Genomic DNA, 144179 nt, shown 5'->3' on the forward strand with positions numbered 1-144179 from the left:
TTTACTGAGATATATTTATATGGTTTTCAGTCAGTCCTGTGTATAGATAAATCCTTTCTAAACCATACTAGTAAAGGAGTAGTTTCCAGAAATACCCCTACTGATTACACTTATTCAGCAGGGTAATACAAAAGTGCAAAGCCAGAGGTTTTATCACTATATAAATTTGTCTTACGGTACTTAGCACTGAAAGCACATGGGACTGGAACAGAAATCAGCTTTGAAATGCATAGATGTAAAAGCCAATCTATAGACAATACCTTCAAACACCCGATGTGTAAAATGGTATGCAGAGCATTCAGGTCCCATAAATGTCTATCACAGAAGACACTCTTCTGCATTAGGAATACACTCAATAACACAAATCACACAACTATGCATTGTACTTTTTCTATTTTGTGATGAGAGTTGCATAAAAGATAATATATCAAACTTCTTACAGTTTTAGAGAACAAACCTGAATCAGTTCTATAAGCTTTGAAAATACCCATGTGTAAAGTTGCATGCTTTAACATTCTATCAGTAATAATAATAATAATTTGTTATTATGCATGCTAATGGAAAGACTAATTTTTCCAATATCTTAATTTATATTATTGCAAAAAAATTGCCATATAATGAAGCAAACAACAAATATGAAGTGTACTCTTGAATATTAAATTGGGCTTTCTTATTGTGATGTGATATTTGTCAGCTTTTAAAAATTTATACTTATTGTGATTTCTCATTATAAATAAATAATATCTGGTTGCATATTCATAATCATAAATTTTTTTCCTAAAGAGGGCTATCTAAATTGCCTAAGTAATTTGTGAATCAGGATTCAAGAAATGTGGATTTGTCTCTTGTATATGAAAGAAAGAAGTATTGAAAAATAAACCCCATTATCAAAGAAGGAGATACCTTTCTCTGAAGGGAGGAGAGAACATCCACTTTGACTATGGCCTTGTCTAAATAAGTTCGGAGTTTGTGAACTCAAGAGGCTTCCATAGCCTTGGCAGCTCATGACAAGAGCCTCGGGTGATTACCGACGTCATAAATAAGAGTGTCAATTGTTAAATCAACAGCAGGATTCACTGTGCACTTGCTCCCCATGTAGCATCTCTGTCCTTATTGTACTATGCGAAATAACGGTAAAACTAGTATTCAAATAGTACTTTACGTGTCTGTGTGGGTGCAAACTGTTGAAATCTTTACTTAGTATAGAGTTGATATTCTGCATATAAAGATAATTAAAATGAATCTTAATGAAGAATCGGATGAGAGAGGGAGTAGGAGATGGGATGGTTTGTGGGTGGGAGGGTGGTTATGGGGAGAAAAATCGCAATAATCCAAAAGTTGTACTTTCAAAATTTATATTTATTAAATAAACATTTAAAAATTTACTTTAAATTTATTTTAAATTTTATTACTTTCATTGTTGGGAATATATAAGATACACACATACACACACACACACATATATATATATATATACATACATGTATATATATATATATATCCTACATAACTAGCTTATAACACCTAGCAGATCACAAAAATGCTATTTCTCTTTGCCCTTTTCCTATCTCTTGTTGGTCCCATGGGTAGCCTGGTAACTCAGCTGTGGCTATTCTTCTCATTGTCATGTGTTGTGACATGTTCCATGCCTGGAATGTTTATTTTCCTTTTAACCTTGCTTATTAAGCCCCCTAAAATTGGATGAATACAAATTACTATAAACTCATGGCTGAATAGAAATGTAAACTATCCAGATTTCTCTCTGTTTTGGTTTCCTCATAATTTTCTGGAAGATTTAATCTTGTGTACTTGTCTTCTTTTGAAAATGACATGTACAGTGGGAAAATGAAGTAGGTATAGCCAGGATGGGAGAATAAAATGTCAAGTGGAGACAGAACTAATAAGAAGAAATTCAATCTTGATGAATAGATCCACAGGCCTATGGAAAATTTTCAGTATATTCAGATTTTCAAATGTCTTCTATCTGTAGTGCACAGACAATTTTGGATCCATGTGAAAGAATTTATGACCTCAGAGGCAGTTTTTAGTCTCATGGAATCATGGAGTGTAAAAGCCAGGAGGGACATTAGAGATCATAATCCAGTGACCTCATATTACAGAACAGTCATTGGAGCTAAATGAGCTGGCCAAGACCACAAGTGTGGTTGTGGTTGCCTCAAGGACTATAAACCAAGTAAGCCAGTAACAAAAGTAACCAACAACATTCATTGCTTGATCAGAGCAGTAAATCCAACCACTTAAAGTCATAGCTTAGAAGAATAGACAGTCATATTACTGTAAGTACTAAAAGGGTGAGTGAAAATAATAAAATGATTGCCCACCAAAGTAAGGGTTTGTGTGATAGATAACACTTCCACTAGGGGCTGGCATGCTGGCATTATGCAGATATACTTTGACTCTTGGCCCATTAAAATCTTTATCATGCTTTGTTCCATATATTTTCTTTTTCTTACACTCAAAGGACACTATTTTCAGGGCATCATAATGTTCTCTATTAAACCTAGTGCAGTGTTCCCTGAAATCTTTTCTAAGCCCTCTGTCTCAGCATCACCTCATGTAATTATTCAGTGTACACCAATCCGCACTCCCTGGTCTTGCCCTCATAGATGATTATCCTTCACTTCTAGAGTAGAGAGACCCAGGAATTTACATTTTGACAAGCTTTCCAAATGTTGATGTGGCTCCTCCTGAAGTTACATATTTTGGCAGACACTAGCCAATGATTTCCTGGCATTTATCTTATTTCCCTTTCCCTCTTTAATTTCCTTGTTACATAATACAATACTAAGTGTACGTGGTTAAGTGGCTTAATCCAGTCTTTTTACAAAAGATTTATTTATTTGAAAGGCATAGTTACAGAGCAAGAGGAGAGAGAGAGAGAGAGAGAGAGAGAGAGAGAGAGAGAGAGAGAGAATTTCATCCATTGGTTCATTTCTCAAATGGGCTGGGCCAGTCTGAAGCCAGGAACCTGGAACTCCATCCAGGTCTCCCCTGTAGGTGGCAGGGGCCCAAGTACTTGGTGCCATCTTCCTCTGCTCTTTTAGGATCATTAGCAGGGAGCTGGTTCGGAAGTGGAACAGACAGGACAAAAACCAGAACTGATATGGGGTTCCAGCATTTCTGGTGGTGGCTAATCAGCTGTACCCCATCAACTTTAAAGCAATGAGTGATACTTTACCTCTTATAATCCCATTTCATTCATATTAGAAGGGGATATTTTGAAAGATTTGCAACAGAGGAATCGCATGCTTTAAATTATATTTGTTGTTGAATAGAAACTAGAACTAAATAATGGAATAAGTGTGGGCATGGCAGATCAGTTAATAGGTTACAGAAATAATCCAAAATGGTAACTTAGAATTGGTTGCTGTCAGTAAAATTGGAAAAGAGTGAGTGGGTTTTACCATTTATTTTGATGAGATTGTAGTGGTGGATATCAGTTGTGAGGGAGCAGGAGGTATCAGGCTTGGCTCATGTGTTTCTGGCCTGTGATGAATGGGTGAGGTTGTAATGGGGTGTGAATGGATTGCTGGTTCAGGTGACTGAGCCTGATGTCCAGATCAGGTAGGTGAGGGCTAAAATAGAGGGAATGGAGGCATCAAGGGATTTGAGGTCTCTCTGAAATCAAAGGGCAGACAGAGTCAGAGTAGACATAACGAGAGGATGGGAGACTGTGGCCAGAGTGGGGCTGGTGGATATGGTGCCTACAGTGGCGCAGTGCTGAATGATGAACCAGCTCTGTGTTGACCATGAGACAGCTGAAGTTGAGTGGTTGTGTAGCTCAGGGGAGTTGGAGAGGTTGAGAGCTGACAGGCCAGGATGCAGAGAAGGCTGAAGAAAAAGGCTGAAGAGAAAACTATGATCCAGGGGACAAAAATCTTCAGTGCACTTGGGATAGTGACCAAATCAGTAAATAAGATAAACAAGGAACAGTTCGATGACAGGGACATTAATGGAGTTGGAATTTTTTAATATGAATATGGGAGGAATAAAGGCTTGGGACCTACATTGGAGAGCCTTCCAGAAAATATTGTACCCTTTCTTATGGGGTTGTGGAGAACAGGACTGTTTGAGACCATAGGTTTCAGTTTAAGGTAAGAGTTGTGGAATCAAACAATGAAGCTTTGTTAAGTGACAAAGCATAAATATGTCATTTTCATTTGTTTAGTGGGCTATATCTATATTGGTTTCAGGCATAACACTTTTTACATTTATATTTATAGATAAAATGCTATGATGTGTGTGACATGCTTCAAAGCAATGTTGGGTGGGTGAGTGGGGACAATAAATAAATCAGATTGACCACACATTGCTAATTGTTTAAGCCTAGTAAGTTATGTGCATGGAGATGCCCTAGCGATTCTGTTTTTGTATATTGGAGTGTTTCCTTAATAAAAAGTTAATGAGGGGCTGGCACTGTGGCACAGCCAGTTAATGCACTGGCCTGAAGCGCCAGCATCCCATATGGGCGCCAGTTCGAGACTCAACTGCTCCACTTCCAATCCAGCTCTCTGCTATGGCCTGGGAAAGCAGTAGAAGATGGCCTAGGTCCTTGGGTCCCCGCACCCATGTGGCTCCTGGGTTTGGATCGGCTCAGCTCCGGCCATTGTAGCCAATTGGGGAGTGAACCATTGGATGGAAGACCTCTCTCTCTCTCTCTCTCTCTCTCTGCCTCTCAGTCTATCTCTGTGTAACTCTTTCAAATAAATAAATAAATCTTTAAAAAAAATTAAAAAAAATAAAAAGTTAATGAAATCACTTCATCTTGATGGATTCAGCCTATTGGGTTGTTTGTTTGTTTGTTTGTTTGTTTGTTTTGACAGGCAGAGTGGATAGTGAGAGAGAGAGACAGAGAGAAAGGTCTTCCTTTTTGCCGTTGGTTCACCCTCCAATGGCCGCTGGCGGCCCGCGCATCGTGCTGATCCGAAGCCAGGAGCCAGGTGCTTCTCCTGGGCTCCCATGTGGGTGCAGGGCCCAAGCACTTGGGCCATCCTCCACTGCCTTCATGGGCCATAGCAGAGAGCTGGCCTGGAAGAGGGGCAACCGGGATAGAATCCGGCGCCCCAACCGGGACTAGAACCTGGTGTGCCAGCGCCACAGGGCGGAGGATTAGCCTGTTAAGCCACGGCGTAGGCCCAGCCTAGTGTTTTGACTGACACCTTTTTATATTCTCACTTTGTGAGGCTTCTCTATCCCCTCTCCATGAGGTCCACAGGGACAGGTATTTAACCCTAGTTTACTGATAAACTCCTTTTATGGCTTTAAGGAACTTGTGCACAGGTAAACATCGTTCAGTGGCACCCCATAGGACTAAAACCCCATGCTCTTTTGACTTATAAATGAATTTTTACATTTTCATTAGGAGGCTGTTACAATTCAAAATGGTTTTCTAGGTCCTTTTATATTTCAAATAGAGACTTCATTTGATTGCAGGCTCAAGAAAGTGAGATTGCTTTTGCACATGCTGCTCTTTCTGCAAGGAATATTCATCTTCATCTCCTAGTTCAAAGCTCAACTTAGGGGCCTGTGGATGAGACACAGTGGGTTAGGATGCCATCTACAATGTCAGCATCCCATATGGGTGCCAATTTGAGTTCCTGCTGCTCCGTTTCCAATCCAGCTCCCTGCTAATGCACCTGGGAAAGTAGTAGAGGATGGCCCAAGTGCTTGGGGAGACCTGGAAGAAGCTCCGGGATCCTGGCTTCAGCCTGGCCCAGCCCCAGACATTGTAATCATTTGGGGAATGAACCAGCAGATAGAAGATTTCTATCTGTCTATCCTCTCTGTAACTCAGAGCAAAGCTCAACTTAGTTCTGCTCTGCTCTTCCCTTGCCATACCACCAACCTTCCTTTTGCAGTAGTTCTGTATCTTGTTCAAATTTTTGCTGTTTCATATTTCACAATGAAATGCAAATGTGTTTGTGTGTGCTTTTCCTTAAACTAGCATCGTGGACTGTATTCTTTTAAATATTGCATTATAGAGTCTATTACATAATGACAATAAGTAGTAATCCAACAACTCACACATGCCTGAATTTATCGGTGTAGGAGATTGGGAGATGAAAAATCACGGGGACAGAAGTAAATACTCTAAGCTTGGTGAGTTTGTATATCTACGTGAGAGGACTTGTGACATGATAGGAAATTGGGTGCTCTGCAAGATAAGATTTAGTTTCCAAAAAGAAAATTATCACCCAAGGCTCTTCACCCAAATATCTGGGTGTTTGTTGGTCAAAGCAGAAATTCTGTGTTCTGAGATGAAACATTTATTTTCTTCCAATAAAAACCTTTCTGCCAGATAAGATGGAAGTAGAAGTGGTAGGAGAAAGGAGGTACTTTTTGGGCAACTATTTAACTCATACTGGCTGTGCTGACTACTTATAAGGATGATCTGCAGGAAGGGAAGTGGAGCACAATGCAGATACCAGATCAGGCATAATACTGGATAAAATCTAGAAATGCTCCTCCAATGCAATCTCACATACTTTGAAAGAACCTTTGCTTTTTCTCCCCATGAATGATTGCTCATTAAGAACTAAGTGCAATATTTCTGAAAGGAATGCTTTGCAAACTTCTGTAAGAAGGTGTGATTAACTTAATACCATCTTCTTGGCCCTAAAAGAGAAGGTCTTTTTCACCTACAGTCTTAAAAGCACTCATGATGAATATGGAGGAGAAAAAAAAAATCCAACCTTAAAAATTTCAAATTGACAGGAATTCTATACCCTCCTCCCTCCCTTTGGTAAGACCCAACAAGCCAATTTCACCATAATAATGTGTCGTTTCAGCCTCTTGTTGAGGGGGGGGGGGACCTTTCCTTACCTGCCATGTTTGAAACTCACTGGTAGGCAACAGGCACAGAAAGGGCAGTATAAAGCAGATTTTAACATTTGCAGCCAACAGCCGACTTGTTTGTGGTTTTGATTTGCTTTTAATAACATGTCCCCTCAACCAGAACTAATGAACTGGCATAAGAACAAGGGTACAAAAGGAATACCAAGGGGCCTTCCAAAATGCTAACCAAGGGATGAATTCTTTGTGCTGGGTGGCCATCATGCTATCCTTCAGAACCAGGAGACAAAACGATGAAAGATTTTAATATATGCTGCCTGAGTATAAAAAGCACCCAAGTAGAGCACGTGGCCTGTGGCATTGTCTTAATACTCTATAATCTACAATGGCATCCCCTACATCAACCAAATGCAAATTCTACTCACACTGTGTCCTGGAAAGGCAAATTTACCACATACTGAATTGAAAGTCATGACTGATACAGCACAAATAAAGCCTCCATCAGGTAAACACCAAAGCATTTTCCACATGGTACTGCATTTTGAAATAGCTAACTTTATTGTCAGTGAAAAGATAGGCACAAAGTGGATTGAAACCTGCTTCACTTTATTGGAACTACCTCAGTTGATTACAGAATGAGATCACAATCATTATGGGACCACATACATTTTAAAGTAAAGGCAATTCTTTTCTAGCCCATCTGCCAACCCCAGCTCTCTGTTTTACAATCACATGACATTAATCACAAGAAGGACAGAAAGAGGTCTGATGGCTCCATGTAACCTACTGTTGCTACCAGAAATATAAACAAACTCCCGACACTTGTCCCGCTGATGATGGATGGCACTTGGAAGATACATTTCCAAGGATGGTGGTAGGCTGAGATTGGTGGCAATTAGCCCTCAGTGGATGCCTTCCTTTGAAAACATTTTCAGTAAAAATGCACACATTTTAAGTAACATATTCCATATGTGAATGAGCAATTTTGATAACAAGAGATTGTACACTAACATACATGAGAATATATAAGTTATGAAAGTTAGTGCATATGTATACACTTTAAGCTGCCGCATTATGAGTGTTTAGACTCTTCATACAAAGTAGTTTGCACAATCAGTTTGTTCATGTTCCAACTGCTAAGCCCACCCAACAGTGCAACGACAAAAAGAGAACATGACAGGTCTCTTGGTACATTTCCTATGGCAGACATTTCAGGTTCCTGCTGTCCTGTCACCCTGAAGCTCAAAAGCAGCATTGAGAAGAAATCCTTCATTAAGACAACAATCAAGATATACAATTTTAAAAGAAAGCTCAAGCTACTTTTATTTCAAAGAAATCATTACTAGGAATTTTATATCAAGGAAAAGTTGTTCAAATGAAGTTGTTCTGTTCATGGGACTTTGGGGTACAACTCATTACAGAGAACACCAGGCAGTATATGTTAAGACAACAAGGTCAGCCTCCTGTCCTGAGGTGACACCAAAATACATAGATAGGTGGGAGTCCAGAAAGATCCCCTGTTACATCCACACAATTGTGAAAAGGTGGCTACCTTGAGATTTCTCCCATGAACCTGAATTTTTTAAGTGACACCTTGCAGAGATTTTCTGAAAAGGCAGCATTCTAACTTCTCCATAAACATAATGCACTGACATGGTCTTCTTCCATCTCTTAACTGTACAATGTTATTTTAGCAAATTATCTGGAATTTGAATTAGCAGACAGGGTACTACCTCTGGTGTGAGAGGGCAGAGATGTTCTGGAAAGCCCCAAACAGTACTTAGCCAAGAACTTCCTTATTTCTCCAAAACACCTGAGTCTAAAAAGATGGCTGCCACACAGTGTGGAATGTATGACATTTGTCATATTCCAGAATGTGATTACACTCACGGCTCCCAGAGTGAGCACAAATTCTGGCAATGTGCTACAACCATGAAAGGAGTAAGTGAAAGGTTTGCTTCTATTTATTCCTTCATTTGGATAGATAGAAAGTAGCTCCTCTGAAGTGTGCTACTTGTTGCTTCTACCATTACAGTTGTATTATTATTGTTATTTTAAAAGGATAGTATGAATAAGTATTAACACCACTGCACTTCTAATTTTTATGGAGAACTGATATTCCAATGACCATGTCATTTATAAAAATATGAGGACTGGCTGAAAAATCACATTATCCTTCCTCATCTCCGCATCCCAAACACATGCACACAATAATTCCTTTTGAAGATAATAAGAACTACAAAAAGTACTTCTAAGTGTGCCATGCCTTTACTCGCAGAACTCCATGAGATGATTTGAGACACTCAGTCTGATATGGAGAAACAAAGTGGGGTTGACTTCTTAGGAGGACATTTCCTGTGACTTGTTATTGAAGTGGGGATCAGGAAAGGATAAACCTAGCACAAGGCACTGCACAAGAGGCAAGATAAGAATTGTCAGATCCCTGGACAAACTACTCAAGCCACGGACATTTTACAAAACACAGACGCCTTGGACCATGAAGATGTCTTTTTCTTAAAATGGGCTCTTTTTCTGTGTATAAGTGTTTCCCAAAATCAGCATGGTAATTGGCAGTGTGGACAGCAGTGCTGTGTGATCTTGAAAATGTCACCGAACCTCTCCAAGTCTCAGATTCTCATCAGTAAAATTAGAGGGAAGGGCTATGTTGCTAAAATTCCTTCCCATCACTATGGCTCATGATACAATATATCAGGCCTATTCTTCTATTAATCTGGTTTCTAATATTTCCCAAAACTTCTATCCCCCACCCTTACCTAAAAATGCCCCTTCACCCTACCTATACCCCTGAAAACTGAACTTAATGACACTGTCTGCAGATTTGTCACCTTAATGAAGGGCAGAAAGGTGACACAGGGCAGGGGCCTGTGGCAAGTAGCACCCTCTGTGTTGTTGGAGACAGACTGGCAAGGCTTGCAGCCACTGCCTCCTTTGGTCCCCGCCCACATACACATTTCCCACTGCTTCCCAAAGCTATTTCAAGGAATCCCTGGCAATGAGAAGAGGCAACTGAGAAGACCACACAATCCACCTCTCCTCTGTCTGCACCATAGTACTTTGGCCTTCTAGTGCTATTCCCTTGGAGGTGATAGTCAAATACACTAAGAAACTGGAAAAACAGAATGAATTATTTCAAAACAGTCACCAGAAATTTAAAGCGTTCAACTTGTCAACAAAAATGCTCTCTCATTTTGCAAACTATTGGCAATTTGGGACTAGTAAGTAATCCAGCTAGTGAACCTATGCTATAGAAGAAATAAATACTAAGCTGATTGTTCTCACAAAAGGCAGACAAGCTGTGTTCATGGCTATAACAATCTACACACAGCACCTCATGCAACTCTCCATAGGGGCCTTGGATGCCTAACTCCCCTAGGAGAGAAGTTGCATATCACTCAGTTAATTTACTCTCCTAGCATCTGAAAGCAATATATTAATTATCCAAATGCATAAATTACTTCAGAATATATATATATATATATGATTGTATGAACCTCCAGGAGGGAACCAAAAGAACCCACTTCCAAAGCACCACTGAAATGAAGATCAACACAATCCCTTGGGGCGAGGTAGCTGGGAAACTGAGAGGGAAAATTAGCTCTAGCATCTTTCTGTATCCCAGTACTCCCCACCTGTTCTCCAGCTTACATAAGCTCCTAAAACTATTCCCTTTCATGAGCCTGAGGTGAGAGCTTTCTCTGGCTGCTAACCAGTTGGTAACTGCACAAAACAGCACACACATGAACTCTCTCTGGCTTGCCATGTCCAAACTACATGTTACACACTGTCTTTCACACATGCTGTGCTCTTCAATAGAAAATCATCTGGAAGAGGGAAATTTTAAACAAATTTAAGCACACTGAAAATATCACTGTATATCCACCTGGTAATAGTCCCAGTATTTGTACTAATGCAAACAACAGACTTCAGAACACATTCTGATGAGTCTGTCTTTAGAGGTACTTTCGGAGTATACCAGAATAGACTGAAGTTCATATGGTATTACTTAAGTACTATATTGTTCCAATAAAAAGTCCCTTTAGAAAACATCCCCACCCCCAACCCTTATCCTCACCCTAAAAATAAGAACAAACAAAAGGGGAAAATGATTAAAAGCATTGTTTCTGATAAACTCCAGCTCTTGATTAGGTCATTTAGATGAGATATTCCACCATCTCTGCTTCAGGCTCTTGTCCCAGGATCTGAAGGGGTGCTTTTCTTTCCAGAGTATTGGAGTGGAAAACAGGGCCATCTGAATGAAAATAAGGTGTTGAAGATACTTATAAGGATATTTAAAAAGCTCAATTTTCTAGAAACAGACAGCATTAGAGCCCTCGTGGAGGTAAGGGTAAATTGAGCCTTGAGTGCCACCCCCCACCCCCATTTACTTCTGGGAAAATGGCTTCTACTCATGCCCATTCCTGTCTCAGTGGAAGAGAAATCATCTGCAGACCCTCTCCCCTCCTCTAATGGCTCCCTATTACAACATGAAGGGCTCAGTCCAGATGACCATCTCTGCCTGAGCAGCAGGTACCCACAAATCAACCTGTGTTTTGAGAGCTGTACCAAAAGCTCCCTGCTGTAGAAAATTATTACCTGTCTTATCTGAATTGCAAGTCAAACTTGGTATAGACAAACGACGTGATCCAGAACTAGTGGCTGGACTTGCAGGAGCCTCAGCCTGAGCCAAAGCTGGAGCTGGAGCTGGAGATGTAGGAGGAGCCACAGTCGGAGCAGGAGTTGGTGCCTGAGTCTGAGTCGGAGCAGAAGCCTGAGCCACTGCTGGGGCCAGAGCCGGGGCTGGAACTGGAGCTAGAACCGGAGCCGGAGCAGCTGGAGCAACCTGAACTGCAACAGCAGCAACAGCAGCAGCAGGAGCAAGAGCAGCAGCAGGAGCAGCAGTGGCAGTGGTGGCAGAGGCAGCAGCTGGCATCTGAGCAGCAGCACATGGAGAAGCAGCAACAGTAAGAGCAGCAGCAGTTGCTGGAGATGGGGCAGCAGCAACAGCAGTGGCAGATGGAGCAACAGCAGCAGCCGCGACTGGAGCAGCAGCTACCATGGTGTTGGTGTTGGTGGCAGCAGTGGCAGTGTTGGCAGTGATGGCAGCAGCAGTGGCGGCAGCAGCAACTGGAGCAGGAACAGAGATGGGAGTAACAGCTGCAGGCTTGTTGGGTTCCGGTCCACGTTCAGTTTGGGTGCTGCAGTCTCGGCTGCCTGTCTTGGAGTGAGCCGAGAGCAGGGGAGTGGAGGGGGGCACAGGCGAAGGTGTGGAAGGGACAGACTCAGCACGGTAGTCTCCACCCAGGAGAATGCCTGCAAATGAAGAAGGGAATGAGGTTAGGAAACAACACAGTATTCTAATCCATACATCTGATTATCTATGTTTCTCTTCAGGACTTCAGGAGAAATTTGAGTGGGCCTAAATTCTTAAACTTTTTGCCTCCAGCAAACTCAGGAGTTGGCTTATCAGCATCTTCCACCATGGCTAATGGTTTCTTCTAGATTTGGAAGATCCCTGGTCCTCATTATCCAACTCCCAGCACAACACATTAAATAGTAAAGTGTTCTGAGTATCTGATTTATTTTTCCCAATGGTGATTGGAAAGAATTCTTCCACTCGGTTCCACTTATAACCAACACCACACATTACCAGAGAGCTGGAAATGACCAGAGGAAGAAGTCTTTAGACACAGATAAGTCTGCTATTAATTGTGTAATCTATGGTTCTGAAAATGAGCATGGTTCCCAAATGCTTTCTCTGGTCTAAGCAAAGGAACTTGCAAGTGTCAGAGGACCAAGAAAGGTGAAAAAGCATCACAAAGAGCTAAAGTAAATAAATATACATGACTCCCTTCATCATGCTTTAAAAATATACCATGGTATCTACAATACTTTGGGGGTTTTGATTAGTGGGGATGGAAGGGACAGGCTTGGAATGGAAAAAGTACATTCTGTTCTCATATCAGAATGTTGTGGTAACAAAAACCTGCCACCCAGATTGATTTTGATTAAGTAGAATGCTGTGTCGTCCTCTTATAGGGGAGAAAAGAACAAAGAAATGCTAGAATTTTGAAATTGTGAATGACACAAGAGGCACATGGGCTTTGGACATGGACAAGGATTCCATGTAGCAAAAGCCAAATTGAAGTAATTTTTAAGAGGCCACTGATGCTATCTCCTTTCCAACCCAAGAACTTAGAATTCTTATCTTCTCAGGCCCTGGCCTCTTTAATTGTTCTCACCATGAGACTTCCCAGTGTGGCAGTGTAGTTAACCATTCAGGAGGGAAACATCCTGACCAGCTACATCTTTCTCTCTAGAACCTGGGCGTCACCCTTTTTCCTTGCTATATGGAGCTCTTTTTAAATGTGTGACTATAATCTTCCTTAGTTGTTGTCATTACCTAGGCTCCCCTTCCAGCTCTTATCCTCACGTTTTTCTTCCATGATAGGGGTGCCAGTCAAGGTGGATGAGTGGGAGAGTAAGCCTGAGCCAGCATTGGAAATAGACATCAGAGACTTCGCTGGCCTCATGGATGACAGCTGCTCTGTCTTACTTGGCTCCTTCCGGGAACGCTGCTGGAGAACTTTGATCATGGCGTCTTTCTCAATAATCTGGGCATGCAGGGTCTTAATCCTAGGAGCCAAAGACAAAAAACATATAAAGACCTTGGAGCTACCTCTGTGTTCTGGTCTCATTCCCTACAAGTACTTGATTTCCCATTCTCTTTTTGACTAAAGGGTGGCCTAGTTCATTCTGAAGTGCATGTTATGGAATGGTGTGCTATGACTTTTTTAATGTTTTCCTGAACACCCAGTAGAGCATCTATGAGTGGCTGCTTACACCTTAGAAGGTCAAAGTAAAGTATTGGTGAAAAGAAAGGCCACATAGGAGAGAATGAACTAATGTGGCAGGCTCTGCTGTGAAGAATTTGAGTCAACAAAAACAATGTGTTCCTTGGCTGGTGCCACGACTCAATAGGCTAATCCTCCACCTTGCGGCGCCAGCACACTGGGTTCTAGTCCCAGTCGGGGCACTGGATTCTGTCCCGGTTGCCCCTCTTCCAGGCCAGCTCTCTGCTGTGGCCAGGGAGTGCAGTGGAGGATGGCCCAAGTGCTTGGGCCCTGCACCCGCATGGGAGACCAGGAGAAGCACCTGGCTCCTTGCTTCAGATCAGCGTGGTGCACCAGCCGCAGCGGCCATTGGAAGGTGAATCAATGGAAGGAAGACCTTTCTGTGTGTCTCGCTCTCTCACTGTCTAACTCTGCCTGTCCAAAAAAAAAAAAAAAGAGAGAGAGAGAATTCTGTTATATCATAGGCTTAAAGGTATATTTTTTACAAAGAATGATCCAGAGTATAAATGCCAATAATTGAACTTTGGCAGAGCGCAGGTGGAACACAATTAGGAAGGCATAGGGGAGAGCAACACTACCTAGACTTCAACAGTTAGTAGGAATTTTCAAGGTAAAGATCATCACATCTCAAACCCTAAGTAACAGGCTAGCAGAGGTGAAGGTGGTAGGGGGATTCTGGGTGAGCAGGCTTCCCAGTTGTCGCTAAATATTTGTGTCCTTCCCTACCGACATATCTGGTCTCCACACCAACTTCTCAGATTCATCTTCATCCAGATTGACATTTATACCTGCCCTCCATGTCCAAGCAACGCTTGTTGGCCATCAAAATTTCTTCCTCCTCCTTCTGGATGCGAGCTTCAAGAGCTGTGTCATAACTGGTGTTAGGAGAATGACTGATGACCGATGCATCCCTGGGGAGGAAAATGGCAGTGATGATGACAGGAGGGCAGCAAAAGAAATGAATGCTATCTCCACCCCAAGGTAAAGGAGGCTTTGCTGGAAAGCCCTAAGCTAAAGTCAATCGCATTAGGAACAGCTAGTTTCTGTGTGACTTACTGGTAGGAGTCTCCAAGATAAAAAGGCTCAGTTCCCAGAGTAGACGAAGAGGTTATTAGCATGGATGGAGCTGCAAGAGTCACTGAGAAATTCTATGAGATATACAAAGGCTTGCCTTCAGAATTGGACAGATATCTACCCCCAACCTTGTGGAATATGGTCCTTCAAGTTTTTAGATCATGACCAAACAATAAGAATATGTTTACATTATACTTTATTCTAGTGACCATCATGAAAAGGAAAAGGGTAGGCATAGAAGGAAGTCAGCTTATTGCCACAGATGAGTGTTCGGATCTATACCTGAGCATTGGAAACAAATGAACAGGTCAACAACAAAGACTGGGTAGGCCATGTGAGCTGAAAAGAGGGTCTTTGAGTGTGTAACAATGGGGGTTCCTATGTAATCTGAATCTGAAACATTCTAGCACCAAATCAATGAGTCTACCCTAAGTGACTGTTCTCTTGCCAAAGTCCAAACTGTATAAGGGACCATCATGTTCCATCTGAAAATGTCTCAGGCCATTAATTCAAAGACCAATTAATAAGGGAAAACATATGCCTCTGTGTGTGTGTGTGTGAGAGAGAGAGAGAGAGAGAGAGAGAGAGAGAGAGAGAGAAATCAGAAATCAGGACTAAGGGAAAATATTGGTATAATTACATTAATCTTAAAGGAAATCAAACAATAGGCTGAGAAAACAATGAGTTGGCCCTGCTTCTTTAGACTTCCTGCAAGAATGACGATCTGTGAGAAAAATCCAGGCAGATTTTCTGCTGGCAGTCGACTATATTCTCTTAGCTTTGAGACTGTGACCAATGAAGAAAGGGATGAAGTGGCAAGGGAACAAGCAGAAAGTTGATGTTATGGTTGGGAAATTCTGTGAATCTCTGCAAAGCTACTATTCCCCAAAATGCTTGCACCTTATGTACAAAGTTGAAACCATTTCTTGAAACCATGAACTACCTCGAGAGCAAGAAGAGAAAGGAATACAATGATCATCATTTGCTCAATTCAAAATATTTTAACATGTCAGAATTCTACACTTTACTCTAATTCACTCTGGAAAATACAGTAATATCTCAGAATTCTATATTCCCTATAATGCAATTCACTTTCTTCTAGTCCTACTGGATACCCAAGAGGAAGCAACATTGCATAGTGCTTAAGAGCTTGGTCTCTTATTATAGACAACACTGGGTTCAAATCCCAACATTCCCAAGTACTCTACCACTACCAATTTTTAGACCTCTGAAGATCAGCTCACTGCTCTAAGCTTCAGTGTCTTTATATGTACAATAGGAACAATAATTGTACTTCCATCTCATAGGGGATAAAGTAAAATAATGCATGCAAAATATACAGGGTCAAGCAGAGTAAAAGCACTGAACAAAGCAAAGCATTAAGAGAAGTGCATTGCTTCTAATTCTTTTGGCTAAGATCAAGTGTAAGAGAGAAGTGCATAGGTAAGAGAATAACATACAAGAGAGTATGACTTGAAAGATTCTAGTTCCTGGTATAATCTTGGAGGCTGTTTCTGCACTGCAGAGTTCCAGTTGATGGCTGAGGCTTTAGAGCCAGGCCTCTCAAAAAGTGCATGGTGTCTAAGGACACGGAGGACTTGAGCGTATGGTTTGTCACTGGGGGAACTAGCCCTGGATTCCTGCCACTTTCATTGCATAAAAGACCATTTTGGGGACACAGAGCCCTGCCAGCTAATTGATATGGACACTGTGAACTCCTCAGGAATGGAGCCTGAAAATGTGGGGCACTTAGTGAATTCCTACAGGGCTGCCAGGACAGCCCTCAGTATCAGTCTTCCTTCTAGAAGACCAGGGCTACTAGGTCAATGGTTTAAACCAAAGCAATCAAGCAGTATATGAAGAAGCAATTTGACCTGCTACCTTCCAGCACTCTAATACTATCCTTAGGAACATCAGGAGAATGATATTATGCTACAACCTTAAAATACAAAATGTGCAAGCCCTTAATTGTGAATTGGTCAGTTTGACTTCCTCCATCTCAAATTCTTCAGTAAACATTTTTTGTCAACAACCCTCCCATCCCCAGTCATCTTTTCTCTTCTTCCTTTCTCCAATAAAACTATCCCCATCCCACTACTGAAATTCCTTGGTACCAATGACCTCCTAATTAAAACATCCAGCAGCATTTTAAACTTCAAGTCTGTCTTTTTTCCTATGGGCACCATGCTTTTGTTTGTATCATACGTGAACTGTACAATAAGTAGAAGACAAATATATTTGAATTTACTGGGAGGCTGGAGGAGGAGAAACATGTAGAAGTCTAGTCTTTGACTGCAAGAAACTTTAAAGGGAAGACAATAATTAAATAATTAGCCAATATGGGAATGTTTGGTTTTTATTCTAACAGGCATTGAAAATTATTAGAGCTTTCACAAGGGAATGAAACTATCTGAGCTGTGCTTTCAGAAGACAGCATTATCTTCTGCTAAAATGTGATGGAGGGATTAGAGGAGAAATATACTGGAATCAGGCAGACCAGTCAGTGTGGTGATTGTAGTAATCCCAGCAAGAGATAATGGAAACATGAACTGCTGAAGTGGCAAGGGAAATGGAAACAGGCTATAAAGGATAGAACTGATAGAATTTGGAGACTATCTGAATGTGGGTGTGAGTGAGAGGGAAGAATGAATGAGAACTTCATTGTTTCTAATTCAAATGATAAGAAAAGTGACAGATCATTTGTTATGATAGGAAACTAGGGAAGAATTTGTAGAAAGTGCTGTAATGGATTGTGATTTGGTGTATATCTGAGTGAAGTGCTGAAATTCCTAATTTTAATCTTAGAGATGTCAGAGTGGCTGTTACAGTTAATCTCATTGTTATTAACACAGAGAAAGTTCAGCAGAAAAGAAGATAATTAAGAATGTGGAATGAGAAGAGGATGGAAACTGATAAATGCTTACAGTGAAGGAAGAGGTGGGCATGTGGCATGTTTTGAACAGCTTCTACCATTTGCTATCCCTTTCTTCACCTCTTTCCTTCTAGGAAAGTTCACCACAAATAAAAATGACACAATGCACATTTACTGACAGGTGACAATTGGATTCAGTAAATACAAACAAATAAATCACATGTGTTATCCTGTTATCCTTTCACTGCTCTTCTGAAATAAATTCACTCCTTGTGAGCTGAAACCAAAAATCTGTACTGCCAAATTGGACCTTCTGGGACTGAATAGGGACTCCTACTTGGTAGTAATTCTTCTCATCTATAGTAAGCATCGAGAGAGGACTCTCTAGTTTACAACAATATGGAACCTTAATGCAGGCGATATTATTGCAATTATATACAATATTTCCAAGTGACTACATAATAAGCCTCAAATACTATCTTATTGAGCAGCTACTAATCCCTAATCTTTGAGCTACAACATATCCGAGAGGCAACAGCGCATAGCAGCTAAGGTGACAGAAATGTAGATATAAATCTTGTTTCTTTTGCTACTTAGTAGTTTTATGTGATCTGGGGCCAATTATTTAACTCCTCTATACCTCAGCTTTCTCCTCTATCAAATGGAAAGCAGTACTTCCCTGGAAGTGTTGCTATAAAGATAAGCAATAAGTTTGAAGTGCCTAGAAGAACCCCTTGCATAGTAAATACTACTTGTGCTTAATAAATAAAATACATTTTCTGCTGGCTTATTGAACAAATTAAATGTTTCAGGTTTTAAATATTCATCTTCAATAAGCCAAAGAATCATCAATTTACTCTCTCTTTCTAGGCCCTCTTAATTTTTTATTAGGTAAAATTCACCTTCACATACAACTGACCAATATCACAGAGTTGCTGTGTCTGGTACCTAGATGAATCTCAGGACAAAGGGCAATTTCAGCACTTTACATATCAATTTAAATGCCTCCTCCTGGACCCTTTTAGGCCAAACCTAGCTTTTCATACCCTGATCTTACCAGAAATCATTATATTTACAGCTTCCTCTTTGACAAGATGTACTTCATAGAATCAAAGTACTAGAAGGGGTATAGGTATAAATAGATCACCTAATGTCTTCTTACCCAAGAAAAGACATTTGTCTTTCTTATATTAAAATCTGTATTTCCCTATTCACAATAGCCAAAAACTAGTAACACTCCAAATATCTATCACAGGTGAATGGATACATAAACTATGATATATTCATTCCATGGAACACTACAACATGACTCAGCAATTAAAAAAATGAGCTATTAATATACGAATCAACTCATGAATCTCAAACAAAAAAGGATAAACACAACATGATTTCCTCTTCTATGACACTCTAGGACAGAAAATTCTAATTTTATGATAAAAATAAAAAGCAGATAATTTCTTGCCTCAGGTCAAGCAGGTGAGAAAGGGATCAAATTCAAGGAACATAAAGATAATTCAGAATGTGTTCTCTCTTGACTGAGATGGTGGCTACGTTGTTTTACACAATTATCAACATTCATCAAACTCTATGCATACACCAGTGTTCTAAAAAATGTGTAACTAATAGTTAATTGAAAACTAATTCTGTCTTCTACAACTACCATTGATACCACCAAAGCAGGAGGCCCAATTGTGAAACTTGTCATTGACTATTACATTTGTGATATGGTAAGTTTGAGATAACAGAAGACACAAAACCCAAGCACACCATTAAAGTGTGGTGCTAGATTGGGAGATTTAAGATATACATTGAGAAATCATCTCTTCTCTTTCATTTCTTCCCTTCTCTTCCCTTCCTTTCTTTTACTTTCTTTCCTTCTTTCCTTAGTCAAATATATTTTGAGCACTTTTCATTTGCAGTCAATAGTCCAGACACTTAACCATTATTTTGAAAGAAAAGACAACATAAAACTTTCACCAGGGAAAGGACCAACTGGCAGATTCCTGGCTGACTCCTACATTCAGGGCTAGGAGGAGGAAGAGGGGAACAGTAGAAAAGGAAAAGGAAAGAAAGGCAGAAGAGCTCACAGGTTCTGAGACAAAGTTTGCTAGACATCATGTCCTCAGTTTGAAATCTCACAAAGAAGAGAGGAAAAGGAAACCAATCTCTGTGGCAGAGCACAAGAGGTACTATCTTCAGAAATGCAGTTTAATACTAGAAATAGAAAGGTATGGAGGAATCATCCAGTCCAATTCTCATTTTACAAAAATATGAATACAGTCTATTTCCCAATCTCTCAGTGGACTGGATCAATAGCATGCAAAAGAGACTCACAGTCCAGATTCATGTTTGCAAGTGGAATCATCAGACAGTATTCCTAATGAATGGGAGCTAACTGGTTTTATCATATGAAATGATAAGCTTGGACATTTTATTGTAAACAGTAATTACATGACAACTTTCTACCTGGTAATGTAAAGGAATGTGATTTACATTAAATTTATCTTTTGAAGAAAACAGATTCTGGAAACCCATCTAAAAGGGGGTTCCCCTGATACTTATGGATTTCAAGGGATAGAGGAAGGAAGGATAGTGATTTCTTTCTAGAAGGCCCCCAGTGACAACCCCTAGCTTTCCTGCATTTTGACCTGGGCTGCATTCTGAACACTTTCTCACATGGCACACCCTCAGAGCTGTATCTTTCTAACCTTCTAAAGATGACAAAATTATTCTGCTATCTCCTCACCTCCCAATAAAAACAATGTTTTCTCAGTGCTAGTTTCATGAGTAACCTCTGACCAAGTGCTAGGTGCAGGTGTTCCCTTGGGGGCTATCAGATAAAATGACACTTAATTCTGCTTCTAATCTGCCTACAAACCTGCAATTATCTTCTGGCTTAGGTGGGTTTTGTGTGTACTCTATCAGCACACTGGCATATGCAGAGCACAACTTTCTCAAGAAACAAAGTAAGGGAAGTTTCAGCCCAAGAGAACCTCAATTAGAGCCATGGGCAACTTGAACCTATTTAAGGTCTAGGGAATATCTGGGAGGAGGCAGAACACATTTGAGATATAAGACGGCTTCCGGAAGAACTGGGAGCAGGTTTCTAAAACACCTGTCCACTACTTAGGCACTGACATTTCCCCTCTGATTTAGCATGAGGAGGACAAACAAATCCCAACCCAAGTAAAGCAAGTGCTTCCAGACTGTGCTGGCCTGCCATGCATTTGGGATAACGTTCAAAACAACACTGGGCTATTAGTAACTTTCTGTGTATAGAGATCTACGCAAGCACATACACCATAGTTCACCTTGGATAACCAACAGATAGAAAAAAGTTTGCCTGTTAACACCACAATCCAAGTCCTCACTTAATCTGAATCTAGTGATTGCTGTTTGTCCTTCCATCCTCCTCTTCTCTCCTCTCTTTTCCTTTTATCCCTTCCTTCTCTTCCCCCTACCCCCCTCACCTCTCCCCTCCCTCCTTTCCTTTCTTTCCCAGCTGATGGTTATAAACAGCAGCAAGACAGACAAGGATAGGCTCAACTATTTCCTCCCAAAGCCAATAATCAATGTTTATAATATGAAAAGAAGACAAACAAGAAGCAAAAATAAAAATCCTCCCACCACTCTCTCTTGTTCAGCAGATGGAATGGGACTGCTTACATGTGATGAGCTCAGGCACACAGAGAATGTGGCCTTCAAATATAGACCTTCTCAAAGGGCAGGGATGGATTCATGTTCAGCACAGCCTTTGACATACCTTGGGTGAGCCAGAGATATCAAATGGCAGCAGCCACTCCTAAGTGACATTTACTTTCTGAGTAGCCTTTCCCTAGAGGGGCTTTCACTCCCATCCTGGGGCTAAACTACTTGCACATGTGGCTGGAAGAATCAATCAGTGGCTCTAGGGAAGGAGGTGGGCAAACATGCAGCTGATCCCACCTGCATATTGCTCTGGCTCCATAGGAATGCTGAGCCGTGATTCCAGTAAATTCATAAAGCAACCTGCCTTTTCAAATCCCCAGCTGTCTGTCCCCACAGCCATTCCATCCCTGCATAACCAGAAGGAAGAAAACAACCTTAAATCAGAAATTGGAGGAAAAACAGACTACTAAAGAAACCCCAGAAAAGTCCATGAATCAGTACCTTTCTGCCCTTCCCACTTCCACCCTTTAAAGAGACTCTCTGGGCTGATGCTGTGGTACAAAGGGTTAGGCCACCGTCTACAGTGCCAGCATCCCATACAGGTGCCAGTTCCAGTCTCGTCTGCTCCACTTCCAATCCAGCTCCCTGCTGGTGCACCTGGGAAAGCAGCAGAGGATGGTGCAAGTCCTTGGTCCCCTGCACCCACGTGGGAGATCCATAAGGCACTCCTGGTTTTGCCCTGGTCCAGCCCTGGCAGTTGTGGCCATTTGGGGAGTGAACCAGGGGATGGAAAACCTTTCTCTCTCTGTCTCTACCTCTCTTTGTAACTCTGCCTTTCAAATAAATAGAATAAATCTAGGGAAAAAAAGAAGAGACCCCTCCCAGCTAACTACTGACCTCTGAGCAGCCACAGTGGCTGCAGCATCCAGAGCAAAATGTCTCATCACATTCTCCTCCAAATACTTCTGCTCCCACTTCGTCATATCAGCTTCCAGGGCCAGAATCCTTTCCTCCTTCTCCCGAAGGAGCTCCATCAGTGCTGCGGCATTGTATTCAGAAACATTGCTGGGCTGAGAGGTGCCCTGGCGCTGATGGGAGATAGGTGAGATCCCTGAGGTTAGTGAGGGAAGAATCATGGTATCCAAGTCTCATTTGAAGTCTCTATTCTTGGAAGGGATTACTGCATAAGCTACTGAGTTTTGATTCTTATTCAGAAAGAAGTTAGGGGCATTCAGATTTCCTAGGTCACAGGACTTTCTTTTAGGGCCTTGGTGAATCCGTTTGTCAGGAAAGGAGGCTGCCATGGCAAATTATCCTGCTGCTTAGAAAATCAATTAATGGTGCAAAAACTACCATCCCTGCCCATCAGCTGGCTCCCAACATACATGGAAATAAAGATACCTAGGATCTAGTTCTTACCTTGCCCCTAACTTGTCATGTGATCTTTAATGAGTCAGGCAATCTTTTCTGGGTCTTAATTTTCCCTCATCTAAAACCAAGGACAGATATGGCTGGGAAATTTCTAAAGGCCATTTTCAACTCTCAAATGTCTAGGACTCTATATAGCATATTCATTGCTTCTAGGTTCTACCATTTCTAAGGTTCATGTGAAAACAAAAGGTGCATGATCATAGACATCAACGACTTTGCTGGGATAGAAGGTTAAAGAAACATGCTTTGTGTCTACATCAGGGAGGCACCTTGGAGTGAGATCAGATGGGGCAGAAAATTTAAAGATGAATAAATGTGTTTTTTTTTAAATTCCTATCAAATGGTAACTGAAAAGTAAGCCATCAGGCATAATGTCGTTTCCCTTCTTCCTTTACATTCTCCGTACCTGCTGGAGCCTGAGAGATTCCAGTTCCCTCTCCAGGCGAGTCCGCAGGCGGTGCTCCAGCTGCTCCCGTTTTTCACATGCTGCCTGGAGCTGCACAAGGGCCTGTTGCATCTTCTCCACCTTATCTACATACACCTGCTTCTTTTTCAACTGGAAATCCAGGTTGGAAGAGTTGCAAGATGGAAGAAAAAAGAGCAACAGTGTCAGTTATACAGCAACCAAATCCACCCCAGTGTTTAGATGTCTTTCAGTAGCAGCATCCAACTTCCTCTCCAAAAAAATGAATGAGGAGAAGGTCTTTCATCATGAGCAGCAGGCTGTTTTGTATATTGTACTTCAAAAAGTTTATGGGGAAAATGAAATCAAAATATAACCTTCTTTTGGTGCAAAACAGTTTTGAAAGCCATGAATAATTTTTTCATACTATGTATTTTCCGTGAACTTTTTCCATATACAGGAGAGAAATGAGGAGCTTCTTTTTTTAAGGTTTATTTATTTACTTGAAAGTCAGAGTTACACAGAGAGAGAGAGAGAGAGAGGTCTTCCATACGATGGTTCACTCCCCAATTGGCTGCAACAGCTGGAGCTGCGCCAATCTGAAGTTAGGAGCCAGGAACTTCTTCCAGGTCTCCCACTCAGGTGCAGGGGCCCAAGGATTTGGGCCATCTTCTACTGCTTCCCCAGGCCATAGCAGAGAGCTTGATTGAAACTGGGGCAGCCGGGACTCAAACCAATGCCCATATGGGATGCCAGCACTGCAGGTGGCAGCTTTACTCTTTATATCACAGCACTGGCCCTGGAGCTCCATTTTAATCCCTTCTTGCTAGCCCTTCTCTAAGTCTTCTCCAACTCTACTCCCCTCAGGACAATCTGTCTTAGATGCTAAGTTTTTCAGGTTCCCACTATGGATGTTCTCACTTTGGTTTCCTCATTTTTAATTGGAACAGTCTGGAAGGAGATACACACACACACACACACACAAATTTTGGTTATTATAGTAGAGAAATGCTTAAAAAAAAAAAGGAAGGCTCTCACGGGAGAAGAGTTCAGTTTGGTGTAGAAAGGAAGCCCATTTGCTTTTATATAGCTAGCTCCTCTACAAGTAGATAAAAACGGTGGTTAACTGCTGAAGTTAAAAGAGACCAGAATTATCTTTTGAAATCTGTGGCTCAGGTAATTACCAAAAATAATCCATCACTTCTCTCCTAGAAAGTTTCTATGTCACAAAAGTAAAGCTGCAATCTGTAGTCTCCTAAAGTATGACCAATGGCCTGATAGTACTTTATTGAAAGAGCACAGGTTACTTGCTAATTCTGTCTCATGAGCCTGAGTTGATGATCCTGGACTGATCCTTAACTTTCATTCTGGAATTATCAAAGATCCCTCAAGTCTAGACTGAATCAAACATGTTTCTTCCTCTTTGTAAGCCTGTAAGCCATACCCAAGAAATCAAAAGGTAAAAGCCAGCTGGGAAAAAGAATGTGAAATCTTTGTATCCTTATAATTTTTTTAAAGATTTATTTATTTATTTTAAAGGCAGAGTTACAGAGAGGCAAAGGGAGAGAAAGAAAGAGAGAATGTCTTCCATCTGCTGGTTCACTCCCCAAATGGCCGCAACAGCCAGAGTTGAGCCGATCCGAAGCAAGAAGCCAACAACCTCTTCTGGGTCCCCCAAGAGGATGCAAGGGTCCAAGAATTTGGGCCATCTTCTACTGCTTTCACAGGCCATAGCAGAGAGCTGGATCGGAAGTGGAGCAGCCAGGACTCAAACCGGCACCCATCTGGGATGCCAGCATTGCAGGCGATGGCTTTACCAGCTAAGCCACAGTGCTGGCCCCTGTATCCTTATAATTTACAAGCCAAATCTTGGCTCCTTGGGAATAAAGGAAAGGATGATCTCAGAGCTCTCTAAAGAAGGTAAACATAATCTCTATACCTATGAAGATAGAAGAAAGGGCAGCTTTCAAAGCTTATTAACAACTGAATAGATTATTTTTCTCATAATACTTGTGGAATATTTCTGAATGTTAATAATTCAACCCATAGATTCTTTATAAAGTAGAAATTCTCCCAAGTGGAGCTCATCTGTCATTATCATTCTCATTGAAATGGAGATTAAGTATATCTCACTGTTAAGATTAAAATCTGAGGGGCCAGTGCTGTGGTGTAATGGGTAAAGCCGCCGCCTGCAGTGCCAGCATCCTATATGGGCGCCAGTTTGAGTCTCGGCTGCTCCAGTTTTGATTAAGCTCTTTGCTATGGCCTGGGGAAGCAGTAGAAGATGACCAAAATCCTTGGGCCCCTGCACCTGCGTGGGAAACCCCGGAGGAGGCTCCTGGCTCCTGATCAGCTCAGGTCTGACTATTGTAGCCATCTGGGGAGTGAACAAACAGGAGACCTCTCTCTCTCTCTCTCTCTCTCTCTCTCTCTCTCTCTCTCTGCCTCTCCTTCTCTCTGTGTAACTCTGACTTTCAAATAAAAAAATTAAATAAATAAATCTTTTTAAAAAAAAGAAGAAAAAGATAGTTAGAAAAAAAGATTAAAATCCGAAAGTGTCATTAATAATCGACTCAAAAAAGAATCCTGGAACTTTCAATCCTGATTTTTCTTCAAATCTTCAAGCGCTGGAGCTACCTAGCTGAACAATTGCAATGTTAAGTTACCTACCCTATCAGCATTGCCCATACCTATTTAGCTGGAGTCAAGCCAACAAGATCAACCTGATTCCCCTATTGCAGAAACTCGATAACTTCTTCATGGTAATGAGTCCAAATCACAGCTCTATAATTACAGTTAGATATCATTGGCATGTACTGGTGGGAAAATTCACCTTGTCTTGCAACTGCCTTTGCCTCAAATTAGAATTGCTGGACCTTGGGCCAGCGCCGTGGCTCACTTGGTTAATCCTCCACCTGCAGCGCCGGCATCCCTTATGGGCGCCGGCTTCTAGTCCCGGTTGCTCCTCTTCCAGTCCAGCTTTCTGCTGTGGCCCGGGAGGGCAGTGGAGGATGGCCCAAGTGCTTGGGTCCCTGCACCCGCATGGGAGACCAGGAATAAGCACCTGGCCCCTGGCTTCGGATTGGTGTAGCTCCGGCCGTAGTGGCAATTTGGGGAGTGAACCAACAGAGGGAAGACCTTTCTCTCTGTCTCTCTCTCTCTCATTGTCTAACTCTATATGTAAAAAAAAAAGAATTGCTGGACCTTCTCTAGGTGGAAGGAAACCTACGTGATATTGTCCTAGCAGATCAGTGGTATACTTTGCCTAGGTGGTTGAAAAAAATTTTTTTTAATTTCTTCTATATTTTCTTGACATTTCCCTTTATTCCAAACATAGTTCAGTCTAGCTTTGGGAACCAGTTGAGGGGAGTTCTACATTTAGATTTTCTTTCCATTAGATCTTTTCCTAGGAAGTAAAACAACAACAACAAAAAAGTCACCATTTTTTTTCTCTAAACAAGTTTAAACCTTTCTTTTCTGGAGTACATGGCTATTTGCAACAATGTTGTCTAGGGCAATTAAACCTATAGGTTATGGCTGCCTCTGCTTTCCTATTTGCTAAGATTTGAATAATTAGGGAGCAGGAAACTTCCTCTATCCTTCACCTTTTGGATATTTTTGAGCTATTTAAAGTTGGATGCGTTTATTTGTGAATCACTTTGAATACCCTAAGGGACCAGTGCAATGTTAATGCACAGAAAGTTAGCTATAATTACCAAGGCTTATGGCGCTTACACTTAAAGGCAATTAAACTTAGATAGCATACAGCTCTTGTCCTGATGGTAAAGTTCTGCAATGTGAGCTCAGAAAACTGAAAAAATAAGCAGTCCAAGGCCATGTAGATTTCTTGATGCCTGGCCTCTCTTGAAAAAAAAGAAGAAACTTAAATATCTCAGCAAAATAACCCCTAGAAATAGAAGTCACTGAGTTAAACCTCTGGAAGGGAAAAGCAATAAAGAATAAAGGCTCAAGGAGTTCTTGGAGTTGGCTGAAGACAGGCATGTAGGTCAGACAAATTCCAAAAAGCAGGCCAAGAAAAATTCCATTATGGTTTGCCACTAGGATGATTTTACAAAAGGTACCAGGACCACTGTTGCTGGCATAATTCTCCCATCTCCTTTAAAAGAAAAAAAAGAGTACAGCTCACCCATCAACACCATGATGACCCAATAAATGCTTAATCTCTAGATAAGCTAGGGTAGAAAAGGTCAACCCTTGGATATTACTGATGCAAGGTCCTATAGATACAGTAAGCAAAGTCAGTCATTTTCTAAGTTACATAGTATGTTTTCTAGATTGCATCTACCTATGGAAAGGAATAAAGATTTATATGGTTTAACATCACTACTATTACTAGACAGTCTATGCTTCACTTTCAACCTTCATCATGATGAATTCTCTTTTCTTTTCTGCCTCTCCTCTGCAAAGTTATCTGTGGTACAAAGTTCTTCAAATATTTCATCAAGTAAGTAGGGCAACCAGGTCCTCAACTTCACATTCCAATGCCATCAGAAATGCCCGTGGTTCCTTCTTAGGTGGAGAGAGGCCATATAGTAAAACGTTTATAGTCATGAGCTCTGGCCTCAGACTGTCCAAAATTGGACTCTCCCACTCCTTAAGTATGCAATATTAGGCAAGTTACTTAAAGGTCTCTGAGCTTCCTTTCTTATTTCTCCCTTGCATTTGAGCTTGCATTTACTAATTCATCAATAACATGAAGATGGTGATAATATGATATAATCTATCAAGATTGAATAAGATAACATATGAAGTGCTCAGTAGAACGTCTGGTACAAAAAGTGCTCAGGGTTGATGTTTTTCTTGTTTAGAAAAAAGTTTATATCAAGTCAGTCATGTTCCATTCCTGATAGCCTTGACATAGTTTTCATTCTATTTTTTTTTTTTTTTTGACAGGCAGAGTGGACAGTGAGAGAGAGAAACAGAGAGAAAGATCTTCCTTTTGCCATTGGTTCACCCCCCAATGGCCGCTGTGGCCGGTGTACCACGCTAATACGAAGCCAGGAGCCAGGTGCTTCTCCTGGTCTCCCATGCGGGTGCAGGGCCCAAGGACTTGAGCCATCCTCCACTGCCCTCCCGGGCCATAGCAGAGAGCTAGACTGGAAGAGGAGCAACCAGGACAGAATCTGGCACCCCGACCAGGACTAGAACCCGGTGTGCTGGTGCCACAGGCGGAGGATTAGCCTATTGAGCTACAGCAGCGCCAGCCAGTTTTCATTCTTTTAGTAACTCTACTGATCATTTCATCTAATTATAACATTAAAATAAAGCCACTTTCTTCCCAAGAAGTCATGTAACTCTAGGTCTTAAATGCTTCATGAAATAGAACTACAGATATGTTTACAGGGAAAAGCTGTTCACTGGAGATACAATTAGAAGAAATCACAGAGAAGATACAAAGGCTTCTTATTCTCTCAAATGACATGGTCTGGAGGGCACTTCCACTACATAAGAAATAGCTTACTTATGGTCAAAGGTCCTGTATAAAGACCCTGAGTCAGAGCTCATTATTCTCTCTCATATTTATATATACATATATATGTATGTATGTATTAGAAATTTCCACTTGACTGCACATTATAAGGTAAAGAAAAGAAAGTGGTAATCAGAAGACCAGTTCTAGATCTAGCTCTGCTACTAATCTCAACTTGCTTCCCTGTTCCTGTTCTCTGCCCGAGTGCACAGTTGTTAAAAAAAAAAAAAAATGAGGGGTGCTTCAAGAGGTAGCAAAGCAAAATGTTCAGCAGTAGGCCAAATCCAGCCACACTCACATATTTACATATTTTCCTAGGCAGCCTTCCAGCTACAACAGCAGAGGTGAGCAGTTGCAGTTGCACCAGAAATTGCATGATCCACAAAACCAAACATGTTTACTATGTGGACCATTTTAGAAAACGTTTGCTGAGTCCTGGAAAGGTTTTCAAACTGTTGTCCTAATGTTTGTGTAGGTACTTAAGGGGTCTTGAAGGAGAGGCGAGTTGTATCAAATGGCTCTTCTTTTATGCATTTTGTATATTACGGTTCTACAGAAAACTTCATTTGTAAAAGAAGATTGTGTCTCTGTGTGCGTGCATTCATTTTTATTGTCTGTTTTCCCCCAGAAAACAGGCCTCCCATGTAACCTTGTTCCATCATCTTTTTACATTTGATGTATCATCAGTCTGGCTAAATAACTTAGTTTCCAAATGACCTTTAATGTTTCATGCCTCATTGCCTTTGGACACAATATTCTCTCTTAGGAATGCCTAGTCACATGAGGTTTTAAGAAATCAAAATTTGGGGGCCATTGATGTGGTGTAGCAGATAAAGCCACTGCCTGCAGTGCCAGCATTCCAGATGGATGCCTGTTGGAGTCCCAGCTACTCTACTTCTGATCCCGCTCTCTGCTATGGCCTGGGAAATCGGTAGAGGATGGCCCAAGTCCTTGAACCTCCATGAGAGACCTGAAGGAAGCTCCAGGCTCCTGGCTTCAGACTGGCACAACCATCTGGGGAGTGAACCAGAGGATTGGAGATCCCCCCTTCTCTGCCCCTGTTTCTCTATAACTCTTTCAAAAAATAAATAAATCTCCTGTGTCTTCATATGAATTTCAGCATCATTTTTTCCAGATCTGAGAAGAATGTCTTTGGTATTTTGATTGGTATTGCATTGAATCTATAAATTGCTTTTGGGAGAATGAACATTTTGATGATATTGATTCTTACAATCCATGAGCATGGAAGATTTTTCCATTTTTTGATATCCTCTTCTCTTTAAGATTTTGTAATTCTCATTGTAGTGATCTTTGACATCCTTGGTTAAGTTTATTCCAAGGCATTTGATTGTTTTTGTAGCTATTGTGAATGAGATTGTTATTAGCAGTTCTTTCTCAGCCATGGCATTGCCTGTGTATACAAAGGCTGTTGATTTTTGTGCATTGATTTTATATCCTGTTACTTCGCCAAACTCTTCTATGAGTTCCAATAGTCTCTTAGTAAAGTTCTTTGGATCCCCTAAATAAAGAACCATATCATCTCCAAAGAGGGATAGTTTGACTTCCTCCTTCCCAATTTGTATCCCTTTGATTTCTTTTTCTTGCCTAATAGCTCTGGCTAAAACTTCCAGAACTATATTGAATAGCAGTGGTGAAAGTGGGCATCCCTGTCTGGTACCAGATCTCAGTGGAAATGCTTCCAACTTTTCCACATTCAATAGGAAGCTGGCTGTGGGTTTTTCATAAATTGCTTTGATTGTATCGAGGAATGTTCCTTCTATACCCAATTTGCTTAGAGTTTTAATCATGAAAGGGTGTTGTATTTTATCGATTGCTTTCTCTGCCTTTATTGAGATAATCATATGGTTTTTCTTCTGCAGTTTGTTAATGTAGTGTATCACATTGATTGATTTGCGAACATTGAACCATCCCTGCATACCAGGGAAAAAGCGCACTTGGTCTGGGTGGATGATCTTTCTGATGTGTTGTTGCATTCTATTAGCCAGAGTTTTATTGAGTATTTCTGCGTCTATGTTCATCAGGGATATTGGTCTGTAATTTTCTTTCAATGCTGCATCTTTTTCAGGCTTAGGGATTAAGGTGATGCTGGCCATCATTTAAACAAAATTCTCCCTAGATATTCTCTGAATATCTAGGAAATCATTCCATCCAGTTTAAGTATTCTTACCAAATGCCAATTCTCAACAATTTTTCAAAGACTTCCTTTCATTGTTTTTCCCCTGATTATACATTCTCTGTTAACATGGCTCCTTAAACCACTCTTACTCTTTGTCTTGATCTTTAGAACCACCTTCTCTCCAACCCCATCCAACCTCATCTTACCCTCTGCTGTACTTATTTTGCCTTCATGGCAATCGTTCTCAAGTGGAGGTTCTGCTGCCCAGGGGCCATTTAGCAATGTGTGGAGACATTTTTGGTTATCATTGCTGGAGGTAGACTGCTACTGGCATTTGGTGATAGAAGCTACAGATGCTGCTAGACATCCCATAATACACAGGAAACTCCTGCTTCCCACTATCACCAGAGTATTATCCAGTCCCAACTGTCAACAATGCAGAGGTTGAGAAACCTTGCTCAACACATCAGTAGAACTGAACATCTCCTTTATGCCACAATCTGAACAACCACTTATATTCATATTTTAATGTTATCATAGTCCCTTTACCCACAGACCTCTAGCTGACCGCATGATTTCATCACTCTGAAACTCAGTGAGTGTGTCCCAGACTGCTTTCATCTTTCCCAAATGCCATCCATTTGATAGTTCCATCAATACAAACACTTACCTAATTTTTTTCAGTAGCATAATCTTGGAATAATTGTTGTTCTCTCTTTCCTCTGTCCACCATATTCAATCTGCCACTATATCTTTTTTTTTTTTTTGAAAGAGATTTTCTTTTTTAAAGATTTTATTTATTTATTTGAGAGGTAGAGTTACAGACAATGAGAGGGAGAGACAGAGAGAAAGGTCTTCCTTCTGTTGCTTCATTCCCCAGATGGCCACTATGGCCAGAGCTGCGCCAATCTGAAACCAGGAGCCAGGTGCTTCCTCTGGGTCTCTGACACAGGTGCAGGGGCCCAAGCACTTGGGCCATCTCCTACTGCTTTCCCAGGCCATGACAGAGAACTGGATTGGAAGAGGGGCAGCCGGGACTAGAACTGGCGCCCATATGGGATGCCAGTGCCGCAGGCCAAGGATTAACCCACCATGCCACTGTGCCGGCCCCTTTCACTCTATCTTAATTATAACTATCGCCACTCATAATCTTTCATTCCCTTATTTTTTCACAGCCAACACAGTTTAAAAGCTCTTCTTTCCCAACTAGATTATTGTAGTAATAACATAATAGATCTTTTGGTTGCTTTTTCATTCTATACAGAGGTATACACAAGCACATGTGTGCACACGCACGCACACACACACACAGTCCATCTTCCACATAATTGCTATCACAGATTTTCTGAGGTAGCTCATCATGACACTGCCTTATTTGAGAACAAACAACAAAAGAAAACTACTGAGAACACGTCCATTCAATTAGAATTTATTAGTCGCCTACTGGAGCCAAGGTATTTTACAGTTTTCTCTCACTTTTATAAACTAGATACTCTGTCTCTCATTCATATCTCAATCTACTTGATGTGCTTCAATCCACCACCCAATCTACTGTTGCATTTTCTATCCAGCCTAGATATGGTTCTTATGTGGCCCTTAAAAATGTCTTTATCAATCTAGGCTATTAATTACTTAAAATTCTACCAGATCAACTATGTAAATGATCAAACTTTGTGTTAGTCCGATAATTCCTTCATCCCTCCTCACCAAATAACTTAACTCTCGAAGCATTCTTCCTTGAATCATCTTACTCGTTCTTAATTACCACTTTTTCTCTATTGTTTATTATCATGTGCATTCTATTAGTATTTTTGTAAGATTTTATCTATGTGTGGATTCATTCATTCATTCAACAAATACTTGCTGAATGCTTATTATGTGTCAGTCCCTGTTCTACACCTGAGAGTAGGAATGATTTAGAGGGAAGCAAGATGAGTGCATTCTCTCTTAGGTTCTAGTTCTAATTGAATGTTCACTGAACTCTTGGTAACCATGTTATATTAAATAACTCTGACAAAAATATGAGCATAACATAGATTAATGACAATGAAATATACAAGCAATAAACAAACACCTTCATAAATGTATTTACTTTGCTTGGCCAAGTCAACATAAGAGTTTCAAATCAAACCTACTCAAAGATAAGTTTTTAAAGGGGAATCAGAAATGGGAGGAAGAACAGCAAGGAGGCAACTTAATGAAGTATAAGGCAAATAATCTTGAGCTCAATCAATCATACTTTTCCATCACACTTCTGTAATAATTTGAACCCTTCCCTAAGCATTTGGCAAGTCCTTTAACCCTCTTCTGACTCAGGAAAATCTGATCCCTGCAAATGAATACCACGTGATGGCATCTCTTCCCTCCTTCCAACAACTGTGAGTGTCTTTCAAACTTATTTTTTAAAGGATGGCTTTATACAAAATTACTTCTAGGGCCCCGAAAGCTGTAACCTTTTGCCTTAGCCATTTGCAAGAAAACTGACTTATTCATTAACCTTCCAGTTTATTCATTGGTAGACAAATAATAATTTTAGATGTTTTAGAATTAAGGTATTTGGGAATTTCTCCTAGATTTGTCACTAACTGTATCACTGAATCTATTAGCGCTTTAATTTTCTAATCTGTCAAAAGAGGATAACACTTGCAAAGAAAGGTTAAAAAATGCAGATAAGTAGGACGAAGGAGAAATCTATGAATACTAGTTGGATGAACACCAAATTATACAAACACTCCATCTGCTAAAGGGCATTGAGTCTAATAATATAAAACTAAGTCCAGTGCCTTCATTGTATCTGATTTTTTGCTTACATTCTATTGTCCAAAACTGCATTCACTATTTCACAAATGACACAACTGAAGCATACTTTGTTCCTCTCCTTGATACAACTAGTTATATATTACTAGATGAGTCTTCCGTGATTTTAACTTGATCTGACTTAGTCTTACTCGGGAAACCCTGACTCCAAGTAAGGGTTCACACTGAAGCAATTTGGTAACACTACCCTGGTATTAGCAAGCTGCCTCTGTCTGTTGCCAAAAGGCTGCGGTCCACTAGTGGATATTAAAAGAATTGAAGAGTAAAAAACCATCTCTAAAAACTTGCTACCTTGGGAATGCAGTTCATGTTGTATAGGAGACCAAAAAGAAATCCACAAGCCTTCCAATTTGGGAATTTCAAAACTAAATCATAGGAAATCTGTAATAATTGAGCTTAGAGAGGTTGCCTCATCTCTATTTGAAGTGGAGACATTTCTTTCTTTCTTTTAACATATTGGGTAGAACCACATGTGCTTCAAAGAACATCCATTGTCAGAAATGTGGGAAAGTCATCCTTAGATGAAATGCCCTTCAATAAATTAAAAAAAAATCAGAAGAACACTGTGGAAGATTTCTGGGTGGATGTGTACTTTGTCTGAATTCTATCAACATTCTACTTTACACCCTGAGATCTTCCATCTAAATCTATAATCCATCATAACCACTGTGTTATATTGGATTCACCTACTGCTGGAAAATTAGTTTGAAGTAGTAGACATATAAAGGCATTGATTGGAAAGGGAGGGGACTAGTATGATATTCTGTGGATATGTATGGTAGAAGAAAATTAAGCATCTTTGAAAGCAGGGAAAAAAATCAAGTAAGGGATCTAGGAATGAAAACATCAAGCCTTAAGAAGAATGATGGAAAAGGGGTAAAACATGTAGTTTTGGGGAACTGAGTGAAGTGGCATCAGAGCTTTGGAAAATGTACTGGTTAGTCCAATAAGAGCTACCAACAGGATGTCTACATCACCACCAGACACTACAGTGCAGAACAGGTTAACATTTCAGCCTCTTCTTCCTGAATCTTTATTTCATTCTAGCCAAAAGCCAAAGCACAAGGTTCACTGGCTCTTTCTGCCAGCCCTCCCCACATTCTGCTCTGTCCCTTCATGTGCACACTGTACTCAGTAAGCAGCCCACCCGCAGCATCTTCCCTCTTTGATCTTGCCAAGGCCTTTTCCCCACCATGCTTGAAACAATCAACTAAGCGGCGGCTTCATCTCTGCATCATCATAAGACAGCAGCTAGCCAGAAGCCTGAGGAGCCTTGAGCCTTGTGAGAGGATATGCCAGGCATTCTCCAAAACTCTCCAGAGGGGTCAAATTGGTAGGGGGCGGGGAAGCTCTCTTTGAATGAGAGAATGCTACGGTTGCTGTAGGACACAGAGCTCTTTTGACTTGAGTTTAATGAGCCTCCAATTCATAGGAACTACGTGTTCCGAAAGATAAGGGCAAGGACGGAAAGGCACCATTTACCTCGACCGGCTGCCTGCAGCACAGGCTGCAGACTGGTGTATCAAGGCCTGGATCCCACTGACTTGCCAAAAAGTCAGATCTGGTTTTTTTACTTAGTGTGCTGTCCTCTCCCCAGCAAGATACCTCTCTGGATATAGTAGGGTTCACAAAACAATCTGGGCTGAACTTAGAAGAGGAGGAAAGTTGTCACTGCAGGGAAACATTCCCTGTAAGCCTGAGGCAACATTGTTGCTTAGAGCACAGTGATTGTGGAGAACCACAGGCAAGCAGACTTAATGGGATTAGAAAGATAGAATGAATCTCAGGAAATGAATCTAAATGAAGTCTTTATAGAGAGGACTGCATAAATGAATGCAAGGGCCCTGGGATCATTCAAGTAGTGGTAATCTTTCCCTAAGCATCTTGATGCAATGAGAACTAGTTACTTTAGTGACTCTGCACTCAGAAAGCTGACAAAACACTCCCCAGCAAAAAAAAAAAAAAGGATGAATTTGAGGAAGCATCCTTAACTGTGATTAAGTAAGCTAGAAAGGTTTTCCCTGGACGAACTTCTAAGGTCTGAGAAAAGAGGAAAGTTTGTGGTGCCATGTGCAAGTCATAAGTCTGTTTTTTGTTCAAATTTGACACAGGCAGAACATCTAGCATATCCTGCCTTCAGACGTGGCCTTGTTTGAGTCATCTACAGCAGCCAAAGAAATAGCTTTTGTATTTATGAATATTGTTCTCAATTTAGAAATATTCACTGATTTTTCTGAAGGAATCACAATGAAGACCCCTTATCAGATTATTTCTGGAGTCATCAATACCTTAATAATAGTTTGGAATGATCCATACTTAGACATTTAAAGAAAAAAGAGGGGCAAGTGTCTGGCACAGCAGTTAAGATGCCACTTGGGACACTTGCTTCCCACATTGGAATGCCTGGATTTGAGCCTCAACTCCACTTGCAAAAGTGATTTCCTGCTAATGTACACCCTGGGTAGTAGCAGGTTATGGCTCAAGTACTTGAGTCCCTACCACCTACATGAGAGATCTTGATTGAGTTCTAGGCTCCTGGCTTTGGTCTGGCCTAGCCCCAGCTGTTGTGGTCATTTGGGGAAACGATGAGAATATCTCTTTATGCCTCTCTGCCTTTCAAATAAATAAAAGCAAAAATAAATTTTAAAAATGTAAAGAAAAAAATTTTAATGCCTAATGGGGGGTTGGATCACAGTAGACAGGCAAAACTTCTATTAGCAATTCTATATTTGAGGATAAGAGAAAGAGAAGTTTTCCTTTAAACAGTATAGAGGAAACAAGACAAACACCACCCAGAAGCAAATCCAGCCCTTATAGGCTGCTAAAACAAAAACAAAAAAAAAAAAAAAAAAAAAAAAGGAAAAAAGAACCAATGTATTTTTCCTGAGACATGATCTTGCAAGCCTTCTTAGGTGCTAGAAGTGATTCAGCTCAAGAGTCTAGAAAACGTTACAAGGCCTCTTAGATTGCCCTGGGTATAGTGCTGTGCTCTTGCTCCTCCAGTCAAAGGTCCCGCTTCCTTTAGCACCAGCAACACAGAATTTTCCACAAATTAGATTCCATGTGAAAATGCAAGTTGGATGAAGGATAAAATATCAACAATCAATGATGAGCTCATCTGAACTCTCTGGTCACTAGACCCATCCTTCAATCCCAGCCTAATATTTAGAACGTCTTTAAATTGTACAGCTACATATTTTGGGGGAAGAAAATTACATTAAATCTTTGGAACAAATGCCCGGAAAAGCTTCAGAAGGCTGAAGCCAGAAATGTAGACAACTGCTTCAGTGAGAGCTGCCCAGTAGGAACTAGAGATGAACATCTTATTCCAACACCTATGCTACTTTAATGATTAACCACCAGTTACTGCCTCAGACGTTGCAAACCAACATGGGTGCAGGGTCTTAGTGTCCAGTTGTCTCCCGCTAGATGGGTACTCTTCCCAGAGGGGCAACAGAGCTATAGAGATACTTCAGTCTCAAATCAATCTAGACAAGTTTCTCATTCAGTCTTTTGAGAAGAGGAGTCCAGGGGTGGGCATTTGGCTTAGCCATTAAGACACTCCGTGGGATGCCTACACCCCATACTGGAGTTCCTGGGTCTGAGTCCCAGCTCTGCTCCCAATTCCAGCTTTCTACTAATATGCACTCTGGAAGGCAGCAGGTGATGGCCCAAGTACTTGGATCCCTGCCACCTATGTGGGAAACCTGGATTAAGTTCTCTGGCTCCCAGCTTCAGTATGGCCCAGCCCTGGCTGTGGTGGGCATTTGGGGAGTGAACCAACAGATGAGAGATTTCTCTGTTTCTTCCTCTCTCTGTGTCTCTCAAATAAACAAAAGTAAATAATTTCTTTAAGAAAAAAAGGCCCAACAGCTAAAGCAAGTTTTTAAAAATTAAAAGTTGCAGAGGTTACTAAATCTGAATAAGCGCCCACATTATCATTTTGGGAGTTGAACCAAAGGATGATTCAGACAAGCAACAGGGTTTAGGGAAGGAAGAGTCATAAGACTACAGTTTTATTCCTGGCTCTATCCAAAATTTGCCATGTGATCACCAGAAAGCTACTTCTCAGCAGGTCTTTCAGTTTAGCTTTCTCTGAAAGAATCCTATCTTAACCCTGTTCTATAATTTTCTGTGGAATGTCTTTGCAAAAAGAGGAGGGAAAGGAACATGAGTTATAGCAAAAGGCTAAAAAGTGTGCTAAGCTCCTTAGACCTGGACAAAGCAAATACAAGGCTTCTTCATTTTCCATGAAGCAACTTACCAGATGAAAGTACTTTAAAAAGCTTATGAAAAATGGAATTAAATGATAGATCTATTTTGGTGCAAATAATATTTCAGGATTTATTTATTTGTAAGAGAGAGAGAGAGAGAGAGAGATGATCTTCTATCCACTGGCTCACTCTCCAAATGGCTCTAAAAGCCAGGGCTGGGCCAGGCCACAGCCAGCAACCAGGAACTCCATCTGGGTCTCCTACATGGCTGGCAGGAGCCCAAGTACTTGGGCCATCATCTGCTGCCTTCCCAGGCATTTTGACAGGAAGCTGATTGGAAGCAAAGTACTAAGGGAGAGGAAGCAAGCAATGAATAAAGGCAGGAAAGATACTCCACAACAGCCAAAATGTTATTTGGTCATTAACATTTTATACAATCTCAAGTTTATAAAGCATCCAATTGTCAAAATGGAGGCTATTTTTTCCCTTAAAACAATTCAAACCTAGGCCGGCGCCGTGGCTTAACAGGCTAATCCTCTGCCTTGCGGAGCTGGCACACCGGGTTCTAGTCCCGGTCGGGGCACCGATCCTGTCCCAGTTGCCCCTCTTCCAGGCCAGCTCTCTGCTGTGGCCAGGGAGTGCAGTGGAGGATGGCCCAAGTGCTTGGGCCCTGCACCCCATGGGAGACCAGGATAAGCACCTGGCTCCTGCCATCGGATCAGCGCGGTGCGCCGGCCGCAGCGCGCCTACTGCGGCGGCCATTGGAGGGTGAACCAACGGCAAAAGGAAGACCTTTCTCTCTGTCTCCCTCTACTGTCCACTCTGCCTGTCCAAAAAAAAATAATAATAATAATTCAAACCTTAGAATAGAAGTGAGATGTGTAATTTTCATTAGCAAGTGACACTCCAACATTAATGTTTTGTGGAACTCACCCATTCTCTTAAGTGCAAAATATCTAAGAATTACTAGTACTCCAGTGCAGTGAAAAACCACAGCCAAGATTGATGAACAGCAGGCCAGCAGCAAACTTACCTCTATTTCATATAAACACAATTTAGGGTTGCAATCAAATAACGTCTTTAGCAAGGCTAATCAAATACATATTAATTGTGTGCTTAACAGTTTTACTATCTATCATCTGTCAAAGGAAGGCTCCATCCTTGCACCCAAATAATTGACAAATGCACCCTACCACTTAACTGCATTATAGAAACTAGCCACTAAGGCACAGGCTGTATCCTAGCCAGTGCATTCTCCTGACATAAACTGCAAACTGACCCTGAGTCCCATCCTGTCCCAAACCTCGCAAAACCAATCTGCCAAGAAAGTCCAACAGCAAAAGACATGGCCATCAAGGTGTATTTTCGACTTGAGAGGGGAGTGGCATACTTTAAAATATCCAGAATCATTTTCTGTGTCTTTCAAAATAATACTTAAAATTTCATATGTGCAGGAATATACAAAGGGTCTTCAAAAAGTTCATGGAGCAGCAGACATTTGGCACAGCAGTTAAATCATTCTTTGAACACCTGCATCCCATATCCCAGTGCCTCATTTTAAGCCTCAGCTCTGCTTCCAATTCTAGATTCCTTCTAATACATACCCTGGGAGGCAGCAGGTAATGGCTGAAATGGTTGGGTCTCTGCCACTCATGTGGGAAATCTGGATTGAGTTCTTGTCACCTAGGCATTTGGGTAGGAGATCTCTCTGTCTCCCAAACAAAATAAAATTGTTTTTAAAGTTTTATGGAAAATGTGAATTATCTTTTAATTCCATTTTTCCATGAGCTTTTTGAAGGCATGTGTGAGTGCGTGCAGCTGTCTGTGTGGCATGGGTTCAAGACAGGGCTGGGAATACATTAAGAATTTAGAGTGTACTAGAAACTATCTGATTATATGAATGAGCAAATGAAAACTGCTCATTGACTCTGGTGATTTCCTCTTCTGAAACAAAAGAAAGGAACTTACAGACCAAAGAAATCAAAGTCCACTCATATCAATCCAGCTATAACTAGAAGCTGTAGATGGTACCTCCCTGTTAGGGATTGTACGGCTGCCCATTCAGCACAATGAGAAAACCAATGCTCTTGAGTTCTCAACTCTCACACCCTCAGGTTCAGGTATCACCTAACAAAACCATACCTCTTCTTCCAGCTTCACCACCTTGGCCTGGGCATTGCTCAAGGCCTGGTCTCGGATTTCAATGTGCCGCCTTTGGTCCTCATTGGTAGAACGGGCAGTGGCCAATTCTGCTTCCAGTTTCTCCTTCTCCCGTTGGCTTTCTTTATCTGTCAGGACACAAAATATCAGTACTGCCTGGAGCTGGCTCACAACCTTCACCTGAGAAAAACTGATAAATCAGTTCCCATTATTAGAGAGTTTACTCTTCTAGTACACAGCTAAAAGAACCAGACTACTCAAGCTCTGGACTTTATCACTGGCTGTACTACAAGTTCCCTGTGTAAATTCAAAAAAGCCACTTAGTAACAACTTAATGGTTGCCATGCAAAAACAATGAGAAAGTAGATATAAAGTACCATGAAAAGTATTAATCATTAACAAAGAAGAAAGCATGTAGACATATGTACACATGCACACATACACAGACACACACACACATATATCAGAAGAGAAGGTCAGCTTGTCTTCTCAATTTTATTCCTTCAAAATGGCCTTGCATTTGCAAAAGAACAATTAAGCCCTGTAAAATTTCCCCATTGTTTTCTCATGACATTACATTAAATAGAACTAAAAAAAAATGACATTTTATGAAATGGATAAAACCTTCAATTCCTCCTAACAACAATTCAAAATTGAAAACTCAGCAACTCTTCTTAGATCCAGAGAAGTGAGATCATGGGGCAAACTGCTGTCTTCAAAATTGGAGAGACAGACAGGCAGATATAGAGAATCATAACTCACCAGAGTAGAAAGCCATATGCAAAAACGTCCAGGGGAATCAGTGGCAGGACAGCATAAGCTGAACTGTAATTGATGAATTGCAGGAGGCTTGGTGTGGACAAAACCTCAGCAATTATTCCAGGAGAACTCAGTCACAAGGGAGCTACCACACTATTTTTATTAGTTTTAACTTCAGGAGCTTGGCCAGGTTCTCACAGTAAAGATCAGAGAAAAATCCCTCAGTGCTCTCAGCAGAGGCAGAGAAAAAGTAACCATTATGTAATATGCCGGGGTCAGCATTAAGTTACTATTGGTGTACTAGGTTAGGCCTACATTTTATGATGCTGGCATCCCATATGGATGCCGGTTCGAGACCTGCCAGCTCCACTTCTGATTCAGCTCCCTGCAAATGTGCCTGGGAAAGCAGTGGAAGGTGGTCCAAGTGATTGGCCCCTGCACCCATGTGGAAGACGCAGAAGCAGCTCTGGGCTCCTGGCTTTAGCCTGGCCCAGCCCCAGCTGTTGAGGTCAATTTGGGGAGGGAACCAGTGGATGGAAGACTCACTCACTCTTTCTCTCTTACTCTGCCTTTTAAACAAATAAAAAAATAAATCTTTGAAAAAGAAAGATTCCAAAGCATCCTGTTCTTAAGAAAGCTTGCCCACAAGAAAAACTAATTAATAAGATTCTAACCTATTGGAGTTTTTTTCACCAGAGCCCAGCCAACCTGGAAGAAGGGAAATATCCAACTCTATACTGCTCTAGCATTCTACATGAGAGAAAGAAATGTTCAATTCCAGCCCTCTCTAGCATTCCTGAACCTAAAGTGATGAAACAAAAAGAGGGTGGCATTGAGAAGAGCAGGTTATGCTGTTGTTGGTAATGTCCACATCCCGTATCAGAGTGCTGGTTCAAATCCCAGCAACTCTGCTTCCAATCCTGCTTCCTACTAATGTGTCTGGGAAGGCAGAGGAGGATAGCCCAAGTCCTTCGGCCCCTGCACCCATGTGGGAGACCTGAATGGACTTTTAGGCTCCTGGCTTTCATCTGGCTTACCCCAGCCTTTGAGGCCATTTGGGGAACTGAACCAGCAAGCAGAAGTTCTCTCCCCCTCTCTCTCCCTATTTCTGTCACTCTTTCAAACAAATAAATATATCTTTTAAACAGAAGCACTTGTGAAGTTCACAGTTCAATGATATGAGCTTACTAAAAGACTTAGAGCTAATTGTAGGACTGAAGAAAGTTTTCCTTCCTCCCACACCTTATCACATCACTAAAGTCCTATTTATCACAGTTTCTTTCCCTCTCAGACATATGTGTATGCCATTCAACAATAACAACAAAAATGACAGGGCATACTGAAAATCAAAAATACACAGTTTTAAAAGAACAAACATCAATGTTGGAATTATCATACTAAATTTAAAATAACTATGATTATGATGTTAAATGTTCTAATGGAAAAGAGAGACAGCATGCAAGAACAAATGAGTAATATGAGCAGAAAGATTGAAAGGCTAAAAATGCTGGAGATTAAAACAGAGGTAAAAATATATTATTTAAACTCATAATGGTTTTTAAGGATCAAGTGATATAACGTATTTATTTAAATGAAAGAAGCATTATAAAGCACAAATACCAAAGGAAATTACTACATAAGGAAGATGATCATCATCACCTTGATTAATAATGAGAGAAAATCTGTAGCTTCAAAGCATGCTTTTCGTTGTGATGTGACAGATTTTGAATACAGATTCTGTTTTTAGAATGAGAAGGCTGAGACTTACCTGACAAAATTAGTAAGTCTATATCTCTGAACCTAAGATTATATTATAGCTACAAGGGACCATGAGTATATGTAGTTAAGTCTCATGCTTTTTTAGGTCCTTCTCTTCTTAACTAGGTAGGACATATATCACACCAGAAACTCAAATAGGTTTGATGTAGATTTAAAGATCAAGGGTTCTTCTTCTTGAGAAGAACCTTAAGCTTGTAGGAGAAAGTTCAATAGGGCAGTCTTGCCTTCGCTCCCACTGTGATTTTAGGTATCTATTCAAGTGTATCTTGGAAAGAAATGAACATTTACTGAATATTTATTGCATACCAGGCATTGCATTAACTTAATCCTCAGAATAACCATACCAAGGAAGGTATTATTCTCTTCTCCATTTTGCATATGAGAAAATGGAGACTTGGAGAGCTTGACTAACTTGTATAGGATCACACAATTGGTTAAAATAAAAAGCAGTGGCCCAGGGAGACTTTTCAAGAGGGCTTTCTTTTCTCCTGCCACAGTTCCAACCACACAGGGAAAAGAAATTAAAGGGGCCAAGAGTCATATACTCTTTCTTGCCTAGTTCCAGAGCCTATTGATAGTCTTTTGCCCTGATGTTCATGTAGTCTGCTCTATTACATTACCACATTTTATAGACCCCCCAGCCAAGCTTCTAGGTCACCTGAAATGCCACCTCTACAGAGAGGAGCACAAACTATCAGTTCCAGGGCAAGAGTCATATGTTTTGTTTCTCTCTGGGAAACTGCCACCCTCTTTCTGGCAGCAAACTAGCTTCCAGGGTAACTGCCACCACAAAAGCAATTTCACAACAATCCACATCAGGCACTGAGGACACCAGAAAAACTACATTCCTTGCTCTAAAACATAACTGACAAAGGAAGCAGGAGGCTCCAGGAAAAAAGAGAGAAAAAAATCCATTCTGAAGCCAGAGCACAACAGAGCAACCCAGGAAGAAAGGGAAATATTGTAAGTGAAAATCAAACTTGTAAAAGCTGACTGGAAACTGCATGGAATGACTTGAAAGGGTCATCTGGAGACCTAGCAAAGATGGAAGACACTGACAAGTCCCCACCAAGCATGACTACAACCAGAGCTGCACAGAGGTGCCTGGAGGTGGCATAAACAACTATGGGCATCTACAGAAATGAGGAGGAGAGTTTATCTGTTTAATTCTCCTTATGGATTCAATCCACTATGAAGTTTTTAATGGTGATTTTATTGTGTCAATTAGAAAGAATTGGGCATTGTCTAGCTAGGTGGAGTCCATTAGAGACTGATAAAGAAGAGGATTAATTCATTGCCGCTGTCCCAGGAGAATTTCGACACAAAGCAAATAATTAAGAGGGAGACACAGCTTGCCCTGCCCCACACCCTCCAACTATGCAACTAGTTCAGGCCATAGCAGTGGCTCCCTTAGAGCTATCCTTGCAATCTGCCACTGTGTAATGCTATTTAAAAATATATGCATACATATACATATATGTATACATATACTTATACTACTACTAGATGTTTCACTCAGAGAGCCCCAGTTACTTGCTAGGCATTCCAAACACCAGTCGTCATTCTGGCACGTTAATCTCATTACTGCCAGAGCCAGCACCTGGATTCTATGAAGAAAACCCCATTAAGAGATCCCGTGGTCACCAACATCCTTTCTTCAGCTAGCCATGACCACAGCAAGGATTTCTTGGGCTTCTCTGGCTTAATACAGAAGAAGCCATTTGATGTCACTAGATGAACATTTCTTGAATATGTATTATAGATCAGCAAGCAGCCTTCTTGGCCTAAGAGGAAAAGAACAGAATCTTCCAATTTCATGCCTGAACAGGAAAAGGAATCCCCAGGTGACATTCACTCTGCCATGGCTATTCATTTTCCCACCCACACCTGCACCTGAAACTTTCAGACTTACTTTTGGCGAAGAGCTGAGAGATAGTTTTTCTGGTATCCTCTGACCCCTCATACTCCTTCTCCGCAAGTTGCTTGTTGGCAGTCTCTAGACGCTCTGTGGAATTTGGAGACAATCAACAGGGCCCCAGATAAAAAATTCCAAGCACATGCTGTTTGCCTTCTAAATTCTGACCTTTGGCAAAACAGGCCTATTTCTTCTTGTTAAACAAGAATGGGTGACACAGACATAGGTTTGCAAATGTGAATCTCAAGACACTAGTAGCCCATGGCAGAGAAAGAGGAGGTCAGTACTTTTAACACTTTCACTCCTCAATGCCAAAACCTAGGTGAAAGGGAAAAAAAAAAAAACAGATGCTGGGGTGAGCACTTGGCCTAGTAGTTAAAATGCTCATATCCCGGCCGGTGCCTCGGCTCAATAGGCTAATCCTCTGCCTGCGGCGCCGGCACACCAGGTTCTAGTCCCGGTCGGGGCACCAGATTCTGTCCCGGTTGCCCCTCTTCCAGGCCAGCCCTCTGCTGTGGCCCGGGAGTGCAGTGGAGGATGGTCCAAGTTCTTGGGCCCTGCACCCGCATGGGAGACCAGGAGAAGCACCTGGCTCCTGCCTTTGAATCAGCACGATGCACCAGCCGCAGCACGCCGGCCGTGGCGGCCATTGGAGGGTGAACCAACGGCAAAGGAAGACCTTTCTCTTTCTCTCTCTCTCTCTCTCTCTCTCTCTCACTGTCCACTCTGCCTGTCCAAAAAACAAAAAAATGCTCACATCCCACATTGCAGTGCCTGGGTTTGAGTCTCAGCTCCACTCCCATCTCAGCTTTCTATTAATGCACATCCTAAGAGGCAGTGACAGGTTCCTGTCACTCAGATGGGGAAGCTGGATTAAGTTTCTGACTCCCAGAGTCAGTCTCATGGGGCAGGCACAGTGACGCAGTAGGTTAAGCTGCTACCTGCGACACAGGCATCCCATATGGGTGTCAATTTGAGTCTCAACTGCTTCATTTCAGATCCAGTTTCCTGATACTGGCCCTGGGAAAGCAGCAGATTATGGCCCAAGTACTTGGGCCCCTGCAACCCATGTGGGAGACCCCACCCTGGCTGTTGAGGACATTTGGGAAGTGAACCAGCAAATGGAAGTGCACTCTCTCTCTCTCTCAAATAAGTAAATAAATACATCTTTTTTTAAAGATGTATTTATTTTATTTGAAAGTCAGAGTTACACAGAGAGAGAAGGAGAGGCAGAGAGAAAGAGGGAGAGAGAGAGAGAGAGAGAGAGAGAGAGAGGTTTTCCATCCACTGGTTCACTCCCCAATTGCCTGCAACAGCCGAAGCCAAGAGCCAGAGGCTTCTTCCAGATCTCCCACATGGATGCAGGGGCCAAAGAACTTGGGCCATCCTCTACTGCTTTCCCAGGCCATAGCAGAAAGCTGGATCAGAAGTGGAGCAGCCGGGTCTCGAACCAGTGCCCATATGGGATGCTGGCACTGCAGGCGGCAGCTTTATTTGCTACGTCACAGCGCCGGCCCCAATAAATAAATCTTTAAAAAGCATTTTCCACCACCCCCAATGTTGCCATGTGAAAGTAAAAGTAAGAGAGAATGAGTTCTAGAAATAACAGAGGGCATTACCATTTCAAGCTTGCAAAGCCAAAAAAAAACATGCATTCACCAATCATATAAAAGGAAAAGAGGCAGCACTAATTACGAGGGCAGATCAGGTGGATCCAGAAGTCCCAAGAGGAATCCTGACTGATTAACACATCAGCTCACAGCTCTGAAGGCCAATCAGGCATACCCCCCCCCCCCCACTTTGATTAAGGAAGCTTGAGGCCAGGTAGTATGGCAGTCATCCAAAATTAGCCTGACATATGGCCTGAAATTTACTGACCCATCCAGTGGGCTGGACAGCCCCAAAGCCTAGTGGGATCCTCCTCAGCCCTGGCTTTCCAGCCTGTAGCTGTTTTGGAAGCACAAAGACAAATCCCTTGATTCCCTCACCTCTCAGATCTCCTCACCTCTCAGATCCCTGTTGAAATCATGCATCCTTCGAATCTCGCCTTCCAGCTTATTTCTCATGGCTTTCTCCAGAGCCTCTCTTTTGGATGATGACTTCACCAGGTTCTCATATGCTTCTGAGACACGCTGGATTTCGGTCTCCACCTGAATAAGAAAAGGGAAGATAGCAGTGATGGTAGGAAGCTGATGGGGAAGATGGTCTGAAAATATATAAACAAAGCCTTGCTTACAGCTTGTTCTAGGGCTTGCAGATGGCCAGAAGGCAAATATAACACAGTCAGATAGGAAAAGTTTCAAGGAAGGATTTCCAAGTTCAACCATAAAAATCAATAATTAATGCATGGCATTATAAGTCTTCCAGGTTAAAAAATATAACAGTAGTTTCTGCCTTCAGAGAAGATGGTAAGATAAAGCAAAATTTCATAAAGAAATTTGAATTTCTTACTGAAATTTTTATTTGGAAAATATTAATAATGGTGTATATAGTACATAAATAACTTTATTCCAGGCCATTCAAAGGGTTTTCACATGTCTGTTTCAATTTGTCCTATTCTCTACCTAGGCAGGAATATCTTGGCAGAGAAAAAAAGGTACATTACCTTTCCCAAGAGCAAGTAAATGGCAGAGATAAATCCTAACAACACTAAGCTTGACCCTAATGCTGTAGTTCAATTCCATTTAACAAACATTTAATATGGGCCCAAATATTTGCAAGAACTCTCTAAAGCACTGTGGGGTGTATAAATATGAATAAGATCATTATTGTCCTCAAGGAGCTTTCAGTCAAATCAAGTGAAAGAACATCAGGCAAAATACAGAAGTCTAAAAAATAAAAAAGGTAGTAGTGCTATCAAGTACAGAGAAGGAAGAAGTTATTCCTGATTTGGGGGATGGGAGGGGAGAACAATTTCTGTGAGGAGGTGCCATTTAGAGTCAGATCCTGAACACTGGATCGGATTTCAATGAGCAGAGGTGAGGGGAAGGATATTCTATTCTGAGTGATCAAAATGCATTCTCAGAATGACCAGTAGTCTAATTTGGCTGGACACAGCGGAGGACACAGAGGGAACCTGACAAGATATGGCTGCAAAGAGACTGGAGTCAGATAATAAAAAAGTTTTAATGCCAAGCATTTGGACTTTATCCTGTAGTCAGTGGGAAACCAGTACAGATTTCTTAACAGAAATTCATGAATGGAGCTGTATTTTATGACACCTCTACAAATCTTATAAGATGAAAAAAATGTAAAAAAAAAAAAAAAAAAAACAAAGAGAAAGAGTCTTGCCCTGAATCAGCCAGAATAAGGAAGAAAACAAGAAATCAGATAGAGAGTTTTCTGTAACCAGTATAGCTCCACTGCACATAAAATAATGAGAGATATTTGCATATCATTTGTATAAGACAAATAAACCCCATGGCCTATTAAGCATTTCCAAGTTAAATTTGACTCCTGAAACCATGCTGCATTCCTTCTCAGTTTTTCACTACCCTCTGGAACAAAGCCCAGGGTACTTTTTGGGGAAAAAGACCAGGCCCCCAGTGGGATGCTGGGGAAAAGGTAAGGTTACCAAACACCTCAGATTCAACCTGCTCCCTTCTCCAAAATTCTGCCTGAGACAAGACTGCCTGCAAACAAATGAGACTTATACCACTGAAAAGAGCAGACTTGAAAGTGTTTTTCTCTTTGCAGATGGCACCAAGATAGCAGCACAGAAGGTGAAAACTGGTGAATGCATTTAGAGACAAGATCAGCGAGGCCTGTGCCTGATGAAGCTTTTGCAAGAAATTCAAGTGCTGGGTAGAGAAAATAAACATGTCTATTTGAAATGCTGGCTTACTCTGGGCTGCATTCATAGCGAAGTTTTCCAGTTCCTCACCATAGGCTACACCTGGGGTGGGCAGTCCCTTCACTCAAGGCATTTGGACTGATATTTTCAGATTTTTTTTGACAGGCAGAGTGAATAAGTGAGAGAGAGAGAGACAGAGAGAGAGAGAGAGATGTCTTCCTTTTTGCCGTTGGTTCACCCTCCAATGGCCGCTGCGGCCAGCGCATCTCGCTGATCCAAAGCCAGGAGCCAGGTGCTTCTCCTGGTCTCCCATGCAGGTGCAGGGCCCAAGGACTTGGGCCATCCTCCACTGCCTTCCCGGGCCATAGCAGAGAGCTGGCCTGGAAGAGGGGCAACCGGGATAGAATCCGGCACCCCAACTGGGACTAGAACCCGGTGTGCCGGCGCCGCAAGGCGGAGGATTAGCCTGTTAAGCCACAGCGCTGGCCTTATTTTCAGATCTTGTACCCATATTGCCTGAGCTTGCTGTGAAAATACCATACTCTCCCAAAGGCAAGAGTCAGATGTGTCAATAGGGCCTTCCAGGAAAAGAACTCACAGAACATAAGCACTGGCTTGGTCTGGGTGGTGGTAGGGCTTGATAGACTATGGCAGCAGGTTTCCAGACTATTCTGTCTACTTATACCCATGGTGAACCTCAACCTTCTAATTTTTCCAGTACCACCTGCAATCTACCTTTTTCCTCCCACTTTGCTTTTCCTCTTCTACTCCACTTGTCCATTTACTCTATTTTAACATTGGTTTGACTCCCTCCACCCACCTCCAACACTCAAGCTGTGCATACTACACTTATTGAAAGCAATTTTCTCAATCCTAGGAAGCAATGACAAAGCTATTGCTGCTCCTTTTCCTTGTCACTATGCTCCCTACTCCCCCATTGCCCCTGGGGGGAAAAAAAACATCATGGATCCTTTGGCAAAGAGTTTTAGAAAGTGGGCTCATCCTTCAGTGATTGTATCAAAGATGTGCCAGGACCACTTTCCATAGTTTGGGTGTGGCTGTCGATGGTTAATCTAATCATCCACATAGGGTTTTTGATGCCTGGATATAAATAATATTGTGTTAATGTAATGGTGGGGAGGGGATGAGAAAAATTTAAAATCAGGGCAAAGCCAGGGAGAAACGGCTCTCATCCATACCACCCACCAACCCCCATGCAGATTTGGGAAAACTGGGCGGTGGTGGGGGAGGACTTTCTGACTACATAAAAGGACAGCTTAGGATAACCTCTCTTCTTTAGGACCCAGAAATTTCCACTCCTAGTGTCTCTTAAGGACAGAGTTGTTGAACAATACAAGGCAGCCTCTCCTCCCCCCTCCACCTTCACCCTTACTTCCCTGAACAGTCTACATTGTAGGATGGTCGCACTACATGAGCTCCACAATGACAAAAGCTGAAAAGAGGCTGCCAAAATCATAACCCTATTCACCAACAGCCACTGGAAGCCAAGAGCTAAGGTTCCTAGCTTGGGGCACTCAAGAACTAAAGTCCCACCCAGCTGCAGGAGACAGGAGGGGCCCAGGGAAGAATGTGAACTGGGAACACACACCCCTTTTTCTGTTTCCTCAGCCTAGGGCTGTCACCTGTCACCCAGCCGTGGTGCTAAAACCCTCTCACCCCCCCCCCCCACATACACCAGAGAAACAGAGCAGATGTTGATTCTGAGCTGCAGTGTAGGACCAGGGCAAAAAGGGGTGTTGAAAAGGAATTACTATGAGAACTGCCACTAGGAAAAGCAAGCTTTTCAATAGAGAATGGTTTAAGTCCTTGGGCCTCTGCACCCACATGTGAGACCCAGAAGAAGCCTCTGGCTCCTGGCTTCAGATCGGCACATCTCCGGCTATTGTGGCCAACTGGGGAGTGAATCAGCGGATGGAAGACCTCTCTCTATATATATTTTTCCGCTCTCCTTCTCTCTGTGTAACTCTAACTTTCAAATAAATAAATCTAGAAAGAAAGAAAGAAAGAAAGAAAGAAAGAAAGAAAGAAAGAAAGAAAGAGAGAGAGAGAGAAAGAAAGAAAGAGAAAGAAAGAAAGGAAGGAAGGAAGGAAGGAAGGAAGGAAGGAAGGAAGGAAGGAAGGAAGGAAGGAAGGAAGGAAGAAAGAAAGAAAGAAAGAAAGAAAGAAAGAAAGAAAGAAAGAAAGAAAGAAAGAAAGAAAGAAAGAAAAGCAAGCTTTTTCCAGAACAAGGCAGCACAGTCTCTAATTTCAACTGGTGAGATTGTTCTAGGAAACATGGTTTTATATTTAAGATTCAAATTTATATTTTGGGAACTATAATCAAAACAAAAAGGCTGAAAATGCTGGCAAGCCCCCCACCTTCATAGACATCATCAGTATTCTTGATCCTAGGAAGAAGTATCCCGTTCTTTTAAAAGTCTAGAACAATGAATTAAATTTTCCTTTGGGCTGTGTTGCCTGGGAAAATGATATGAATTTTTCCTCATTTCATAAATGTAAAATGTTCTTTCTTCTAGACAGATAGGCAGGAGGCTTTTTCCAAAGTTTGACCCATATTTAACCTGCAGATATAAGAATCCTGAAGACTTGCCCGTAAGTAATGCAGGCATCTACAGGCAGAGACTTTTATATGGATATTAAACAAATCCAGTGAATAAGATTTAAAGGAGATGCTAACATTCCCAAAGAGAATCCTCACCTTCTGTAGTCTTGCCACCTTCTCATAGCATCCTTCCAACTCTTGCCGCAAGTTGCGGTTCTCATCAGAGAGGATCTCCACCATCTGCTGGGCTCTGGAAACAATAGCAAAAGGGTCTGCTGGCATGGGCTGGTAAGAAGCAGACTGCTGAGCACGAGGCATAGCTGAATAGGTATCTCCTGGCTGTGGCTGTTGCTGTTGCTGCTGCTGGTGATGGTGGTGATGGTGTGATTGCTGCTGCTGTTGCTGCTGCTGACTCAGGCCAGGCTGGGGAAGACGGTAATGATCCCCTTGGTGAGCCTGATTAGGAAGGAAATGCTGTTGTGGCCTAGGCAGGTGAGCTGAGTGGTCTCCTTGGTTTGGGACCAAGGAGTGTTGAGCAGGAGACAATCTAGTGGTTGGTGGAGACTGCAGCAAAGGCAAGGAACCCCCAGACGTCAGGGAAGATGTAGGGCTATGTGGCTGAGAGTTTCTGGCTGACAATGGCAATGAGATGTCCTGTGTTGGCCTGTAAAACAAGAAGGGCAGGCTCAGGTGAAGTTTTCTCCTAAGTCACTTAGGGAGAAAGGCACAAGAAAGTGACATGAGATGCCTTCTGGTGCCTCTGAACACCTGCAAAATGAGGAGCAGGCAGCATTAGACTATCGGTTCTCTGCAAAGACTTTTACAATCCTACCATGACTCTGCTGGACAGACAGAAGTGTGATCTCAAGACAGACGATCTCCAGGCACTTTGAAAATCTAAGCGATGTACAGCTATGTTCTCGTTGCTCAAGTCTACACATTTTAAATGATTCTTCCACATGGCAAATTTCATGTCATGTCACTATTTTAAACTAAACCTTTCCTGACATTATGAATGTGATCCAGTACATATAAAGATTCAAATTCAGCAAACAGGTTTCACTTGCCCAGAAGGAAACAACAAACAGATGTCCCCCAAAAAGGTCTCATCTTGCTCTCTGTAACTTCTTGTGATAATTCATCAAAAAAGTTACAAGGATATATAGGTACTTATTATATTAGAGACAACAAATAATCATGAATTCCAGTTATGAAAAATTGAATAATGCCCACCAACAATAACAATATCAAGACTGAGAGGAAGTTACAGGCAATTTCATGACACTATTTTTGATGTACTAAATGAAAAAATCTAAGTACCAGAAGGATCATGAAGAACTGATTTGGTCCAGCCTTGTCATCAGATAGAAGGGGAAACTGAGGCCTAGTGAGAGGAAGTTAACTGCCAAATATTAGGAGTATATTAGTAGTAACACCAGGCTAGAATACTTCTTTCCCAATTCCCATTTTCTGGCTCTTTCCCCTGCCATAATACACTGATTTCTGTGCATTGATGTTTAGATTCCCGGCCTATTGCTCCGAGAAAGTTCCAGGAAGAGCACTTTGGTTATATTGTTTAATGTGGCTCTCTCATTTTTGTCCCTAATTATTAGATACAGACTACTAATACCTAGGTACAAATAATTCTTACCTAATGACTACTAGCCATTAAGAGAAACAATCAGAGTAGGCAGATGGATTACTTCCTCCATCACCACCATCAGGAAGAAAATCTGTCAGTGTACACTGAAGACAAAAAGCTTGCTCACCTCCATCCCATGCCCAACTAACCTCATATGCTCCCCATGTCCCATGGACACTTGTCCTACCAGTTGATATTTCACAATCCAGGGAAGACAGATGGCTAAGAGCATGGGATTTGGATCCTAACAGAGAAAGTTTGGAGACTGTTCCTGCTGCCTACCAGCTATTTAACCTTACTCAAATTACTTAATCTGCATGAGCCTGTTTTATTCCTGAGATTGCAAATGAATTGCAAAAATACTGGGATCTTCTCATTTTTTAACTGAAGAAGAATTACAGTCTCCTATCCACCTCCCAGTGAGACAGGTTGACCTTATTAGTGATTTTACTTGTGGGATAGCCATTTAATCTTTGCATTAAATTACATAAAGTTCATGGAAGAACTGGGACAAATGACAAGGAGCAATTAACTTTTAACTGGAAATCCAGACACTAAAGCACATGCCTCCCACATACACTCCAGTTACTGTTATTTTCCATTTACTTACCCCTACAAGACAGCCCCACTGTAAGGACATTCTACATCTATAAGATCACTCCAAACACTTGCTCATGGATATGCAATAACCTAGATGTTAACAAGAGCCCTCAAAACTTCACAAACTCTGAATTCATGTCCTTCAACTCATTCTATGACTCTGATATACCCACATTATTTAAATTTCATACATGTGTCACTATAAATAATTACTGAATACTGATACAAACTACTTGGGCACAGAGGAATTTATATGGTACTCATGATTACCATTGGAAAGTTGCCTCCTTACCTAATCTTTATCTCCAAGAACTCAAAGCACTCATCAAAAGCCTGGGAGCTGTTCATAAACTGATTTGTTGAAGAGTTCCCATTGTCTATGCCATGGATCTTCAGTATCCTCACAGCTAAACATGGACAATGTACTCTCTTTCCTCTAAGATTAAAAGCTATTAAAATGTCTATATATCCCTAGAAGGAAAATAAAATGTCCTAGGATTTGCTGGGAACTTCTGTATCTCTTCAACAAAAGAGAGGAGCTAAAATTCCATGTTGTTCAAGCCAGCTCTCAAAATTTAGAAGACAAAGTCACTATATTTATCTTCATCTTTTGTCCCAGGATTTTGACACCCAAGACCTGCAAGTTGTTCTCGGTTAAAAACACCCAGTTCTGAACTGGGCTTTCTCCCCACAGTTCCCCTGGGGCCCATCAGGCAAGCCAGGCTTCTCTCTCAAACAGACTCAGACTCGGCCTCAGGCTTCCCTCCTGCCTGGAGGCTGGGAGGCATCTCCATGCCCCCACAGCACACAGCCTTTCCCTCCCACCGGCCTCAGGAAGGAGGAGACCAGAAAGGAGGTCTCCAGGGTCAGAAAAACCTAGGACAAAGATAAGCAGAGACAAGGCAGCTGCCCAGCAGTTCCCCAGCCTGGAAAAGGAAGTGGATATCAATGCACTGAGATGTTAGGACAACCAAGGCAATCTTGTCACTGGCAGATAGATTTGCAATCAAGCAAGAGCCTGGGCAGTTGCAGAAATAGAGAAAGGCCTGCAGTGAAGGAACACCATCTGGGCTCCACCACCCGTCTAGCACAACAAACAGGACACTATTAACACAGGAGACAGGTCCCTTTGAAAAGCGGGGACTCAGGGACAGGAGAGGGAGAAAATGGGATGGAATATCAGAGGAAGCAAAAATACACAATAGTAACAGTAAAACCCATAATAATAAAAGCAGCAATCAGGTGAGCAGCTTACTCTCCAGGTCCTTCCACTGCACAGCAGCTGGACTGCTCCCCACTGACACATTAACCAGGAAGCACAAGTCACCCACAGACAATAGAATCACGTGTCTCCTGGAAGCTCTGACTGGCCTCCCTGCTCCTTCCCTCCCTCCCTTCATCCTGCTCCTTCCTTCCAAAGAGGATCAGTGCTCTGCTGAAAAGGGGACTTGGCATACACACAAAGGCCAGTGAGGAAAGTCACAGTCCTCCCAGCGACAGCTATTGGGGATGCAAGGGGGAAGTAAAAGTTGGGTCCTCCCAGCTGACACAGCACCTAGCACCCTTGTCACCTGGAGGGCTGGGAGCCCTCATTCCCCCCTGCCACATACACATGTGCACACACACTCTACATCGCTGGCCCATTCGTGTGCAAACCCACACACACACTCTCACCCGAGCAGTTGCCAACGACCTCGTTGAACCCAGTTTCCTCTCACCACAGAACCTCTGCTGCCCACAGACACTGCGCCTTTCCTGGGTTCTCTGAGCGTGAGCTTATGAGTGCTGGAGTGGCTGCAAACACCAGATGGTTTCTCTTGCATAACCAGCTCGGCTCTGAACTAGAGTTGGGCCCCCTCAGAGGCCACAGCACAAGGATTTCAAGAAACCACAGATCTGGGCAGGATTTCAACAATTGAAAGGAGGTGGCTGCTTTGTAAACAGAAATGATTTAATTTTTAAAAGTAGTTGATAAATGTATAAACCCAGCATGCAAAAAAAGGCTCAGCACTTAGGAAGACAAAGATCCAGAAATTTAAAAATTCTTCGGATGGCTTGGCCCTGCTTCCTTTCTGGAGTTCTGGGCATTCAAGGTATTTATTTTTCAAGTGGGGAGGAGGGAATAGGGAAGATGAAGTAATCAAAGGATTGTTTAAAACTTTTGTGTTCATTTTAACAGCAAATCTCCAGCATTTCACCGCATTTCTAAAGGCAAAGTTTCTTTCTTTTTTTTTACAGCAATTTGCCCCCAAATTTGCTTTTCATCCTGATCTCTAAATCGTGGATTAAGAACTAGGACTAACAAGAGCAAGCAGCAATTACTTTGAAAAATACTCACAAACTATAGGAGGGATCATCAAAAAGTTCATGACAAAATGCATATTATGAAAAAACAGTGCATGGATTTCAAAGATTTCTGCATCAGGGCAGTCATTTGACACAGTAATTAAGCTGCTGCCAGGACATCAGCAAACCATGTCAACATGCATGAGTTAGAGTCCCAGCTCTGCTCCAGATTCCAGTTCCCTTCTAATGCATGCCCTAGGAAGCAACAGGTGATGGCTCAAATACTTGGGTCCCTGCCACCCACATGGAAGACCCAGATTGAGTTTCAGGCTCCTGGCTTCAGCTTGGCCCAGCTCTGGCTGTTGTAGGTATTTGGGGAGAACACCAGCAGATGGAAGCTCTCTTCCTGTCTGTGTGTCTTTCTGTCTCTCTCTCTGCCTATTAAATAAGTTAAATAAATTTAAAAAATTTAAAATTGTACCAAAGTAAACTTATCTTTTAATTCCATTTTGCATGTTTGGAAATATACTTGAATAGCTACTTGATTAAAGGGTGGAAAAAAAAGAAAGAAAAATGTGTCATCACCTAAAAGCAGTATGCTTTAGGAAAGCAGTTCAACTACCTTCCTATAACTAATAATTCATCAATGGGTGCCATTTCCTCATGCAGAATCTGCAGAAATTTCACATCCAGAATTTGCCTGATGGAGACCCAAATTTGATACAAAGCATAATCCAACTAACACCATTTATGTTTGATTATTCATCAAGTACATTAAGCACTCTGTTCCTCTTTCATAAAGAAAAACTGTTACAGCCAATGTCTTTTTGAAAATATTGATCATAGTTCAGGGCCAGCGCTGTGGCACAGTAGGTTAATCCTCTGCCTGGGATGCCGGCATCCCATATGGATACCAGTTCTAGTCCCAACTGCTGCTCTTCCCATCTAGCTCTCTACTATGGCCTGGGAAAAATGGCCCAAGCACTTGAGCCCCTGCACCCACATGGGAGACCCGGAAGAAGCTCCTGGCTTCTGGCTTCAGATCAGCCCAGCTCTGGCCCTTGCAGCCATTTGGGGAGTGAACCAGTGGATGGCATACCTTTCTGTCTCCCCCTCTTACTGTCTGTAACTCTTCCTCTCAAATAAAAAACAAATAAAATTTTAAAAAAAAAAAAGAAAGCATAGGTCAGCCTGGACTCTTGCTCTAGAGGATAGAAAAAGAGTGATCCATTGATAACTTATGAGGCAGGAGAAAACACAGCTATCTTTCTAGAAAACAAATACAGCTAAATCACTCTGGTTGGTTTAATCAATACAGAAAGGGAAAAAAAACCCTCTTTGTCTCCTTATTATCTAGGAAGATCAAAGGGTTTTTCCATCTATCTTCAATCACTATAGGAGTCATAGCAGATCACAAACAATACTGGTGAATGACTTCTGAAAATTGCTTTCCTGGGAAGGCAGGCCACGCAGTAAGTGGGGTTTTAGCTTCTGCTTCATGCCACAGCTTACACACTCCTCTCACAAAAGGCAACAGACAACAATCAATCGAGGCATGGAGGGGGTCCCATAGACTCTCCCATACTAATAGGAAAAATAAGATATTTGCTCTCCAGCTTCACTGCCATTTTGCCTTCTTGAATGGGCTTCCACTAAGCCTAGTTGTCTAGCAGGCCAATCCACTGTGGATCTTCTGTTTCACTGGGCATATGGAAGCAGGGATCTTGCTCTCATTGACAACTGAATGCTCTGGGGCCGGTGCTGTGGTGCAATGAGATAAAGCCTTGGCCTAAAGCGCCGGCATCCCTTATAGGTGCTAGTTCTAGACCCAGCTGCTCCTCTTCCTATCCAGCTCTCTGCTATGGCCTGGGAAAGTAGTAGAAGACGGCCCAAGTCTTTGGGCCCCTGCACCCATGTGGGAGACCCACAAGAAGCTCCTGGCTCCTGCCTTCAGATAAGTTCATCTCTAGCCTTTGTGGCCATCTGTGGAGTGAACCAGCAGGTGGAAGGCTTATCTTCTGTGTCTCTACCTCTCTTCTGTAACTCTGTCCTTCAAATAAAATAAGTCTTTAAAAAACAAAACAAAACAAACAAACAAAAAAACCCTGAATGCTCTGTCCCTTATCCAATTTCCTGTTCCAAGACACTTTATCAGAACTTAAGCTCCTGCCCTTTGAAGGCTATCCAGAGGTGGTTGAAAAAGGTTAGGAAATCAATCTGGATTAAGGTGGGAAAAGGCCTACACTGGTAATGTTAGGGGTGGAGCCCAGAGTGAATTGCATCAGGCTAAAAAATGGGACCTGGAGGAGGAAAAAATGAAACCCAAGAAACCAGGTGCCTTCTCTCACCTTCACCCTACTCTACCCACTGAATGCTTTCACTCCTGAGGAACCTGAGGAACTTTAAGCCGAGAGATTCTTTCCCAAATGAGCAAGGAAGGGACAGGAGGTAAAGGACTTCAAATCTTATGGCCAGCCATCCTTACACATAGAAGCAGGGCAGGAACATCATACAAATTTGCCATCACTGTTGGCCAGTTAAAACCTTTTTCAATCGCATATACTGAAATACTTCTCATCAGTGACATCCAAATACTAACAATAGGAGCAATGAACGGAACCATGGAATCATCAAGTCTGGTGAGTAGAGCAATGGGGCCATGGGCCTCTGAATAATTAATTAATAAGTACAATTCAGAAGAACTGGATTTATGAAGAAAACAGAAGTCATGGTGATATTTTTCTTCCAGCGTTTTAGCATCTGTAATAAGTTTCTCATGGATGTTCAAAAACACAACAGGCAATAATAAAACTCCAAAGAAGAAAGATGAAGCAGTCCAGACTTCATGAACTGAAAGGAAGTACAAGGCAAGTAACCTGAGTGTGCACAGATATATTTCTCTCCACTGTAATATCTGGGTGTTTGGTGCCCAAAAGAATCATAGTAATTCTAGAGAAAATTATAATGTATATGCAACAGACAGATTTGTTCATAAAAATTAAGGTTTTTTGGAGGAAAATATATGGAAATGATGGGAAATTTCACTCATTCAAGTCCAAGATAATTTGCTTCTGCTTCTGAAGGAAGGTCTTAACTCATAAGAAGAAAAACACTAACCCTTCCTTTAACATCCCAGGAGACAGGACAGCAAGTAGCTGTTGAAATCATGATTTGTGCTCCTGTTCATCTACTGGGTTGTTGAGGCTATGCTCAACCCATAAAGTCAAGGAAATGTTAACATGGGGCATATTATTGCTGCAGAGGGTTGAAATGCAGATTGGAAGGCAATTTGTGAAGCCAGGGGAGAGCCATGCATTGTAGGGTCTGTTATACCAAACACCTGCCTGTTCTTTCCCTTAAGATTCCCAACACACAGCAGAAGCAGTTGGTTGGGGTGATGTCAGGAAATGACAGAAAGGGAACTCTCTTACCTGGCTGCTCCATACTCAGGGGGATGCTGATACCTCATCAGTTGCCCCTCTGTTCTCCCTGGCTGGTTCAGGCGATGCTCACTATAGAAGTGCCCTGGCTCTTGGGCCTTACACACTACAGACTGGGGTGGCATGCCCTTGAAGGGATACTCTGGTGGGGGGCCTCGGTGTTCCATGCCCTTCAGGCTATGCTGGTTGGGAGGCGGCCCTTGGGCCTTGTAGAATTCACTGGAACTTGTGGGATTCTTGTAGAGGTCATTGGGTTGTGGTGGGGAGAGGGGAGCACTGGTAACAGGTGGATGGGCCTTAACTCCGCTGGTGGCCAATGACATCTGCATTAGTCTTTCACTTAAGGAGCGGACATGGCCTTGCTTAAGATCTCTGAGTCCTTCATCCTGGTGCATCTTCCCGGGATTGAGCCGCTGGACTGATGGACGCCCCTCAGTCCTCATCTTCTGGTTGGTGACTCCTGTGACATAGAAGGCAGCTCCAACACTGGCATGCTGTTGTCCCCGAAAGTATTGGGACTGGACCTTGGCTTCTTCATAAGTTGGGAGTTCTTCATTATTCTGCATTCGTGGAGACAGCTGTTTCTCCATGATAATGTTTTCTGACTGGATTTCCTGCCCCTGGGGTTCCTGTCGAGCAGCGTGAGCCACAAGCTGTTGATGGTGCTCCTGGGGACTCAACACATCATTCTGAGGACCTGGGTTCCCAGGACCACTGGAGAAAGGAGGGCCATTCCCTGTAGCCTGCTGATGTATGGCAAGCAGGTTGCGATTCTCACTAGGATTGCCATAGCGAAGCTGCTCTTGTAGCAGACGCTGCAATACCGTGGTGCCTCCACTTGGCTGTTCTTCAGAATTTCTCATCTCTATTGCTGGTGGTGCCTTGTGAAGAGAGAGAGAAATTGGGCACCTGGGCTGCCCTTGACCTGGGAAGGGGAAACAGGAAGCTTAACACTCAATTGATGGATAAATCAGTCATTTAAAAGGGAAGAAAATGGGCTTTTAGGGTTGAGGATTCCACTATAGAAATGAAATGCAGAATTGAATCTAGAATTAACAGATTAATTATTGGGAGTTCCAGTATATAGCATTGACCTGATGTGGAACACAGAGGCGTAAGAGCTTTGTACCTATTCTTTCATTTTTAGCAGGAATTACATATTCTATCTAAGTTTCTGAGGGTTAGGGAAACCTTCAAGGGTCACGTTGGGTGATCAGAGTAAGCAATTTTCCAAAGGTTCTTATACACAGGGTTCACCTTTGTGTATTCTATTTAAATTTAAAACTGTTATGGCTGTGGAGGTAAGGGCAGGACAGCAGAATTTGTAAGGCAGTGCTACATGAACAGGAACTATAAAATGCTAAATGAAAACTAAAATGGGGTGGCCATTTAGCCTAGTGGTTAAGATACCCATATTGGCTGGTGCCGTGGCTTAACAGGCTAATCCTCCGCCTTGCGGTGCCGGCACACCGGGTTCTAGTCCCGGTTGGGGCGCCGGATTCTATCCCGGTTGCCCCTCTTCCAAGCCAGCTCTCTGATGTGGCCCAGGAAGGCAGTGGAGGATGCCTTGGGTCCTGCACCCGCATGGGAGCCCAGGAGAAGCATCTGGCTCCTGGCTTCGGATCAGTGAGATGTGCCAGCCGCAGCGGCCATTGGAGGGTGAACCAACGGCAAAAAGGAAGACCTTTCTCTCTGTCTCTCTCTCACTATCCACTCTGCCTGTCAAAAAAAAAAAAAAAGATACCCATATTGCACATCAGAGTTTCTAAGCTTGATATCTGTCTCCAGCTCCTGACTACAGCTTCTTGCTGAGATGGACAATGGGAGGCAGTGGTGATGGCTCAAGTTGTTGGGTTCCTGCCTCCCAGGTCAGGGACCTAGATTGAGTTCAGTTCCTTGCTTTGGCCTGGCCCAGCCCTGGCTGTTGCAGACATTTGAGGAATGAACCATCAGGTGGGCACTTGGCTCTGTCTCTCTGCCTCTCAAAAAGAATTTAATAGTTTAAAAAAAATGAAGAAAGCTTGCCTTACACCAGGTAGAATTGACCCCTCCTTAATGCAAATCTTTTTCTCGGCACTCTGAAACATATTTTTAAAAACTTTTTTGTAATGTCCATTTTGACTCCTTAATAAGAAAAGGACTGGGGGCAATTATTACTGGCAAAGTTTCTCTTTTAGTCATTCAGGAATAGTCACTCAGAGTTTTTCATGTTGTTATTGGGTAGGAGGAGCTTAAAAGTAAAACACCTCTTTCATTTGAAGTGCGCCTTTGATAATATTAGGAAATTGAAAAATGAGAATGACATCATTCTGAAAGGTATGAATACCATATCCACTCACCACCAGTACCACCAATTCTTCTAAGGAAATCACATGGATTATGGATTATGGATTGAGTAAAGTAGGTAACAGTAGTAAGGCAACTTAAGATTTGAATTCTAATCATACTATTGGTTTATGGAATAACCTAAATAATTGATTCCTCTTTTCTTGACTTCTATCTTCCTATCTGAAAAACAAGTAGGCAACCTATCTCTCTCTCTCTCTCTCTCTCTCTCTCTCTGTGTGTGTGTGTGTGTGCACTAGATAATGCAAACTTATTAAAGGTTCAAATTGTTAAATCAACAACAGGAGTCACTATGCACTTGCTCCCCATGTAGGACCTCTGTCCTTAATGTGTTGTACTATGAGAATTAACAGTAAAACTTGTCTTCAAACAGTACTTTATACTTTGTGTGTCTGTGTGAGTGCAAACTGTTGAAATCTTAGTATAGAGTTGATCCTTTGTATACAAAGATAATTAAAAATGAATCTTAATGAAGAATGGGATGGGAGAGGGAGTAGAAGGTGGGATGGTTTGGGGGTGGGAGGGCAGGTATGGGGGAAGAACCATTATAATCTAAAAGTTGTAGTTATGAAATTTATATTTATTAAATAAAAGCTTTCTATAAAAGTCTGGAATCTGTCATGTTACACACTGAAATTAAATACTAACATTCGATTATGAAATTTTCACTAAGGATCTTAAGTAATTGGTGGACATGCTGTCACATGCAGAGTCACCATAAAGGTCAACCTAACCACTCTCAAGTTTCTAGATGAGTATTTTGGAATACTGGCTCCTAGGCCCCTATTTCTAAGATACTAAACAGCCTCAAATCTCTCCAGAATCATGAACCCTTTTGCTTTAACCATGCAGGGGATGACCAAGAACATGCATATGCCAGATGGAGAAAGGTCATCTTCTTTTTAACTTCTTATAGATTACTGTTACTTCCAGTTGTTTGAGAAATTCCTTCCCATGGTTAACTCTCCAAAGATCCTTTTTAAATACCATTCATCATATTCTTTTGGGAAGTGTAATGCACCAACCACCAAAGGGCTGAGAAACCTACCCTCTAGTCCCCATTCCCTCCCTCACAGTGACCCTCTAGGACTCCTGTATTTAGACCGTCAAAATGGGATTTTCTGATAGGCTGACAGCACTAACATAACATCTAAGTATCTTTGGGTGCCTGAAACTACTTTATCACTTCCAAACCCCTCCTGTCTGGCAGGAGGATGCAGACACTTAGCCGCCCAAGACCCCAGCAAGAATACACCACCCCCTCCCAAGCCACATCCACCCCACCCGGCACATACACACACAAACACAATTGGTGGTTCATACCTATTTCTGCTTTCTTTTAGGCGTAAAGCCTTGATCAGGATAGGGAATTCTTTCTTATGAGCAGCTCCAGAAACCGCAACAGCAGATTCCCTCTGCCCTAACACTCAGGAACAGGGTAAGCGCCGCCAAGAGTTCGACCACTGGTCTCTCTGAAATGTTCGGGAGGGGGAGGGAGGGAGAAATAAAAACGTCGTTTCTATTTTGCCACCAATGGCCAGTAGTTAAACAAACCAGCGTTTCCAAGAGAATAACTCCTTCTCCCATGATGCTTGGCTTTTAAGTAAGTGGCAGAGTTGATCTCCACAAAGGCGGGAAAGAAGCCACACTGTTCAGCAGCTGTGTTCATTCAGGAGGCCATGCAGGTCCCCAGATGATGGAAATGCTCAGGTCTGAGCCTGGAAAGGATTGTTCTGCTCTAACTTCAAAACCCCATAGAACCATTGATGTCATTCCCATTTCAAATAGTGGATGATGACAAAAGCCATTACCACTGTCAGCTTTAGGGAGGCAGCCTTTAAATTGCTGTCAGTAGCCAGACAGGTTATTGAGGCTCCCAGCCCCACATACCAGAAGGGAAGGCAGTCATCATAAAGCATGTTTTGAGTCAAAAGAAGAGCACTCAGAGAGGCTCTCAATTTGACTCTCTCAGTCTTGGATAATCAGAAGAAAAACAACACTTTCAGCCAAGTGATTATATTGCATGCTGACTACTTCAGAAATTTTCCATTCTCAAGATAGACATAATGAGGGCTTACAAACACACACAGAGTTCCTGCCCTCATGGAGCTTACAATCTGATCATCTTATTGATGGCCCAGCCTTCCTTGCTGCAGTCAGAAAGCTGACTGCCCTTAACTCAGAGCAGCAACCCTTCTCTGAGCAGCACATACCAAAACTGGCTTGCTCAAATTCCTTCTGTGTCCTTGTTTCAGCAAAAGGAAACTATTAGACTCACATTATAAATGCCAGATGCAAACACCCAAAAGATGTGGATTTGAGATGTCCTTATTTTTCAACTTCTTCTGTGACCCTCTGGAAAACCATGCAAGTCCAACCAAAAGTGTTATAAAATTCAATAGTTTGTGTTAGGTGAGAGGGAGGCACACGGATCAGATTCCTTTCTTGTGTCCCAGCCTCGCCATGACTCATTCAAATCACTTAAAAAATATTAATCTGCACCAGAGAATCCTTCTGAGGAGCAAGGCAATGCAAAGGAAGCACACATGTATCTCTGTATTTTGGGATCATGTCCAAAACATTCAAGTTTAAAAAAAAAAAAAAACCACAAAACCACACAGTGATTAATTTAACATTATTTCCTTGCAATGTTGCCAAAAACAAAGTGAACAGATATAGAGTGAACAAACACGGAAATTTGTCTTTCCATCTTGTTTGGGCCCAAGGTAAAATCCCCATTCAAAGCACAATCATCTCCAATCTGCAATGTAATTATTTAAGGGTTTCTCCCCTAATTTCAAAGCAGAGGAACAACTTTTAATTGGAATCAAAGTAAGACTGTTAACAGAGTTATGGTAAATAACCACCATGCTTCTATTGTCCAACAGAACAAAACATTTGTCTTTTTCTCAACTGAAACACCAGAAAACAGTCCAAGGCTTTTAAACTTGAGCCCCTGGAGAGAAATCACTATGTAATTCTTTTCCAGAACAATCTAAATTCTTCAATGTCAATTGTGACTGGTTTTCTCCTGACACCTAGCTCCTCCTTGAGGAAACTGCTTATGCAAAGTCTTTGCCTCTTCCCTTAACTTTGTTCTTTCTCCCTCATATCCTCTTCAAAACCCAAATCACTTGTTGTCCATGGGACACAGACTGTTCCCCCACCCCCATCCTTATCATTTTCATTTTCTGTTTCAAAGAGGAAAATAAATCAACGTAAGAAAAAAGATTTGCTGAGTCCTCTCCAGTTTACTGATGTTTTTCTTAAAAAACTTCTATTCATGTACATGTGAATAGTCACATAAGGAGGAAAATACTACTCATTTATTAGAAAAATGAAAGGCAAAGATTTCTTATCTCATGCTCAAGAACTAAAATAGTATGAACTCTATAACCTTTAGTCTGCCCACAGCTTCAATCATGCCACTGCAAGGGATCTGACATCATCTTGAATCAATATAATAATCTTGTTTCTCCTGAACATACAGACTGTCCCTGAGGATATCTGATGGGAGAAGAAAGGATATCCCTGCTTCTGTCTTTTAAAAATGCAATCTAAGTCTACATAGTCAGCTCTTCTGGAAAAACAACTCTGCAGCAAGGCCAAGCTAAATTCTTATTCATTTATAGTCACTGACCTATCCAAGTATACCTGGGAAGTTAAGCCAAGACACTTAGTGAGAACCCAGATGTTTCCCAAGCCAAGTCCCAGAGAATCAACATTACAAGATTTCCAGGACAGACCATATTCTCACCCTTCAATAGATTTTGCAATATCCCTGTAAGATTTTGTCTCCGTTCCTTCCTCTAATGCCTCCTCCCATTCTGCCCCCTCCCCTCACTCCACCAACCCTGATGAAGAATCTAAGGCTAGAAAATTTTTTCTCTGTTAAATCTTGATTTACTTCTTTCATACAATTTTATTCCCAGCTGAATGGAAATGAGCCAGTTTGAAATTTTCTCTGTAATTATGTCCATGTGTTTGTGCATAACACACACACACACACACACACACCTTACAATCTCTCACAGAAAGCAAGAGGCCACAGTCAATCCTCATATTCTGTCAGGTCAATCCATATTGTATCTAGAAGTGGCCTAGAGAACACCTTTCCCAACAGTATTGCAACTCAGGCCACTAATTAACTTTGCGGGTAAGAAACAATGGTCCTTATACAGGTTATCTCTAAACTTGCAGTGGGTTGAGCAATCTAAGAATCATGGTTAAGAGCCTAGGCCTAGGGTGATACTGCCCAAGTACAAATTCAGGATTTATGACTACTAACTGGCCTCAAACATGTCTCTTGATCTCCCCAAGTCTCAAGTTCATCATCTGCAGAATAGGGATGTTGGTGCTTAATAGGGTTGTTATAAAGATGAAGGGAAATAATCCATGTAAAGTAATAATCATTGGAGCCGGACACATAGGAAGGGCTCAATAAAGTTAGCTATGACAATAATTATTGTTTCAAAGTAGCATTTTTCTAGAAGGTTGCAGCCATTTTATGAAGTAAGGTTGTTTTCTTAAAACAACTTTGTGGGGCTGGCATTCTTTTTTTAAGATTTATTTTTATTTATTTGAAAGTCAGAGCTACACAGAAAAGAGGAGAGGCAGAGAGAGAGAGGTCTTCCATCTGATGGTTCACTTCCCAGATGGCCGCAACGGCCAGAGCTGTGCCGATCCGAAGCCAGGAGCCAGGAGCTTCTTCTGGGTCTCCCACATGGGTGCAGGGGCCCAAGGACTTGGGCCACCTTCTACTGCTTTCCCAGGCCATAGCAGAGAGCTGGACAGGAAGAGGAGCAGCCGGGACTAGAACTGGCACCCAAATGGGATGCCAGCGCTTCATGCCAGGGCATAAATCCGCTGTGAAGTGGCTGGCATTCTTGACGTCAGCAACGCCCAGCCCTTGCTATTGCAAAAATTTGGAGATTGAACCAGTGGATGGAAGATCTCTGTCTCCGTCTTTCAAATAAAATGAAAATTTAAATTTTCAAAATTAAAGAAAAAAACTTTATTTGCAATTCAGTATTCTGTGTAAGGATCCTCCAGATCATTCAAAAGTCAGAAGTAGAAAGACTCTTGGGAAACTATTCAGAGGTCCAATGCACTCTCTCCATAAAGGAAGATACCAGGGCCTCAAAAGGGTAGAGCCGGGATCAGAACACAGATTTTATATTTTATATTATTAGCTTGCACATGGAAGATGCTTCATAAGTGTTAAACTGAATTGACTGGTTTTAAGACACTGAAAATTTGTCTCAATGCTACAAGTAATTTTCCAGTTACATTGGAAATAAAATGTTAAGGGCAGAAAAGAAAAATCCAAAGAGGTAACAGGAAAATGTTTAGCTAGATGTATGGCAAAAGGATCTTACAAAATCTTTATTTAGGCCAAGATGTGCAAGTCATTCAGAGAGTTAACACAAACTTCCACTCATCAATATTTTCAGGCCCTTGTTCTTGATCTTGTCAGCATCATGTCTGCTTGGCATTTGTTCTTACTTAACTCCAGCATTAGCTTAAGAAAAGGCTTAAATAAAAAGGAACTAGGCCCAACTCTTTGCTCCTATTGCTACATCTTTCTAGATTAAGTTGGAAAATTATTTTAAGCACCACAGCAAGGCCCTGCCATTTCTTTAAGATTTATTTATTTATTTATTTGAAAGTCAGAGTTACAGAGAGAGAGAAAAGGCAGAGAGAGAGAGAGAGAGGTCTTCCATCTGATGGTTCACTTCCCAATTGGCCACAACGGCCTGAGCTGTGCCAATCCAAAGCCAGGAGCCAGGAACTTTTTCCAGGTCTCCCATGCTGGTACAGGGTGCAGAGGCCCAAGGACTTGGCCGATCTTCTACTACTTTCCCAGGCCATAGCAGAGAGCTGAATCGGAAGAGGATCAGCCGGGTCTCGAACCAGTGCCATATGGTATGCCGGCACTTCAGGCCAGGGCATTAACCCGCTGTGCCACAGCGTCGGCCCCAGCCCTACCATTTCTGTATCATACTGAACAAGAGTATGAGAGACCATTTCTAAGATGATAACTCAAAGGCTTGGTCAATTTTGGTCCCAGTTTTACTTGACTCTGCTCTGAAGCAAATAGCTTCAACAAATAAATAGGTGGCAAAGGGGATCCACCCTGGAGTGAACATCAGCAGTGAAATACTGTGGTAGCAAGAAGAATCTTGTTGCCAGCTCCCTCTGCCACAGCATAACATTCATTTCAAAGGAGGACTTGACCAATAGTGTCACATCCCACTTCTCATTGCCTCAGGAAAAGTGTAAGGGATCCATGAAATCAGATTGAGCAGAAAATGAGGAAAGTTTAAAAACACACCTAGAAGCTGCCCACTTAACCCATCTTGTGACTCCAATGACATGTAACCCATTTTTATTTGCATTTTATTTTGCAAATAACAGTATGAAGATATTTATAATAAACTTACAAATAAATTATAATCCTAGCATTTCCAGAATCATAAACTATTTCTTTTAGTTTTCCCTATTTGTTTTTGTATTTTTACAAAGCAACAAAATATTAAGGCACATATGATTGTGGATGCTACATTTTTCTATCACAAGCACTTTCTCCATGTTGTAGCAAGACTTCATTAACAAACATTGTAATGGCTATGTAATAGTTATTAAATGAGTGTATCAAGATTCATTTATCCATTCTCCAATTAAGACATTTAAATGGCTTGCAATTTTGTGCTAGTCTAAATAATGTTACAAAAACATCTTTGTGATTTAACCATTTTTTAAAAATACTTTGGATTATTTCCTAATGACAGAATCCCAGAAGTGAAGTTAATGGGTCAAGGAGCCTGAATGTTTTTAGACAACCCAATGAAAAAATAAAACTAGCAACACACCAAAGCCCCATGAAATCTCTCCCTCACTGGGATGAAAAGTTCTCCTGCTTCCATTTCTCTACCAGGGCAGAGCAGGTCTCTGGGAAGGAAAGAAGCCAAGAGAAGCAGTGTAGTATCCCAGTGCCTTGCGAAATGACAGAGTGGAATGCAGGCTCTCCTGTGAATCCAGCTTGCATGCACTTGCCCCAAATTGCCACCCAGCCAAGAAGCTAATTAGTAAAAGCATCAGGTGGGTGAGAACAGGTTCATGGCCTGTAATGGCTTATATCAACTTTCATTTTTGCCCTTGGAAAGATCTGACAGTCAGCTTGAAGACATTCAGTTCTAGTGATCTGATCTGTTTCATTATGAAAACTGAACATGTTCATATTCAGATCTTAAAGATTTTGCTGTATAGAATGAAGCTTCTATACATGACCAACAAGCTTGTATGTATACCTCTTTCTTCAGCCTCAGGTTATCAGGCACATTTAAGGTTAGCCCAGTTTAATATTATATGACTAGGCACCACCTGCCTTAAATGGTCATTTGAAGACCTGACCATGAAAGCCATCCACTCCTAAGGTAGTAGTGATTCTTTTTTTTTTATTTTATTTTATTTTTTATTTTTGACAGGCAGAGTGGACAGTGAGAGAGAGAGAGAGAGAGAGAGAGAGAGAGAGAAAGGTCTTCCTTTTTGCTGTTGGTTCACTCTCCAATGGCCACCATGGCTGGCGCGCTGTAGCCGGCGCACTGCGCTGATCCGAAGGCAGGAGCCAGATGCTTATCCTGGTCTCCCATGGGGTGCAGGGCCCAAGCACTTGGGCCATCCTCCACTGCCTTCCCTGGCCATAGCAGAGGGCTGGCCTGGAAGAGGGGCAACCGGGATAGAATCCGGTGCCCCAACCGGGACTAGAACCCGGTGTGCCAGCGCCGCAAGGCAGAGGATTAGCCTGTTGAGCCACGGCGCCGGCCTGTAGTGGTGATTCTTGGCCAGAGATGTCCCATCTTGGCAAAAGCAGACATGGCAAACATAAGGGTACTTCAAAAAGTTCATAGAAAATAATTTAAAACTTATTTTGGTGCAAAATTTTTTGAAGTCTATGGATAGTTTTTCCATAATGCTCATTTGCCATGAACTTTTAAAAATGCTTTAATTCATTCAGTTTTTATTTCTTTGAAAGGCAGACAGTGACAGGCAGACAGACATACACACAGAGATCTTCCATCTGCCAGTTCACTCCCCATATGCCTGCAACAGCTGGGGCTGGGCCAGGCCAAAGCCAGAAGCCAAATGGAGAGGAGATCCAGGACTCTAAGGCATTCCCATATGGGATGTGGAAGTCCTAATCAGCATGTCAACCATATCTACTCAGCCATGAACTTTTTATAATGTCTACTCCTCCATGAACTTTTTGTAGACCCCTTATAAGCATGGATTTCAAAAAATTTTGTACCAAAATAAACTGATCTTTTAATTCCATTTTTCCAAGAATTTTTTGAAGTCCCCATGTATTTCCTTCCATGGCTTCTTTGCCAGAACCCCTGGAAAAGGCAGTTTTGCTTTTCACCTTCTCTGTGAAGGTTTTTCTGGAATCATTATCCATCTTTCCTCTGCCCTCAGTTCTTCTTACTACGAAAAATTCTCTCTTCTCGGTGATCCTACTGAACTTTCCATGCATCTCAATGACATAATTGATCACAGCATAGTTCCCACAAACATTTATTGAATACTTACTGCAGCCAGATACTGTTTTGTGCAGGCCCTGAGGTGAAAAAATAAAATAAAATGGAACCCAGTCTTCAAAGAACTCCCAGTGAAGCAGGGGCATCACAATCCACCGGGAAAACAGAGATAAGAGAGGATATCTCTGATAACACAGAGATCTATACAAAAGATTGGCCTCCCTGAAAAAATTTCCCAGAGGAAAAACAAATCTATGTGCTGAGATGATAGCAAAGAATTTTGTGACCACCTTGATGTCAAAGATAGATTGAGGAGTAGATATTTGGCCTAATGGTTGGCATACCTGTTAGGATGCCTGTGTCCCATATCAAGGTGCCAGGAATTAATTCCCAGCTCTGGCTCCTGACTCCAACTTTCTGCCAGTGCAGATCCTGGAAGGCAGCAGTGATGGTTCAAGTGACTGGATTCCTTCCACCTATATGGGAAACCTGGATTGAGTTTCCAGCTCTTGGCTCTGGATCAGAATAGCCCTGATCATGGTGGGGTTTTGGGGGAGTGAGCCAGCAGATGGGAGTTAGCTCACTCATTCTTTCTGTCTCTCTCCCCCCTCTCTCTCTCCCCCCCTCTCTCCCCCCTCTACCCCCCCCCTCTCTACCCCCTCCCTCCCCCCTCTCTACCCCCCTCTCTACCCCCCTCTCCCCCCCTCTCTACCCTCCTCTCCCCCCTTCTCCCCCCCTCCACACCCCCTCTCTCCCCTCTTCCCCCCTCTCTCCCCTTCTCCCCCCCTCCCCCCTCTCTCCCCCCTCTCCCCCCTCTCCCCCCTCTCTTCCCCTCTCTCCCTCTCTCCCCCTCTCTCCCTCCCCCCTCTCTCCCTCTCCCCCTCTCCCCCTCTCCCTCCCCCCCTCTCTCCCCCCTCTCCCCCACCCCCACCTCCCCTCTCTCTGCCATTTGAATACATTAATAGTTTTTTTAAAAGCTATACCTTTTGGAGTCATTAGCATACTGATGACAGGTCTTAAGAATTGGATGGTCTAGGCAGGTGCTGTGGCTCACTAGGCTAATCCTCCATCTGCGGCGCCGGCACTCGGCACCCTTGGTTCTAGTCCCAGTTGGGGCACCGGTTCTGTCCCAGTTGCTCCTCCTCCAGTCCAGCTCTCTGCTGTGGCCTAGGTGGGAAGTGGAGGATGGCCCAAGTCCTTGGGCCCTGCACCCGCATGGGAGACCAGGAGGAAGCACCTGGCTCCTAGCTTTGGATTGGTGCAGTGTGCTGGCCTTAGCGGCCATTTGGGGGGTGAACCAACGGAAGGAAGACCTTTCTCTCTGTCTCTCTCTCTCACTGTCTAACTATGCCTGTCAAAAAAAAATTGGATGGTCTAGACAGAGAACAGAACCCAGAATGAAAGTAAGTACAGAACTCCCCCCCAAAAAGTGATCAATCAAGGATCAGGCACTTTGCAAATGTGAGAGTGAGAAAAAAATTATTTCTCCCCACACACTTTCAATCTGGACCTTAGAATATATTGCACCAGGGATTGAAGTCTGCAATACTGAGAGAAAAAAACTTAATGCTTGATTTTTAAGCCTCTAAATGCCCAGGCAGAACATATTGCAATGGATTGAGCCCAATATGAAAATAGAAGCTGCTAAGCTGTGAGATCTTAGAAGACATGGGCTGGGTTTGTGATTTTGCAGTGCATATGAAAGCATTTTAAAAACTTTGTGGTAGATGGGGGCTGACATTGTGATGAGGCGGTTTAAGCTGCCACCTGCAATTCTGGCATCCCATATGGGCACCATTTCGAATTCTAGCTGCTCCACTTCTAATCCAGGTCCCTGCTAATGTGTCTGGGAAAGCAGCAGAAGATGGCTCAAGTACTTGGGCCCCTGAAATCCACATAAGAGACCTGAATGAAGCTCCTGGCTCCTGGTTTCAGCCTGGCCGAGTCCTGACCACGACATCCATTTGAGGAGTTAACCAGATCTCTCTCTTGCTGCCTTGCTCTCACTCAGTTGCTCACTCTTTCTCCCTTCCTCCCTCCCTCTTTTCTTTCCTCCCTACCTGTATCTTTGCCTTTCAAATAAAATAACTAAATCTTAAAAACAGTTTGTGGTGGGGGTCAGCCTTGTGGTGCAGTGTGTTAAACTGTCACACATAGCACCAGCATCCCATACAGATGCTCCCTGCCAATGTGCCTAGAAGAGTAGCAGAGGAAAGTCCAGGTCTTTGGGCCCTTGCACCCATGTGGGAGATCCGGAAGAGGCTCTTGGCTCCTGCCTTCCGACTGACCCAGTTTCAACTACTGTGGCCATTCGGGGAGTGAACCAGTAGATGAAAGATTTATCTCTGTCTCTCCCTCTTTCTTGCTGTAACTCTGCCTTTCAAATAAATAAAATACATATTTTTAAAAAATTTCGTGGTAGAAAATATATTGAAAGATAACAGGGGCCAGTGATGTGGCACATCAGGTAAAGCTACCACCTGCAGTGTCAGCATCCCATATGGTCACTGGTTTGAGACCCGGCTGCTCCACTTCCAATCCAGCTCTCTGCTATGGCCTGAGAAAGCAGTCGAAGATGGCTCAAGTCCTTGGGCCCCTACACCCACGTGGGAGACCTGGAAGAAGCTCCTGGCTTCGGATCGGCACAGCTCTGGACATTGTAGCCATTTGGGGAGTGAACCAGTGGATGGAAAACCTCTCTCTCTCTCTCTCTCTCTCTCTCTCTCTCTCTCTCCCTCTCTTTGTAATTCTGCCTTTCAAATAAATAAATACATATTTTTAAAAGAAAGATAACATTATTTTGGTGCAGAACAATTTTTTTTGAAATCCATGCCACAGGACATTTAAAGTTTATGGAAATATGTACCACAAAAAAACTAGATGGATTTCAAAATTTTTTGCACTAAAATAATTTGTACATGAACTTGAAATGGTCTTATATATATCCCAACACCTAAAACATTAACTGACACATAAATGTGCTTAATAATTACATCTTGTTGAATAAAAACTCTCTAAGACTTTGCTGAAACAGCAGGAAATGAAAAAGAATGAAAGACAAGGAGTAATAACAACAATAATAATAATATTACCTTTAGATTCTCAGTCTTCTTTCTAAGGAGTCAAAAGTTCTTTTACTTCTGTTTTCTTTCTCAGCTACTCTGTGTAGAAAGAAAGGCAGTTGTGATTAATTGTATTTATAGCTGGAAAAGCTGAAGTCCAGAACAGATAGTTAATGAAAACCAATTTGACCAGAATTTCATATTGTTCACTGGTACAGCCAGAATCAGAACTCGGGTCTTGTAACTTCCTGCCTGTGCTCAGTTATAACACCAAACTTTCTACAGATCTGCCTATCCAGTTTTTAAGAGGCCAGTTCTCAAGAGAAATTCATGAGTAAAGCAAAAACCCTGGGAACCTCAACAAATCTTTTGAGCAAGAGTACCCTGAACCTAGAAGAAAATACCTAAGCCATTGCCCCATGCCCACATTGGAACACATGGTTAAAGGTAATTCCAGGTGGGGCTTTGCTAACATAACTGGGAGTTCCCTGTTTTGCTGTACCCCTTTGGAAGGCAGCCCCATCTACCTTCAGTCTGTTTTTTGTGTCTGAGTAGGGCTCAGGTGCTGACTGCAGGTGTGGTATCCAGCAGGTGCATGGACAGGAGCCAGTATTTCATATCTTCATACCGAAGGGCCTGAGTCACTCTCCCAAGGCAGAAAGCAGCCCCTCCTCCTGCTGCTGACTTGCAAGCACAGGGAAGCTGTCTTGACTGAGCTGCCATTGCAACACTGAATCTAGACCTTGCCTTCCCAAGAAGGACTAGGGTGAGATCAATTAAACTAGAGATCACAAAATGCAGCTAACTTTCCCACTAGCAGAAATTAGTGTGAGAATGGCAAGAGACATAGCAACAAGGAGAATATATGTACAGAATGACCGCCTGCTACAAGCTATGGTGCAAAGGAGTTCCACAGCAGGTCTGTATTATCTATTTACTTACAGAACATTTATTGCACTGCAAATGGCCCTGAAAACTCAGGAGCAAGAACTTATCCATCTAAAAAGTTGGAGAACAGCAGAAAGAACCTGTTAGGTATCCTGCACTCATGTTCTCAACACAGCTCTCTTTTCCAAGGGACAATTGCTTACCCTGGTCACCCAGAGCACCTGGTCAGAAAACTCATCACATTCCCCTGCCTAATGGAAGCCTAACTGGCAACCTCAGGCAGGCAGAATGTTCTTGGGGGTTAAGGAGGTCATCAATATTTTCTTAGTTCCAAAAATTGTTTGCTTTTAAAAAACAATTTTCTTCCTTCAATCTCTCTCTCTCTCTCTCTCTCTCTCTCTCTCTCTCTCTCTCTCTCACACACACACACACATACACGCAGGAGGAAGGGGAAGGAGGAGGGAGGGAGGAAGAGAGAGGGAGGGAGAGATATGAGAAACTAATTGTAGAAGGAAATAAAATCAAATATAACCTTAATGAAATGATTTATGATTCATTGTATTTCTCCAATTCATTTGGAAAATTCAAATTAATATACTTTGTTTTACAGTCTGTGATTTAGAAAGTAAAACTGAATACTAAACTAAAATGTGATCACTCTATATAAACAAAATGAAACAAAAATATGTACTGAAAATCTAATGTAATAAAGAGGAAATTAGATTTCTTCAAAATATGCAATCTAAATAATTTCCCCATCTGTGATTTTTATCTTAGTTTGCTATCACATGGAAAGAATGTCACTAATTCAATGCAAATCCATGCCCCTTGAAAACACCAAAATGAGTAAGGGATGCACTAATTAGCTTCCTAATGAGGAAGGTTTTAATTGAACTATTCTATAACAACCTTCAAAGTTTCCAGGGCAACTTCATAAAAGGATGTCAAACCTGGCCCATATTTTTATCCCCTTAAAAATGATTCTCAATGCACAGAAACACAGAAAGCTGATTTCTCTTCAATGCTGTTAACACTCAGGCCACTACATTTTCTGATGTCAGCAATCCCCTTCCCACAAATATTCCAAGTATGCACCACCGTCATTCTCCTTTCAATTATGTGGTTTCTCTGCTCCTTTACTGATTGAGTCCAGGCCTCTGGGATAATGAGAAGCATGTGCAGGGAAAATATGCTCTTAAAAAACACATACATCAGTTTCATCTGCATTATAAGGGGGGGGGCAGATCATTTGTTCATATCAAAAGGATCAAAATGTGAAGTTTGCTGTGGGATATAGAGGGGAAAAAGTAAGATCAGCATCGTTGCTTAAAGTTGGGGGTAGGCAGTTATTGTGAACTGACATAACACCAATGAGAGTAAGGAGACTCCCCTCCCCAAATCCACCCTTTCTAGCTTGGCCACATTTATATTTAATGTTATCTTAATGTTGCTTTGGGGGGTATTTAAGTTCTGACATACACATGGAAATGAGCCACGAATTGTACAGCAAGCATAAATATTCCATCATTAATAAAAAACAGCTGTGCAAAAAAACACTATAATGGCCGGGTTTCAGTTACTGGCTATCATCAGTATGTGTCACACACAAATATTACTCAAAACTTTCTTCCTCAACACACACACACACACACACACACAAAGAAATTTTCTTTACTCTTTTTAATATTTTGGAGGAGCTTTGACAAACTCACTGATTTCTACGGCACATTCCAACTCATGTCTCTTTATGAAACTATTTTTCTTCACCCTGGCAGATGATGGAATTCCCTTATTTGCACCTCAATTTACTACATAACATGAAAATTTTTTTCAACAAGCTGAAGGGGCCAACAATACAAATGTTGGGTCAATCTTAATTATACTCAATAAGGCAATGGGGCACCAAAGGGCACTGTATGTTATAAGAGAGCAAAGCTCATTAAAAGTGAACACCTGCTCAGGACCCTATAATAAGCCTTCTTTGCCATCATGCAAACACCTTTCATCCAATGACCTCAAAGCATGTGCCCAATATGAAGCATGCCTAAACACCTCTGTGAAGTATTAATATCCTTGCTTCCCAGAAGGGTAACTGAAGCTTAGAGGAGCTAATTCATTTACCCTTGGTCACATGGCAAGTCTGAAAGGAGTTGGGCAGAGAAAGCCAGATCCCAGCTTCAAGTCACATTGTTTAATGACATTTCATGGAGTTGGGGCAAGAGTGAAAGTGACTTTAAAAAAGTGAAGGCAAGACTACAGAGTTAAAAAAAAAAAGTAGGCTTTTCCAAGAATTGTATTTAGAAATATTAGCAAAGAAATCCATCAGCATTTTCCCTGTGAATACATATGCAGGATTTTTAGAAAGCTTTTAAATGCATACTATAAAAATTATGCATAGCTTTCAAATCTTTTTGCACCAATATTAACTTCTCTTTTAATTCAACTATTCCACAAACTTTCTGAAGGACCAAAAAAAAAAAAAAAGGTTTCTGTACTTCACTTGGTACTTTCTACATTCTAAAATCCCACAATTTGCTTTTCTATTCTAGTTACAGAGATTGAGTCTAATTGGTGATGAGCAACTGGTTTCCATGAAAGGATCCCTCAAAAATTGGAGATCGTATATGTACTACACCTTGACTACTAAAAGAAATTTAAAGGACCACAAAACTGAATGGTGAAGGTCCCACAGGAAGGCCACTCTATGTAGGCCATTCCACTATACTTATATGGCTATTATTGTCTGAAATCCTAAGTTTCCTTGCTATATTTTATTTGAATTCAAATATATTATTTTCAAAGCTATAAAAGAAGCACAGCTGTGCCACCACAAGGTCTCCTTTCTCATTCTGGAAATTTTAGTCTACACAAATTTGTATTCTCTTGATAGAATAGCACACCTCAATGACTTAAGAATTACTGTTAATGATTTAAATGAAGTAAACAATGGGCTCTAGGTTTTTTTTTTTTCCTTTAAAAAAAAAAAAAGAATGGGAGGAGGAATAACAGGAGGTCAAAGGAGTAGATTTAATGTCCTTGCTAGGTAGATACATGAACAATCCCTAAATCACAGAAAATGTTTAGGGATTACTTATTAAATCTGTTAGTCTCTCCTGGCATTCAAGGAACAAAACCTATGGGATTCTTCATGGTACTCAGTCAGGTTCTGACTTCATTCCTGTACAGTGGTTTACAAAGCGAAGTCTTAGCTGAACTCTTATTTAAAAGCAACTCTGTATATTCTTATGGCCTTAACTATGTAAAATTCATGTTAGTATGGGAACAAAGAGCTGGAAAGGAACTGGAAATAATGAAAACAGATGATCTATTAGGGTACTGAGATTCTTGATGATGTTTTTAACAGGGTCTTAGAATTTAAATTGTATGTTCTTAAAAATATAAAGCATATTACATTTATGTGGATATATCTTTACAGGCTCTTTTTAAAAACACAATAATAACATAATTGTATTTCTAACAAGTACTCATTCTACTAGCAATCATTCACACTCATATCAGAAACTGAATCCTAGAAAAAGAACTATGTAAGATCTCTGTCCTTAATGTGTTGTACTATGAGAATTAACGGCAAAACTAGTACTCAAACAGTACTTTATACTTTGTATGTCTGTGTGGGTGCATCTGTTGAAATATTTACTTAGTATGTACTAAGTTGATCTTCTGTATATAAAGATAATTTTAAAATGAATCTTAATAAAAAAGAGAAAAAGAACCATAAACTTATGAGAACTGTTTCTCAATCACCTTGTCCAACCTTCACAATTTACAGTAGGAGAAACTTGCTAAGGGAGCTAAACTGAGTTAGAATCAGGCCTAGAGTCCAGGTCCCTCTCATCAAACAGGCTCTGCATAAGCTTATTACAGATTGTTAGAAAAAAATGGCATCAATTTCTATTATTTACTAGAAACAATTTTCTGGATCCTTGGGTTAGTCAACTACAATTATAAGAAATAAACTATTTTACCTATATAGGGTAGATAGTCCCATTCTTTGATATATTCATAATCGATTAAGTTCAATTTATTTCCAGAAAGCAATACTAGCTCCATTCTATAAGCAATTTGTACCAGGACTAATGTATCCATCATTATTAAAAACCAGAATGATTTAGACAATTAAGTTCATCCTATATGACAAAGAGAATTCAAAGACTAAAAAATGGCCTCTCCTAAATCAAACAATAATCATTCAAGCGAATTCTAATGTATTCCTTTAGGCAGTAAATATGTTTCTGAAAAGGTCCAGTTATAGTGAATTTTTATATATCAAATCATAGTTTAAAGGTACTAACTAGGAAAGCTAATTCTTTCAAATAAACATGTTATGGATTCTTTTATAAGGCAAATGGCTTTCTATTTTCTTTCTTTCTCTCTCTCTCTCTCTCTTTTTTTTTTTTTTTGTTTAGATATTGTGTATCTGTTGTGTGTGGAAGAGGCAACTTCCCTCCTTTCTCTGAGTTAAAAAGGGTTAGAAGCCCACCATGCAGGAGAGTGATGCAGTATGGCCAGGCTGTTTAATGTCCCCCTACTTCCTAGGACCAAATTCTAACCTTTGACTTGGGGATGAAACTCTGGATTTCCGACCAAAGTCCAAACACAAAAAAGTAAGACCAAAGACAACACATCATAGTAAAACACCAACAAAAATTCCTGGGGACAGGAAATCAATGGATCACAATTCTAAACAAATTGGTTTAGCCCCCAGCTAATTAACTTGTCAAGCAGTTCTCTAAACTTACTGAATCCATGGAAGACAGAGGTGATGTAATAGGAGATTTGGAAACATTTACCCATTTACCATCCCAAAAGGCCTGGCCTCGACCACACACACCTCTCTCCACCCCTTTCAGTGGGTTTAAGCTGTGCTTAATGGGTGCAAAGGACAATTTCTACCAGACAGCCCTAAAGAATAGACTGTTCTCATGCATTCCAAATGCTCAGTCTCCATGGAGGAGGCTACCTGGTCACAAGCATTTCCCAAGAGGGAATATATCCTCTACTCTTCTTCATTGATAACAATCCCCCCCATCCCACCCCCTCCCTAACCCTCCCCCAAACAAAACAAAACAACTTTGAATTATCCTGAGAACTTCAGGGAATTTTTCTGGGGTAAAGGAAAAGAAACGTTAAGAGGGGAGCAGGAGGGTGTGAGAAACTCCTCTTGTCTCCAAATGGGGGGAAAAGGCCTTAAAAAGCTGGATCAAAGAGAAAAAGGGGGATGGGGGAAAGAGGGGCTGCTTAATTACAAAGACACCCTTTTAAAGAAGGCACAGGCCCTGGGAGAGGGCTCTCAGGAGAGGCCCAGAAGCAGATGTACCCACTTAGAATTCTGGCACTCAATGGGATCTCAAAGTCATAGCATCCATCCCTCTGCCTTCTGATTAGAAGGTTCTTAAAGCATCCTAGAGAGAATCGGATTCATTCATTACAAAACTTCAGAGAAAGCAACTCCACAGAATTCCCTAGTTATTCATTAGTCATATAAACCATACTTCATAAACCAGAAATGAGATTTTAATTTCCAAACTCAACACAGTATTGAATATGAATTTTGACTGTTTGCTTTCTAAAAATCTCTTTCAATAGGTAAACAGATCTACAACTCTCACGTAAAAGTTACTCTACACAGAAATGTGGTCAGAGATTGACTTCACATCTAGATTGTGAAGTTAGAAAAATGCACTTTCAATTTTACAGAGCTACAAACTTTTCCGAAGAACAAAGAACTCCAAATGAATTATGATATAGTGCCAGAATGTCTGTAAATGATACCGGATAAACCCATACAGAATAGCTGGAACTTGAGGTATCCTCTGTAAATAGATGCAACTACTCTACAACCACCTGGCTATTAAAATGTCCTAGGCAGTTACAAAATGTAGTTTGGTTAAGTCAGCTTTCCCTCCCAGCTGATCTGAAACCTGATAGTCTTTAAAATCATCGCCATGTAACGTTCCTGCTCCACCTTCCTGCTTTCTTTTCTTCCATTAAAACCAACCAAAGAATTTATTTTAAAATGTAATTTGTTCCCAAACAAGTCACAGGTTGGGGATATCTGAACGCCCCCATTCTCATAAACTTGACACCCTTGTCCAATTGAAGATAGGTGAAAGATGGGTGAAAATTTATCCCACATCCAAAATGGCATTTCAAACTATTCTTAGCTACTAAATGAGGGTGCTGAAAGGTCTAACTGAGAAGGCTTCACAAAGGCTGGCCTGAGAAAGAACTTATTACAAAGCCTAGCTCAAGGAGACTTAAATACACTTAGCCCTTCATCATTGAAGATTATGGTGACTAATTATCTTCCTCTCTGAATGGGAGAGGAAGGTTATATTCATAAGTTTCTAACTGCCCCTTAACGTCCACTATTCATGTTGAAGGAAGGAGGATAACAGAACTAAATACCCCAAGTTGTCAGAAAATTCTAAAACACTAAATTTGGAAATGCCATTTCTCACCAACTTCCCTTTCCTCTCATTAATTTGTATTTAGTTCCTTGTGCAAATTATTATATATGATTATTAGTGGTGAGAATTTACCAGGGACAGCTCAGTCTATAAAATTTCTCATTTCCCTCCAACTTTTTCTGCTCATTATTTTCTTGCACTCATGAAGCCCATCCTACTGTTGAAGCGCCAAATTACAGTGGTCCAGATGTGAACCCTCAAAATACCTGCCCAATTGCACAACATTGTTTTCTAATATATTTGAATTTTCAATAGCACTCAGAAGCAACCACCACCTCCACCACATACACACACAAACACACACGGAGAGAGAGAGAGAAAGCAGCGTTGTACTGCAGATTACTTCTAGACTTTAAAACTTCAAGAAATCACGCCCTCGGGCTCAGGGAGTGTAAGCACCCACCCTAACCCTAAACACTTGAAAGAGGCCCAGCCAGTTATCAGAGGTAAGAGCAGACATTCATGCTGGGCTGAAGGTAGAGCTCAGCTTCCTTGGGTCTTTAGTTTCTTAGGTGATTAATTACCCTAGAGACCTACAAGAACCCCAGGAGTCAAGAAAGTAAAAGTACCACCAAGTCGTGGTACCCACTAGCATCTCCCAGCCAAAGTAGGACGGGAAACGAGCGCAGTAGTCTTTAATCAATTTAACTCGCTGCATATCCCAGAAAACTCTCGGCCAGATGTAAAGAAAGTGGAACACATGGGCATTGCCACAAGCAGCTAAATCGACTCACTCATGCCGAGGGCACGACCAAGTTCATGCCACCATGGATTCCTGACCCAGCTCCCCGCGAAAAGTAACCACGCGTCTCCTACCCCTGAAGGCAACGAAGACAAGGTGACGACTCTCTGCTCGCTCGAGTGGCTTCAGTCCCGGGCCAATGGCCAGGGATGGGCAGGGGGAAAGCCCCAAGTCCCGGCTGCTCCCCTCCTCGTTGCTCCGTCCGGGCTCTCCTTGGTGGCAGTGGACAGGCAGGATACCGGGCCGGAGGGTGGAGCAGCGGATGGTGGGAGGCGAGATAGACTGGAGGTGGTGGTAGTGGGGGAGAGACGGTGAGAACTAAGAGGAGACGAAAGAGAGAGGAGATGAAGAAGTAATTCAGGGGGTCTACCCGTTTAGGCAGCCAGAAAGCTCCTCGGAAGGAAGGGGCGTGACTGCGATGAAGGCAGCTCCTGGGCAAAGGATGGGAGGTAGGGGAGGGGGAGGAATGGGTGGCTTTTCTTCTTGCGGTGTGCGGCTAGGACCGCCCAGGAGCGGGGGGTGGGCCACGGAGGGGGGCGGAGTAGAGGGCGGGGAAAGAAGGGCGGGAGCCAGCCTGGACCCCGGGAGGGGGGCCGGGCGCGGAAGACAGGCGGGGCAGGGGGCGGGGAAGTTTCAAACAATTGAACTGTTGGGTCCCTGAGCTCGCGGGGGAGGGGGAGTAACGGAGGACCCTAGCTCTTGCCCTCCCACTTGCCGGGAGTGCCTCGGTTATGGCAGCTTGGACAGCCTACGCAGGCACTTGCTGGAGGAAGGAGAGGGTTTTGCCAAGACGGCCAATAATACTCTCCGGGCATAGCGCAGCCGAGTCGTGTGGGAGACCCAGTGCAGCTCCCGGCCACACTGCAGGAGGAAAAAGAAACAAATAATAGAAATACTGAAAAGCTGCTACCACCAAATCCTGGCTAAAATAAGGCACAAGGAAGCAGCGTTCCTTGTTTCCCTTCCCCTCTTGCTTCCTATTGCCAGCAGGCCTCCACCCAGGTCACAGCTTTGCGAGACACCCTCTTTTCTTCCTCTGCTCCCCCACCTACCCCACCCCCCGCACCCCTCCCCTCCATCAACTTCGGAGGCGGCAGGGGGCGTGGGCGGGGCCCTGCAGAGGCACCGCCCCTAGGGTGGGCTGGGAGCTACGGGCTGGGCAGGCGGAGCGAACCCTGAAGCAAGTGCCAACCCACCACTATTTTGCGGTTACCCGTTGGCTAGTCCTAGCTTAGGTTTCGTTTTCGATTGGTCCCTTAAGACGCCAGTCCCATCCTTTTGTCCCACCCGCCCTCAAAATTCGTGAAAACGAAACAAGAGGCTATTGTCTAGCTCTGTTCTCTCGCAGCTGCTGCTGGGAAGCGAAAGATGAGAAACTTGATTTCTGTCTGGTAAAAGTGCTACGATGTGTCTGCGGACTCCCTGTACACCTTTATGTTTATGGCACTCTCCAGGCCGCTGGAAATAGATAACTTTTCTGCCTTCTTACTTCATTAAACCAGGAGGAGAGAAAAGTGCGTGCAGTGTCAATGTGGTGTTCTCTTTACCTGGCTGCAAAAAATCAATATTGCTGAAGAACACGGGGGTTTGAAAATATCATCCTGGGACACTAAAATTAACATTTTACGTCTGGGGAAAGGAAAGCACAGAAACAGTGTAGGGGTAGCCGAATAACAGGAAATTTGGAACCACAGTAAGAATTTATCTGGGACTCTGATGCTTAGTAGCTAGTTTGCGACTTTTAAGTGGCTTAACTTCTCAGCCTTCATTTTCCTATCTGTAAATAAAGGCTATTAAGACATGTCCTGTTAACCTAATGGGACTGGTGTGAAAATGCAATGAAATGTGTGTGAAAACGCTAAACCACAAAGCAAAGCACTTCACACATGTATGTGCTTATCCTTGTGAATCACACATGGTGGAAAGTCTCACATGTGTTTGGAAATCAAACGTTCTCATCTGTTTAAGCATTTATATCCATGGTTGTGTAGGCTTTGTGGCTTTATTTTAAAGCGTCAACTCTTCTCCTACAGCTTTGGGGGTGGATATGATGAAGCTGGCTCCCTGCAGTTAGAATAATAAATTACCCCTTTTCTAACCAGGGTGGGTGAGATTTCTTTTTTAAACTGTTCTGTGGTTGTGCCACAATTCTATTGTGGTGCTGATACTGAAAGAGGAAATCATGCTGTGTATTTCTGAAGTGAACTTGAGAAAACAAATATGAGAGAACATTTACCATGGAAACCACCATTCTCTGCAGATTCATATTTCCTAGAAAACGTTTCAAGGAGGAAGCAAACCTAAATGTAAAGGCCTTGACGATACTCTCAGTTATTATAAGAAACTCATGGCAATGAAAGGGTGGCATCCGATTCAAGCCTGCCTAATGGGAGCCATTATAGGGGCCATGGATCAAGGAATGCAAGAGAAATTGTGCTTAAAGGAAATATTACCTCTTGGTGAACAGAATCTCGGAATATACTCAGGGTATAGGAAAAGTGGTAGGTGGGAGGCGTGCTGCAGAGTGTACCATGTGCTCTGCTAGGAGCTGCTGAAAGATTCAGGAACAGCTACTTAGGCAAAATGGATTCTTGGTCTGATTCCATTTATGTGAGAGGTGAGGTTCTCCAAGTGAGATTTCATGGTGAGGGTGAGTTTTTTTGAGTGTTACAAAGACATGGGGACACCTTGTTTGTTAGGCAAGATTGTTCCAGCCTTATTATTTAAAGGAGGGACAGGAGATTTGGATAAGGTGGGACTATGCTGGATAAGTATTACTGATCACATTTACAACAGGATACTTATTAAAATCAGCCATGCAGCTAATATGGAAGAAGTATAATATGCACAAGATCAAATTAAAACAGTACTGAGACAGCACAGTGAAAATTTCCTCTCTACCTTTCATTCCCATAATCTCTTTTTCTTTATGATTATGTGTAATCTTTGAAATATATTCATTGCATGTTTAAGCATAAGTTCATGTACACATATAGAAGGATATTTCAAAGCATTCATGGGAAATGAAACTAAAACATGAGTTTTTTTGGTGCAAAAATTATTGAAATCCATGTAGTTTTTTAATAACATGCACTTTCTATGTTTCCATTTTTTGAAGACCTGTAATACATACACACACACTTTCTTTCCCTTACAAGTGGCATCAGCAATCACAGCATACCTTGCATTTCTTTACTCAATGATAACTCTTTTTTAAACAAAAAATTTTATTGATTTACTTATTTGAAAGAGATCTCCCATCCAATGGATGACTCCTCAAATGTCAGAAACAGCCAGGGTTCTACCAGGATGAAATCAGGAACCAGGAACTCAATCTAGGTCTCTGATATGCCTGGCAGGGCCCAAGTACTTGCTGCCTCCCTGGGTGTACATCAATAGAAAACTGGAATTGAGAGAAGAGCTGGGACTGAAACCTAAGCACTCCAGTATGGGATATGGACATCTCAAGTGGCTTCTTTTTTTTTTTTTTTAAGATTGCTTTATTTTATTTGAAAGCAAGAGAGAGAGAGAGAGAGAGAGAGAGAGAGAGAGAGAGAAATTCCATCCGCTGGTTCACACTCCAAAGGGCTGCAATGGCCAGTGCTGTGCCAGGTTAAGCCAGGAACCAGGATCTTCATCCAGATCTCCCACATAGCTTCAGGGGTCCAAGGACTTGAGCCATCTTTTGCTGTTTTCCCAGGTACATTATCAGGGAGCTGTACTGGAAGTGAAACAACCGGAGCCTGTATGGGATGCTGGCGCTGCAGGTGGTGGTTTTAACCCACTGTACCATGGTGAGGCCCTGTTAACTCAATTCTAACACTTCCTTTTGAAAAGCCACCTTGGGTCTTCTCCAAATTTGAATTTCGATGGGGCAGAGTCAGCGGAACTCTGAACTTGGTGGTGAATTGGGCAGTTTTTGTCACTTCTTAGCCTGTGGCAAAGTTCTTGGTCCTTCCGCTTCCCCCAGGTTTTCCAAGCATCTTAGGTGTTATTTGTCTTCTGCTACGCAAGACTTCTTGTGTGTTTTTGTACCCTAAAAACCTTTCAGTTTATTTAAACTGAGTTTGAATTTAAAGCTCTGCACTGCCTACTCTACTTAAAAGGGGGAGGAGGGAGGGGAGAGGCCAACATCAACAAACATTGATTGAGCTGCTATTAGGGACAGTACTGAAAAGACAAAATATGAGACTTGGCTCCTGCCTTCAAGGATATATATACATAAAAAGATAACTAACAAGCATATGCTAAGTACTAAATGAATGGTATTGACAGTGAAAGCTGTGAAAGTTAAGAGCAAGGAGTGAAAACTAGTTTGAGAGTAAGTTTATACAGCAAACTGCCACACACATTTAACTAATCCCCACAGCATCCCTCTGTCTTCATACCATGACTATAAAATATGGAAAGCCCTCTGGGGGATACCAGGAGAATTAACCACTAGCTGTAAAACACCTGTGTAAAGACAGTGGTTGCCTAAGTACTGCACATTACAAATCTGCATATAGCAATGCAAGGGGAAGAAAGGAAGGTCATTTTAAGCTCAGAACTGATGATTCTCCATCCCAAACTACCTGTCCTGTTTAATCAGAGCTTTTTTTCATTAGGAAAAAGAACCTACTTTAAAGCACAATAAAAATCTATGTGTGTGCTTTAAAAAATAAACTACATTAAAACAAATCAGATGTCTGATGTGAAAACATTAGGAGAAATGAAATAAACCAGACACAAAAAGACAAATGCATGATTCCACTTAGGAGAGGGACCTAGCATAGGCAAATTCATGGAGACAGAAAGTAGAGTAGTGGTTATCAAGGGGTGGAGGAAAGATGGAAAGTGAGGAGTGTTTAACCAGTATAGATTTTCAATTTGGAAAGATAAACTTGTGGAGATGGACAATGGTAACAGTTGTACAATATTTTGCATGTATTTAAAGTCACTGAATTGTTCACTGAAAATCATTAGAATGGTAAATTTTGTTATGCATGTTTGACCACAATAAAAGAAAAAGGTAATGAGGCTTAGGCTTAATGTCAGAAGCCAGCAATGGGACTGCCAGGAAGGAGACAGGACTTACATGAAGGGAGTGACCTGATGTCCGCACAGTGCAAAGCAGGCCAATGTGGCCAGGACTGCTGATTTTTTCAAGATTGATCAGAAGTCAGATATTTTTAAATTTTTAAATTAATTAATTTATTTGAGAGACAGACATATGGAAATATCCCATTTACTGGTCCATTCCTAAAATGTCCTCAACAGCTGAGTCTGGGCTAGGCCAAAACTAGGAGCCAGGAATGCAATCTAGGTCTCCCAGGTAGATGGAAGGGACCCAACTACTTGAGCCATTACCTGCTGCCTCCCAAGATGTTCATTAACAGAAATCTGGAATCAGGAATGGAACCAGGACCCAAACCAGGCACACCAATAATGCGATGTGGGCATCCCAGGTGGCATCTTAACCACTGTACCAAATGCCAGCCCCAGAAGTCAAGTATTTTTAACATAAAATCCCCTGCTTTTTAAATTTGGGCAACTAATAAGCATCTCAGTTTTTGAAAGTCTGTCTGTTGTGTGCACTATTTTTGCATTGGTACAGGAAAAGTAGAAAGGAACGTGCTGCTTATAGTCTATTCCCCAATCCTCAGCTAGATTCTTCTTAAAGGAAAGACCACAAAACCTTAGTGCTTCACATGGAATGACATTCTCCCCAACCCACAAAGTGGGCTGAGAGTGTGAACTGAGCACATCTTCCTCTAATTGCCTGGTGAACAACTAAATCATTTAAATGCATTGAAGAACAAAAGCAGAGTCAAGCACATATGCTGGGGAAAACAAATCTTCAGGATTTATGTCTTCACCCATAACTTCCCTTCCTCTTTCCCCCAAAATACCCTATGGGTATATCAGACAAATATAGAAAAGCAGCCCTCTCCAGGACACCTCTTGAAGTCAGGTTCTTGTTTATCCCTAAGGATGTTAGCCCTGTGCATGCATAATCCAAACTGATCAGAAAATAGCAGCTTTATCTGAACAGGAAAGAAACAAAGGGACATATATGCAATACAGGCATTCATTTAAATGCTCTTCCTTTTGGATCCCCTTACACCCTTATCAAGCATATAAACACACACACACACACACACAGAGGCACACATGCTTACAGGCACACACACACAGTCCAGACACAGGAAGTTTGAAGCCTGATCCATGTGTGAAAAACAGCAATGTGGGAATTCAGGAAACAACATCAGAACTGTGCTCCAAGGCCAAGACCCGCTCCAGCATTTGGGAGCCAAGTTACTCCTGGGGTCCTTGTGGGTCCCAGCATTTTGGAAATAAATTGGCTGCAGAAAAATAAAAACTGCCTGTGAGTCTATTCCCCAAGTACCTCCTAGGGTTCTGTTTTGAGTAACCTGGGTTTGCTTCTTTATGATTTATGCAGGTTTCACTTCAACTTGACTAAATACTCTCTCTCCTTCAACAGCTTGAGTTTCTGGAAAGGTCCTGACTGTCCACACCCCTCAGGAGGGTTTTGTTTGCAGTGTCCTAGGTTAGGCAGACCAAGAGAGAAGAGGGAAGGCTGAGGAACAGGCACCTAAGTCTGTTCTCTGAAAAGTGGTAGATTGAACCTCTGAAAGCATGGCAGAGGAAAAATCATATTCCCATGCTCGGAAGCACGTTAAATGTTGAGCGTTAGCAGAATTTAAAGGAAATTCATCCTCTGACATTACCCTTTGCAAATAAACTCTTGATTGATTCGGTATTCTCTTTGTATCTGTAGTTGCCAGAGTGTCTGAGAATTGTTATCCCAGTTGGAGAAGGAGAAGGCTGTGAATGGGTAGAGATTTATCTTCTCTGGCTCACAGCCCTACTAGAGGAACTCCAAGGAGAAGACAGGTCAATGTCATTCTAGTGTGATTTAAGGGAGGTCCACCTTGCAGGCCCTGTCAGCCTTCTCAGGTCTGTCAATGTCCTGTGAAAGTTGCATAGGAAAGACCCTTGTGAAGGTATGAATATCTTACTGGGGGAGGATAGCGTAGAAAAGCTGTCATTGATGCGTTCTGATGGAAAGGGCCCAGACTTCCGGAGCTACTAAGCGTGGATTCTAGTCCCAGCTCCACCACTTACCAATGAGGTAAGTCACTTAAATGCTTTCAACTATAGTTTTCTCATCCATAAAATGAGGAGAATTTTTTCACCATAAAATGTTGCTGTGAGGATTAAAAGAACTAACATCTTTAGAGATCCTGTCTCAATGTGTGGCATCTAATAGTCTCTTAACACTTTGTCTCTGGATGGTCCTCCATTCCTTCTTTAGACATTCCAGTGGGCAGGATGATGGGCTTGTCTAGTGGTGTCCAGGTATTACAAAGCACCTAGCAATAAAGCCCCCACAATCCCTCTTCTAACCCTCACACAAGGCAGTGTAGTGCTGAGCAGATATGCGCTTTAGCACCAAAAGGACCTGGTTTCATATCTGTTGTTCATTATCTATGTGAGTTTTGGCAAATTTTGAGCCCCAGTTTCCTCATTTGTAAAGTAAGCATAATATCAGCAGCTATTTCAGAGGGTGATGAAGAGAAATGATAGCCACATACAAATATTAGCTGGCATTATTTATAATATTTTATGCAATGAGCTGACTAGAGTTTACTTTTTCTACCAAGCAGTTTCTGAGCTAAACTAGGGAATATTTTTCATAAGCATGTTGAAAATCCTTAAGCAAATGCCAGCTCTGAGCTCCTTACTTCCTGATCTTGACTAAGGAACATGGGGTGGTGCTGGAGTAGTAGTAGACATCTCAGTTTCAGGTGTTCCCTCTCTTTTTCCTCACAGTGTTTGGGCAGGATGTGAGTGAAAAGATGGAGGTGTTGCAGGAGATCGTGGGAGGTGTATGTGGTTTTGTCACTCTCAGGCCTCTGGCTTTTTGAGTTCCTCATGTGTGCCTTAGAACTCTTGTACACACTATTCCTTCTGCCTAGGGCACTGTAAAAACTGCTTTTAGCTCACTCTCCTCCCACTTCTCACCTCACTAACCCAATCTCATTTCTCAGGCTTCTGTTTAAATCACTTCTTCAGGGAAATAGTTCCTGAGCAGTATCCTCTACTTCCTGTTTCTCTTTAAGCATTCATGTGAATTGTGTGTTCTACGGGATAAATGGTATCACAAGTATTTTTGACATAAAATAGGATTTAACATATTTAATGGACAAATTATTTAACTTTATCTCTCAATCTAGAAAACTATTGGTCCAAGATAGAGCATCATGCTTATCTCACAGCTCTATCCATCCCCAGCACCATCTTGCCTATCTCCTTAAAGATACTTGTGGGCTAGCCTGAGTTAAGTAATTCTTTAGAGTTATTCTTGCACTACTAAGTGAGGACATTGAACTAGATGATCTTTGGGGCTCCTTGCAACTGTTGGGAGTTATCAGAACATTGACAAGTTCTCTGAATAATGGGGCAGAGAGCTGAACAGAAGTGGCATGCCTATCCTCTTGTGTCCCAGTTCATTGGTGTATAATGGGAAGTTTTTGAAGTATGAGGGGGTCTTCATGGGTAGAGTGTATTATGAAAAACTATGCATGGGGGCCAGTGTTGCGGTGTAGCAGGTAAAGCTGCTGCCTGTGATGCTGCCATCTCATATGGGCACTGGTTTGTATCCCAGTTACACCATTTCCCATCCAGCTCCCTGCTAATGCACCTGGGAAAGCAGCAGAAGATAGCTCAACAGTTTGGACCCCTGTGACCCATGTGGAAGACCTGGATGAGCCTTGTAGCTCCTGGCTTCAGCATGGCCCAGCCCTTGAACCCTTGAACCCTTGGGGTGGAAGATCTCTCTCTGTCTGTTATTCTGACTTTCAAATAAATAAATATTTAGAGGAGAGAGAGAGAGAGAGAGAAATAGAGAAACTATGCATGGACTCCAAAATCTGTTGCAGCAAAATAAACTTATTTTTAAACTTTATTTTCCATGAACTTTTTGAAGTATCCTCATATAGATAAGAAATGTTTGAGAACTGTTTAAGCAGGACATGCAATATTCATCTGGTATCTAGCAAATGAGAAATATGAGGTAGACATGAGTTCTAGCAAGTCTATTAGACTGAAGAGTTGGCTCAGTGTCTTCCATGGCAAGAAGATGGGTCCAGATTACTTGGTAGATGGTGTCATTCCTTAAAAATCCATTTATTTTTAATTTTTAAAGATTTACTTTTAGTTTTTATTTTTTTGAAAGGCAGTTACAGAGAGAGAGAGAGACAGAGAGAGAGAGAGAGAGAGAGAGAGAGGCCTTCCATTTGCTGGTTCACTTTCCAAATGGCCACAGTGGCCAGGACTGGGCCACAGTGAAGCCAGAAGCCTGGAACTCCATCCAAGTCTCCCATGTGGATGTGGGGGCCCAAGCACCTGGGCCATCTACCACTGCTTTTCCAAGCTTATTAGCAGGGAGCTGGATTGGAAGTGGAGCAGCTGGCACTGCAGGCAACAGCTTAACCTCCAGCGACACAGCATCGGCACCTGTATATCCATTTAAACTGTAAATTAGGAATAGATTTCTCAAAAGTCAAGCCAGTATAGTAGAAGAAACAAAATGAATTGAAATAAGACAGAACTAGATTAAGATCCCTGTTGTCAAGTGATTGTGTGACCTTGGATAAATCACTTTACCCCTCAATTTTCAATTTTCTAACTTAGTGGTTGAACAAATGTGTGTAGCTCATCCACTATGAATGGACGACTCATCATCATGATTTGAGGGTGTAGGATGCACTGGTGAACAAAACAAATAAACTCTCTGTCCTAATGGGACTTACATTTTGGAGGGATATGCAAACGATGGGTATATATTTAAGGATTTGTTAGAATTTGTGATGCTGTACTTACAGTCCTGTAACATATTAGACTTTCAATAAATAATAGCTGTTATTATTATGAGAAGGAAGATGATACTTTAATATAATGATCACCATCTGTTAAAACTCATTAAGTCAGGTAATTTCTATGCAAGAAGTCAGACACTATAGCAAAGCTGGTTAAGACTCTGCTTGCAATGCTGTCATCTCATATTGGAATGTCGGTTTAAGTCCTGGCTGCTCTGCGTCTGATCCAGCTTCCTGCTAATGTGCCTGGGAAGGCAGCAGCAGATCACCTAGGTACCTGGGCCCCTGCACCCACATAGGACTCCTGGACAGAGTTCCTGGTTTCTGGCTCCTGGCTCCTGGCATTGGCTTGGCCCAGTTTTCTAGCTGTTGTGGCCATCTGGGAAATGAATCAGCAAATAGAAGATCTCTCTCTCTCTCTTCTCCTCTTTCTGTGTGTCTGTGCCATTCAAAAAATAAATTTTAGAAAATAATGAATAGATGGCTTAAACAAAGTACTTGAGATTCTTCTAAATACTATGTGACTTGTGAAGGTTTTCTCATCCTAGTGCTAGTGGGTCTCCCCCAGCCCCATCCTAGGATTTCCTCAGTAGCATTTCCTTTTGTGGTAAAATTTAGCCAAGGTGACCCTGAATACTAGGTTGAACCTCTTATTTGGATAAACTTTCCTCCTTTGTTATCTCTGGGGATAAAGAACAGAAATTTGAAATCATGATATTCCCCTACAACCACTCCTGTCATGCTCTTACCAGGGTGACATTAACCAACAGCAAGCACATTTAACACAAGTTCAATTTTCCAACCCTCTCATACTATAGTTCCCTTTCTAGAAGCATAGTGTGATGGAATGGAAAAGGAAGAGACACTGCACATAATTTCTCATGGTTCATGATTTCTAGGTTAATGTTTTTAAAATGGCAGTTTTTACCTATTGTGGAACAACAGAACTATGACTCACATTTCATACTTCATGTGGTTAATGTCCCCAATGTCATGTTTCATGTAGCATCACATTTCCAAAATTTCAATGACCTGTCTCCGCCTGCTAGGGGGTGGGGCAGACATGAAGTCAGGGTGTTGAGGGTGAGAGTGTGCAGTGGGCTACATATTCCCCCTAGCTTTCTCTTTCTCCGTTGGATTCAGTCCTCATTCCTATCTCTATCCTGTTTTGTAGCAATTCATTCTCCATATTGCTCACTAGACTCTAGGTTCCCCTGGAGGACATGCACGGTGTCTCATTCACTGCTGTATGCCCCACACCTACAAGCACTCTATCTGGCACCTAATGGATGCTTACCAGGTGTTTTTTGGATTAGGGAAACATGTGTTTCATGATGACACAGGTTTCTGTGTAAATCAGTTATTTATCTTATTTTTTGAGGCCCTTAGTATGTAAATCCAAAAGCAAAGCTGTTTTTCTCAGGATCTGTAGTCAAATGGGCAGGCAATTTCATTGCTCTGGAGAATTCCTCTGCTTTGGGGCAAACTCCTCAAACCTATCCCTATACCGCCTCTGTGGATTTCCCAGGTTACCCTCAACATTTTGGAAACTGAACTCCCTGCTTCATTTAAACATAGACTCCGGATTCAGAACTGTTTCCATTTAAAAGCCCTTCCAATTTACAGCCTTCTAAAAGCTTTAAGTTCTTCTTCCTGACTCCAACATCCACATCTTCCAGCTGTTTGTTGGCATCCATCCCCCTCCAGCTCCCAGGTAGGTCACACCTCTCTCCAAAACCTTTGCCAATGATTCCCCACGTTGCTGTAAAAGTAGCACTGGGTTTAGAGTCTAGGATGAGATTGGTCAATGTACACAAAGTGATAGGAAGGAAGAATTTCTGGTGTTTTTTTGCACAGTAGGGTGACTATGGTTAAGAATATTGTATTGAGGGGCCGGCACTGTGATGCAGTGGGTTAAAGTCCTGGCCTAAAGTGCCGAGTTCCCATATGGGCGCCGGTTCTAGTCCCGGTTGCTTCTCTTCCGATCCAGCTGTCTGCTATTGCCTGGGATAGCAGTAGAAGATGACCTAAGTCCTTGGGCCCCTGCACCCACGTGGGAGACCTGGAAGAAGCTCCTGGCTCCTGGCCTCAGATCAGTGCAGCTGTGGCCCATCTGGGGGGGTGAACCAGCAGATTGAAGACCTCTCCCTCTGTCTCTACCTCTCTCTGTCTTTCAAATAAATAAAATAAATCTTTCTTTAAAAGAAGAATATTTTATTGAGGGGCTGGTGTTGTGGCTTAGCAGGTTAAACCACTGTCTGAAGCGCGCCAGCATCTCATATGGGCACCAGTTTGAGTCCTGGCTGCTCCACTTCTGATCCAGCACCCTGCTAATGTGCCTGGGAAAGCAGTGGAGGATGGCCCAGGTCCTTGGATCCCTGCTCTCATGTGAGAGACCAGGATCAAGCTCCTGTCTCCTGGCTTCAGCCTGGTCCAGCCCTGGTTGTTGGAGCCATTTGGGGAGTGAACCAGAAGATGGAAGATCTCTGAGTCTCTCTCTGTCTCTCTCTCTCTCTCTCTCTCCCTCTCACACTGCAACTCTGACTTTCAAATAAATAAATCTTAAAAAAAGAATATTGTATTAAATATTGGGGCCAGCCTTGTTGTACAGTGGCTTAAACTGCTGCCCTAACACCGGCATCCCATATAAGTAGCAATTCAAGTCCCAGCTGTTTCACTTCAGATCCAGCTCCCTACTAATGTGCGTCGGAAAAGCAATGGAAGATGATCCAAGTGCTTGGGGCCTTGCCACTCATGTGGGAGACCTGGATGGAGTTCTAGGCGCCTAGCTTTGGCCTGGCCCATCTCTTGGCCATTGTGGCCATTTGGGAAGTGAACCAGTGGAGAGAAGAACTCTCTCTGTCTCTCCCTTTCTGTAACTCTTTCAAATAAATGCATCTTTAAAAAAAAGCAATACTGTATTTAATATTTCAAAATAGTTAGAAGAGAGGCTTTTTAATGATCTTGCCATGAAAAGGTGATAAATGTATGAGATGATAGTTTTGCTAAATACTCTTATTTAATTATCATGCGATGTATATATGTGAAAACATCACATTGTACCCCATAGATATGTATACTTCTCACATGTCAATTGAAAACCCAAGTTCTCAAAAACACTTGACTGTGACACTGTTACTACAAGCTGTGTAAATTTGTGCAAGTGGTTTAACTCTCCTTAGCCTATACCTCCTCATCTATAAAAAATGAGAGTATAATCATTGCCATGTCTTTGTACCACACTGGCTTGCTGTGAGCTTTACATCAAATAACGCTTGTGAAAACACTTTGGAAACTGAAATATATGGCTTTTTAGAGGGGACACCTGTGGTTAGTGTGGTTACCACCCACACCAACTGTCTCAGCTTTTTCAGGACTAGGTAAGCACTGATTCAGTCTTTAGCCCTGGGCAAGTGCTGGGTGGGGGAAGCATTGTTCTTCATATCTTCTTGACAAGTTGATCTTGGCTTAAGACTTGTTGCCCTCCAGTCTTTTCAGTCAGCATCTGCAGGGAGCCCCTCCCTTGACTTCTCAAAAAGCTTATTATCAGGTGCTCTGTAGATACCAGGCAGCTTCCACCTTCAGGCTTGTTTTGTCCTCCCCAGTGAAAAGTGAGTCTTCTGGGGGGGAAAGAAAAGGGAACTTTCCCAACCTCTTCCTTAATGCACCAGAACTCCCAGGGTCCCCAGACTCCAATTTTTCAGGCATAATTTATTTACATTCATTAAAGTCTATCCTATGAGGCATTTTAGACTGATCCTAGGCGGGTAAGTTACATTCTGCAGAGATTTTACTTATTCCCAAACTGCAGCCTCAGTTGGTTGGTAATTACAAAACCCAGGATTTCCCCTGCCTGTGCTTTCCAAGACTCACTCTGTGTTTCCCTCTCCTTGACCCCAGCTTCCGGACTGCACTAGAACTTCCTTAGAAAGCTCCTCAGGGAGGTCCCCAATTTTAATTTGACCAGATGCTCAGTGTCCTGCTCAAGTCACACTCATCCCCCTCCTCCACCCCGCCCCACCCTGCTCTGCATACTTGAAGAGCTTTTGCACAGACCCTCAGAGTCACTGAAACCTGGGCCCTCTATGCTACTTCTACCTACTGAGAGCAGTTGCCTTATTGAAGGCTGAGGCGCCCTGGTTAGCTGGTGTCGAGTTAGTTAGTCTTTTCCGCATTCAGAAGCCTCCTTATTTTTTACCTTAGAGAACTTCTGCTAATTTTGCATAACCAATCCTAAGCAAAATAGGTGCTCAGTAAGTCTTCATCAAGCTGAAATTTACACAAATTATCACCATTTTCCAGAGTGACCATAAACAAATACCTAAGATTTTTGTTTTAACATTTTTACTGTGTTGTTAAAAGAAACAAGGAATATGTAACAGAGACTATAGGGATGTGGCTCAAAAACCTTAAAATATTTGCTATCTGCTCCTTTACAGAAAAAATTTGCTGACTCTAGAGTTTTTCTAAATATCAAAAACCAGAATTTGAAGCAGTTTTGACTCTATCACCTTTTCATCCAAGTTTACAGGAAATTTCGGACTTATTTATCATCTCATTTTAACATCTCATCTCTCCCCTCCACTCAACTTTTAGTCTGGCCATGAAGGGTTTAAAAGGTTTCCATTCTACGTCCTGAACTCACGTTTCATTTCTTTCCCAGGGAATAAACTAACTTCCTTTAGTAAGACCAGCTCCCTCCTCCTTCCCCTCCTGCCTCTAATTAACATCCCTTTGGCTTTGGTGGATACTTTGGAAAGTGAGAGCTCCTTGCCATTTTCATCATCTCAAGAAAATGCTCAAAGTAACTTGAAGACAGAGCAGATGTTAAATATGGTGAGACTTTTGTAGACAACTAAACCACGGAGACACTTAAAATCCCCTTGCATATGGAGACTCTGTTTCACCCACAGGTGATTTATTTCCATAGCTCTTTGAAAGGAGGCAAGGATCAGTTTACTAGGGCTCAGCTTACTCAGCAGAAGGGCTAATCTCCTCTGTTAAAATGTATTTTCTGCCAAATTTATTCTTACTTTCATTCGTTTTCCTTGTGCACTACCTTCAGTTACTGAGGGTGGACCACGCCTGAAGAATGTTGCCAAACTCAAACAAAAGAACATTAGCCCTTAGTCCAAACACAAATACTTACTTAACCACTGTAGATACCTCACATGTGATTGGTGCCATGAAGTCTAAACTTGGATCTAGCCTCCAAAAACCCTGGGGGAGGTGGAGAGACAAAATGCTTAAATAACTAGAAAATGGGTTCAATGAAACAGTTCAGAAGAATGAACAGCTTCAATTTTAAATAGTTTCTCCTAATTGTCATATAATACATATATATTTTTCAAAATTTTATTTTTTTCTGAATATATAGTCACCTTAACCAAGCTAGATATAATAAGGAAGAGAAAAGGCCGGCGCCGCACCTCACTAGGCTAATCCTCCGCCTTGCGGCGCCGGCACACCGGGTTCTAGTCCCGGTCGGGGCGCCGGTTCTGTCCCGGTTGCCCCCCCTTCCGGGCCAGCTCTCTGCTGTGGCCAGGGAGTGCAGTGGAGGATGGCCCAAGTGCTTGGGCCCTGCACCCCATGGGAGACCAGGATAAGCACCTGGCTCCTGCCATTGGATCAGCGCGGTGCGTCGGCCGCAGCGCGCCAACCGCGGCGGCCATTGGAGGGTGAACCAATGGCAAAAGGAAGACTTTTCTCTCTGTCTCTCTCTCTCACTGTCCACTCTGCCTGTCAAAAAATAAAAAAAAGGAAAAGAGTTAGCTTTATGAACTTTGATCAGCAAATAAAATGATGTTCAACGGAGATTCTTTAAATGACTACATGTAGAGAGGTTAAGGGAAGACATTCCAAGCACATGGACAGTGGTGCAGTTTAGAAGATGATATCTTGAAGTATGGCACATTGGTATGCTGAGGACTTTGACCTAAAACAGCTTGAACAGGTTCCAATTGTTCTAGTTGGTATTCTAAGTTCCTTAAAAATTTGATCCTACTTTACAAAGTTGAACTTTTCTGAACTTCTGCATAAACTGTCTGTTCCACTCAAGCTAATATACTCACTTGGGCTGCAAATAAACCAGATTTTTTTTCAGATTACAAACTTTTGCTAATGCTATTATTGTAGGGACAGAAAGGTTTGACACCTTTTCTCTCCCATCCTAAGGGTCATGACCAACACTATGACGAAAGACAGGTAAACAAGAGAAAGGCATAACAAATGTAATTAATGCTGTACATGATATGAGAGTCTTCATAAAAGAAGACCTAAAGATACAGGGAAAGATGTCTGTTTTGATGCTTATGTTAAACAAAGAATGGGCAGATGTATAGTAATGTAATTTGGCAAAAGAGTATGTTCTGATGATAATAGACTGAGGGGGTAAACCGAGTAACAGCTGTTTGTTCAGATTCTTCTTGTCTCTTATGTGTAGTGTTCCTTCCTCCTGGATACCGGACCAAAGATCTTCAAGGGAGCAAGGAGACTGAATTTTGTGTTTTGCTCTGGGGATGAGGGAGTTCTAATTTCCATGACTTATCTTGGAGAAGAACAAATCTGATTTCTATGACTTACTACAGGGGAGAAAAGAGACCAGAGATAACAAGACAGAAAATCAGAGAGAGACTTGGCTTCTCAGGCCTTCCCATCTTCTTTAATTCAAAGCGCTCAGAATGTCAAAGTTTCATACTTTATGAAACTGCTTTGTGAGCCTCCAAATTACTGTGGTATTTAAAAGTCTTCATTAGTGCCCTTATGTCTTTCAAGATAAAACTCAAACTCCTCGGTTTGGCTCACATGCCTTCTAACTTAACTAAATCTTGCCCTCCTTCCCAACTCATGCCTTGTATTTTATTCACAAAAACAAAATAAAACAAACAAACAAACAAAAAACCCCGGTGCTCTTTCTTTAAATGCCAGCTTGTGCCCTGGTGCCTTTGCACATATTATTCTCCTTCTCTGGAAATTCTTACTGCTTTGCCTTTTTGTCTACTACTTGGCATTCATGACAGCCTAACCATTACCTTCTTGTGAAAACCTTCCTTAGTTCTCTTAGTGTGGGTTAGATATTGCCTTGTGGTCCCTATGGTACTCTAGTCTCACTTTGAATAAAAACTATGTTGTAATTGTCTATGTGTCTATGTCACCTGCTAGAAACTGAGTTCCCTCTGATATGGACCCATGTATTTATTCTATCAACAATAGCATAGTATTTGTAACTGGAATGGATGGGTGGATGAATTTGAGCATATTCACAGCGATATATAAATGACTAATATCTGGTTATATCTGGATAGCAGGTTTGAGATACAGAAGACTGAAAGCTTAAAAGTGGCATGGTATCTAAAACCTGGAGGCAGAGCAGTCATTTTGATGCAGTGAGTTAAGCTGCTGCTTGTGATTCTAGCATCCTATATCAAAGTGCCATTGGATTCCCAGTTAATCTGTATTTCCAAACCAAATTCCTGCTAATGTGCCTGGAAGGCAACAGATGATGGCCTAACTACTTGGGTTCCTGCCACCCTCATGGGAAGCTGAGATGAAGTTCTAGGCTCCTGGTTTTGGCATAGTTCAGCACTAGGTCTTGCAGCCATTTGGGGAGAAAACCAACAGATGGAAAATCCCTTTCTCCTTCTCTCTTTCTCCCTCCCTCTTATTCTTTCAAATAAATAAATAATCTTTAAAAAATATTGGGGAGATGTTGGTATGTTGAAGGCTGAGAAAATTACATTGAAGTTACCAGAGAACCTCCACCACCCCACCCCCCCATCATTGAAGAGGACAAGCTCTGACAATGTGGAAATCCCTGTTTCAACACAGAAAGAGTTCAGCTGAATGAGGAGAAACAGCTGACTTCCTAGAAGGCTAGAGGTTAACAGGATGCTAGAAGATAACAGGAGACTACTACTTGTCCAAGGGGAAATAGATTTTTCTTGTAGAAGGAAAAAGATTTTTGGACTTTTGATCATCAGAAAGAACTGAATTAAAATATAATCAACCACCTTCCTTTCCCCCTCAACCCTCAGTGATTCTCTAAACAAGAGTTGCCTAGGCCTAGGTACGACAAACTGGCTTTTAGTTACCAATTATGTGACAAGAGTTGATGTGAATACATTTTTTTCTTTTTTTTAACTTTTACTTAATAAATATAAATTTCCAAATTACAGCTTTTGGATTACAGTGGCTTTTTCCCCCCATAACTTCCCTCCCTCCCACAATGTGAATATATTTTAAGTTTATGGATGATGGCGTTGACATGCTGTAAGGTAGTGCCTCTTTATGCACAGTTTTGTTTTACATGATTTTAGTTAACTGGGTCCAACTGCAGACTGAAAATAGCCATGGAAAATCCCAGAAATGGACAATTCATAAGTTTTAAATTGTGCACTATTTTGAATAGCATGATGAACTCTTGGCCAACTTCTGCTGCTTTTCTCAGACCATTAGCAGAGAGCCACAATAACAGCCCTGGGATGTGAGTGTCTTAACTGGTGTCCCAACCACTAGGTTAATTCCCCACCTCTGTTATTGTTTGTTATTGTTAATCCCTTACTGTATCTGATTTATAAATTAGTCTTTATAATGTATATATATATATATATATATATATATTACATATATATATCATAGTATCTATAAGATTCAGTACTATCTGTGATTTCAGGAACCCACTGGGGATCTCAGAATATACCCCCCTCAGATAAAGGGGGGATTACTGTGCTCATTTCTGCATCATCCCATAAGATACAAAGCAGAGTCTTGCATATGAGAGGTATTCTATATCATGTCAAATGAGCCAGCGTAGTACATAGAAGAAAGGATTGGGAATCAGAGAGCCATGGGGAACTAATAACTTTGACACATTCCTGTTGTCTGTTCCATGGGAAAGTCATTTCAGTTATCTGAACCTCAGTTTGCATTTACTTAAAATGAAGATGTCAATATTTATTTCATGTGGTTGTTTTGATACAATGATCTTTGTGAAAGAATATGTGTGGGATGATCAGGCAAAGAGTATCAAGTGCTCAACACTTGACATTTGGAACTGAACAAATGACTATGGCAAGGCACAGGATTCCTGTCACAAGGATTTACCCACTTCACACCAGTCCATCATTAGCACTGGATTCCTTTTTATTTTAAGAGATTTTTGACCTCTAAGACATCTCTCCTTAAAAATAAACTAGTATTGGGGTTGGTACTGTGATGCAGCAGGTTAAGCTACCCCCTGTGACACTGGTATCCCATAAGAGTGCCAGTTGGAGTCCAGGCAGCTCCACTTCTGATGCAGCCATCTGTTAATCCCCCTGGGAATCAGCAGAAGATGGCCCAAGTGCTTGGGCCCATGCCATCCATATGGGAGACCTAGACGGAGTTTCAATATCCTGGCTTCAGCTCGGCCCAGCCCTGGCCATTGCAGCCATTTGGGGAGTGAACCAGTGGATGGAAGATTCTCTCTTGCTCTCTCCCTCTATACCTCTGTCTTTCAAATAAATACATATATATTTTAAAAAATAAAACAAAATAATACTGTGAGATGGTCAGATCTTAAGCTGAACCTTGGTATTAGTTCCTGGGTAGTAAAAGTTACCATAGGAAGCCAAAGCAAGAATGTGACAAGGACTCAAAATAATCACCTTATTGAGGGTGGGTACAGCATGATAGAAAATGGGGCCTCTACTCATAGAAATGGGATGGAACTGAAGACAAATACTACTGGTTTAATCAATTTGCCAAGGGCTTGCCATGGTGGCATAAGAGTCCAACCCATGATTTTTAAAAACATTTATTTATTTGAAAGTCAAGGTTCCAGAGAGGGAGGGAGGGAGAGAGAGAGATAAAGAGAGAGAGAGAGAGAGAGAGATATCTTCCATGTGCTGATTCACTCCTCAAACGGCCGGGGGTGGGCCATGCTACAGCCAGGGGTTAGGAACTCCATATGGGTTGCTCATGTGGGTGGCAGGGGCCCTAGCACTTAGGCCATCTGATTTCTCAGGTACATTCGCAAGGAGATGGATCAGAAGTAGAACAGCCAGAACCCAAACACCCAAACCATCACTCTAATATGGGATGCTAGTGTCATAAGCTGTGGCCTAACATGCTGCACCACAACACCAGCCCCTCAACATATATTTTGAGAGACACAATTTAACCTACAGCAGAGCCCTCTCCCTAACGTCATTTCCTGGTTATTAAATTTGAGGAAAATAATGTTTCTCTAGACGAAGCTCTAGCTTGATCCCTACCTTAATAACTTTCACTTTTCCTCCCTAACTTGCTTTTTTCAGGAAAAAAATTGTGTACAACATTTTTCTGTGTGGCTGTGTTTTCAATCTCTTAATGTACTTGAGCAAATGGTATGCCCACCCTCATTGTGTCAGGTTTTCTTTCATTTTTTAAAGTGCTCTTTGTTCAAATGGTTTCAGTGCAACTGTGTTTATTTTCTTTAGTCTGCAAATATTGGGAGTAAGGGAATGAAGGGCTCTTGAGGAAGCAGGAAGGTCAGAGATGGTGATGGCATGCAGGGAAAATGTTCTAGCCCAAGCCCTGTACTTGCTAGACTGAAATAGTATGACTGTGTTCCCTGAGTTTCATCTATATCTCATTCCAATCAGGACCTTTGGTTGTCACCATCAGCTCTACTTCCCTGTACTTCAACACCTAGCAGTGGTTTTATGTGAACCTCTGGCTCTTGATTGGTAAATGATCAAGAGTAGAGTTCCTCCACCTGGCATCCACGGGGTAACTGAAATCTATAAAATTGTGAGGGAAAATGTGTGTTTGTATTAGTTTGGAGTGGTGTCTGTAACAATTTACCCCAAACTTGGTGACTTAAACCATAAGAAATGACTCTCTCACAGTTCTGGATGTTAGAAGTCTGAAATCAGGTATCAGTAGGGTTACGATCCCTCTTAAGGTTCAAGGAAAGAATCCTGCCATGTCCCTTTCTAGCTTCTGGCAGCTGCCAGCCTTCCTTGATTTGCTTTTTTTTTTAATAAGATTTTATTTATTTATTTATTTGAGAGGCACAGTTACAGACAACGAGAGGGAGAGACAGAGAGAGAGAGAGGTCTTCCTTCCATTGGTTCAATCCTCACATGGCCGCAATGGCTGGAGCCCTGCTGATCCGAAGCCAGGAGCCAGATGCCTCTACCCAGTGTCCCACTCTGTGCAGGGGCCCAAGGACTTGGGCCATCTTCTACTGCTATCCCAGGCCAGAGCAGAGAGCTGGACCGGAAGAGGGGCAGCCGGGACTAGAACCAGCGGCCATATGGGATGCTGGCACCGCAGGCCGCGAATTAACCTACTATGCCACAGAGCCAGCCCCAGCCTTCCTTGATTTGTGGCCACATCACTCCAATCTCCCTCCATATTTACATTGCCTCCTCCTCTTCTATCTCCTCTCTGTGTTCTTTATAAGGAAATTTTTCATTTGATTTAGAGCTTACCTGGATAACCTAAGATGACAGGTAAAGACTGGGCTTTGGGAGGGGGGATTCTATTGATTTTTGCTAGATTCTCAAGGGCTTATGATGCAAAAAATAATTAAAAATCAATAATCTTTAAACCTTTTAAAGTTAAAGAATTTGGCTGGCGCCGCGGCTCACTAGTCTAATCCTCCGCCTTGTGGCACCGGCACACCAGGTTCTAGTCCCGGTTGGGGTGCCAGATTCTGTCCCGGTTACCCCTCTTCCAGGCCAGCTCTCTGCTGTGGCCCGGGAGTGCAGCGGAGGATGGCCCAAGTGCTTGGGCCCTGCACCCCATGGGAGACCAGGAGAAGCACCTGGCTCCTGCCTTTGGATCAGCACAGTGCGCCGGCTGCAGCGCACCGGCCGCCGCGGCCATTGGAGGGTGAACCAACGGCAAAGGAAGACCTTTCTCTCTGTCTCTCTCTCTCACTGTCCACTCTGCCTGTCAAAAAAATTTTTTAAAAATTAAACAATTTATGTTACTGTAATTGGTCAAGCAAACATGACTTGGTCTTAGAAATAAAGGAGTACCAATTTGGGACATGCTCGATCTGACTTGCCCCAAATGGTAGAGTTAGAAACGTGCCAGGGGATTCCAATTCAATCCCATCAAGGTGGCATGTACCAATGCCATCTCACTAGTCCAAGTGATCCATTTCAGTTCACAATTGATCATAATAATAGATCTAAGAGTCAAAGGGATCACATAAACAAGACAAGTGTCTGCTAATACTAACTGATAGAACTAAAAAGGGAGAGAACGATCCAACATGGGAAGCGGGATACACAGCACTCATAGAATGGCAGATGTCCTAAACAGCACTCTGGCCTCAGAATCACCCCTTAAGGCATTCGGATATGGCGGAAGAGCCCGTGAGAGTATTTTAGGCATGGAAAGCCAAGACACTGTGGCAAAAAAAAAAGAGGGCCTAAATGAAAGATCTCTGCGAGTGAGATCCCAGCAGAAAGAATGGGGCCATCAAAGAAGGAGGTACCTTTCTCTGAAGGGAGGAGAGAACTTCCACTTTGACCATGACCATGTCTAAATAAGATCAGAGTTGGTGAACTCAAAAGGCTTCCATAGCCTTGGCAACTCATGACAAGAGCCTAGGGTGATTACTGATGCCATAAACAAGAATGTCAATTTGTTAAGTCAACAACAGGAGTCACTGTGCACTTACTCCCCATGTAGGATCTCTGTCCTTAATGTGTTTTACAATGTGAATTAACGCTATAACTAGTACTCAAACAGTACTTTATGCTTTGTGTTTCTGTGTGGGTGCAAACTGTTGAAATCTTTACTTAATATACACTAAATTGATCTTCTGTGTATAAAGATAATTGAAAATGAATCTTGATGTGAATGGGTTGGGAGAGGGAGCGGGAGATGGTAGGGGTGCGGGTGGGAGGGAAGTTATAGGGGGAAAAAACCACTGTAATCCAAAACTTGTATTTTTGAAATTTATATTTATTAAATAAAAGTTAAAAAAAAGAAATAAAGGAGTGCCTTGTAAGAGGTGTACATTTTGGTACATTTGATTGGTCATTGGAATTATAATAATAATACCTAATATTATTGAACTTTTACCATGTGCTAGGTACTGTTATCAATGTTTTGTGTATATTAACTGATTTATCTTCACAGCCTTATGAAGTAGTGTTGTCAACCCTATTTTTCATGAGAAAGCTGAGACACAGAGACAATAAAATAAATTGCCTAAGAACTCACAGTTAATTGGTGGCAGACCTGGGATTCTAATTCAGCCAGTCTGGCTTCGGAGTCTTTACTTTTAGCTTCCATACTTTGTGGAAGAACCCTGTTTCTATTCTAAAATTTATGGAACATTCATTGTTGTAAAAGACATTAGAAATGCTGTCCAAATGTTCCAAATTTAATGTTGCTAAAGAGACTTGAAAAATAATTGAAGTACATCATCTTAGAATCCTGTAAGGGGGGAGGACAATATGTTGCAGAGGACATTATTGGGCCAATTGACAAAAATAAAAAACAGATGGTAGATTATATAAAATATTGTACCATTGTTGACATTTCTGGAGTTGTTAACTATACTGTAGTATGTAGGAGAACATCCTGACAATTATCACATGATTTCACTCATGTGCAATCTAAAGAAAGGTGAATTCATAGAATTTAAAAGTATATGGTGGTTAGGTTACCAAAGGCTGTGAAAGGAAGGGGTGGTGGGAAGAATGGAAAAAGGTTGATTAATACATATTAAATTATAACTAGACAGAAAAGTAACAAGTTTAGGGGTTCTATTGCACAGTAAGGTGACTTTAGATAATGTCAAGACACTGTATATTTCTCCATAAAATAAAACATTAGAGGTGAATGTTGGTACAGCAGTTAAGATGCTGCTTAGGACAACTACATCCTCTTTCAGAGAGCCTGGCTTTGAGTACCCACTGTTTCTGATCCAGCCACCTGATAATGTGCATCTTGGGAGGCAGAAGATAATGACTCAAGTATTTCGGTCCTTGCCACCCACAGGGCAGACTTGGATGGATTTCCTGGCTCTTAGGTTTGGTCTGGGCTAGCCATGGATGTTATAGGCATTTAGGGAGTGAATATGCAGATCTTTCTCTATCCATCTTCTCCTCCTTTAAAAAATTTTAAAAAACTCCTACAAACTAGAGGATAGGATTTTGGTGTTTTTTTTTTTCCACTATAATAAAGTGTTAAACATTTGAGGATATCGATATCATTACCCAGATTGGACATAATGTGATGTATAGGGTACTTCATACATATGTAAAATTTTTATTTATCTGTTAAAACACTTTTAAATAAAAAAATTTTTGAATGTACTTGTAGCTGGAAAGGAGATACCAAGGAATTTAGGGGCAATGGACCATAATGCATGCAACTTACTCTCAAATGGTTCATGAATTTATATATGTAGGTGTATATTTGGATAAAAACAATAAGGCAAATAAGATAAATTGTTAGAGACTATATGGGTATGTTTTTATGTAGTTTTGTTCTTTTATAAGTTTGAAATTATTTCCAAATAAAAAGCTAATTTAGGGGTAGGTGTTTATAATGCCCACATGCCACATCAGAGTGTGTGGGTTCAATGCCTAGACCTGGCTCCTGACTCTAGTTTACTGCAGATGTATACACTGAGTCGTAACAGGTGATAATGTCTCAGGCAGCTGGGTTTCTGCCACCTATATTGGAAGCCTGCATTTAGTGCCTACTTTCTAGGAATTTAGGGAGTGAATCAGTGGATGAGAACTCAATCTATCTGTCCCCCTCTCCCTTTCCCTCTTTCTGAAATAAATAATTTCTTTTTAGAAAATATTTATTTATTTTATTTGAAATTCAGAGTTACACAGAGAGAGAAGAGAGAGAAAGAGAGTTTTTCCATCTGCTGGTTCACTCCCCAACTGGCCTCAACGGCCGGAGCTGCTCTGATCCAAAGCCAGGAGCCAGGAGTTTCTTCCAGGTCTCCCACTGGGTACAGGTACCCAAGGACTTGGGCCATCTTCCAATGCTTTCCCAGGCCATAGCAGAGAGCTGGATCAGAAATGGAGCAGCCGGGACTCGAACTGGCACCCAAATGAGATGTCGGCACTGCAGGCAGCAGCTTTACCTACCACGCCACAGCGCTGACACTTGAAATAAATAATTTCAAAAACCAAAAGACCACTGAACTCCATCCAAGAATAAAATTAAAGAATCAACAACAATAACATTTAAAATTAATTAAGACAATATGGAACATTCTTTAGGGTGCTAGATGGCTTTCCTTTGTTAAAAAATTCTCATTTATGCTAAATATACAAAATATCATATTTTAGTAGTTATTCAAACCTGCTAACATTTATTGAGTATCTACTATGTGGTAGGGACAATCATATAAAATGTCTTTTTAAATAATTCTCCAAGCATTGTGCTATTTACTGCTGATTCCATTTTATTGATAAAGAAACAGGTCCTAAAAGGCTTATGATTTGCTTAAAGTAATAGTGTTATTAAGTGACAGAACTGGAATTTGAATTCAGCTCCTTTGCTTGTTTCTTGCCCTTTATACAATACTATAGCTGACTTCAGTGAAAAAAAGTCCTTTTCAACATTTCTGAACATAGAAATCTTTTTTTGTCAGCCTAAATTTCTGACCTAGTGATCAGAAGCTGAGTGGGAAGGTTTTCTCCTGTCTTGGGCTTCCTTAGTGATGATAGCCTTGGGCCTGAAAGAGCCAGAGAAGGAGGAGCAGAATTAACAGAATCTTGTTTCTGTCTTGGTAAATGAAATTGGCACTCCTACATGAACAGAAAATATTTTTAATAGCCTTCTTTGGGTTTATTATGTATAATATATCTACATGCGTTGGCTATATCTAAGAGGAACTCAAGAGAAGCAGCTCTGTCTGAATGTGATGTTCTATTTTTTTTGGTCAATTTGTGTATTAACAAGAGTAGAATAAAAATACTGATTAATATTATTGTATGATATCATGACACAAACATATATAATTTGCTACATGTTGATTGAAGAACCTGTTGATAGGATTACATAAGTCAATCAAAATGTTTATGGAATGTTTATAATGTTCATAGCACTATACTAATGTGCTGTACTTATTAACATTATTAGGTACAGAGGACACATATGGTAGATATAGACTTGTCTCCAAGGTTTTTAAAATCAATTTGGAAAGTGAGATATGAAAGAAGAAAATATTACGACAATACTAGGTGGTACTCACAAAAAGTCTTCAACATTTCATGTAAAATGCATATAATGAAAAAAAAAACTATGCATGGCTTTTAAAATTTGGGGGTGGCTGTTTAGCATTAGCAGATGACTTCCATGTTCCGTATCAGAGTACCTATATTCAATATCTGGTTCTGGCTCCTGACTCCAGCTTCCTGCTAATCCAGATGCTTTAAGGCAGCAATAATTGCTCAAATAATTGGGATCCTGCCACCCACATGGGATACCTGGAATGAATTCTTGGTTTTCTGCTTCTGCCCCAGCCCAGCCCTGGTCTATTGCGGGCATTTTAGCAGTAAACTAGCAGATGAATATTCTCTCCCTCTCTCTCTTTCACACACTCTCTCTCATTGCCTCTTAAGCAAATAAATAATAAAAAAAAAACCTTTCTGCACTAAAATAAGCTTATCTTTTACTTTTATCTTCCATGAACTTAAAAAATAGTTATTTGAGAGGCAGAGAAACACAGAGAGAAAGAGAGCTTCCATTTCCTGATTTACTCTCCAAGTATCTGCAAAGGCTGGGCCAGGCCAAGTCAAAGCTGAGGCCAACAACCCAATCCAGATCTCCCCATGTGGATGGCAGGAACTCAGTCACCCCTGCCTCCAGGATCTTCATAGCAGGAAACTGAGGTCAAGAGGGGAGCCAGGTATTGAAATCAAGCCCCCCCCCCCCCAGTATGAGACATGGACATACTAATCAATATCTTAACTGTTCGGACAAACATCCATTCCTTCTGTGAGCCTTTTGATGTAACCTCATGTAGAAAAAAGGGTCTATCAGTGCCCAGAGGGAGATAATCGCTATGGTTTGAAATCCTTAGGGAAATTCTAAGATTGTTGGATGAACTGGACCTTGAAGGAGGAGTAGAATTTGGATAGACAGAGGAAAGGCACTCCATCAGTGGTTTTGGAGGTGGAAAGTTCTAGGTTTCAAGAGGAAATATTGAATCACATTACAAAGAGCCTCGAAGTTAGTCAATGGAGGGTTATTAAAGGTTGTTGAGCCGGTAAGTTACATAATAAGTGTTTATAGACGTATTGGAAGTAGTGTGAAGAATGCAATATGCACATGTGTGAGTCAGCTTTTCAGCACTGCAATGAAACACCTGAGAGAAGCTAGTTTTACTATTGGTTCACAGTTCAAGATCAGGTGGCCCATTGATTGAGCATCTGGTAAGGGAATTCTTTCTGGAAGAGACTTGTGGTGGCACATAGGATGTGTGTTTATGTCTCTCTTTCTAAAGCCACCATGATTCCATCATGGGCACCACACCCTAACACCCTATTCCAATCTAATTACTTTCTAAAGGTCTCACTTCCCAACACCATAATTAGATTAAATTTCTACCTTCTTAGTACCATTAGCGTAAGACTTTGGGGACCAAGCTTTTAACACATAGGTTTTAGGGGACACCCAAAGTAATATCTATACCATAGCAGCATAGGGTCTCAATCTTGGCTGCACAGCTGGGGAGCTTAACAAAATACTGAGGCCTGACTCTGAACCTGAGATTCTGATTTGGAATATAGCTTGGACTTTAGGATTTTAAACAGATTGCTACTAGGTGTTCCTAATATTCAGGAAAGTTTGGGAGCCATTACAATGGAGGAACAAGAGATATTAGCATGGAGTCTTCTAGAAGATGATACTAACAGAGGCATAAGATCACAAGTCCTGGGACCTTTGGGGTGGTTGGCAAAGGACATACAGTAGAAGGTTTGGCTATGAGTGACATTTCACAGGAAGAACTTACTGAGCTTCAGATTATGTTGAACGTAGAGAATGAAAGGGAAGATTTTAAGATGCCAGCAAGATTCCTGGACTCAATATCTTATTCCTGGTAAGTACTCAATTAACATTTGCTGAAATAAACTGAATTCATGACAATTTGGAGACTCATGTTCTGTTAGCATACATCTTTCTGTCAAGGAGGAAAAGTGAGTTTTGGAATTAGAAGGGGATTTTGTTTTTAGGTCAAGTATGAGATGACAGCAAGTTGTGCAAGTCATCAGTTAGTTTTGAGAAATAAGACTGGAATTTTCAGGCAAAATCAGGAGTGGATAATGTCACTTAGAAACTCTCTATATAATTGATGTTTGAATTCCTGAAAGTAGATGGTATCAGCTAGGGACAGGAATATAATAAGGAAATAAGAAGGTGGATAATAGGAGCTGGTGTTCTGGTGCAGCAGGTTATGCACAGCTTGGGATGCCCACATCCCATATCAGAGTGCCTGGGTTGGAGTTCTAGCTCTGCTCCCAATTGCAGCTTTTTCCTAATGCACACCCTGGGAGACAGAAGATGATGACTCAAGTACTTGGGTCTGTTCCATCCATGTGCAAGACTCAGATAGAATTCCTGGCTCCTGACTTCAGCTGGGCCCAGCACCAGCTCCTGTAGGTATTTGGGGAGTGAATCAGAGAATAGAAAATCTCTCTACCACCCTGCCCCAACCTTGCCACCAACTTTCAAATAAATATTTAAATAAATCATTTTTTTTAAAAAAGATGGATGATAAAACCTTAGGGAAGGCAAAGTCATGTTTTGGACATTGCTTTTGCTATTCAAAATGTTCTGTGTATGTTAGTAAGCAAGGAAGAAAAAATTGATACATCCAGCAGAAGCAGGAAGAACTATTGTACAGCTATCCCAAGAGGTAGAGGACAAAGTCCCTCTCTTCAGATAGATTATAATCCAATTGCATAGATGATCATAGTAATACCTGCATTAATCAGTAGACCTGTTCATGGTAAATGTGATAGTACATGCTAGAAACGTTCATAGGTAGAGCATGAAGGTTGAATTTGGACAGTGACTGGGTGTGCATTTTTTGTGATTAGAGGAAAGTAGGAACAGATGCATTCAGAGATAGAAGCAGAGACAAAAAGGAAGGACAATTCTTTTTTTTAACATTTATTTAATGAATATAAATTTCCAGTGTACAGCTTATAGATTACAATGGCTTCCCCCTCCCATAACTTCCCTCTCACCTGCAACCCACCCCTCTCCCGCTCCCTCTCCCCTTCCATTCACATCAAGATTCATTTTCAATTTTCTTTATATACAGAAGATCAATTTAGTATATATTAAGATTTCAACAGTTTGCACCCACATAGAAACACAAAGTGAAACATACTGTTTGAGTACTAGTTATAGGATTAAATCACAATGAACAGCACATTATGGACACATATCCCACATGAGGAGCAAGTGCACAGTGACTCCTGTTGTTGACCCAACAAATTGACACTCTAGTTTATGGCGCCAGTAACCACCCTAGGCTGTCGTCATGAGTTGCCAAGGCTATGGAAGCCTTCCAAGTTTGCCAACTGATCATATTTAGACAAGGTCATAAAAGACAGAGTGAGGATAGTAACCAATGATCCTAAGAGTGGCATTTACCAGGTTTGAACAATTATACAGCATTAAGTGGGGAAGAGGACCATCAGTACACACAGGTTGGGAGTAAAGCCATTGGTGGTAGAGTAGAGGTTATGATTACAAAGGAATGAGGCCCAAGTGCGCTAGACAGGGTCTAGAACAAAGGACAGAGTCATTATTAGAGGAGCTAAGAAAGGTGCTGTCTAAGCTATAATTAAGTTTTCTGATTGAGAGGCAAATAGAACCTGATAGAAGGGGCTTGATAATAATCTGGTGGGCTTTAGGCCTTGTAAGTTAAGAGGCCCAGACCTATCTATCTCTTCACATGGGGTATATCCTAAGGGAGGTGTGAACCTCCTAGGGGAAGGCACTCTGTTGACTTTCATTACTTGGCTGGCCTGGGAGGAGAGCTGGCCAGGTAAAGGCAGGGGCATCTCTAACAAGACATTTACAGTTCTGCCTGCAATGTTGCTGACCCTACTTGGCCGTCCCCTCAGCTGCAGTGGTCCCTTTGGAAGTTGGGCTGAGTGAAGGGCTTTTCAGCTTAGAGCCAATAAGATCTGTGGCTCTGACCTGGGCATCCTTCGACTCCAGGGCAGGTCCATTTCCAGTGATCCAACTCTTGGCAGAGCTGCCAGGGCTCTTCACAAGCTGACTTCTGCTGAAGCCCAGGCTTACCACATTGAAAGCCACTGCAGTGGAAGGGCCTGTTGGGTCTCCTTGAGGGCAGATCACTGTACAGATCAGCCATTAATAGGCCTGCCACCCATTGCTTCTGATGCCTAGCTTTCTTTTCCTCCTGGTTTGTGTTAAAGCAGACCAGAGGACGCAAGTCAAGGGAGTGCCCGTGTCCCATCTCTAATCTTTGGTGGCCTGAACTACAAATCTATAGTCACAGGCATGTTCTGTAGTAATTTTTCTAAGGTAGACAATGCCCATGAGGAAAATTCTATTCTCACTTTAAAACTTTCTTTCCCTTTGGTCTGAAAGGGAGGTTTTTTTCTACTTACTGCTTACTTCGCTGATGGCGAAGTGAATCTAGCTATGAGATTATTATTTAAGTTCTTATTTTGGCTATGCTATTACAGAAAAATGTTAGCCATCTCTTTTATAAGGTCTAAAGATTAAATTGTGCGTCCTACAGATTCCTTCATAATAGAATTAGTTTCCTACCTTGAGGAGAATAGAGAAATGAAAGAACAAGTTGGGCTTAGAATAGAGAAATGAGGGAGCAAGTCTTAGATCGCTTGCTGACAATAGCAATATTACATGAATACTTAGCAAACCGTTTCAACCATTAGATAACAACTTAAGAAAACATTTACCAGAAGGTCCAATGCCTTCTATAAATTTTAAGAATCATGTATTTGAAAACACCTCTTAAATATCTAACATGGTGTAGTTTGTTTAACCAGTAAACTTAAGCACAACCATATAAAATGTTTTTAGTTTTTTCTACCAACAAGTTTAAAACATATGACAAACAGATTCAGGTCACACAAATTAAAATGTATCTTTGATTGATTTTAGCAGCTTAAATTTATGGACAATCTTATCTATAAGCCATTTAAAATAAAACTCTTAATAAAATTTCCCCATGTGGACATACAATATGCACATACATATAACATAGCATAATAGACCAATATAGCAATTTTAATAATAGCTTTTAAAATCTTTAACTCTTTTTGTAGATTGCCAATTGATTTGAATTGCTTTTTGTTTCTAGTAACCTCAGTTAACCATACTTTCTCTCAGTTGGTATTGGTAATACCTTACTGGCTTCATCTGTTTACAGAGGCATCCCAAAGTACTGAATACAATAGAAGTGGCTGGAAAAAGTCCATAGGAACCTATAGGAGGACAGCTAAACACAGAACCCACAATGCTTTAGTTTTATGAGCAGCAAATCATGTATAACTGTGGATGACAAAAGACTTTAAGTCGCCATGTTTAAAATGATAAACTCATCAACCAACAAGAGGCACTTGCTTACTTGACAGTATTTTTGAAAGCACCTGTAGGATTTTACAAGTATTTAACCCTTTAGGCCTCTGGGGCTTTCTCATTAATATAACTATCATGTCTAGTAACACAAGATCATTAGACTTTTAATTCTCAAACATTTGTATTAATAGCATTTCCCATTATAGAAACTTAAAATTTAGTACCATGTCACATCTCGACAGTACTTCTAATATAATCCAAATAGCCTGATTAGTTGGTGTCTCTATAAGATGAGAGACAAAAGTCCTTCGATTTTTTCAGTTGGGCCCAAACTGGAAAAACCAAAGTCCAAGATTTACTGGAAATTTTAGAGTCCAGATTGTTTGAAACTTTGATTTTTTGAATGCCTGTCAAGAATGCCAAGAAGGCTCAAAATCCAAAATATCTGGTTGAAATAAGATTCCTTAAAATCATGACATAACATAGACCAAATTTGATCATTGTTACAAGGTAATTATTCAAATCTTTGAAAATAAGCACATATTTAAATAACCCATAGCTCTTAATAAAAATTCAGCTGTTTTTGAACAATTAGAATTTAACAGACATCAAGAGAACATAATAGATTACTTTAACACATTGCTTTAACAGAGCATCAGAGTTTAATTCTATGTCAAAGAGAAATTGAGCTTCCTGTGATCTTTTGCTGTGAGGTTTCCTTCCTTTACCTTCTTTCATATTGCTGACCATGTTTCTGTGTTTCTGTGTGTAACACATCTTTAAGCATCTTTTGCAGGGCAGGATGAGTGGCAACAAATTCTTTTAATATCTGTTTGCAATGAAAAGTCTTTACTTCACCTTCATTCACAAATGAGAGCTTTGCAGGATATAGTATTCTGGGCTGGCAGTTTTTCTCTCTTAGTACCTGGGCTATGTCTTGCCATTCCCTTCTAGCTTGTAGGGTTTCTGATGAGAAGTCTGCTGTGAGTCTAATTGGGGATCCTCTGAGAGTAATCTGACGTTTCTCTCTTGCACCTTTTAGAATATTTTCTTTATGTTTTACTATGGTGAGTTTGATTACAACGTGTCGTGGTGAGGATCTCTTTTGGTCATGTTTATTAGGGGTTCTATAAGCTTCCTGTACTAAGATGCCTCTGTCCTTCTCCAAACCTGGGGAATTTTCTGCTAGTATCTCACTGAAAATGCCTTCTAATCCTTTCTCCCTCTCCATGCCTTCAGGAACTCCTAGAACTCGAATGTTAGGTTTTTTAATAGTATCCTGTAGATTCCCAACAATATTTTTTAGATTTCTAATTTCTTCTTCTTTTCTTTGGTTTGCCTGTTTCCTTTCCTGTTCTCTGTCTTCTAAGTCTGATATTCTCTCTTCTGCTTCGCCCATTCTGTTTTTAAGGCTCTCTAATGTGTTTGTCATTTGATCTATTGAATTCTTCATTTCATTATGATTTCTCGTCACTATCATCACAGTTTCTTGTTCCACTAGTTGTTTCATTTCATTTTGATTCCTCCTTAATATTTCACTTTCACGAGAGAGATTTTCTATCTTGTCCATGAAGGATTTCTGTAGTTCAAGAATTTGTTTTTGAGAACTTCTTAATGTTCTTATCAATTTTTTGAGATCCGCTTCGTGCATTGCTTCTATCTCATCATCTTCATAATCTTGAATTGGTGTGTCTTTTTCATTTGGGGGCGTCATAGTGTTTTCCTTGTTCTTGTTACCCCAGTTTTTGCGTTTGTTGTTTGGCATGTTGGAGATATTTGGTTTCTTCACTGTGGTGTTTTTTTCTTGTTATACTATGGCTCTATATTAAGTGGACTGTCTGCTTTCGGTGGAGCCTTAGAGGCTTGTGATTGTGTGGCCTGAGAGCTGTGTTTGGTTCCTCAGGGTTGAGGGTGTGTCAAAGATGACACTCCCAGGTTAGGCGAGGTAAATCTCTTTCTTTCTTTCTTTCTTTCTTTCTTTCTTTCTTTCTTTCTTTCTTTCTTTCTTTCTTTCTTTCTTTCTTTCTTTCTTTCTTTCTTTCTTTTGATTCAAAAGGGAAGTAATTCCACACACTGAGCGGAATTGGAGGTAGTTAGCAGTCGAATGATATACCCACAGCAACCAGAGATTGGAAGCTCTTTCCCAAGGACCACACAGGGAATCTCTGCTGCCCTCAGTGTGGGCTCCAATTCTCCTGCAGTCTCCCACTGGGTTGCCAAGTTAGATGCTAATCTCCTGTTATTTCAGCCCTCCCCCCAGAGTCAGGTTTTTCTGCTAGGCTCAGGGCTGGTGCAGACCTGAGGTCGCCTTGCTTATGACGTATGTCCAAAATGGCGCCTGCTCTTTGTCTTGCTCGCCTTTGAGGGGTGAGTGGAGAGAGAGAAACTCGTGTCCGTATCGGTCACTTTTTTTTTTTTCCTCTCTCTCTTCTAGTTAGCCTGGTGAACTTTTCCCCACGGAGTTTCAAGCCTTTTTCCCTCTAGTCTCCTCTTTCTGCTTTCCCGCTGGTGTCTCGGGCGGAAGGACAATTCTTACATGTCTTAAAAAGCAGGGCTCAAGGCCCAAATCTTTTCTGTCACCTTCCCTGAATATCTCAACCCTTTGCCCACTCCTTCTGTTAGCCACAGGCCCTACCCTTGATATTTTGTTTCCTTTCAGTCCAGCACTGCCCTAAGTCACCCTATAGAACAATCACCCTAATTTGTCATTGCTTAACATGCCCTTGGGGTAACATTTAATAAAATATTGCCAGTGCCCAACTAGTTGATTCTTTACATGAATGTAAATCATTGATTAAAATAGGAAAGAAGATAGGCAAATTTAGTCCATCTCTGCAAGAATGAATGTATTGAGCATGTTCGGTACAGTGTACCAAGACAAGATAAGGGAGAACAGCCCAGACTATCTCACATCACAATGTTGCCATGAGGCAGTCTCACTGTGTCTTTCAGAATAATTTCAAGTTGCCAACCTATGGTGTAGGCACAACCTGAGACACTCCACAGCTTACTGAATCAGCTCATTATTTGTTTAGTGCCCTACCATTTGTTTGGCATTATGTAGACACAAGGCTCTATTGAATGCGAGTGTGTTAGTTGGTAGGTCATAACAGGGGCCTTAGAATTACAATCCAAACAACCTGTCATACATTTCAGTCACACATAGCAGCAATATAATTCTGTTGCTTTGGAAATAGTTAAAAGCTAGTTTTACAATAAGAAGACAAGCTCTTGAATACAAGGAAGGGCCAGGTTGATTTGTGATTGACAGACTGTCATGAGTATTTGACAGATACACATGATTGTTTTTTCTAACAGGAAAGTGGGTGATTCTTAAAAGCAGTTTTTGGTTCCTTTATTATTTTTTTTAAAAGAAAGCCTCTTTCTTCAACTTTTCTGTCTAGTGTCAGTAAATGAACTGTTTCCTCTCAAATCATGCATATCGCCTTGAAGTCTTCAACTGTGTAGTAGGTAATATATCACAAACATTTCGATGTGGGAAGGGGAATGGCCAGAAATAACCATCTAGGTCATATGGATTTGCAAATGCATCTGTTTACGTACAGAGGGTCCCTACAGAAGACTGCTTTAGTCCAGGGAATATTTTACCCTCATGACAAATTGTAAGTCATTGAGTCATTTTCATGCTCTGGTATTTTGCTGTAAAAGTGCTTGAAAGAGGGTGCATTACTTTTACAGGCTGCTCATTTACTGAAACAAGTTGCAAGCATTGGATATGACACAATATACATTATATTGGATGGTGGACATTTACAAGACATGGTTAAAATGAAAACTTCCAATTTTCAACTTTATTCCAATCACCTTGTTACAGAGTTTAATACCCTTGCAATAATGGATAATTTAAAAACTATAGCAAAGGATTCATATAAATAATCTAGTTATAATGCCTAAAATGTTATAGCTGCGTGTTGCCCTGATTATTTTTTCTTTAATTTAAGCTTTTTATTTCCTAGCTCTCTAGATTTCCATTGATAAACTTAGTATGCTTCCATAAACAATCCAAGAAGTTCTCAATTTCAAAGGTTTGTTTTTTTGGGGGAACACAGAAACAATGTTACCATATAAATAATGTTATAAATTATTGGCATATTCCCAAACAAGTTCACTCAAGGCTACTTAATCCATAATGTGCTCAAAGTAGTATACCTCATATTTAATAACATTCCTATGGAAAACAAAGCTCAATTCCAATATGGTGGGTATCAAAATTAATTCCCTTTTTCTGCAGTCACTCCCCTGCACTGCTGCCCCCTTCTCCAACCTATAATTCTTTATCAGTCAGGCAATGTGAAAGAGAACACCCTGGACTCCAAGACAGGGATAAGCTCTTCTGAGGCAAGATAGGGGGAGAGAAAGCTGAGATATTTAGGCATTTGGGGCTCAGCACTCCTTTTCTTCTCCATCATTAGGTATTGATCTGCTCACTACTTTGACAACACAGAGTCTCATTAACAATTACTAAATATTATATATATATATATATATGGATTTATTATCGATAGCAGCAGTGTAAATGAATATAAAAATTCTCAGGTCAGTGCTTCCACTTCTAGACACTCATCTGCTTACTTAACAACGATTCATTATTCAATTCCTATGTAGCAGGCACTATGCTCTAAACCCTAGGCATAGAAATATGAATGAGCCCTTGAGGCCCTTCCAAGTCTACTGAGGGATGCAGATATATAAACAAACCATTGCAATGCAGCATGCTATCTGCAGTGATAGAGTGGTCTACCAGATGGGATAGTGTTAGAAAAGAGGCAGTGTTCAGCAGTGTCAAAGTCCTGCAGAACAGACACTAAGCCTAGTCTTGAAGGATGAGGTGTTCAGTAAGCAGACAAGGAACACTGAGAAGCCATTTTAGACAGAGAAGAAGTCTTGAAATAGCATTTCAAAAAACAAGAGCTGTGGAATGCATATTTGGCTCAGCAGTTAAGACACCTGCATTCCATATCAGAGCGCCTCTGCCTCCGGCTCCCAATTCCAGATTTCTGCCAATGCAAATCCTGGAAGGCAGTGGTATATCCCAAGTATTTGGGTCCCTGCCACCCATGTGGGAGACCTGGATTGACTTTCCAGCCCTTGCTTTGGCTCAGGCCCAGCCCTGGCTATTGTGGGCATTTGTGGAGTGAACTAGTGAACCAGGAGATCTCTTGTCTATCTGCCTATCTCTGTCTCTCAGCCTCTTGGATAAATCAAGTTTAAAAATACATGTTTTAGGGGCTGGTGCTGTGGCATAGTGGGTTAAGCACCTCTGCCTGTTGTGCCAGCATCCCATATGGTCACCAGTTGGAGTCCCAGCTGCTCCAGTTCTGATCCAGCTCCCTGCTAATGAACCTGGAAAAGCAGCAAAAGATGGCCCAAGGGACCTCTACACCATATGTGAGACCCAGAAGAAGCTCCTGGGTCCTGGCTTCAGCCAGGCTCAACCCTGGCTATTGGTCATTTGGGGAATAAACCAGCAGATGGAAGACCTCTCTCCCCAATCCCACTCTGTAACCCTGCCTTTCAAATAAATAAAGTAAATATTTAAAAAACTGCATATTTTAAAAAATATGAGTAAAAGTGATTTGGTATGGCTTGATTGAAGGTACAAAATGAGACTGTGTTCAGAGATAGGGTTAAGTAAGGGCTTTAGGTAAGGTGCTTTGCATGTCAGACTGAAGACTGCATTTTGTTTTCTAGTGACTAATAGAGAGAGTGCTGTGGTCAGATTTTGTACTTGAGTGGAAATATGGATTAAATTGGATTCAAAATGTAGGCAGAGACCTTTAAGAAGGATGAGAAGAAAGGAAAGAAATGTTTTCATTTAGTTATCTTAATTTTTGAAAATTTTAATTTAAAAAGTTTTAAATTGTGGTAAAATATAAGGATATTTTAAAAAGTTCATAGAAAATGGGAGTAAAAGATAAACTTGTTTTGGTGAAAAAATTTTTTGAAATCCAGGCATAGTTTTTTCACAAAATACATTTTCTGTGAACTTTTTGAAGACCTCTTACATGTATCACATAAACATTTTCATCTTACCCATTTTTCAGCACACAATTCAATAGTGTTAAGTACATTCACATTGTTGTGCAATCATTATTCATAATTCTTTTCATCTTGTAAATCTAAAATTTTGTATGATTAAACACTAACTCCCACCCTCTCCTCTCCACAAGCTTACACAACCTCCATTCTACATTCTATTTCTATGAACACATTAGGTATTTTATAGTGGTAGAATCATACTGTAATTATTTCTTTGTGATTGGCTTAATTTTTTTTTATTTTTAAAATGAAGGCAATTCATGTTTATGGTTGGAAAAATATCAAAATAATATCAAAGTATGTAAAGAAAGATGTAAAAACATAGAATGAATAGCATATTTTGTTGAGATATTTTTATATCTCTTTGAGAATTAACATTTGCTGAGTATATGCCAAATAGCATTGTGTTGAGTGCTTAATATATGTAATTTAATTTATCACTTAGAGCATATATAACTTCATTTACTCATCATACTTTATCATTTAATTATCTATAGCCCCTGGGAAGAAGGGTTAGCCAAGAATTAAGCAAGAGGTCAGGGATAATGTCATAAAGACTAGAATGTAGAAAGGAGCTTTTTAACAAGTGAAAGAACAAGAACATATATTGGAAACCAAAGAAACCCAGCCTCAAGCACTGAATGGAGTACAGCAAGGCAGAGGGAGCACATATAACTCAGGTGGGCCTAGAGTTCACAGGACACTCCTCAGGTACACTGTCTCTGGAACCTGATATACTATCATGGGACATGCTGCCTGGTGGGGTAAGCGCTCTTATCAAGGTTTCTTAGGTTAACTTAAGAACTTTCAGATTGGCTTCCAGGAATTTCTGATAATGCTTTGATCCTTAAGTATTGATACAAAATTTGTTTCACACCATAGCCCAGACCAGCATTACCTAAGCTGTATATCTTTCAAACACACGAGTTTTCTATAAGATGCTAATAGGCACTCATAACAAAGAAAACAAATTAAAAAATTCCTTGTCAAATGCATTTGGAAAAAGCTCATACTAGATGTTTCACCTAAATATTCGAACACATCTGAGCTTATTAAAACGTCCTAGAAATTCTGTGACCAATAATAAGCCTATTGAACATATAAATGGTGGTGTCTCAGATAGTTTGACCTCACATATATTTTTCTTTTCTTCCTACCAATATTTGTATGCTTGTATGTCATGGGGCCATTGTGTTCTAAGGAGCACAGAGTAGATACTATCTTGGACAAGTCCAATCAACCACCCAAGAATCTACAAAGGCTGCCCTGAGGCAGCATTCCAGGTATGTAAGATTCAGAGCTAGGCTCAGTAAGCATGAAGTCAAGGACATGTGATACTCTTCAGTTGTGATTACACTATCTCCATAATGCTGAGGGTGATGATTTCTGCTAAAAGGTTTAACTACATTTCAAATCCATAAATTGGAGTTCTTTAAGATTACCTTTGCACTGAGCCAGTCTACAACTTCCCACTTCCCTCTCTAGTTCCATAACTATTATTGAGGTTTAAAATCAAACATCGTCCAAGATTCATGACTGATACTTCTTATCCATGACTTTCTAGACTATATTTTCTCTTGTATAGGACTCTGAAAGACATAAAAGTCAAAGATGAAAAATCTATCTTTCAGATTGAATATAGATAACGTAAACATCCACACAATTTGTGTAACAGCCCCAACATTTTCTAGAGATTCATGAACATTGAATTTCATTACAAACTAGAACAGTGTGGGATTATCAGTCTACTTTGGCAATAATAGGATGTACTCTAATGTCCTTGCTTGAATGGATAGAACACCTCATTCTGTACAGATCTAGGGAAAGATTCAATTCTGTGAAAAACTCCAGAGATGTTAATTCAACCTTCTAACCATCAGATTTCTCATACTATAAGGAATCCAGAGTTTAAGTACAAAGGCTGCGCATATTCTAAGCACCAAAAATACACCATATATTTCCTGATCTTTCTAGGCTTCATAGACTATTCCCAACATTCCACAGGCAGCCTCTGGCATAATGGTAACAACAAAAATCTTGGAGTTAGAATATCCTAGGTTTCAATTCCAACCCTACAAATGAATATTTCTGTGACCTTACCAAATTATTTAAAATAGAGTATAAATATCTAAATAGTGTTACTATCATATAGTGTATATAAAATATCTGACATGATGCTGTGCACACAGAAATAATAATGATAGAGCCATTGGCTAAACATCTAATATGTGATCATTTTGTTCAGCATTTGATATTTATTTATACTTTAATATATCCAACACTATTTTGTACATGGACCTCCATAATTCTGGATTTGATCATGGATATATCACAACTTTAAGGCCATGATGTTTTCCATTATCTTGAAGCTGTATTCTCTCAACAATGGATTCCACAGATAAGCATTCTTAGGCAAATGTCCTGTTCTCTATTTTCCTTGACTATTAGGTCTCCAACTGTGACCCAAATTCATCTCTTGACTTTGGAAGGTCTGTCTTTGACACTTTACTCATTACAACATTTCTCTTCTGTACATCATTTCCAGGTTCCTGAGCAATGATTCCATTTCTATGCAAGCTGTCATAAAATGTGCAGCTAGCCTTACTGCCTTCAGTAGACATCTCATATTGACATACATTACATACCTATAGAAACTATTCCATTCTATACCAAATATGGTTTTCACCTTTATATCTTCCAATTCTAATCATGCCTACTGCTGTCTTTAGTATAGATGACTGAAAAACATTTTAACATCACAAACGTTTTTTTCAGCATACAATATCCTAAAATAAAATTAGTTCTTGCATGTGCCAAAGCCATGCAAAACATATGAAAAAAGGTCTGCATCTGGACCCTTCTGCCCAGAAAACTAGAGCACAAGTGCTTAGATCCTGTAACAGGCATAACTTGTTTTTCCATCCAGCATTCCCCCTTCCTATGGGAAACTGCTCATCCTCTTTTTTTAATCAGATAATTCTGGTAAGGCAGCTACTAATCATAGTGCCCTATTCCACTGGCTTCCGAGGTGGACCTCTAACACAGGTACTTCCAAACATACAACTCTATTCCTCTAACTACACTGATTGTTCTGGATTGAGCATGTGACCAACATTAGTCAATCAAAGTCCTTTCCTTGAAATTTTCAGTGCTGGGCTAAAGAAAAATTACTTTGCTTCTATGTGTCACGTATCTGAAAGAAGAATGGGAGCCTCAAACTACCATATGGAAAGATATGTCTTAATAGAAGAGAATGAGGCCAGCAAACAAGGAAAGTAAGGACAAAAGAAGGACAGAGACATTTATTGAGGCCATTATTGTGCTGCAGCAGATTAAGCTGCTGCTTTCAACACTGGTGTCCCATGTCAGAATGCCTGTTCAAATCCAGGCTGCTCTGCTTCCCATCCAGGTTCCTGCTAACGCACCTCAGAAGGCAGTGGAATATGGTCCACATACTTGCACCCCTGCCACCCATGTGAGAAACCTGGATGGAGTTCTTGGCTCCTGGCTTCCACCTGGCCCATACCTAGCTATTGTGGCCATTTTGAAAGTGTAAAATAAATAAATATTTATTTATTTATTTAGAAGGGTGTGTGTGTGTGTGTGTGTGTGAGAGAGAGAGAGAGAGAGAGAGAGAGAGAGAGAGAGAGAGAGAGATAGCGAGAGATAGCAAGAGAAAGAGACTGGTTCACTCCCTAAATGCCCACAACTGCCTGGGCTGAGCGTGGCAGAAGCTAGGAGCCAGGACTTCCATCCAGGGCTCCCATATAGGGCCATAATCTGCTTCCTCCCAGGTGCATTAGCAAGAATTTGGATTGGAAACAAGAAATAGCTGGGTCTGGAACCAGCACTCCAACACACGATGCTGGCATCACAAGGAGCAGCTTAATCCACTGTGCCACAACTCTCACCCCAAACAGATATTCTTGATAACATCACTTGAACCAGATATTCCAGAACTACCCTGAAGTTCCCAGTTACATAATTCAATTATTTCCTTTTCCTCTTCAAGTGACTTTGATTTGAATTTCTTTCATTTGCATGTGGACTTTCCCATAATCGTCACTGCCAAATTATGTTGTGGCTGGCATTGTAGCATAGTGGGTAAAGCTGCTGTCTATGATGATGGAATCCCATATCCTGTCCTGGCTGCTCCTCTTCCAACCCAGCTCCCTGCTAATGGCCTGATAAAGCAGCAAAAGATGGCCCAAATGCTTGGGTCCCTGCATCCACGTGGGAGACCTGGAAGAAGCTCCTGGCTCCTGGCTTCAGCCTGGCACAGCTCTAGCCATTGTGACCAGTTGAGGAGTGAAACAGTGCATGCAATATCTCTCCTCTTTATCTCTCTCTCTCTGCTTCTCTCCCCCTCTCTTTCTCTCTGTAACTCTCCCTTTCAAATAAATAAATCTTTACAAAAATTGATTATCTTATGTCTGGTTGCCTCAGATATATTCTGTATTCCAACAACCCTTCCTCATTTTGTGTAACCTGGCTCGGTGTGACCCACTATCACTGAGCCCCAATCTTAGAAGTATTAGAATTCAAGTGGTAATGAAGCAATGTTTTGGAAGTAGCCATTCAGTGCAAAAATTCACTGGATTTTCAACATCAGATCAGTGTGAAGTAGGAGCACAGGGTTTACAGGGGAACAGTGGGGCATTTTAATAGGGGGTATATTACAACAATGAAGAAATAAGAAAGTGGGCAATGCTGAGAAAGTGAGAATAAGAAATTAAAGTTAAGAAGAAGGTGTTTTTGAGGGGCCAGCGCTGTAGCATAGCAAGTAAAACTGCTGCCTGCAGTGCTGGCATCCCATATGGGCACCAGTTGAGTCCTGGCGGCTCCTTTTCTGATCCAGGTCTCTGCTATGGCATGGGAAAGCAGTAGAAGATGCTTCAAGTTCTTGGGGCCGTGCACGCACGTAGGAGACCTGGAAGACGCTCCTGGCTCCTGGCTTCAGATCGGCCCAGCTCTGGCCATTGTGACCATTTAGGGAGTGAACCGAACCAGTGGATGGAAAACTTTCTCTCTTGCTCTCTCTCTCTCTCTCTCTCTCTCTGCCTTTGCCTCTGCCTCTCTGTAACACTGCCTTTCAAATAAATAAATAAATCTTTTTTAAAAAATATATTTTTCATGTTTTTGAGTGTTCTGTTCTTCTGCTAACTATCTCTACTTGTTTATGTATTTATCATTTGTCATATCTAGTTGCCCATAGCTACTCAAATAAGAAAAAGGACTTTAAAATTGAGTGGAATGTATGCTTGTGATCTTTTAGGTTTATTACAGTTATACTAGTTTTCTCTAGTATCTAGATATTAGGTTGTTATTAGTTAACTTATTATATAATTTCTTCAATCTCTAGTTTTCTATAGTTCTTATTCACTATTTTCACAAGAGATGAGAAGTTTGTTGAAGGCAGTGAGCTTTTTAGCTTCCTGATTTACTCTAGTTATTCTAGTTATCTCTAGTGTACCATTTACCTATGTAACACCACATTCATCTAGTTATCAATGCTTATTCAAGAAAGAAATTAAAACTCAGAGTTGAGATGAAAGTGTCATTTTGAACCTCTTAACATACTCTAGCTACTTCAATTATCCAATTAATTCATTATTAGTTAACATGATCCTCTATTGTTTTCAGTTTTCTATGGTTTTAACTCATGATCCTAACATGAAATAAGTTCCTCTAGTTATCTCTAATTACCAAGTTATCCAGTTACTAGTTGTTACATCTAATCATCACTAGTCATTCATCAAGGCTGTTTCCTTTTCTTAGGGACACAGCTGAACTTCATTTCTTAGTCTCCCTTTGTCTCAGAGAAGCCTTGCGACTGGTTCTTTCCTACAGACTGTGAGCAAAAATAATGCATCTGTTTTGGGCTGAGGCAGGTAATAGTACAAGTGTCTTCTCTGTGCTCTTATGCACTCTCTCTCCTGCAGTGATCTTAGCAACCATACACCACTGAAGGACTCTGAGCTCCTGCATGAATGCTTAGAGTAGGGGTTCTTCTGCCTGCTGTTGACCACGTTGGACTTTGACTTGAATAAGAAAAAAAATTTACTAACTTAAGCCACTGAAATCTTGAGGTTTGCTATAGTATTTATCCCATCCTGACAAATATACTGTCATAGTACTTATCACATCCTATTGTAGATTGCTTGTTTTATTGCTCTGTCTCCTCCACTGTACTGTGAATTATTTGAGGGCAGGTCTAGAGTATATTTATTTACTGTTTTATCCTTAGTGCTTAGTGCAGTGTTTAGCATACAGTTATTACAATAATGGACAATAATGGATATTATTGAATGAACACTCTAAATGAATGCATATGCACTGACTGGATCCCTACCTTCCCTTTTTAAAAAAAAGTTATTTATTTTACTCATTGAAAGTCAGAGTTATAGAAGGGGAGAGAGAGAAAACTTCTGTCCACTAGTTCATTTGCCAAATGCTTGTAAAAGCTGGAGCTGGGCCAGGCAAAAGCCAGGAGCCAAGAACTTCTTCTGGGTATCCTATGTGGTCGGCAGGAACCAAGTTCTTGGGTTATCATCTGCTGCCTCCCAGGTGTATTAGCACTAAGCTACATGGGAGTGGAGATGAGACTCAACCCCAGGCATTCTGAAATGGGCTGTGGGTGTCCTCAGCAACAGCTTAATATACTGTGCCACAACACCTACTCCCTAAAAGGATGCACCTTATTATCTCATCTATACAGACCACTCTTCATCAAAGAAGAGTCTAGTTTTTCACAAATGGAGATTCATTCTTTGTCTCTCCCTCAAATTTTAGTTGTAGATAGAAGTATTTTATAGTGGCTTTGATTTAAGTGATAAGGTTCAAAGATCAACCAGTGGCTCACATACAATAGATTGGGGGATCCTTACTATCCATAATTAAATTGCATTTTAAGTTCCTTAAAAGTAGTAAACAGAATTTTTTTAAAAAGCTGAATTTCTCTTATGGAGTCCATAGATGTCAGTATAACAGAGCAAATATACTGAAAACTGGCTGCATGGGATATAAAGTGTGCATAGCAGATATTTTCAAATTCATATATATGCAGTTTATGAAAGGGCAGTTTGATTAGTCATTCTTGATAAAAATGCAACACCAAGTACAGTTAGTCAAACTAACATTTGGCAATTCACAGCCAAAATGTAATCTAGTTATTCAAGAAAATTTTCACTTTAAGAGGTTGAGCAATTTTATGTACAAATGAGACCAGGAGCCAATACTCTTAAAAATGAGTATTTACAATTATCCAGCGAATTTAACTAAAATCTCATTGGTCTCTAGCATGTGTTTTTTTTCACTTGTATTTAACAAATATAAATTTCCAAAGTACAGCTTATGGATTACAGTGGCTTCCCCCCCCCCATAACTCCCCTCCCACCACAACCCTCCCGTCTTCCGCTCCCTCTCCCATTCCATTCACATCAAGATTCATTAGTATGTGTTTTAATACGCGACAGGCATTTTCTAAGCTGGTAGGAAAAAGAAACTTGCAGTGTTCAGTGGAAATATTTTTCATTGAATCTTAGAAAAGGTCACTAAAGACATATCTGAGAAATTTCTAGAACATTCAGACTACGCCACTTCCTGAATGGGTTTGTCCAGTTCAAAAGGAAATTAAATTCAAAAAACAAAAACAAACAAAAGAAACCTACATGCTAAGGGTTATTTCAGGGTCTACTTGATGCCAAATAATCATTTTTAATTTTTCAACTACCCTTTTGCATTTATTGATGTAATCTTAGTATAGGCAGTATGACACAGTGCTACAGGCACTGATTGACTCTCCTGCAATTCAGTATGCTAGCTATACTTGTTTTCAGTATTGTACACATATTCCTATGACAGATCTAAGAAAAGTACAGAGTGACAGGCAGCTATTGTGCTACCAAAAGACAATGAAATAAGGTTGCAATTTCCAAAATAAAAGTTTCTAGTTATAATTGCACAATTGCACATGTAGTACATTCCATAACCCACTTACATATAAGACATTTCCAATTGCATCTTAACATCAAAAAGAGAGTTAGGTCCATATTCATATGCTAATAAGCATTGCATTATTTAAACATGTTTTTCTTTTTAATCTATGAAAATGAGAATTGAGCAGTGGCAATGGAATCATACAAAGTCACAATCACCTTTTTTAAAGTGCAGCCTTTCACATAAACACATTTCAGCATTTGTTAGATGGGCTGGCTGATGGTTCATGAAAATAAAGTCATAAAAAATTATTCTCTGACTTGCTTGAGGGGCAGATTTGAATTTCCCAAATGCATCAGGAAATAAACTCTATCATGAAATTCAAGTGAATTCATCCTTTAGATGGGTGTTTTGTGGTGTTTGGATCACACTGCACATTGCTATGAGACAGGTGATGTTGAGCATGGGTTCCTTATTGAATATTACCTATTCCTTTCACATAATGCCCATTTCACTGGGCAACATGATTGTCTGGTGCTTTCTGCAAAATGGTTAACATACTGAGATCACTAGTGGCAAAAAGAATGAGTTTGTTATTTCCTTCTTAATCAGGACTCCTAGAGGACAGAATTAGGTGTTTTTCAGCAACTTACCTTCCTCATTTATCTAACGCAACTCACAATGCAGTTTTGGTAAGTTCTTAATCTTCATGGGCCTGAATTTCTTTTTTTTATTAAACTTTTATTTAATGAATATAAATTTCCAAAGTATAGCTTATGGGTTACAATGGCTTCCCCCCTCCCATAACTTCCCTCCCACCCGCAACCCTCCCCTTTCCCGCTCCCTTTCCCCTTCCATTCATGTAAAGATTCATTTTCAATTTTCTTTGTATACAGAAGATCAGTTTAGTATATATTAGGTAAGGATTTCAACATTTTGCCCATATAGCAACATAAAGTGAAAAAACTACATTGGATTACTAATTATAGCATTAAATAGCAATGTACAGCACATTAAAGACAGAGATCCTACATAATTTTTTTTCAAATTAATTAATTTTCTATGCCATTTCCATTTTAACACCAGGTTGTTTTTTTTCATTTCCAATTCTCTTTATATACAGAAGATCACTTCAGTATGTAATTAGTAAAGACCTCATCAGTTTGTGCCCACACAGAAACGCAAAGTATAAAAATACTGTTTCAGTACTAGTTATAGCATCACTTCGCTTTAGACGACACATTAGGGACAGATCCCACATGGGGTGTAAGTACACAGTGACTCCTGTTGCTGATTTAACAATTTGACACTCCTGTTCATGGCGTCAGTAATCTCCCTAGGCTCTAGTCATGAGTTGCCAGGGCTATGGAAGCCTTTAGAGTTCGCTGACTTTGATCTTATTCCGATAGGGTCATAGTCAAAGTGGAAGTTCTCTCCTCCCTTCGGAGAAGGGTACCTCCTTCTTTGATGGCCCCATTCTTTCCACTGGGATCTCACTCACAGAGATCATTCATTTAGGTCTTTTTTTTTTCCATGATATCTTGGCTTTCCATGCCTGCTATACTCTCATGGGCTCTTCCGCCAGATCCAAATGCCTTGAGGGCTGATTCTGAGGCCAAAGTGTTGTTTAGGACATCTGCCATTCTATGAGTCTGCTGTGTATCCCACTTCCCATGTTGGATCTTTCTCTCCCTTTTTGATTCTATCAGTTAGTATTAGCAGATACTTGTCTTGTTTGTGTGATCTCTTTGACTCTTAGACCTATCAGAGCTATCAATTGTGAGCTGAAATTGATCACTTGGACTAGTGCGATGGCATTGGTACATGCCATCTTGATGGGATTGTGTTGGAATCCCCTGGCACATTTCTAACTCCACCATTTGCAGCCAGTCTGATCATGGGCCTGAATTTCATCATCTGTCAAGGGCCCATATGAATGAGTACTCGTCTCCCAGGGTTGGAATGGACATCAAATGAAATAATGACTGTAAACAGGCTTTATAAACTGTAATGTGCTATACAGGTGCAATATGTTAATAATAGCAACAGCAATCTGTTAGAAATTGGATGTGGCTTTTGTTTCCACTGCTGCCTTTCTGTTCTCTTGCCCTTTAAAAACACCAGAAATTCTGAATCAATTCTATTCTGGGTTTATGAGATTGTTCCAAGGCGAATTGCTGTTTAGCAAATCGCACAAGGTACAACCTCTGGTTCAAACTAGAATTAAGCTGGAAGGTATGCTTTACTCTTGTGGTATTTGAAGTCTGGGAAAAGTTATCTGTGCACCAGACAAGATAACATGATCTGAGAAGAACTATACATTCAGGTTCTGCTTAATTGTGCCACATATATGATAAAACAAAACAAAGAAACAATTCTATTTTAAATCTAGTAAGTAGTGTGAGTGAATGGAAAAGGGCTACATTCTCCTCTGTGCTTCTCCACATGAATTAATCCTAGATGTTTATGCATTCCATGGTAAAACCCAGAAGTAGTATAGAAATCCTTCTTGTCAATGGGAGGAGCGAACAACGGCATATAAGCTGTAAGTCATGAGATCTCAATGCGAAATATATGATCAGGTTTGCATTAAGTACAGCCCTGGAAAACTGATCTTACACTGATCTAAATGCTATATTTCATAAGTGCCAGCTGAGCCTGCTTCCCTCAGAAATGTGTCTGTTGACAGCAATCTGAATGTTCACTTAGAGTTGGAGCTTCGTTCTAGGAGCTCAAGAATGCCACTCTTCTCTTCATTATTTTTCTCACTGACATGTGGCAAGTACTTGTGTGTTACAAGGACACTTCAAAAAGTTCATGAAAAAATAGACTTAAAAGATAAATTTATTTTGATGCAAAAAATTTGAAATCCATGAAGTGAGTATTTGGTGCAGCAGTCAAGATGCTGCTTGGGACACCGAGTTCCTATATTGGAGTGCCTGGGTTCAAGTCTGAGTTCCAGATTCCTGCTGAAGTATGCCTACAGAGGTAGCAGGTGATACCTCTACCAAATGTTTTGTTCCCTGCCACCCATGTAGGAGAACTGTGTTGAGTTGTTGGCTTCTGCCTTCTGTCTGGCTTAGGCTTGGTTTTTGGGGAGTGGATCACTGGATAGAAGCATTTTAATGCTCTCTGTCTCTGACTCTCTCTGTCTCCCTCTCCCTCTCTCTTTCCCTCTCCTCCTCAGATTTTCAAATAAATAAAAATAAAATAAATAAAAATTTATTTTTATTTTATGCGCACAGCTTTTTCATAATATGCATTACTATGCACTGTTTGAACACCCCCTCTTGTTTAAAATTACTCAGAACAGACCTGTTGTGATTTAAAAATGAAAGTAAATAAAAAATTGGATTTCTTGATAGTCTAAGAGAAGTGATTCTCTAGGATATTCAGAATTTCCAAATGCTTTTTAGGAAAGCTGGATTTGAAAATGCAAAAGCATATGGGGAAAGAGAGCCTGACATGTATAAGTCCTCCATGGAAGGATAAAAGTTGGAGACAAGAAAGACCTTTGCCTGTTTCACCATTTTCCCCTTCTAGACACATTCAGAAGAGACATTTTATGACTGCAGTGACCTTGGAAACACAGTATTACACCATAGATACACACCTGCAACAGTGGCAGGCCTTAGAAGTTTGTTTCTATCAGGCATCTGGCCAGCTTAAAAGAATTTTAATCAGGAAGAAGTTTATGAAGTAAGATCGCATGGACTCTGTCCTTTCTGAAGCTCTTTTGATAACAAGCAAAAGGTAGTTCAATTAGTGGCTTATCAGGCCTATCTTAATTATACCTTGGAAATCAGTATGCAAGTTAAATTGTCATTAAGCTGTTACTGTACTGTCTTAGGCAGTGTGCACTCTTTCCATTCATTTCTAAAAGGAGATTTTCTTCATCTTGAGAGTCACAGCTGGAGTAGAACTAAAATGTAACACCAGCCAGGAAGCCTCCTGCTGGGCACAGTTTCCTAGCTTTCATCATAATTATGCAAATCCATCTTTGACATTAGAGAAAGGCCAATGACAATGTCAAGCAAATGTTATCCAATTTTCACTTAGTCCCATTTTTGGTATTGACAGAACTGATATTCAAGCACTAAACCATGTGAATCATTTCAGTTTCCATGGGGGTTGCACTTTGATTACTGCTACTGGAGTGGTTCCATTAGAAGAAAATCATCTGCACAGAGGCTTCCCCACTTCTATTTCCTCAACCAGCAATGATGCTTTCTTTTCAAAGTGTGATTCTTGCAACACCCACAAGCAGTTTCCATGGCACTGTCAATTCTGTTTTTCTGGAATTAAGCTGTGTCTGAATGTAAAACAGAAGCACCTGCAGTCAGTCCTTCATTCTGTTGTGTTTGTTCATTTGTCGTTCTACTCAGTGCAGTTACAAGGGTCCTAGGAAATCAGAAACATAATATGACTTTTCAAATAGAATAAAATGGACATGATATTCTTCTTATTGATTATAGAGGCTGCAGAAATCTATTCATAGATATTATGATCTGAAAACAACCATAGTATGACATTGAACAGCCATTATGTTACACATATGAACTTCCAGAAGCCCACTGCAAGACTTGCCCAAAGTCTCGAAGTAATTCAGAGACATAGCAAGGAGAAGAACCCAGATTTTCTGATGAGCAATCCAGTGTTTGTTCTATTGTACTACATTGTGTTCAGGAGATGTTTGAAGACTAGGGGTCAGCCTTCCACGGAGCCAATATGAGCATTTTCTTATGCCATGAAATTTCAGGGTTCTCAAAACCTCTTCATGAAGGCCAGAAACCAAAGACTTGCTCCCATGAAAGTAGAAAGCTTGGCAGTTTGCCCAACAATGGTGATCATGAAAAGTAAATGACCCAGTAAATGATGTTTATTGGAAGTCTGACTATTGAATATGAGTTTCATATTTCAGAGAAAATCAGCTGCCTTTGAAGGATGCTGATGACTTCACTGTTCTATGTTGTTCTGGTTGGACAAACTAGACTACATGATAGCCATGCCAGTCTCAGGATACAGGAAGTGTGGAAAACATGCACAGTTCTTTGATAATTATATTATGAGTTTTCAGGCTTTATTTTAGAGTGACTTCAGAGATTACAATTACAGATTACCTGGATTTTAAAGGATGCAGGCTAGAGGACAGGAGAGATAGAAGAGGAAAATGGCACTGATATGTAACAGAGAATAATAGAATGAAAGAGAGAGAGAAGGAATTCAAGCAAGGGAGGCAAGTATCCTATCTTGGTTTCTATAATGGGGCTGCAAACCTGTTGTGCTCTTATTGTTGAGTTGGAAATAGCAAAAGTAGATGAGAAGATCCTGTAAATATTATAAACAGGATATAAAGTTCCAAAAACTGTACATAGTATATTTTTAAAATATTTGTTTACTTATTTAGTTGAAAGTCAGAGTTACAGGGAGAGTAGGACAAATTGGGGAGTGAACCAGTGGATGGAAGACCTCTCTCTCTCTCTCTCTCTCTGCCTCTGCCTCTCTGTAACTTTGCCTTTCAAATAAATAAAATAAATCTTTTCTAAATTTTAAATTTAATCTTTAAAAAAGATTTATTTAGTTTTTTGAAAGTCAGAGTTACACAGAGAGAGAGAGAGAGAGAGAGAGGTCTTCCATCCACTGGTTCACTCCCCAATTGGCTACAATGGCTGGAGTTAAGCTATTCTGAAGCCAGGAGCCAGGAGCTTCCTCTGGGTCTTCCCACTTGGGTACAGGAGCCCAAGTGGTTGGGCCATCTTCTACTGCTTTCCCAGGTCATTGAAGAGAGCTGGATCCTATGTGGAGCAGCTGGAACTCGAACCAGCACCCATATGGGATGCCGGCACTGCAGGCGGTGGCTTTCCCCACTATGCCTCAGCGCCAGCCCCAATAAAATAATTTTTTAAAAGAAATAATAAAATTGAACCAGTATGTATAACTTTTTAAAAAAAGATTTATTTATTTATTTGAAAGGCAGTTACAGAGAGCTTCTGGGTCTTGAACCAGCACCCATATGGGATGCTGTGACTATAGGTTACGCCACAGTGCCAGCCCCTAGTATGTATATATTATGCTCAAGTTTCTGTACTCTGTGTTGGTGGTTGGTCTTGACTGAACGTTTGTGTCTCCCCAACATTTTTATGTTGAAATCTTAATTCCTAAATGTATTGGTACTAGGAGGCAAGGGCCTTTGGGAGGTAATGAGGTTCTGAAGGTATAATTTTGTTGATGATATTAGTGCCCTTATAGGAGACACAAAAGCTTGCTTGATTTTTCTCTCTCTCTGCCTTTGAGGATACAATAAGGAGAAGACCCCTCCCCCCTTTAAGCCATGAAGAAGGCTTTCACCAGAGCACAACTATGTTGGCACCCTGATCTTGGACCTCCAGCCTCTGGAACTGAGATAAATAAATGTTTATTGTTAAAACTGGGGTTAGCATTGTGGCATAGTGGGTAAAGCCTCTGTGTGCAATGCCAACATCCCCATATAGGCACTGTTTTGTATCCTGGCTGCTTCATTCCCAACCCAGCTCCCTGCTAATAACCTCAGAAAAGCAGCGGAAGATGGTCCAACTACTTGGGCTCCTGCCACACACGTGGGAGACTCAATGAAGCTCCTGGCTCCTGGCTTTGGTCTGACCCAGCCCTGGCCATGCGGCCATCTGGGGAGTGAACCAATAGATAGAAAAATCTCTCTCTCTCTCTCTCTCTCTCTCTCTCTCTCTCTCTCTCTCTCTTTCCTTCCCCCTCATTCTCCCTCCCCCTTCTCTCCCTCCCCTCCAACTATGATTTCCATGACAAATAAATCTTTTAAAATACTACCCAGTGTATTGTGTACTGTTATAACTACCAAAACTGACTAAAATAATGGTAGAGCAAGCTCCAATTAAAGAAGGCACTATATACTTATGCAAACAGTTGCATTACCAGCACCTTGCACCATGACTGGCACATAGTAGGGATTTTACAATGTTTCTTCAGGGATAAATGAATGAATGAAAAGAACATTCTGAGTTGGGCGATTGGCCAGAGGGACAGAAAAAGAAACCCTGAGGATATTTAGAATGAGAAGAAATGGCAGAAGGGGGTGGCGGTGGAATTCGAGGGTATAACCTGGGGGGCCTGGATGAGTGCCTAAATGATAGAGTTAGGGTAGTTTATTATTTTTGCAGAAGGCAAGCTTTGTGTTTTGTTTTGTATAAAATGAGATGATGTCTCTTTGTGAACATACTTTGAAGTTTAGAGTGTCAATGTAATATGAGTTGAATCAAGGTATGTTTGTTCTTCCTGATCCATTCCCTTAGGGCTTTTGTTGGTACAGAATGGGTGTGGGATATACCTAGATTGGACAAATTTCAATGTATTTCTTCTCTTCCGCATATGAAAAGAACTAATGTCTTCACATTTCTTGTTAGGCTCATGTGTCACTATTTGTATTGACATAAAAGGGAGTCTTTAATGTCATTATGATCAAAGGGTACAAGCAAAGTCACAGAATTACCATACCAAAGTATTAATTGGCCATGAAAATTCAAAAGCATCCATGGAGTGCTCATAAAAGAGTCCCCCACCCCCTCATTGGTTTGTTCCTCTGTATTTTTTTTAAATAGCAAATTGCAGATTAGACTCATAGGAACTACTTAACAAACATGTAGTAAACTAAAGAACTCAGAGGTAATTCTTGTACAATAAGGGAAATATTTATATGTCTCATTAGTAGCCATTAAGAAGACAAGGGCCAGTGCTATGATGCTCTGTATTAAGCTGTCTTCTGCAGCTCCAGCATCCCATAAAGGCACAGGTTCAAGTCCTGGCCAATCCACTTCTGATCCAGCTGCCTGCTAATGCACCTGAGGAAGCATCAGAACATGGCCCAAGTTCCAGGTTCCCTGCCATCCATGTGGGAGACCTCGAAGAATCTCTGGCTCCTGGCTTTGGTCTAGCCCAGCCCTGGCCATTGGAGCCATCTTGGGGAGTGTACCGGCAGATGGAAGACATTTTTCTTTCTCTGTCTCTTTTTCTTTCTCTCTCTGTAACTCTGCCTTTCAAATAAATAAATAATTTTAAAGATTTATTTTCTTTATTTGAAAGACATAGTTACAGAGAGAGGTAGAGACAGAGAGAGAGGTCTTCCATCCGCTGGTTCACTCCCCAAATGGCCACAGTGGCTGAAGCTAAGCTGATCTGAAGCCAGGAGCCAGGAGCTTCCTCCAGGTCTCCCACGCTGTGCAGGGGCCCAAGCACTTGGGCCATCTTCCACTGCTTTCTCAGGCCATATCATAGAGCTGGATTGGAAGAGGAGCAGCTGGGACTAGAACTGGCGCCCATATGGGATGCTAGCGCTTCAGGCCAGGGCTGCGCCACAGCACTGGCCCCAATAAATATTTTTTTTAAAAAAGGATGACAATTATCATATATTTTATTCCCCCAATCAACTTCTTATAACCCCTGCTTCTGGGTCATAATGTCCTTGACATTTAGCAGAATGGACTTTTTGAAAATAAATAATTATAGAGCATTAATTTTTGAAAAATTATTCCTGTTGCTTGGATTACTGAACCTTAACAGATTAGCACAATGTGTTTAGGCTTGAAACCTTCCTCTCTCAATTATTTGCCATTAATTTTGTATAAGTTATTTAATTTGTTGTGTCTTAGTTTCCTACTCTGTAAAATTATAATAGTGTATTATGAGGCATGTATGACATTAAATGTAAATCATTTTATAATGGTGCTTAGCACATAGAAAGTTCTTGAAAGTATTTCCCATCATTATTTTTCCATTATTATTACTAAAGATTTTTATTAGCAAATTGGTATAAGTCTGGAAGGAGAACTATTGCTTTGTTAGTAAAGATACTGGGCCCATTTTTGGCAAACTGAGTTTAATGTACAAGTAAAATATTCATTGAAGCTAGTCAGCAATTTGTTTTAAATGTACAATGATCTCAGGATAGCAATTGAATTTCAGAGAAAGAAGCTGAGGAGAAATTTGCACAGTGGTGAGAGCTGAAGCTAACAAAAAAAATCAAACAACTTTGGGAGAGAACACTGCAGGCCTTGACCTGGGAAAGATCCACACTTAGAGAGTCAGAGGAAAAGGAGCTAGCAAAACCAACGGGGGTGTGGAGGGGGGTGGGTTCAGAAAAGTAGAACTACTGCCACAAAACGAAAGGATATGTTGTAGAAGGATTATTGAATGAATAGTTTCAAATACTTGTGCAGAGAAAACAGGATGATTGAGAAGTCACAGCCTTGACTGTTGAGGACCCTTGGGGTAGGGGATGAAACAGTGGATTGAAGGTCTCTTTGTCAGTCTGATGGTCTCTCTCTCTCTCTCTCTCTGCCTTGCAAAAAAATAAAAATGGAAAAAATTAGCTGTATTTGTTAGATGGATGAATTAAAAGAACAGCAAAAAAGAGAATTTCCAGGGCCAGCATTGTGGTGTAGGGTGTTAAACATCTACCTGTGTTGCCAGCATCCCATATGAGAGCCATTTTGTGCACTGGCTGTTCCACTTCCGATCCAGCTCCCTGCTAATGCATCTGAGAAAGCAATGGAAGATGGGTCAGGTACTTGGGTCTGTACTACCCACGTAGGAGACTCAGAACAAGCTCCTGGCTCCTGGCTTTGGCCTGGCCCAGCCCTAGCTGTTACAGCCATTTGGGGAGTTACTCAGCAGATGGAAGATCTCTCCCTCTCTCTCTTTAACTCTGACATTCAAGTAAATAAATTTGCATGTACGTTTTGTGGTGGAGATCAGATTGCAATAGTTAAAGTGTAAATGAATAATGAGAAGATGGAGGTTACTAGTTGAGGAGATGGTAATAACAGAAGTGGGAGAATTAGAATAGTGTGTGAAGGAATTGAAAATGAATCTTGATGTGAATGGAAAGGGAGAGGGAGCGGGAGAGGGGAGGGTTGCGGGTGGGAGGGAAATTATGGGAAGGGGAAGCCATTGTAATCCATAAGCTGTATACTGGAAATTTATATTCATTAAATAAAAGTTAAAAAAAAAGAATAGTGTGTGAAGGAAGTCACAGGTTAAATAATGGGTCTTTAAAAGAATGTGAAGGTGAGGGAAGAACTGGACATGTTTTAATATAGAGAGAAGAGTGATTGAAGATGCCTCAAGAGAAGGGAGGTTTGGTAGAATGAGAGTAAAAAAAATAGTATCAGAAGAAGCGAGTATAAGGGGAGTAACTCATCCTTTGGGTGGCAAGAAGAGAGGATGGATGGCAATATAAAAATATTATCTGGGGAAGGAATGTGTGGCAAAGGTAAGGTTTGGAGGGGGCATGGAAGAGCTTACTTAAGGGTCTGGAGAAGATAAGACAATTGTGGGTGGGGCTATGGATCTGAACAGGAAAGATTGAAAACAATTCTTCATAATTCTTTCTTTGATCTATGGAATGGCAGTCACCTAATTGATACTTCTTGGTTCTGCAGTTATTTTCTAAAAATATTTCAAAGTGTGGCTAAGTCTTTTAAGAACCAAGCATCACTTATTTAAAAAAAATGTTATAAAATCATGTCAAGTTCTAAAAATGTTCATCATCAGTAGTCACTTTGACAAAGCTTAATTAATTTTATTTCATTATATTTTCTCAACTCTAAGGCAATAAAACTTTAAATCTAGAAAAGATGAATAAGTGTTTTCATGACAGTAATTCAAATGTGTAAATTACTGTTTTCTAGGCATACACCTTACAAATGTCAGTATCACATTTGTAGCCTTGTGGCTTTTAATTTAATCAGCTTTTGCTATATAGTTTGCATTTGCAAATATTTTTTCTTTTTGTGCTTGAATTTTCTTGCCATGTATTTTGTCAGAAGAGGACTCATTAGGTACCTATATGGGGATAACTAGATTGGATCCAAGCTAAAAGCTTCAACTTGATCTAATCAATCTTCCTTTTAATTTGGGGATTCCTGTGCTTAGAAGCCATTGAGCCAATTTCAGCAATAAAACCCTATTGTAGCTAAGAATTGAACAATCATTTAGTTCCCATTTCCATTACCAAATTATATAGGCTTCTGGATATACACTCTCATCCCACCCTGACTAACACTGTCTTGTTGGTTTTTTTTTTTTTAAATTTTTGACAGGCAGAGTGGACAGTGAGAGAGAGACAGAGAGAAAGGTCTTCCTTTTTTGTCGTTGGTTCACCCTCCAATGGCCGCCTCGGTAGGCGCGCTGCGGCCGGCGCACCGCGCTGATCCGATGGCAGGAGCCAGGTGCTTCTCCTGGTCTCCCATGGGGTGCAGGGCCCAAGGACTTGGGCCATCCTCCACTGCACTCCCTGGCCACAGCAGAGAGCTGTCTTGTAACCAGCAAGAGTGTGCATGCCTGGGGAAGGGAAAGTATCCTAGGATAAAGATGTTTCTGTTAGAAGTTTAGAATTTCCAGGTTATACTACTTCAGCAATTGTAGTAATTACATAAGACATGCTATATGTTTCTGTTTGTGGCATTGAAGTCTTCTCAGAAAGTATAATAAAAAGACAAATTGCTTTAACATCTATATTTCATCCTCAGGATGCCTTTCCCTTTGTTTCAGTAGAGCAATTTTTGTGAGTCCTGCAATTTCAGCTCTGAATCAAAATTAATACTTGGTGTTTCCTTCAGTTATGGCATAGCCTGCAGCTTTTGTCTTGGCCAATTTATACAAAACATGATTCTTTTTTCCTTGCAGTTCCTGATGATTCTTTCCCTTGTATTCTGCTCTTGGGCAGTAAAAGGATTTTAAGAAATTCCAGTGTGTGGTATAAAATACAAATTTTGAGGTAGGCATTTAGCCTAGTGATAGTCTATTTCCCACATCAGAGTAACTGGGTTCAATTCCCAACTCTGCCTCTTGACCCAACCTTCCTGTTAACATAGGCCCTAAGAGGTAGCAGTTAATGATTCAAGTAGTTGGATTCCTGCTATCCACATGAGAAACTCGGACTGGGCTCTCAACTCCTAGTTTCAGTCTGGCTGTTGTGGGTATTTGGGAGGGACACAGCATCTTAAATAAAAATTAAAAATAAATAAAACCTGAATTTTGGTTGCTGACAGTTTTTAAGTTTTTTTTTTGCTTTTGGTTTATAAGGCAAGACATTTTGATTTTTTATTTTTGAGAATTCATTCATCATCTGATCAAGCTTATTTTTTATGGATTTCAAACTATTTTTAATATTATCCTTTGTGTCCAATAATTTTATGATGGACACTATTATTATAACCCTTTGAGCAAAAATACCTCAGGCTCAGATGCTGCCATGTTTTATACTTTAATGTAAAGATGGCAATTGTAACATTCAGGCAAGGATATATAAAATGTGCATGCTAATAATTATTTTCTGTCCTCAGTGAATTTTATGACTGATTAAGTTACCTTCTTCCCATTTGGTCAGTGGATAGCTTCGAATTAAGTTTGAAGCCCACTTTCAGGAACCTCATATGCCCATAGATACACATTTCCAGTCACTGATCTTCCTCCCAGTTTTATTGTTTTCTGTTTGCCCTGCTTATTTAAACTATTGCTTTTCTCTTCATACATAACAATATTTTGCCCAATGATGGGCCACATATATGACATTTGTTCTCATAAGATTATATCTAGTCTAGTGATATTGTAGCTGCCTTAGTTTTTGTAAGTACACTCAATGTTGTTCACACAGTGATGAAATTGCACAAAGACATGTTTCTCAGTATACAATATCCCTGTCATTATGTGACATGTGACTATACATATAAATGGTACCTATAGCATAGACTTCCTATAACCTCCTGTTTTCTTTTCTTTTTAAAGATATATTTAATTATTTATTTGAAAGGTAAAGAGAAATAGAGTGAGATCTTCCATTCGCTGGTTCACACCCCAAATGGCTGCAATGGCCAGGGCTGGACAAGGCTGAAATCAGGAGCCTGGAACTCCATTCTGGTCTCTCACATGGGTGCAGGAACCCAAGGACCTTGGCCATCTTCCATTGCTTTCCTAGGCGCATTAACAGTGAGCTGGCTTGGAAGTGGAGCAGCTGGGACCTGAACCAGTGCTCATATGGGATGCTGGTATTGCAGGTAATGGCTTAATCCACTGTGCCACAATGTTGACCCTAACCTTCCATTTTCTGCAGGACACTTTAGGAAATTTTCTATCTTCTTCTATGACTAGCACTTCTAAGGATATGTTTTCCTAGAAACCTTTCAAGAGATTCTGTAATATCACCATAGGTTCCAACTGCAAACATGTCTGTGGAGAAGCTACACTGTAAATACAAGTGTACTTCAAAAAGTTCTTAGAAAATAGAATTAAAAGATAAGCTTATTTTGGTGCAAAAATTTTGAAATCTATTCATAGTTTTCTTGAAATATGCATTTTCCATGAACTTTTTGAAAGATCCTTGAACATAGGGAAGCTTTCCAGCCACATTGAATTTGTTATTTTACTCCTGAAGGGTCAATAACCTTGGAGGGGGTCTTTTGAAACACAGTTACGGAAAGTGTTGGAACAAGTTAGAGTCACTCTAGGTTGATGACCGTTACTTCATACTGCTGCAGGTCTTGCAGTATTCAGAAATAACTTGGTGTTAACCCTCTGAAAAATGCTACAAATTCTGTCTTTCATTACTTCAAAGTATAGGTGCTCCCCTAAAGTAAGGTAATGTAAGGTGATAGGATACTGCTAAGAAATTTTAAAATTGGACTTTGAATGACAAACTCTCAAAAAAAAAAAAAGTGGTACTTCTTGATCAAGAAGCAACACTCGGCGGGCAATATTGAGTCGTCCAGTTTTGTAACTTGGGTTTGTGAACACTGAGATCTGTTGATTAAGATTTTGATACTCACATCTTTAAAACAAGGGTGAAAGTGTGTATCTTTACTACCTTGGCTAATTTATCAAATATACTTATCTCAGGTGAAAGTAGCAAGGTGAGAGGTACTAAAATGGAATCTACAAATGATCAGGAGCATTGTGTGAACCTGCTTAGAACTAAAAACATCTATTCCAAGATCAAATAGAATCCCTTGGCACACTTCACTTTATTCAGCATGCAAAGAAAAGACACTAACTTAGCACAAGAGTAGCATACCTCCCCTTCATTATATAAAAAATTAACTAGATTGCAGAAAGAGAAGAAGTTAGTGGCCCCTGAAGGGCACAAGCTTAAACTTTCTATTTAACCAGCAGTGTAGATCTGAGCTGTTCTTAAGGTCCAGTCAAGGAGTAGGCTGATGAGGCAACAAGTGGTTTGCCTGACCTAGATTGGTGAAGAGTAAGTGCTGGGTGTCAGCAAAGTCTGAGCTTTGTGCTGCAGACATGGTGAACCATTTGTAGTCTATCCTGTTTCAGGCCATGCTTCTGACCTCTCTTGTTCTTGACCTTCAAATAAGAATCTTACTTTGAATTCCTGTATCCCTGATACCTCCATCTCTGGAAAACCATAAATCTACAACTTAATTCCCATTTTAAAATCAATGCATGATGCAATAATCTCTCTCTCTCTCTCTCTCTCTCTCTCTCTCTCTCTCTCAAACACACACACACACACACACATGCCCCCTTTTTTTTCAGTGAAGCTTTCACTTCTCTCCACTTGATTGTTGACCTCTTCCAAATTTATATAAACCCAGTTACTGTTAATCAGAATGAAGGGTCTGGGTCCTAAACACAGCATTAAAGTGTTTAAAGTCAAAAAACAAAAAAAGAAAAAAAAAACAAAACTTATATAATTTTATTGTACCATCATATTCTGTTCCTAATAGAAATCAGCTCAGGCTATTTTTTAAAAAGAGCACAGTGAGTACTAACAGTCAAAGGTGACTTTGCAAAACTTGTAAGGCTGTAACATGCACATCAAGTGAATATTAACCCTGGCTTTAACATTTCTACCAGATAAGTCCTAAAGCATTTTACAAACATAAAGTGGTTTATTCATTCAACAAATACTTAAAGCAAAGTTGCCGTGCTCCACACATTGCACAAAGTACTGGTTATATAAACACCTATGACTGGGACCGTTGCTGTGGTATAGCAAGTAAAGTCACCACCTGTGACACCAGGATCCCATATGGGCATAAATAAATAAATAAATAAATAAATCCTTTATTTATTTCTTTATTTGAAAGGCACTCTATCATCTTTTTTTTAATTAAACTTTTATTTAATGAATATAAATTTCCAAAGTACAGCTTATGGGTTACAATGGCTTCCCCCTCCCAAAACTTCCCTCCCACCCACAACCCTCCCCTTTCCCGCTCCCTCTCCCCTTCCAATCACATCATGATTCATTTTCAATTCTCTTTATATACAGAAAATCAGTTTAGTATATATTAGGTAATGATTTCAACAGTTTGCCCCCATATAGATCTTTTTTAAAAGATGATAGAGTGAAAGGCACTCTATCATCTTTTTAAAAAGATTTTATTTATTTATCTGAGAGGTAGGGTTACAGAAAGAGAAAAGGAGAGATAGAGATAAGTCTTCCATCTGCTGGTTCACTCCCCAAATGGTGCAATGACTGGAGCTGAGCCAATCCAAAACTAAGAGCCAGGAGCTTCCTCCAGGTCTCCCATGTAGGTGCAGGGGCCCAAGCACTTGGGCCACCTTTTACTGCTTTCCCAGGCCATAGCAGAGAGCTAGATTGGATGAGGAGTATCCAGGAATAGAACGGGCGCCCATATTGGATTCTGGCACTGCTGGTGAAGGCTTTGCTCACTATGCAACAGCGCTGGCCCCTGCTGCACTTCTGATTCCATTCTCTGCTAATGGCCTGGGAAAGTAGCAGAACATGGCCCAAGTTATTGGGCCCCTGTACCCACGTGGGAGACCTGGAAGAAGCTTCTGGGTCTTGACTTCAGATCGGCCCAGCTCTGGGAGTTGTGGCCACTTGGGGAGAGAATCAGTGGATAGAAGATATCACTCTCTGTCTCTGTCTATGGTCTCTGTCTCTGTCTCTGTCTCTCTCTCTCTCTGTCTCTCTCTCTTTCTCTCTCTGCCTTTCAAATAAATAAATAAATAAATAAATCTTTTTTTAAAAAATGACTTAGAATAATTTAAAATATAGCCCTAGAAATAAATAAGGTTTGGAAGCTATTTTCAATTTCCTCTCTCTCTTTTTAAAGATTTAGTTACTTTGAAAGGTAGAGTTACAGAGGCAGAGAGAGAAAGGGTTCTTCCATCCACCAGTTCCTTCCCCAGATGGCCACAATGGCCGGAGCTGCACCAATCTGAAGCCAGGAACCAGAAGCTTCTTCCTGGTCTCCCATGCAGGTGCAGGAGCCCAAGGACTTGGGCCATCTTTTACTGTTTTCCCAGGCCATAGCAGAGAGCTGAATTTGAAGTGGAGCAGCTAGGACATGAACTGGAGCCTATATGGGACGCTGGCACTGCAGGCAGCAGCTTTACCAGCTATGCCATAGCATCAGCCCTTTCAATTTCCTCCTAAATCTAGAAAGAGAAAAACTCTGAACTGATAGGAAACTCTAATCCTAATGATTTGAACAATCCAAAAGTGATAAACAGAGCAGGCAATTGGTGCATCTGTTAAGACACTGCTTGGGGGGCCAGCACTGTGGCATGGTGGGCAAAGCTGCTGCCTGCAGTGCTGGCATCCCATATGGGCACCAGTTCGAGTCCTGGCTGCCCCACTTCCAATTCAGCTCTCTGCTATGCCATGGGAGAGCAGTGGAGGATAGTCCAAGTCCTTGGGCCCCTGCACCTGTGTGGGAGACCCAGAGGAAGCTCCTGGCTCCCAGCTTCAGATCAGAAAAGCTCCAGCTGTTGCAGCCAATTGGGGAGTGAACCGCCAGACAGAATACCTCTCTCTTTCTCTGTGTAACTCTGCCTTTCAAATAAATAATAAATCTTTTTTTTAAAAGACACTGCTTAGGAATCCTACATTCCGTATTTGTGTGCCTGCTTAGAGTCTCAGCTATTGTGCTTTATTTTAGCTTCTGTATAATGCAGACTCTGGGAGGTAGCAGATGATGGCTTTGATGCTTGTGTTCCTGCCACACCAATTTGGAAGGCCCAGATTGGATTTAGGGCTCCTGGTTTTGATTTGACCCGGTTGTTGTGGGCACATGGGGAGTGAGCCAGTGGCTGAAGAACCTCTCTCCCCCTCTCTCTCTGTGTGTCCCTGAAAGAAAAAATAAACATATTTTTAAAAATGATAAGCATTAGTTTTTCCTTTGTATAAGATAACTAGGAGAAGAGTTTAGGATTTTTCTGTCCATTCTGGAGCTCCAATGAGCTGAACAGGAAGAATTGAGCCAAGAAAGGATAGGAAGTAATACCTACATCACCATGAGGAAGAGAATTTTTAACATCACTCTGGATTTTTAATTTTTCTTAAGGAGCATTTCTTTCAAATAGCACTATCATTAATTTATCCCAATGCCTTACTCGTTGGTGAGCAGTTGAAAGTACAGACATAGATGAGGTAGAAAGCAGAAAAGATATTCAAGGTGAACCCTGAGGAGAGTTTGCATGCCTAATGATCAAGAATTATCCAGAAATCTTGTGTGTAGGGGAGATTGGCTCCCACCAGGCTGAAGTCAATTATCCAGATGTTGTGGCTGGACTGAATGATGTGGGAGGGTTTGTTCTGCAGGAAATGAGCTTAATGAATTTTTTTCCAACATGTGGTACATTGAGTACATATTCCTCTTAGGATTTTATTTTTACAACAAAACCAAAAAGAAGTATGAGTCTATGCTTTTTTATCCTGCAAATTAGCATTTACTTTGGATGTGCTTTGAATAAGTGAAACATGAACTAAAATATTATTTACAAGGAAACTCCTCTGAAAGAACCCCCTCTAAGACCATTCCTGGTTGCCATAGGGCTTTGAATATGTAACCTGAGGTTTTTCTGGGTATTATTTTATATTTAAACCAACTAAAATCTCAATTTAAAGTGGAAGGTTAAAAAAATAGAAAACCACTAATAAATAATGCTGGCTACATAAGTGAGTATATAAATGGG

The 144179-nt window shown here is 41.1% G+C and overlaps 1 protein-coding gene across 5 annotated transcripts; it reads right to left on the bottom strand.

Moving 5' to 3' along the window:
• Positions 1 to 7398: 7398 nt before the first annotated feature.
• Positions 7399 to 81257, bottom strand: AMOT (angiomotin). 5 transcript variants are annotated; one of them, XM_062183834.1, is made up of 16 exons: positions 81146 to 81257; positions 80850 to 81057; positions 72685 to 72753; positions 69937 to 70068; positions 62379 to 62527; positions 58701 to 59634; positions 50898 to 51405; positions 46391 to 46535; positions 44383 to 44475; positions 39915 to 40060; positions 23117 to 23266; positions 22177 to 22367; positions 14474 to 14596; positions 13235 to 13467; positions 11428 to 12144; positions 7399 to 11083 (listed from the first exon to the last, which is right to left on the bottom strand). In XM_062183834.1, the coding sequence occupies exons 6-16, from the start codon at positions 59570 to 59572 to the stop codon at positions 10986 to 10988; spliced, it is 3276 nt and encodes a 1091-aa protein (XP_062039818.1). In that variant the 5' UTR covers positions 59573 to 59634; positions 62379 to 62527; positions 69937 to 70068; positions 72685 to 72753; positions 80850 to 81057; positions 81146 to 81257; the 3' UTR covers positions 7399 to 10985. The 5 variants fall into 5 exon arrangements, with proteins under 5 accessions (XP_062039818.1, XP_062039817.1, XP_062039814.1 ...); XM_062183833.1 differs by having other exon boundaries at positions 72685 to 72748; positions 80850 to 81257; XM_062183830.1 differs by having other exon boundaries at positions 80850 to 81257.
• Between the last annotated feature and the right edge of the window lie 62922 nt (positions 81258 to 144179).

Source organism: Lepus europaeus, chromosome X, assembly GCF_033115175.1.
Source record: "Lepus europaeus isolate LE1 chromosome X, mLepTim1.pri, whole genome shotgun sequence".
Lineage (NCBI taxonomy): Eukaryota > Metazoa > Chordata > Mammalia > Lagomorpha > Leporidae > Lepus > Lepus europaeus.

Bases quoted from the DNA above. Each gene is read 5' to 3' on its own strand.
- AMOT (XM_062183834.1), bottom strand. From the start codon at position 59,572: ATGAGAAATTCTGAAGAACAGCCAAGTGGAGGCACCACGGTATTGCAG. The intron at 44,476-46,390 runs GTGAGGAGATCT...CAAATTCCACAG, and splicing joins TTTCAACAGGGATCTGAGAG to AGCGTCTAGAGACTGCCAAC. The intron at 23,267-39,914 runs GTATGGTTTTGT...CTGGATTTCCAG, and splicing joins TGGTGAAGCTGGAAGAAGAG to TTGAAAAAGAAGCAGGTGTA.